The sequence below is a fragment of the Cyprinus carpio genome, chromosome B6, assembly GCF_018340385.1.
Source record: "Cyprinus carpio isolate SPL01 chromosome B6, ASM1834038v1, whole genome shotgun sequence".
Lineage (NCBI taxonomy): Eukaryota > Metazoa > Chordata > Actinopteri > Cypriniformes > Cyprinidae > Cyprinus > Cyprinus carpio.
In genome coordinates this window covers 25,964,386-26,108,564 of record NC_056602.1, presented here as the reverse complement: position 1 = coordinate 26,108,564, position 144,179 = coordinate 25,964,386, and the positions used below count along the sequence as shown (strand labels likewise).

General features: G+C 36.7%; 4 protein-coding genes and 1 long non-coding RNA gene across 14 annotated transcripts; 4 read left to right on the top strand and 1 right to left on the bottom strand.

Moving 5' to 3' along the window:
- Positions 1–14,359: 14,359 nt before the first annotated feature.
- On the top strand, positions 14,360–19,731 carry LOC109091615 (phosphatidylinositol glycan anchor biosynthesis class U protein-like). 2 transcript variants are annotated; one of them, XM_019105396.2, is made up of 12 exons: positions 14,361–14,547; positions 15,055–15,119; positions 15,213–15,272; positions 15,495–15,557; positions 15,677–15,786; positions 15,884–15,984; positions 16,529–16,626; positions 16,717–16,871; positions 16,955–17,098; positions 17,187–17,311; positions 18,454–18,596; positions 19,259–19,731. In XM_019105396.2, exons 1-12 carry the CDS (start codon positions 14,418–14,420, stop codon positions 19,370–19,372), a joined length of 1,308 nt encoding a protein of 435 aa, XP_018960941.2. In that variant the 5' UTR covers positions 14,361–14,417; the 3' UTR covers positions 19,373–19,731. The 2 variants fall into 2 exon arrangements, with proteins under 2 accessions (XP_042582461.1, XP_018960941.2); XM_042726527.1 differs by lacking the exon at positions 15,213–15,272 and having other exon boundaries at positions 14,360–14,547.
- A 5,238-nt stretch (positions 19,732–24,969) lies between these two features.
- LOC109091612 (oxidative stress-induced growth inhibitor 1-like) lies at positions 24,970–30,666 on the top strand. Of its 2 annotated transcripts, none has more exons than XM_019105393.2 (6): positions 24,970–25,180; positions 26,667–26,734; positions 27,206–27,342; positions 27,531–27,722; positions 28,155–28,246; positions 28,434–30,666. In XM_019105393.2, exons 2-6 carry the CDS (start codon positions 26,677–26,679, stop codon positions 29,413–29,415), a joined length of 1,461 nt encoding a protein of 486 aa, XP_018960938.2. In that variant the 5' UTR covers positions 24,970–25,180; positions 26,667–26,676; the 3' UTR covers positions 29,416–30,666. The 2 variants fall into 2 exon arrangements, with proteins under 2 accessions (XP_018960938.2, XP_018960939.2); XM_019105394.2 differs by lacking the exon at positions 24,970–25,180 and adding an exon at positions 25,489–25,588.
- Positions 30,667–33,290: 2,624 nt separating this feature from the next.
- Positions 33,291–86,482, top strand: LOC109057249 (protein MTSS 1-like). 4 transcript variants are annotated; one of them, XM_042726522.1, is made up of 16 exons: positions 33,291–34,025; positions 45,139–45,200; positions 48,291–48,364; positions 67,590–67,674; positions 67,794–67,885; positions 68,755–68,829; positions 75,504–75,661; positions 75,997–76,104; positions 76,186–76,283; positions 76,505–76,595; positions 79,145–79,267; positions 80,505–80,600; positions 80,740–80,896; positions 81,210–81,236; positions 82,220–82,491; positions 83,157–86,482. In XM_042726522.1, exons 1-16 carry the CDS (start codon positions 33,954–33,956, stop codon positions 83,820–83,822), a joined length of 2,256 nt encoding a protein of 751 aa, XP_042582456.1. In that variant the 5' UTR covers positions 33,291–33,953; the 3' UTR covers positions 83,823–86,482. The 4 variants fall into 4 exon arrangements, with proteins under 4 accessions (XP_042582456.1, XP_042582457.1, XP_042582459.1 ...); XM_042726523.1 differs by lacking the exon at positions 81,210–81,236 and having other exon boundaries at positions 80,740–80,908; XM_042726525.1 differs by lacking the exon at positions 79,145–79,267 and having other exon boundaries at positions 33,292–34,025.
- Positions 86,483–88,714: 2,232 nt separating this feature from the next.
- LOC109091664 lies at positions 88,715–128,505 on the top strand. 4 transcript variants are annotated; one of them, XR_006155048.1, is made up of 10 exons: positions 88,715–89,079; positions 92,071–92,288; positions 93,244–93,276; positions 113,031–113,134; positions 114,640–114,745; positions 116,487–116,612; positions 120,889–120,976; positions 121,287–121,450; positions 124,437–124,552; positions 128,350–128,505. It is a non-coding gene; the product is annotated as an uncharacterized LOC109091664 (long non-coding RNA). The 4 variants fall into 4 exon arrangements; XR_006155045.1 differs by having other exon boundaries at positions 121,287–124,552; XR_006155047.1 differs by lacking the exon at positions 88,715–89,079 and adding an exon at positions 90,431–90,632 and having other exon boundaries at positions 121,287–124,552.
- A 6,713-nt stretch (positions 128,506–135,218) lies between these two features.
- On the bottom strand, positions 135,219–138,686 carry LOC109091660 (transcriptional regulator Myc-2-like). 2 transcript variants are annotated; one of them, XM_019105442.2, is made up of 3 exons: positions 138,035–138,686; positions 136,746–137,288; positions 135,219–136,620 (listed from the first exon to the last, which is right to left on the bottom strand). In XM_019105442.2, the coding sequence occupies exons 2-3, from the start codon at positions 137,275–137,277 to the stop codon at positions 136,076–136,078; spliced, it is 1,077 nt and encodes a 358-aa protein (XP_018960987.1). In that variant the 5' UTR covers positions 137,278–137,288; positions 138,035–138,686; the 3' UTR covers positions 135,219–136,075. The 2 variants fall into 2 exon arrangements, with proteins under 2 accessions (XP_018960987.1, XP_018960986.1); XM_019105441.2 differs by lacking the exon at positions 138,035–138,686 and having other exon boundaries at positions 136,746–137,901.
- Between the last annotated feature and the right edge of the window lie 5,493 nt (positions 138,687–144,179).

Below are 144,179 nucleotides of genomic sequence, written 5' to 3'. Positions count from 1 at the left end.
GTCGCATTCTGACTTTTTCACATTGCGTTTATACAGCAGAGGACTGATATATAAGACAAAGAAAGCACACTAGCCCTGTGGAACAAAAAAAAAGACTTCTAATGCAGACAATAATCTGAGAATAGAGGGCAGATAGGTAGTTTGGAACAATCAAGCTTTATCAAAGGAGCCTGTTCGGTTTAGTTATCTCCAATAATATTCACCAGTGTTCATTTGTCTTTCAATTTCAATTCCAGTGCTGTAAAATAAACCTAAAGGACTCTATGAAATCACCTGGTGAACACAATTTTCTGTCCATTTTGATGCATTCCTTAATGGCATATTCAAGGGCCTATTCTCTTCCGTAAAGGAATGGTCCAAAACTGTGGTTATTTTTCCCCCCAACAAACGCAAATAGATTAGCTCCAAAAGACAAAACTCAGCTGTTTGATCATACCAACAATGCCAGATGTGTTAGATCCAAAATTCCCAACTTGTCTTAGTCATTACATTACTGTCAATGTCAGCAGTATCTATCACAACATACATTAAAAGTATCATAAAAAGTAGTCTATACAACTAATATTCTAAAGCTATACTTTAAAAGACTGAAATTTAAGACCAAAATTATGCACTGAAAATCTTTCCCTTCATCTGTACCGCTCAAATCAAATATGGTGCCAGGTAAATGGTTTGTCAGAAGATATAATTGTGACCGGATGAGCTTTTTTTATAGTTTGTGGATTCATTAGAATCAGTTTCCATTTTAATCTTTGCATATTTCCAATGGGAGGCCTAGTGGCTTTATAAGAAGCAAGTCTAAGTGTGGCATGGTCATTCCGCTCTGTTCCTGTTTTGTGGGCCGTAAAGGTCCAGGGGTTTATATGTCCGGTCGCTTTCCCCTGATGAGTCGCCTGATTTACTGCTCCTTACAGTCACAGTGTTACTTTTTTAAACTATGTGTTTGTTAGTAGGGATGTGTGTGTCCGAAGTGACGAGAGCAGGTAGTGTAAAGCTTACTGTTGTCTAAGAATGAGGTAAGAAATTTTTTATTGTGGGTTTCCTTTCTTTTGAAGGTGGATGTCTATTCGTGTTTTAATTTGTATTTTAGGTGTGGCCTGAGAGCGATAGCTGCTGTTTCATAACCCTGTACCTACAGCTGTTTTTGTATACTGTCTGAATCTACGGTTTCATTGTCCTGTGCATGCAGCTGACTGTGTGGCCATCACGGTGCTGGACCGCTGCTCCTTTGAGTGTTCTGTGCATTTATATCCACAGGTGAATGTTTGACGCGCTGTGATACTGAGGCTTAACAGAAGGGGAGAGTGTATTTTCTTTCTTTTGCTGTAGTTTCTTTTTGGTTTGTCACTTGCTTTATGAATTTGCACTGATTTGCTGTGGGGCTTGTGTCTTCAGTTAAGGTAAGCTTTATTATGGTCTCTTTGTAACTGTGGGTATTTAACTGGTAAACTGTTGATGAGACCATTCTTTATAATGTTTTAGGATTAATGACTTCTGTGAGAAATAATAAATGTTTTATTTTGGTAAAGTCACGTCTCTTGCTCTTTTAGTAGTATCGAACCTGTGTTTTCTTGAGTAACACCTGAGGGTGCGTGGTATTTCCCTGGGTGCAAGTCCTAGGGTGGCGTAGTCATCTCTCCACTATTTCTTTTGTGCAACGCCACGGTGCTACATAATGTAATACAGCCAATGATGTTTGATGTGATGCTTTAAAAGATGCTATACTTAATTTGAAAGTTCAGTGCATACTGATGTAAATTAAGGATTTTTCATAAGACTTGGACTATTTTTACTACTATTATAACTTGAGTGTGAATTTGTGTTCCATGGAAAAAGCAGACAGGTCTGGAGTTCATTGGGTCCTTAAGTCAGCATCTGTTTTGCACTTGTTTGGAACCTCTGAAAGCATATAATGTCAAACTAAACAATGTGGCACATTATTGCATTCACTTCTTAACTATGTCAGTATTCATAGCACAACACTACAATAGTCGTGCCCCCTAAAGGGGCTTCATATTCACAGTTAAAGGTGATTTCCAGCCTCTGAATATGAATTACTGCATAGCACAACATGATCAGTGTGAAAATGTCCCACTGATACCTACCTGGCAGACATTTTCATCTGCTGAAATGAAGGACAGAAGCAACCAACAATTACTCATTGTGGAGGTATGTGGCAACCTACCTCATGAACAGCATCTAAATGAGCGTGTAACGGCCGTCATTCATCTAAAATGACTTTCAACTTGTTTTGTCAGATTGGTTGAGACTTAAGTGGTATTGCAAGCAGGACTACTAGTTGCTGCAAGGGCAACTAAGACACATTCACAAAGACTAAAAACTAAATATTTAAATATGCAAAGTTCCAAATTTTAACACAAGTTAAATTCACAACTTGTTAATTCAGTTTGTGCCATTTATAGCCATTATCTGAAAAGTGTATATTTATTTTACTGTAAATGGTTTTTATCATACCAAAAAGTACATAATTAAATCCTAATCATAACTAAAGAGTTTAAGCTACAAACTTGGTAGTCTTTCAGTCTGTTCCGACTCCGATAGCTTTATTATATATTAGGTATATTTTGTAGCTATAAAGTAGCTGACAAGCAAAAATACCCCAACACTCACACATTTCTATTAAAAGTTATGATTACAATCCCTCCTAGATCTATCAGCTACCTAGAAACAACAGTCCAGTGGACTGTTTGATCAGCGAGCGCGTCCTTATGTCTATCGTTCTGTTTGCTTCCTTATTTCGCCAAGTAAGCAAAGCTGTTTCAACAAACTTGAGTTGGTGAGTTTTAGTAAATTTTATTTTATTTGAAGTTTGGATGATTTACAGAATGCCAACCACAGCATCTTGTAAATCAATTAAAATACAATTTTTACTTCGACTTTAGAAATATGCCATGTTACTTGTACAAAAATAAACTGGTAGATACTTGACAGTTAGACTGCGCTGAGACGTATTGACCAGCATACAGCACCACAGGGAAAATGTGATTATTTTGGGTTAATTAAATCTTTAAAGAGTCTGTATGCAAAAACAGTCAGTCTGAGACACTTTAGTTTGATTAAACTATCTCCTCTTTCAATCATAATGAAACCGCCTCATATTGCAGCTTACAAAACTTCTGCCATCCATCAACAGATTGATGGTGAAGGGTGTTTTTCATTTCGATTTAGTTTTAAGTTCATTCGCAGTGGTAAATGGAGAGAGTGAGATATTCTGAATCAGAGACAAAGCTAATCCCTTTAACCACACGGTGCATGTCAGTGTTTTTCCATCTCATCAAAAAATGTCACCCGCTGAAGTGACAAGGGAAGAGAGATTGAAATGTCATGCATGATTTATGGAACCTTTTCATGTAACACTGTTTATATGACAGTGCCGTCTTATCTGTGAATTCAGCTAGACTGATTTGCCTCCCACTAAGAAGTAAACGAGAGACGGTGTAAACACAATTCTGACAAGAAAATAAGACCTGTGGCCCATCCATACAATATACTCAGGCAAACACAGAAGTACTCACACTGGCCATTTGCTGGCAAAGTTATAATAGCAGTAAAACAAACCTTGTTTGCTTTCTCTAATACATGGGCTAAAACAATGCCTTATTCACAAATTGTTTTTGCAATATTTTCCACATAACATAAATTCAAAACTTGGAAATATACCTAATTTACCTTGAGCTGTAAAAATAATGTTTAAAATAAATTAAAATGTTATAATAAAAGCCTGTATGTTCATTAAACATTTATATTTAATTGCTTACTTAACATACTGTAAAAATTATGCTTTTAGAAAAAAAAATTACTTGCATGCATGAATGAAAAGCAGTCTTGATCAAATCTGTAAGGGACTCCAACACCACATTTGAATGACTTCTCCAAATCCCACTGCACGGAAAATGAAGCTACAGTGTTGGCTGCATACCCTAGCTTGGGAGAAAAAAAAACAGAAACCATTTCATCACTAGAGATTTGTGTATTAAAATCAATATTTGCAAACAATTCAGTTCATTAATGAACTAAAGGTAAAGCCCTGTGTGTATTCTTAGCCATTAGTCAGGAATCAATAAATGTAATTTCAAAAGCGCACTGCAAATAATGAAAAGGGTCCTTAGCAGAATATTACTTTAATCATCTGTACATTTTTCCATTACTCAAAGGGAACCTTGCTTGTCAGGGTGGGCGGACAATGATTAAAAATTCTATGAGAGACTTTTACAAGGGCAGTTTCATTTCAGGTGTGGTTTGCTCATACTGACATTCAATCAATTTGCCTAAAACAACAAAATCTGAGAAAATGCTTTACATGCTTTGAATGGAATTTATGAATACTCTCCATACCTATTATATATATGAAGAGCCATTAACACAACACCTGTTCTTGTGTTTTATACATATTTTGTACCATTTTGAGTAGTTATTTTACAATTTTGCATCCATTTTTAGACTATAAATACACTTCTACAAACACATGAATACATCCATAGATTTGAGTCACAATCAGGGATATATTAGTGAAAGGGAAACATCTCTACTTTTGGGTCACAATGACTTAGCCAATTAGTTTCTAAGAAGAAAGGACATCAAGAGCCCCAGAGGAGGCATTACTTCCAAGGATAATATGTCATCACGTCTCTAAACGAAGGCCATTCTAGAAGAAATGGGAGGGTAATGAAATCATATCTCTTCTTAGGGAAATCACCAGCCAAATAGGATATGGGTGAGCTGAAATGTGATTAGCAGTTAGGCACAGATACACCAAAATCGCACAGGATAGAATGGGCTAATGGCTGACCGATGTACATTTTTCAGTGGTCTTTGCTAATAAGTATAGAGAGATGGGCTACATTATATTTAATAATGATTAGCAAATAAAATCATACACAATAAAATAACATTATTAAATGAATATACACATTTATTACACTTATGCACCATTTAAAGCTAGTTTTAGAAGAAACGCCAAAGGCAAAATGGATACTAAAAAGTGACATAACTGAGAACACCACTGAGTAATAAAATTTAAATTAACTACATCACCTAGTGACATTAGAAATCAAAACATAAAAGACTGCAATTCTGAAGAGGAAAAGGCACACAGATCCAGTGAGGAGGAACTTAAGTTATCCCACTTTTCCGTCATATTGATTCCCACTACGGTGCATTGAGTTCCACTCGCCACAGGAGTTCTACAGGAACAGCACTGAACAGACAGAGAAGGTCAACCTTTGATTTCTCACCATGGTTTCAAAGAATCTTCCACATAAAGAAACACTTTCCCTTTTCTTTCTCTTACTCCATCAACTGGGGACAAGCTGTTTCTCATTAGTGAGATGTGCAGAGGATACGTCTCTTCCCTCTCCAAACCTTTGCCGAGATTTCAGTTGCCCACAAACACGTCTGTATAGCCATTTTCTAATTATGGGTAACAAGTTGCTAAAAAGACAAACAAAATCACTCTTGAAATGTTTTTGCTTTCATCTCTAATGCCACACAGCAGTATGCATATTATTGTCATTATTTTCCATAATGAGATAATTAATCATCAAAGCTGTGGCAAAGATGAGTAAATTTGTTTAATCCTCTAGGAATATACGTACATGACCAATATAATGACTTATCATTGGCCTCAGACAAAAAAAGGTCAAATGCATTGATTTACTAAGGTTGCATGAGCATATTCAAATTAACTTTAGTATTAAACCAAAGTTCTATTCATCCTGCCTTTACAGAATCATTTTCATCTCTAATTACCAAGGTTCAATGCTAACACAATTTTGTCTCAATTTTCACAGTACTTCTCACTGCATTGAATTTAAACATTAATGAAGGGTTCCAATCTAATTCAGAATAATTGAAATGTCTCTGTGGACATATTTCACTGATCTGGGATATTAAGACAGATCTGTGCTTACAGCCCTGAACTTGAGGGTGAGGTCAACACATGGAGAGATACTGATGAATCTTGACTGTGTTCACAAAGCACATGAAGCAGATTTCTTCTTCCTCCATACACATACAACACAGAGAACTTTAATATGCCATTAGTTGGTTGATTTGCTTGAGAATTGTAAACACCATGCCACTGGAAAACAATCATTAGTCTACAGCGCAGAAATTACACACTTAACCTTTGAGGCGGTGTTTGTTTGTTTTTTTGTTTGTTTTTTTTTAATAGGTTTGTTTCTTCCGTAGAAAAAAAAATAATATTCCTGAATAACAGTACTATTTTTCCTTCATAAAAATTTCAGCCTTATGTTCAGACTGTGGATAATAATTTTGTTAATGCCAACAGAGAAACGGTCAGCACGGTAATTGAGTTCAAAAGGTTAAAATTCATCAAATAACAAACTGTATATAACAAATAACAAAAAATTAAAACTGACTGTCTGCTCCCTTCGGCAGTTATTTTCGGCATTTAATCTCTCTGCGTCTTTACCTCTGAGGACTGGAGTTTTATTTTTCTGGTCTTGCCATTCATTTATTAACACTATAGAGATAAATGCAACTGATAAATCCAAATAATTAACTCATATCATGTTAAATCTATCACTGCTGAAAGCAGCTTTCATGTCACCATTTAGTTTCAATTATGGAATAATGTTGATGGAAAGAGGCTGATGTAAAAGTTGAAGCTGAAATGAAATCATACTGCTAAAATCTAGTTGATTATAAATAGTTCCCCAAGCTTCAAACGTCATTGTTCGAACCTCTCATGCACATAATACATATATTTAATAATTTAATCATTTGCCCCAGGACTAGGTTTTGTTGTGGCAAACACAGAATTAGATTAACCACAGTTAAGAGTGTATCTGAATGCCCTTTGAAGACTTGCCAAATATTATTAATGCGATAATAAGCGCAGCGAGAACAATACAATTATTAGAGATAACATCAGCGGCAGACTGCGATTCTGGAGTGTGAAGGACTAGAGGACTAGCGGACTCAGTCATGTGATACGCCTTTAAGTGCCTCTCTGGATTACATTAACCTCCATTAGAATAAGTACGCTGCTATGAATATGAAATGGAAAAATATGAATATGCATATGAATATGCTAATGGAGCTGCAGACAAATTTAGGGATTGGGGTTTTTCAGTTTTAGTGTTTATGACTAAAGCCTGACTCATATTTCAAGCACACGAATGCACACAAAATGGCTTTGCGACCATGTAAACACACAAACAGAGTTACTTAAAATATCTGTGAAACCAAAACTGATGTTGTTACTTTGCCAGCTAGATATTAACTTATCAACTTTAACTTTCTCAGCAAGATGTTCTTCAAACTGTTGCTCTGCCATGTCAGTAAGTGACCTAAAGAGAACACTGGCTGCAGAAGGAAACTGTTTATGCTAATGTCCGTTATACTGGCCCTTGCAGCAACGCAGAGAATGTTGTGCACATTTGGTTTGCGTTATAAATTGCAGTCTGACAAAGTCCAGAACGCAACAACGCATGAAATCGAGCTTGTGTGGCTAGAAATGATTGCGTTCATGTACATTTTGGGCCTTAGGCCAAAGCACTGCTCTTTAACCACCTTCAGTCTATAGTCTCTCCTTCACTTGAACGAACCTCAGTATTTCGTAATCATCCACAGGGGCTTAAAGTTTAATGGAGGATAAAAAGAGAGCATGATAAAGAGGATTTGCAGGTCCTTATAAATAAGGCCTCTAATGATGTTCCTATCATTATTTATGTGTGACAGGTTTCAGACAGGCATTTCGAGGGACAGCCGAGACCTTGTCTTGTCGCGGAAACACAGTGCCCACAGAGGGGGACTGATTGATCAGGTTCCAGAGCGCGGTCTGTCTGAGATTGAGACGTGATAGTTGGAGCAGCTGATTGATGTGTGAGCGTGTATGTGAGAGAGAGAGAGAATTCATCAAGACAAGAGGCTGAACAAACAAACCAAGGGTGCTGTGTGTATGTGTGTAGATATGAAACTTAAATTTACAACGAACAGTCACTTACAGCACGCCTCTTAGGATTTACAGATTTAACCTAATACAGCATTTCAAATATGACTGTAAATAATTAAATTAATACTGTATATTATGTGTATATAAATGCACACACACCTACATGTATAAATATTTGAATGTATACATACATATATTTATACATATACTGTGGGGTAATTTCAAAGATGTTTCCAAAATAGCAGTTATGGGCGGACAGTTGCACCACATGGTATTTTGACACTTTGTATAACAGAAAAATTACAAATAACTCATGTTTTTTGAAAAGTTAAAGAGAGTACATACATGGGAGAGGTGCTTAATATATATCTTTTTAAGCATTTAAACCAATTTTTAACTGAAAAAATGCAATCGCACAGAAAATAAAACTCAAGATGACCGTCTTTTGGGAATACAGACAAGAACAACATGAATAAATAACAAAAACGTTTTATTAAAAGTTTTATTTTTTACCAGCCTGGGAGACTGTATTATAAAATGTAAAATAAATTATAAAATTGCAAATTAATATTTTTTCACACAGGCCCCATATTTAGTTTGCTAAGTTCTATATTTGTAGTCTAAGCATATAAATTCTTAAATATGAATTCATAATTTAAAGGGATACTCCACCCCAAAATGAAAATTTTGTCATTAATCACTTACCCCCATGTCGTTCCAAACCCATAAAAGCTTCATCCGTCTTCGGAACACAATTTAAGATATTTTGGATGAAAACAGGGAGGCTCGAGACTGTCCCATAGACTGCCAAATAAATAACAGTGTCAAGGTCCAGGAAAGTATGAAAAGCATCCTCAGAATAGTCCATCTGCCATCAGTGATTCAACCGTAATGTTATGAAGTGACAAGAATACTTTTTGTACACAAAGAAAACAAAAATAATGACTTTATTCAACAATTCTTCTCCTCTGTGTCTCTCCCAATCACGTTGCGTCCTTTTGGAGAATCTGAGCAGTGCGCAGGTGGCTTACACTCTTCTGTATCAGCCGCGCCACAAGGATTCAATTCACAAGGATACGTTTTCTACATATATTTACGCTATGGTTTGAAAGAAAACAGCGCATCAGCACAGCACGGCTGACACAGAAGAGCATACTCCATCTGTGTACTGCTCAGATTCTCCAAAATGGTGCTACGGTAATGTGGGGAGAGACAGAGGAGAGGAATTGTTGAATGAAGTCGTTATTTTTGTTTTCTTCATGTACAAAAAGTTTTCTCATCGCTTCATAACGTTACGGTTGAATCACTGATGGAAGATGAACTATTCTGACGATGCTTTTCATACTTTCCTGGACCTTGACACTGTTATTTATTTGGCAGTCTATGGGACAGTCTCAAGCCTCCCGGTTTTCATCCAAAATATCTTAAATTGTGTTCCGAAGACGAACGAAGCTTTTATGGGTTTGGAACGACATGGGGGTAAGTGATTAATGACAAAATTTTCATTTTGGGGTGGAGTATTCCTTTAAATTTATTGTAAGGTTTAGTAAATAAACTAGTTAAGTTATCAGTCTCATTTTGAGGCTCTAGCTAATTCCTCCATCACTGGGGTCATGGGTCTTTAGTCCTCATAGGGTTAACTGGAGTATACCATCGCTCCAGACAGGGCACACCCTGTCACATCAGGAGCAGAGGGCAGGTGCGATCACTCCCGTCGCGGCCTGAACTGTCGCCCAACGGTGAATTATTCCACACCAGCCGCGGCAGAACAGTTTAGAGGTGATGAATCGCCCCGGTGCTTGGCAGGCGGTGTGAATTTAATTTCCCCCCCAACCAGCGGGTGTCTCGTTTTTCCCCCACAACGTGCAGAAACTCTGTTCCTATTGAGTCAGAGCGCGTACTTTTTGCCACGTGTCTCCCATTGACAGTTCTATTACGAAGAAAAATGAACAGGAGACATTAACCGTGCTGTCCTGCCACGCTGCCTTCTGAAAACTACCTGTGAATAGACTGTGAACAGTAACCTGTGAACCACTCCCATTAAAATGCAATGCTTCCTAAAAATTCTTAGGGAGTGCACCTTGTACACTTTTGTACCATATTTACCTCTAACGTGCATAATAGTACCACAAAGCTATATTAGTAACTTAAATGTACAAATACACATTAAATAGGTTTGAAAGATGACAGCTTTTGTACCTTTTTTTCAGGAGTGTATGACAGAAATAGAGCAGGTAAAAGGTAATAATAAAAGTTTGTAGGCTAATACTAATTCAGCCCGCGATCACTTCCTGAAATGCCATCATGTTTAAGGTAATCATATTCCTGGAACTCTGAATCATCAATGTCACAGTGTTTAGTGAATGAAGACCTTTGACAGATCCTCATGAATACTTGTCTGCACCGCACTCTCCGCTGTGCACACAAATGCACAATTTATGGTCTGTGGTTTACAGACCTATAATGTCAAAGAACCTGTATGGATAAAGATCTATATCATTCATATTTAAGATTCTGTAAAAATGTTTACAGGGACAATGATTTGACTTGACAATATGTTTATTTACTCTACCTGCTCTTTATTTGCCTTACAAAATTTCAGTGGAAGCATGCTCTGTATATAAATATGCTACTACTGCTATATTTTTCTCAAAATGTGTCTAAATTTACTTGAATTCTCCCTACATCACATAAAAATATATGTGTGTGTGTGTGTGTGTGTGTGTGTATATACCATTAGTTAATTACAAATACAGTAAAAATACTAATATTGTGAAAAAATATTAATATTTAAAATAATTGCTTTTTTAAATAAAATTTTATTAAATTTATTCCTGTGATGCAAAGCTGAATTTTCAGCATCATTACCCCAGTCTTCAGTGTCACATGATCCTTCAGAAATCATTTTAATATGCTGATTTGCTGCTCAAGAAATACTGTTTTTAAGTACTAACCTCAGACTTTTGAACTGTAGTGTACATCAGTATAATTCTCACATCACCACTATTGGCTTTGTTTGTAACACTGGGTCACTAAATCCCTGGTTCTCCCTGTAATATTAGAGATCAGAGTTAGAGATACATATCCTGTTGGACTGCCACAGTTGTTGTTGACACATCTCTTTTGGGAAGGAGGCCTTTCCTTCAGCATTATGATTACTTACATCTCTTGGGCCAAAGTTTGATAATAAAAGATATTTGTGCAGCTGCCTAAAAACACTTTTCTGCTGACCGTTATCTGCACTCTATTCTTCCTTCATGCAAAACCCCACTTTAAAACCCCTTTTTTTCTGAGGCATAGCATAATTTTCACTTATACTGGCAATAACATGAATTTAATTGTATGTGCACAGTATCTGCGACAGTGCAGGGCCCTGAGGTCAATGACGGCCTCTGGACAAGTAAACTAGTTGGTTTGTATGTTAATTCATGCCTGCGAGACAGGATTAAATTTGAATGAATTTTGTTTCTCATTTTGCTGCCTAAATCAAGCAAGTGAATAAAGGTAATAAATAATAAAGTCAAATTAATATCAAATAAATAAATATTAAATCAAGTTCTAGGAGACTCTGCCAAGAAAATGGATTGAATAAATATTCATTTTAATTTGTTATGAGATACTAAGGTGTATTATAAAAGCTGAAATTGATTGTTGCATGATTACCTTGTTCTTCTGGATAATATTCATTCTGTCAATAAAAATCCCATGTTCAAAGTCAACTTAAATATCTCTGACTGAGTGTAAAACATTGTCACCTTGATTTATGAGCACACATCATATGCCAGGTTTTTATTTGCTGATCTTCACAAACTATTAGATGCTAAGACTTCTCTCAGCAAGCCAGAAAATTGAGATTCAGAGAGAGAAAGACATACACAGAGTTTCAGGCAGGATGGAATAAGTTATCCTCAGTCAAACAGAAAGAGACTCCTGTTGAATTAAAAGCAAGAGAATAGAGAAAACATCACAGGCAGGGGTTTGAAAGGTGAGCAAAGCCTTTGATAGCTGTCTGACTTCTGCTTCTGGTGTAACGCTTTTCATCCTTTCAAAGAATGCTTTTCAGAGTTGCAGCAAACATTTTACAGTTGGCTGATAACTCAAGCTATCAGTAACTTAATGAATGATACGACCACAGGAAAAACTGACAACTCACATTGAACCCAATAAATTAAATATGTGTATGTATGTATGTATATATATCAGAAGTCATCATGGAGTCCAATCACAGTCTATTTGATTTCCACAATGTGATGCATTTTTCAGTGAAACGGAAGAAATGTAGATTTTACCCACAGGAGCTGCTGGATCATGAAAAGTGGGCGTTTTATACATGAATGGAGCCAGACTTGAATTGAGTTTGCAGTTGACATCCACTTTTGCAGAGGCTTTTTGATCTGAATGTGGAGGACAAATTATTATTGCACATTCTACTGACAGAATTTTAGAAATACTGCATTACCTGGAGCTTAAAACAGTGATTAAACTGCATTTGGCTAAACACTTTAGTCAGGGTACTGCCATATTTAATTTATGACAGGAATGAAAAGAAGGCTGTGAGGGATATTAGTACAGTACTTTCAATGGCCTGTACTATTGTTTAACAACAGTTGACGAAAACATTTCTGAAAAATACTAGACAAAAACAGATTTGAAAGCTGTGAGTTGTGAACAAGATCTGTGCATTTATGGCAACAAACCTGATTAAGGTCTACTGCTAAACAATAAACCAATAGTTAAAACATGAATAAATGCTAATTAATTTGCCTGCTCATTACAAGACCAACTTAAGCCCAAACAAAAACGGTATTAATATTCTATAGGTAAAAGTCATATAAAGATAAAATGCATGCCTATCATATGATACAACAGAGGGCTAAAGCTTCGATATCTGTCTGCTGGGTTTTGATTAGATCAAAGAAACATTAAAACATTTTGAAAGTAAACTTATAGATTAATTGGGGTCTCTGGGACTCCAAATATAAAGAAAGTCAATCTCACCAGAACATGAAGCTCAGCGTGCTATATTAAAAATGTATTTCAGTCACACATCCTTATTTCTTGCTCTTTCTTAGGTCACTCTTCTCATCCTGAACTTTCTCTTTTCTAATCCCTCTCTATCCACATCTCACAGATTCGCTGCTCAGCTTCTCTCCACATGCTGTTACCTGGCCTCAGTGGCCTGGTGCTTTGGCCGCTCTTCAGAAGGGTGAGCCAGTGTTGGTCAACACGGTTGCTCGATAATCTTTATCCACTCACCGGCCCGTTCCAGCCCTACCCAGAGCAAGAAAGAGGGGCAGACTGTGTCTGGGGGGAAGGATTTAATGCGCTCTCCTCCCTGACTTCATTACATCCCCAGACAAACATCATCTCTCTTGGTTCAGACCTTGAACTTTGCCGCTTCCCCCGCTGAGACCCTCATGATCCTGTGTGCATCAAGCTAGTGGCATCTTTAAATGACCTGATTCTCTGGTTTATGACACATACTTAGTAATCCTCTGACACACGCTCTAGTCATCTTCTCCCCATCAGCTCCATTTAGCCTTCACTGGCTGATGTGGCATATTATACAGACACGGGTTCTCCATAATGTGACATTGTATCCATAAATGTTTCTTGGCCTATGTAATAGGGATCCTTCTGGGTCAGCATGTCCTTGATAGGTTTAGAATGACTGTAATGGGACATAAACTGGAGTGCATTTGACCAAGATTAGTTTTACAAGCTTAAGGGGAGTTCGGGCATGTTCTTTAGCAATACAAGAAACTCGTTAACTAGCTTGGGCCATTATTGGTTTATAAACAGGAGCTATTGAGTGTTCATCCACTGCCATCTTGTGGTCGGTTTCGAATCCTGCACCACATTTTAGTAAAAGTGTTCATCTGAAGTCATTCATCCTCACGACGAACTTGACCTTCTGTAGAAAACAAAAGGAAATGTTCTGATTAATGTTCACGCTGCTCTTTATATGTGATACAATCATCCTTACAAACCATACAAATGAAACTTTTTATGATAATTTCATTATGAGAAGCTGTTATTTTAATTTAACCTAAATATGGATGGAACACTTTTTAGATCAGTTAATAAATTCTTTATCATTGCATTTTGTTTGGACATTAAAAGCTACAAATCATTTAGCAAATTACTTGCTAAAATAGTACCAAAACAACAATAAAAGGCTTTAAAACTGTGGATCCTATGGAGAACAGTATAATGAAGAATAGTGAAATATGAAATCTGTAAAGAGCAATGAGTAACATGATTGGCCAAAATAGGACACACACACACAGTCATGTTTTAGGCCTACTCACTGTACTGTTAAATGGGTGCACACAAGGAATATAAGATAGTATGTGAAATAAACATTAAACTAACTTAAACTCCCATTTTCTCCTTTATGAATGTTTGAGCAGGAAGGTGACGGTGAACTTCGTTTCCCAGAGTGCATCGCCCTGACAGTTTCTTCCTCGCGACAAAAATGGCGGCTCCTTTAACACTCTTGCTGATAGTGGCTGTTACAATAAGAGCCGTTTTATTCCGATCCAGTTTGGCAGAATTAATTTCAGCGAGGGTCGAGGTGGTGTCGCCTTTGAATGCGTGGAAACGAGGTATGATTATGTATTTTTTCTGTATGGGAATGCTGTATGGTATGTTCTTGTATGGATGCATTGCTGAGCTGTCAATTGAAGACATGCATGAAATATTTTTTCAGCACATGATGTTTTCATGCTTTATTGTTTGTTACATTATTGTTTACTTATATATCTGATTTTAAATCTGCAGCATCAATGAAATACGCAGATTTTGAACTCCACAGTGGCACACAGCTTAATATCTATTTACTGTATGTCTTGTATTGAATGGATTGCATCAATGCAGATTGTTCTTAAGTTTGATTTTACATGAAATCCATGGTACATCTAACATCCATGTTATACTTATACAATCTGGCAAATATGGGCGTTGTTTGAGTAGAAAAACACTTACAGACCTGTTTCAGTTACAGTAGTGTTCACTTCACTGCCTTGAATAAAATGGCTTATGTATTTAACTGTAAATGTATTTAAGTTTGTTAGCTGTAAATGCATAACATGATTGATTTTTGAATTAAACAGTTGTAGAGGGTCTTGCCTTGTTGGATCTGGGGGTCTCGCCTTACTCAGGAGATGTGTTTCATGAAGTAAGTTCTATTTGACTTTGTGTTTGATTCTTTTCTTTTTTTCCCCCAAGTCTATTCTCTGATGTGTTTAATTGTTCTTTTTATTTCTTCCAGACACCCCTTATGATCTACCTCTTTCATTTTACGGTCGACTATGCAGAGATTGTTTTTATTGTAAGTGCTTATTTTGTTGATTGTCTCTCTTGTTTTCTTAAACCATTAGACCGTGCAAAAATGGCGATTAATAGCAACTATCTCAAATCTGATTTACTATTCAATTTTCCAGGTTGCTGTGAATTAATATCATGGTTTATAACTATTATTGTGTGTTTGTGTTTTTGTAAATTTCACTTCTTGTGCACATGTAAATATACTGATGTAAGGTTATGTCACCAGATAGCAGATGGAATCACAGCGCTGGCTCTTTATCTCTCAATTCAGACTTATAACAAGGATGTGGTAAGTTATAGCTTATATTTTTGTTGATATCTGTGTATAAGTTAGAGCCTATACATTCATTATATTTGCAAATTATTAAATATTTTATAAATGAACATTCATCTTTGTGTGCTTTGTAGTTTAGAAAACAGAAATATGCCTTGGAATCGGACCGGTATTCCGCCGACTGTTTGGAGCTCCTCCGCTCGCCGAAGGAAATGTTCTACATCCCCCTCAAGGTTGCCATGTTGTAAGTTCTGATCAGGCTTTAAATCGAGATTATGCTATTGCTTTTTTTATTTCAAAAAAGAAAAGTAAGTTTTTCATAAAAGTAAATTGTCTTCCAGTTATCTGTTAAACCCCTTCACCATCCTGTCTTGTGTGGCAAAGTCAACTTGTGGGCTGAACAATGCCATTATTGCTCTCTTCATTTTCTGTACACTAAAAGGTGAGTGTTCCCTTTGTGCACTTAAAGGAAAAAAAGTGATCACAGTTTCCACAAATCAGCAGCAAATCAGCTTATTAGAATGATTTCTGAAGGATCATGTGACCCTGAAGACTGCTGAAGATTCAGCTTTGCATCACAGGAATAAATTAGATTTTAAAACATATTAAAATAAAAGAGTGTTATTTTAAACTGTAATAATATTCCACAATATTGCAGTTTTACTTTATTTTAATCAAATAAATGCATAAGAGATCTTTCAGAAACTTAAAAAAAAAATTCTTACTGACCCCAAACTTTTTAACAGTAGTGAATATGCAAATTATGATGTAGTCAATGTATAATCAGTTGTAGTAATGGTTATGAAGCATCTCACAAAGATCAGCGCACGTTATCAGAAACACATTTAGGATCAGCAGTCTTTGATCTGAGTGTTTATTAAGAGATGATCAGCTGCTCATATTTGACTATTATTTATTATAGTCATATGAAGTATGAAATCATTGTCTGTGGTTTACTGTATGTGGTGGTGTTGTGGTTTCTTCAGGTAGTGCCTTGTTGAGTGGGATATTGTTGGCCTTGGCTACATATCAGTCCATCTATCCTCTGACCCTGTTTGCTCCTGCACTCCTGTTCTTCCTGCAGGTGAGAGTCTGAACTCAGACTAATGCAGAAACATTGCTCTGAGGGACTAAATGAAACATCTCTCTATCTCTCTCTGTCTCTTTCTTTCAGAGGTTATATATCCCAGTGAACCTGAGGAGGAGTAGTTTCTGGTTCTTCACTCTTCAGTATGCGTTCATGTATGTGGGCAGTCTGGTGGTGATCACTGGACTCTCTTTCTTCCTCCTGGGCTCCTGGGATTTCATCCCTTCTGTCTATGGATTCATGTCAGTAAGCAGTCACATGCCACATGCTTTATTTGCAAATACATATTTCTTCTTCAAATATTTACTGTGTGTGTATTCCACAGATTTTCTGTTCCAGACCTGACTCCAAACATCGGACTCTTCTGGTACTTCTTTGCAGAGATGTTTGAGCATTTCCGTCTCTTCTTCAGCTGCGTCTTTCAGATCAATGTCTTTTTTTACACCATCCCACTCTCCATCAAACTCAAGTAGGTCCTGCATGTACCTGAACATGAGCAGTGTGTTCTTCATTTAGCATGTATAGCGCTCTTATGGGTAAACGATTCAATCAAACAGGGAGCATCCAGTGTTCCTCATCTTCATGCAGATTGCCATCATCTCCATCTTTAAGTCGTACCCTACTGTGGGAGATGTCGCCCTCTACATGGCATTTCTGCCAGCCTGGAGTCACCTTTACCGATGTGAGTAGCTGTTTTCATTTTAACATTTTGACAGATTTGCTACTGAAGCGGGAAAATGGAGTAGGGCATATCAAAGGGCATGTCCTTTTTTTAACCATGAACCAGTTGCTACTTGCTATTGCTAGTCAGTGATAGGTCGTAAAAGTAAAGTGACATTATCATTCTAGAGAGCATTTTATAGGAAAATGGTTCGTTTTTTCTTTTTCTCCATTTTCTCTGAAAAGAATTTTACAATTTTAAAAGTTTATTTGATCACCATCACATAAGCTAAAACACATGAACAAAAAGCCACAGAACCTCAATTTTGATTCCAGTAAGTCTTTAGTTTTATGATAGTGCTTATAATTAATACATATTGATATACACTGCCATTCAAAATCTTGGGTTTAGGAAGAAATTGTTTTAAAGAAATTAATATTTTTATTTCGTAAGGACACATTCAATAAATTAAGTGACAGTAAGAACATTTTTTTTTAATGTTGATACAGTTTTATATTTCAAATAAATGTTGTTGTCTTGAACTTTCAATTTAAAAAAAAAATTGTATCACTTTCTACAAAAATATTAAGCAGATAAAAGTTATTTTAATGTGTAATAATATTTCACAAAGTTTCTTATACTGTATTTTGATCAGTTAAATGCAGCCTTGGTGAGCATAAGAGAGTTCTTTCAAAAACATTTTAATGTTTGAAGAGTTGTCAATTGAGCAAAATATAATTTCATTTCCTTTGTGTGTGTTTTCTGTGCTGTTCAATATATTAAGCACCTTTACAAATAATGTGTGTACTATTTTCAGATTTCATATGAAAATCTAAATTTAACATGGTAAAATGCAATAAAAAAAGTGGCAATGGACTTGTATTGGCAGCTGAATACATTGTTGTGTTTGCAGAATATTAAATAGACACAAATGCAAGGAGTTGGCTTCTGTAGAACTTTGTGAATGACTGCTATTCAAATTCTGTGGAAATATGTAGACTAAAGCATCCACTGCAGATTCTGTGCGAGCGTGCATAGAGTTTGTATTTGTGCAACTGGATAAAGCTGAAATCTGCTAGCAAGCTTTTTACTGAAATCAGCTGCACGTATTGAATTTTAGAAATGCATTTTTTGTAGAAATAAGTTTGCTCTTTTTATTTCAGTTTTGAGGAACATCTTTCTGGTGTCGTGCGTGCTGTTGGCATGCTCCGCCCTCTTTCCTGTGCTCTGGCACCTGTGGATATACGCTGGCAGTGCCAACTCTAATTTCTACTATGCCATCACATTGCTCTTCAACTTTGGACAGGTAAAGGGTCCCATCTTGATAAGCCATTTCAACTAAACACAATTGGTAATACAGCTGCCACGTTGTCTGTTTTTTTCCCACAAGTCTTAAAGATAAACAAAAAAGGTTTCTTATAGCTCTTAGCCTCAAGGTAGAGTTAGATTCTATTAATTAAACCATGACAGAAGCTGTCATGCCAGGTATTTCCTGCACTCATGGAGGTAGCACACAAAACCTGTTGACAGGTTGCAAGAAAGATGACAGAAAGAAATGCTATTGAACAGCTAGACTAAACAAACAGCTAGTAAAATAAAGGTCAACTGCAAAGATAGCAGCGGTTATCCTCTCCTAGCTTTTTGTGTTTGACAAGCTCGGCTACGATAGTGTTTACAACTACTTGGCTGACAAATTGTGAGTGGAAAAATCGATGGAGGAACAAGGTTTCATTATTCATTAACTTGTATTAGTTTCAGCTAAACAGTCCTGTATTGGGTTAACCAAGACAGCTGGCATACCCCACATTACCCGTGAGGCACGTGCACCTCGCAATCTTGGAACAAATGCCATCTTTTTGTAGATATTAGAAGTCTTGTATTTGTTAGTTTAACCTCAGAACGAAAGTTCATTTAGTGAGCACTGTAAAGTTGCATGAACTAATGTTGTGTGTGTTTACACCACCACAGATCCTCCTGGTAGCAGATTATTTCTATGCCTACCTGCGTCGAGAACATCACCTGACACACGGCCTCTATCTAAAGAAGAAAGATGGCACTGAAGCCACTCTAGTGTTAAAGTAACCTTCTTTCATAGGACTTGGAGATCTCACCGACTGCCTCACACCCCATATCATTGCTTTTTTAATTTCCATTCACACTACTTTTTTTTTTCTCTCACCTCAGTTTGCCTCTCCGTGCTTTTTTTCCCCATTACTTTGAGCATTCTACCCCATGTCTGAATGTTAACACCACCTCTTGGACCAAAGCTGTTTTGTACGAGACTTTTTGATAATGGGGGCCGAATGAAGGTATCTGAGTGATACAGAACTTTACTATTTTGGCTCCCATGAGGTGGGTACAAACTTATTTGCACTTTTGATTTGCTTGTCTTTCATTGTTTGGAAAGATTTGATTTCTTTATTAAACTCCATTCAAAAAGTGAGGTTGTTTGGCTGGACTTGCAGTTTGAAGTCATGGTCAGCAGAGGGCATAACATGAATGTGGAGACTTCAGAGGGCCAAAACTGAAGCCTCCTCAGCGCCTTTGTGGATATTTTAGCTGAGAGTCTGATATGAAGAGATGGTTATGTTCAAATGTTCTCTGGATCATTTTCTCGGTTCTTGTTCTTTTTTTTAACCTCTTAATAATGCAAGAGGAATTAAGAGTTGCTTAAATATTCAGATTTGATACTTTTTGTTCAACAATTTTGTTTGTTTGTTTTATGTTCTTACAAAATGAGGGATTAAACTGCACTGCAATTTTATTTATTTTTAAATTAGCCCTGGTATTGAATTGGGTTATTGTTGTGTTTTAAGATTCCTTTTGGATTAGGAATTAACCTGCCCTGATTTACTTTGATCTAGCACCAGGGCATGTGAACCTATCGATTTCACACCTGTATAACCCTTCCCTCTTGTGGTTAGACCTTCCTTATAGTTCTTAGATGGTGGAATTTTCCATTGCCTGTATCCTTTCCAGACTTTTCTAATAATCCGCCCTTTGGTCAGGTCGGAAGACGCAAACATCCGGGTTGCTTTGATTATGAGGTCAGCTGTTTCAAAGTCTAGTGTGTGGAAGTCATCTCTAAAGTCATAAAGATGTAGATGCTGAAGGTTTACAAACATATGCTTGGCATTTTATGTCCACATGCACTGACATACCTTATCGTACCTTAAGTTGACATTTTTAACACAAATGGATTTCCTAAAACAACTAAACTTACTAAAATTATTTGTTAAATGTTTAACTAACAATTAAAGTATTTTTATTTTATATCATGTTGTATATTAACCAAGAAACTGTTAGCAGGAAGATTTTTTTTTTTTTTAAATCATTCTTTTTTTTTTCTTATTTTCTTTTTTTTTTTTGTCCTGATATTGAGGAAAAACAAGCAAAATTAAGATTAGACTTGTTTTCACAGAATACATTTTCAGTTTGCTTCTCTTCCCACACTGGCAAAAAAAAAAAAAAAAAAAAAAAAAAATATATATATATATATATATATATATATATATATATATATATATATATATATATATATATATATATAAAATAAAAATATATCTTGTGCAATTTTAAAGTAAATTTATTTTGTTTTGACACTAAGATATTGTTACTGGACAACAAGACAGAAAGACTGATTCAGACAACTTTTTGGGGAGTATAATACACAGCATTTTGACTAACTACTGACTGACTACTGACTACTGACTTTGACCATTTTGAGCAGGTGTTGTACTAGCGAATACCATTTTCTTTCTTTCAGTCCTCATGGGAATTATTTATTGTGTTCTTTTGAATTCATTTTTCTACTCCATTTTACTTTGGTTGAACTTGATACAGACTAAAGTTCATAAATGTGCTTTTTGGTTCCAAGTTAGAAACATCTGAATGGCCAGTGAAATGTGAACATGTCTGTGGTTGGCACGATTAAGGGCTTCTCTCCTGCTTGTATCAGAGGTGGAACTGCAGGGAATCATTTTCCTAAGTAAGTAATGAAATTTGAAAAACTTAAATGTGTTTTCAGGAATTTTTTCTTTTATTTTGAATGCCTTCTACCAGCGGTTCAGAATGTGCACACTGAAGTATTATGCATTACGTGACCTCCATTTCACATTACTCATGGTTCCCCTTTCAGCCTGAAAGGAAAGTTTGAGTCATTTTGGATGTCATAACACTGATTTGAAATTATTTGTAAATGATGTGGTGATTAAAATGCGAATAAATATTATTTCTAAGTTTTGTTGTTTTGTTAAACCACATTGATTCTTGATTTAAGAGATTTTATCAATACTTATAAAAGATCCACCCATTATGCACAGTTATTTGGGTGTACAACAGCAGTCTTATGATCTGTTTTCTTTAAGGAAAAAGTGCTGTTTAAATTAAGCCTGTCATGGGTTTTTATGTAAAAACAAGAAGTATAATCTCTCATGTCAGCAAGTATTGTGGATCCCAGTTCAAGTATGTATACCATTGCGTGAATCATGACTTGATGAGTGAACTAATGAATAGACTTAGTAAAGTTTGAAGTGTTCTATATATTCTATAGATGCTATAGGCTTTGTAAAAGCATTTTGTAGTTATGAAATACCTTTAAACACTGTCAAAATGTTGTCACAGACTTTCATGTCAATGAGAGCTTTGTAAGTCTCGCTGACAGATGACACCAAAACGATGTTAAGTGCAGAAAAAAAAAGAAAAAAATGTTGAAAATCAAGCATTTATTCCACAGCTGCTTTAGTTTGTCAAATACTTTAAACTGTCTAAAGTGAAATGAAGAGATTTAGCATTATTCCCACTAATTACACAAATTCAACCCATCTGCTTTGTGAAATTCATGTTTTGTGTATAGGTCAATTTAACACACAATTTTTTTATTTATTTTTTTTCCCCACACAATTTACATTTCTACTTTGAAACATATTAGTTATTAAAAAGACGATACAGATTTGTTTCTTGGCATTTGCAACAAATTACATTACTATAATTATGTGTAAGTCATTACTGGGATACGTCAATCACGCCAGGCGAAAGTCAGAATGACTCTGCATAAATCGTGTTATTCAAATTTTTGCATTTTCATTGTTTAGGTGTCCTTTCACCTCTTTCAGTGGATTAAATTATTACTTAACCACACGTTGTAAAGTTTTATCAAATTTATCTTGAGATGTTTGTTTTTAGATCATTTATAATATTGATATTCAGCTATAAAATTGTCAAATTATCAGTAATAAATCATAGTTTGAGTTTATATTTGATAGCTTTCTTTGACATTTTAGTAATTGACATTCTCTATCACTGGAATCCAAGGTAGGTAATATTTTATAACAAGGTTGCTAATGTTAACATTAGTTAACAATAGTTAAAATTAACTAAAACTATGAGGAGTACTTCCACAACATCTATTAATCTGGGTCAATGTTTATTTCTAAATATAATACAAAATGTTTTAAGATTAAGTTAATATACTATGAATCATATGTATAAGTTAACAGTACCCAAGCGGTAAAAAGTTACTGTTTGCTGTTAATTTCATGATACCTATGCTAACGAGTGTTAACATAGAAAAAAAATATATTTAAACAAACCCAAGTTTGCCTAACACTGCAATTGGTTTTCATTCTCATGGCTTCTGTGCAGATTGTCTAAATAATGTTGCATAAGCATTTACATAACTTCTGAGCTACCATGACAACTGCACGGGACCTGTTGAATCAGATTTTCATGTTACCATTCTTTCGCTCTTGAGTTGATGAAGCGATGCTTTGTAATAACACAGACTTGGTTCTCTTTGTGATTGCCGTTGACTCTTGGATAGACTAAAGAGAAATGCTTTCAGAAGCCTTTTGAAAAGGGCCCCTCGTTCTGTCTAACTGGAAACTTGTTGAGTCATACTCTGACTATAGCCAGCAGAATGCAAGAGGCTACTGCATAAAGGACTAAAATGAAACATTTGGTCTACAACAAAATGCTTGTATTAAACCCACTAATAACAGAATGTAAATGTATAATGATTCAAAAAAATACCAACATTTTAGTTATTCAATCTGTAGACTATTCTGAAGGAACATCTTGGATGCAGATTAGATAATCTGATAAAAGTAACCCTGTCAACCCCTCGAAATTGAAGATTATGTAATATGATGATACATTCCAAAAGAGAAAAAAAAATATATATATTCCAATACAGATGTCTTAACTCAAGGTGTGATAAGGCTTGGTCAATCTTAATGAAGGATCACAATGTCCTAAAGACAGCATGTTCTTTGGTTAAATGTTTAGATTGCCAAGAACTCAAAACTTTTATCAGCACCTCAGTCAACGTTGTGATGATATTTAGACTTGGTTCCATGATAATTCTTACGCATACCATTTTAGAACCATTGCAATGGTAATCTTTGTAATCCTGTAGTATTTTTTGAAATGCCTGTATGAATGTGGTACCATGTTATATATCAAAATACCATGGTATTGCCACAGATTACTATTTTATTTGTCCTTCATCTGAACTCTATGAATAATATGATTTAATGATTCCAGTCCACAGTCAACAGGGTTCCATTTTTTCGAACGTGTGATCATATTTCTAGACACGCTGTTCTACTTAACACACTGAAGTCACCAAGCAGGCACTGTTCCCTTGTGCTATTTATTAAAAAGTCTCCTTTCAGAACTCAACAAAATGTTCATGGAAACCCAAATTCACCCAGGAGAAAAGACCTTGAATGGGGATTTAATTAATTAGTTCCCAACAATGGAAATTTTCTTTCTCTTCCGAGCAGGGTGGGGGTCAAAGAAAGTAACACAGACTATTTACTAGTTATATTGCATCGCTTGACCTATAAGCATGTCACCCGGTCACTTACTATTATTGTTTTTATGTTGTAACTTAAATATGAGGATTGTAAAGGGTTTACTTCTATTTTACAACAGCACACTAAGCATGTGCAAAGTTCAGCAGAAAAGGAATATAAATTGGGGTCATAGAAATTAAATGAAAGTCTGCTAGCTGTGAGTCACCATGGCCAAGTAACCATATCACTCATTCATAATAATAATAATAATAATAATAATAAATTAATATATTAAGGAGAAAAGAGCCAGGGCTATCAAAATGATTAAAAAATGTTTTATGAAAAAATCAAATACAAAAAAATAAAGATATAGACAAATACACAAACCAAGAATACAAACGAAATACAGTAACCTTTAGCAGTTCTCATTGCTGCTGCAATTCTGTAAGATACATTCAACGTCAATTTTTTTGTCTTGTGAATAAAGAATCTTCTGTAAATAATTTACATTTGTATTACAAAAGAAATGCTAACATAATTGTTTATGGGGCCAATAAATGTAATAATTCTCTGAAATGGAGATGTGATGGGTTTTAACATAGATATATATTTATACGTATCTGTATTAACTACTTTTCTTGAGCCGTTGCGTTGTTTTCTATGGCAGCGACACCGCTCAAGCCGCTGCGTTTGCTGATTGGCTGGTGTGGAGTGAGAGCTAGATTCAGACCAATCAGGGATGAAGATCATTGTCAGTGAATGGAAAACTACAAGCTAGAACACGCTCTTGCGTCACCCGTCACCCAACCAATCATAATGCTAAGCGTCAAGTCTTTGCTCGCTGATTGGCTCTTATGGGCGGACGCTGAAGAAGAATTATAAAAGCCATCAGCGCACGAGAGTGTCTTCTTATGCTGTAACGGTGCAGCGGCATCTCTCATTACAGCCAGCACAGAAGCACAACGGGAGAAAGCTGCGTGGGTATTTTACCTTTCCATTTAAAATATCAACGCAGCCGCTCTGCTTGTACATTCAAGAATTGCTGCCTTACATCAGCTTCAAGTTATTCAGATCTCGGAAATTTGCATTACAGGTACATGCTTCTTCTACGCTCATCACGACAATATAAATTACATTAGAATATTTGACATCATTTTCAATCGTGGTTTGATGAATTGCTTCACATCTTGCACTCATCTCATCTCTTGGATCATTTTAACTCATCTTTGTTTTTGTTTCCTTCATTTGGTGTTGCGTTGTAATGTGTCCGTCGGATATGGAAATTGTCTCGTGGGCATGTCTGGACGGTGACAGGACTGATATACAAGCCTCTGGGTTACGCAGCAGACAGTTACCGGAACACCGGCTTTCGTGTAATCTTCGTAAATTAAATGTAATCCAGTAACCCTGCAGTCTGGGGTATCTGATCTAACGATGAATCAGTCACGGGGAAACGCATGTCGACTGCTCTGGAAAGTTCTGTGGCGTGCAAATACCTCCGGTATTAAATGCATTATCACGTATGTGCGTATATAAAAAGTGAAAGAAAAATGAAAGAAATGTAATTTACAGAATGTTAGGGACTTGCGGCTTCAGTCGCCATTCACTTCCAAAGCATTTTTGCCCACATTAAGAAAGTAAAGTAAGACTTTTGGTTTCATCACATTTTAAAGTACGTTACATGAGCGTGAGAATATATGACCTTTTGCGTGAACTGTCTCTTTAAATATAGGCACACGTGAAAGCGTGCGATTTAGTTCCTTGAATGGACTATAGAGCTGACCTGTGCACGCGCGGCGACCTACTTGTCAATCAAAAATTATTCACAGTTTAGCGAGGCAGTGAGAAAAACGTCTCGGGTGTTTTAAATGAGCAGTCCCACAATTTTAGCTTTCTAGTTCACATGTTGGTAACGGCGTAGTCAGACTTTAAAACTACGCACGTATGGTTTCTAAACGTGGAACTTGAATGATTTGTATCCGTTTACCATTTTTATGAGTTGGACATTTTTTTTTTTAAACTGCATCCTTATAAACTGTCTAAAACACACAAAAAACGTCTCGCACGTACTCCTTTGGGCACACACGCCTCCTGGACTCCATTCAAGAAAATGTAAAAAGTCTGTAATCTCAGCTACGTGCATTACACGTGTATATATTTAAGTGAAATCACCAACAGAGCTTCATATTTAAATGTATTTGTATATTAATAAGTGTACTAGACACCTGGCACGCCGTGCGTTCGCAATTCAGAATGACTCGGCGATTTTGACCCTGGAGCAAACCGCTTTAAACGGGCGCTGTCACTTTAAGAAATTCTGCGCACTCATAGTTACGTTGACTTTCTGTTATGTAACAATGTATCGGTTGATTCATAAGAAGTGCCGGCTGAAACCTATAGTTTGCCTTACTGTAATGCAGATTATATAGGGTTATCTAATACAAGAGGACAATATTAGTCACCATTACTGGTCCTGACTAAGAAAGTGGAATTTGGATGGAGTGATCTGGTATTGTGTATCTTGGGAGTGGAGTTTATGGTTGTGTTTATAGCTTTTGTTCTCTTTTTGCATGTAACAGGTGAGCCACTATGGAGCTGTACAACAAAGACACATTTTCTGATGATATCCTGCCTGTTGTCATTGTTGGTAAGAGTTGTCATAATATATTTGTTGTCCATGAGCACTCGCAATTGTTAATGCACATTTACATGCATAATGCATGCAAAACCATTCTAGCTTTGTTCTGTTGTTTCTCTCTTGTTGTCATGTTTGTTCTAAACTGTACTTCTCTGAGCAATTTGAAATGCATTACAGCCAAGGTCCAGAATTAACTAATGACCAGGCTCAAATGGAATCTGTGCGTGCAGAACTCTACAGAAAGCTCAGCAGCCTTGCACAGAATTGGAAGGCATGTTATTCACACATGTTCTGCACATCCAGAATCCCTTGCATTTTTGTTTATTCAATATTTTGTCTACTTTGAAAATCCTTCCACCTCAGTTACATTTACCATGTTTAAATGTGAGATTATATCATCTTAAAAACAGTGAGAACTCTGTTGCAGTCGCTGATCTGTATAGAGCATTTCCAGTATTCACATGCATGGCTGTGTTTCAGGTAATGGACCATCAGGGATTTGTCTCTCTTATTTGCTGTCGGGATACACACCTTACCTTTCCCCCGATGGCTTCCATCCCAACCCAATTTTGCATAACAAGCTGAAAGAGAATCCTCATCTGTCTTTGTTTGACCAGGTAATGCACACACATAATCCCTCTATATACATTTACCACACCTCTTTACATAACAAGTGGTGATTAACTGTATCGTTTTCTACCGAAAGCCTATATAGACTAGTACAAGGACTAGTGCATGTTGTCAATGACACACATTCTCATGTTCAAATACAGAAAAAAAACAGCTTTGTCTTATGTGCATGTAGGATCTGGAGTACCTGTGTGAGGGTGTAGAGGGCCGTTCATCAAACCCTGTGGCTGTGCTCTTCGACGCCCTCCTTATTCCAGATGGTGACTTTGGGGTGGATTGCGCCTCCCCGCTGATATGGAGACATGAGCCGGAAAGGGCCACACCTCACCTTGTGCTGGGGAAGGGACCACCTGGAGGGGCCTGGCATGTAAGTAACCACACCTAAAATATTTCTGGCTTCTGATCTAATTCCTCCAAAGTCATATTGTTCTCTTTTGTCACAAATACAAGTCATGTTTCACTCCAAAATCTAAAGAAACATTTTCCAAAGTTGTATTCCTAATACTGTCATGTGATAAAGAACAATGAGTAGAATGCAGAAGTAAAATGTTTATATATATTACAGTGATGTGAAATATGACTTGAAATGTGAGGTACACCCTAATTCACAAGTATAGCCCTGTGGGGAAAAAGGTAATGATAGGAAAGAACTCATGTGATTAATAGTTGCATGCCTGAAAACAACTGCAACAGTGTCTTCAGTTGAGGTTTTGTACCAGTTTGATCAGATGATATTCTTGTGCTCTGCCTGCTTCATTCCAAGATGTCAAGTTGTTGTTATTATGCTTAATGCCTGCAGGCGATGGAAGGCTCAATGCTGACACTCAGCTTGGCTAACTGGATGGAACTTCCTGGTTTGAAGCTGAAGGAGTGGATGAGAGAGAAGCGAAGGTATAAAGAAATGAAGGTTCAAATTAGTGCAGAAAATAATGTTGACTACTGTGTAATATGATTTTTTTAAAATAATACGTTTTTTTAAACTGTGCTTTTTTTGAGAATAAGGCATAATGTGTAGAACATTTTCTGATGTTACAAATGATCAAAACAGATCATCTAACATACTGGTTTGTGTGTGCAGAAATTTACGTAATGACCGGGCCACACCAGCTGAGATTGCATCATACTACCAGCACTATGTGACTAAAATGGGTCTGGAGAAGAGCTTTGCTTGCGGCACCACTGTAACCTCAGTGTCTCGGGTTTCCCTTGAATCTGGCCGCTCCGTTTGGAAGATCCAAGGCCTCCAGAAAAGAGCAAGCAGTGGTGAAGAAATTGGAGTCCCTTTCTCGGTCTATGCCGAGAACGTGGTGCTTGCCACAGGAACCCACGACATCCCTGCCCGTCTTGGCGTGGAAGGTGAAAACCTTCCCTTTGTGTGCCACAGCTTCTGGGAGCTGGAGGCTGCCATTTCGTCAGGCCGCTTGGACAGCACTTCAGAGCCGGTTCTTGTGGTTGGTGCCGGGTTGACGGCGGCAGATGCCGTTCTCGCAGCTCACCACTTGAACACTCCTGTATATCACGCCTTTAGACGACCTGTGAGCGATCCGGCACTCATCTTCAACCAGCTGCCCAAGCTCCTCTACCCCGAGTACCACAAAGTGCATCAAATGATGAGCCAACAGCAGTACAAAGTGGGCGAGGCGATGGTCAATCTGTCCAACCAGCCTCTTTCTTCACCTGCTGATGGCAACTGTTATCCTGGTTACCTAAGTTTCCCAAAGCACCATGTAGCTGCCTTCAGACCTGATGGCAAATGTGTGCTTGAGAATGAGGGAGGGATACAGACAGTGCTGCAAGTTTCAATGGCGCTCGTTTTGATTGGTGCCCATCCCAACCTGTCATTCCTCCCAGAACATGGGGGTCCGCTGGCGTTGGACTCGGAAGAGCCAGTCAGTTGTCGGCGGAACCCGCTAGACGTGGATCCATACACGTATGAGTGCGTGAAGGAGCCAGGGATGTATGCCATGGGTCCGCTGGTGGGTGAGAACTTTGTGCGGTTCCTGAAAGGCGGAGCTTTGGCCATTGTGTGTGATATCGCCCGAAAACGAAGTAAAAAATGAAGAGAATTGCACAGCGAACTTATTGAATATTCAACTGACCAACTGTACATTGGAAGCATGAAAAGAAATAGATTTTTAAAGGGGTGAAAAGAGCTCTTTGATATATAGCTATCTGGTACTTCCAGAATCCACATACATGTCAGAAAATGCTTCGTGGTTCTGCTCCAACTGACACAAAGGAATCAGTTGTTGAACAGTTCATGACCGTTCCGACATCCCACTGCAAGTGCACAGACACAGTTTTTTGTTGTTAATGGCTAACTAACCCGCCTCTGAACATTAATCTGAGTCTTCGGACACAGGGTGCTTTAACACTTCAGGGATTTATTTTTCCATTATTTTAGCTCACGCTAAACACTACTCATGTTCTCACAGCAATCATGTTCTGTTGTGCCAAATTAACATTTGTATGCTCAGTGTTTTCAGATCTAATATTTCCTTCATGTAAGGAAAACACATAAGTTATCTTTGCCAAGCAAATGCTGCTGTTGTATCAATGGTGGTACTAACCCTTATACTGTCTTCAATTAATGTATAAATCATAGTGGACCTAAAAAATCTGAAAGATCATTTTAGCATTACAGCTTCTTGTCTCCCGTACATTGCCTTCCCAAGTAAAGCATACAGTTTTAGTGAATCCTTTGGTTATACCAGCAAACCAGACTTGAGTGTCTAGAATTAGGGCTCTTAAAAGTTTAAGACGTCCTTGTTTCATGCTGCTGTTACTAACCTAAAGCCGAGCTCAGTGAGGTCAGGCTGCACTTACAAAACTGACCACAAGAGGGCCTTTGCACGCCGTGATGAAGCCAGCAACATTGCATCAGACATAATGATGATCTATCATGACGTTATTTGAATGAATGATTAATCCTACATAAGCTTATTCAACATTGTTTTAACTGACATGGGTCAAATATATGGCCTCGAGGACCTTTTGATGCAGTGACTAAAATAACTACATTTGTTTCAAATTTTTTGTAAGATGTAAATTCAAATCAAATGCATATTTTGTTCCTTCAAGAAAACTATTCAAGATAATGATGCAACCTTCTTTTTATTTTTTTTTAAATCTAAAAACTATTTCTGCTGTATTGCATGTAAGTTTTGAACCCTGGCAGCTCTGATCAAACGTGTTTGTAAAAATAATTTGTACTTTTTTTGACACAAAAATTTGTATAGTTTTCTAAATGGGTTGTTGCAGTCAAATACTTTAAAAAATAAAAATAAAAATAAAATGGAGCCTGAAAACAATACTGTGCATTCATTTGTCTATCTATGACTACTACTTGTTCTGTGCAGTTTTAAGAATGTTGGTCAAAGCCACTAAGGTGAGTTTATAAAATGTGTTCATTGTTCAAACTTTTCCATCCATAAAAGGGTCACATGATAACAATGTGGATTGTGTGTGGGTTAAACTACAAGCTGTTGATGTATTGAATTATTTTTTTAAGTCTAGAGTTCTTCAAATATTTTCTTTAATATTGCTTCATTGCTTTTTTTAATAGGTTAAAATATGAAATATATGAAAATATGGCATACATAATAAATACAACAATATTCAAATGATGTAAAAAATAGGCATTATACAGTATATACTGTAATTTTTGTAATACACTTGTATCACATAACATATATTACAAATCACTACTAAAGTTTCACCACTAGATGGTAGCAAGTATTTACTACAGCTTAAGGACATCTGTACTAGTTAAAGAGATACTCCATCCCAAAATGGAAATTTTATCATTAATCACTTACCCCCATGTCGTTCCAAACCCGTAAAAGCTTTGTTCTTCTTTGGAACACAATTTAAGATATTTTGGTTGAAAACCGGTAGGCTTGAGACTGTCCCATAGACTGCCAAATAAAAAACAGTGTCAAGGGCCAGGAAAGAATGAAAAGCATCATCAGAATACTCCATCTGCCATCAGTGATTCAACTGTAACGTTATGAAGCGATGAGAATACTTTTTGTACACGAAGAAAACAAAAATAACTTTATTCAACAATTCCTCTCCTCTGTGTCTCTGCAAATTAGCGTAGCGCCATTTTGGAAATTCTGAGCAGTACACAGGCGGCGTACGCTCTTCTGTATCAGCCGCGCCACAAGGATACGTTTTTTATTTACGCTTGAAAGCAAACACGATGGAGCGTACTCCATCTGCGTATTGCTCAGCATTATGCTGATTTGGAGAGACACAGAGGAGAGGAATTGTTAAAAAAAAAGTCGTTATTTTCGTTTTCTTCATGTACAAAAAGTATTCTCTTCATAACGTTACGGTTGAATCACTGATGGCAGATGGACTATTCTGACGATGCTTTTCATACTTTCCTGGACCTTGACACTGTTATTTATTTGGCAGTCTATGAGACAGTCTCAAGCCTCCCGGTTAAATATCTTAAATTGTGTTCCGAAGACGAACAAAGCTTTAACAGGTTTGGAACGACATGGGGGTAAGTGATTAATGACAAAAATTTCACTTTGTGGTGGACTAACCCTTTAAAAAAAATCCTTTTAAGATACTGAGTATAATTTAATGTAATTTTGTTCTACTTATGATAAGCTCTAAAATATTTATTCAGTTAGAAATGGCACTTTTCAAGAGCAATGCATTCTAAAAATCTTTACTTCTAATGTTGAACCATTGAAAATTAAACAAATGAAAAAATACTTTGTGTGTGATTTCGAAACTTATGTATATGTGAAATGAACTGTTGATTTTATGGCGACACTAAAAGACACTGACTTCCATGGACTTTGTGAGTCTGGATGTTTGTGCTGTGAGTGGGCACATGAAGCTGTGTGGGAAGCCCTTTTCAGACTGATGAACAAAGTGACCTCCGCTCTCTCCCACAGACAGACAGGTGGCCACTAGAGGACGTGATGCTGACTTTATCATGTCTGCGTTGCTATGAGACCGCTGAGCTGAGAGGAGGACTCATTTTGTAATGTCAGGTAACAGCTCAAGGCTGGGCAAGATTACAATGATGCTGACTCATAGATGATATGAATCCCTGAAAACCAGCTCTTGTGTGTAGGCTACATAAATTTAACAGGATGGATGTACTTCTGTTCTGATTTATCTTTATAGAAAGATAGTACATTTAAAATTGCTTAAGAAGAGAGACTTTAGCAACTGAGGACAGCTTGAAGTCATAAGTAATCAAGTAAATGGTTTTTAACATATTTTATCAAGTCTTATCATTAAAAATAAATGAATAAAAAGAGCAAAATGGTTATAAAAAGTGCTGCAGCTGGTATTTCACAAATTTTAATAACATTTTCGCTTTTACTTGTTCGTCTTAAATGTTTTTAAAAGTACAAACATTTCATATTGTGTCTATTATGAGGTCATATTATGATATAGGTTATACATATATTATATGTGACCCTGGACCACAAAACCAGTCATAAGTAGCACGGGTATATTTGTAGCAATAGCCAACAATACGTTGTATGGGCCAAAATTATCAATGTTTCTTTTATGCCAAAAATCATTATGATGTTCCATGAAGATATTTTGTAAGTTTCCTACCGTAAAAATACCAAAACAAAATTTTTGATTAGTAATATGCATTGCTAATGACTTAATATGGACTATAAAAGGCGATTTTCTCTTTTTTTTTTTGCACCCTCAGATAACAGATTTTCAAATAGTTGTATCTCAGCCAAATATTGTCCTATCCTAACAAACCATACATCAGTGGAAAGCTCATTTATTCAATTATGACTTCAGTCATAATTGACCCTTATGACTGGTTTTGTGGTCCAGGGTCACATATATTATTTACATACATCAATTACTTGTGTGTTATGTCAAAGTAACGGAAAAGCACGAACATGTCCGAAGTAAGTATGCTCCGCCCCCTTTTCAGTTCGTCGCCAGCCGATCCACACAAACGGGTTAGAAAGCGCGAGAGCCAGGAGTGAATGTTTACCACTTACACTGTGGAATCTATCTGAAGCCGAAACTTTTAGGTTTAGCTGTATTCATTATACCCGAAAAGCTTTTTCAAACTGCAACCGCTCAAAATAATCACCATAAAGGACATACCCGCGGCCGGATCGACTGAATGAAACCATGAGGAATAAAAAACACGGCGTTTGTCGCGCTCTAAACTAACGTGACTATCGATCCAGCAGAGCCAAGCTTTTGAAAACGCCGAGCCAGGTACTTCGGCGCAGAGTTTCAACGGTCGGTATTTCCTGCGGGTTTACCTGTGCTTACGTGGCACTTTTTTGACCTGGAGACCTATTGTCAAAAATCCCGTTTTTAGGATTTTTATCCACTTTTGTCGTGGCGATGCGATGTATTTTCAGAGGTTTAGTAAGTTGCGTGGCCGGGACTAGTTTACTTGCGCCAGGCAGCCAATCAGCGGAATAACACTCACTATTTTCGCGGTAATTTATCCGCTTTTGCCTTATTCACACGATAGCCTTCAAAAACAGCTTCGTACAGCACTCTTCAGATATTGACAGCGGGTTTCGAGGCGAGCTTTCATAAGGAGGATAAGTGTCACCGCGGCGCGTGTGGTAAAATGGATGCGGGAATGGAGAAGGAGTGCAGCGCTTTGGGAGGGCTCTTCCAAATCATCATGAACGACATGAAGGTGAGTCCCTCTCAAATTGAAATAACACACCCGATGCTTTGATTTCCCCCCAGCATCATGGGTGGGTTTGGAGTCGGTCTGTAGAAAGGCTCAGAATAAGTTATTTTCCAGCTGTTTTGGAGGGTTGGCAACAGTTCTGTGGTTGGCCGGCTGCTGATAGATGTGAATCCAACCGCCCTGTGATGCGCGTCCCCTTCAAATCTCCATTTACATCTGTGTAGGCTGTTCCTCACGGATATACGAGTGCATTTACTAGTTAGAAAGATTGTATGCATTTAGGTTATTTGTAAAGTAATATACAGTAGAAAAAAATATGTGGTTATTCCACCTTCCGTGTTCAAAGGTACTTCAAAGGGATTGCCATCACACTACCATAAAACTAGCATTTTATTTAAATGGTTAATTTGACATTCACATTGGTATTCTTTTAAATTCCTTGGAGCTTGGAGTACCATCACTTACAGAAAAAAAATGTACCTTAGTACATCCATGTTTTGTTTATATACATGTTAATGCAAGATCTATACAATGTCCAAAAATATTGTATTACCATAATACTCAGTTGCAAATATGTTAATAGATGGCACCATGGCAGAACCATATTCATATAGTATAGTGTTTGAATTGCACATCAAGGACACTATGGTATTTGTCCAAAATGTCATTTAAATATGGCTATGTTGAGCCAGGGAGATATGATGGTATATGAGTATAATATTTATTTAGTAGTACCATGGCATATATTAAAGTGTTGAGCAATTATCCAGCCTATCAGTCTATCTAAAATGTGTCAGCTTAGTTTGTCATCTGTAAGAAGTTCTAGTTAACAGTCTCGGCACATGTGGTTTTAAGTTATGTCCTGTTGTCTAGCAGCAGTGTTCATGAACATTTTTGGACACTGGATGGTGACTTAATGCATTGTAACCTTAAAACATGGAAATACTCTTCAAATACTGCTAATACCAGTTGTTCATTTCATTATAATAACACTGACTAATAGTTTTCCTCGTTGAAAATGTGTTGTAATGCAGTGGTGTGTGAGTGCGCACAGGTGAGCAGGAAGTCTTTAACGTGTGTCACATCCTGTTATAAACATGGCTTAATGTGTGACTCAGGCTTTATTCATAGTATTAAAATCTAGACATTAAGGCTCAATTTGCAAGTATGCATACAGTCAAAGCATTGTTTTTTTTCTGTCCTGAAAGGATGTTTGTTTATGCATCATTTTATGTGGTTTATTGTGTTTTAAATGCACAGAAAAGCATTGTGGATGTTGTTTTCTTTACTCTTTGTTGTACCTACAAGTGTTCTCAAAATGCATGTATACTTAAAACGTGTAACATGAATAGTGTTTCTCTAAGTAATGCAACAGCACAAATTTCTTAATTGTTCAAATACATTTTGTGCCACAGTATTTTAGGAACGTGGATTGTTGCATTTATGATGACAAATTTCCATGTTTTTGTTTGTACTCGGTTGAGGTATAGTCCGACTTTCATGAGCGAATAAATGGACCAGAGGTTTTTGGCAACATCTAGCTATCCATTTTATATGCGTGCTGTTAATGTGGAAATAGGCCACTTGACTCTCAGGAAGGGGGAAGTGTGCAGGATATCCCCGTGATTGTGTGTGTGCGCGGGTAAATTTGTACATGTAAAGTTATGATTCACCAAAAAATAGCTGTGGGGCAAAGGCTGCTTTGTGATCTGTTAGAACTCAATAAATAGCACCAACCATAGTGTGCACTGATGTCCAGGGGCGTGGAGAAGAGGAGAAGTGTTTTCTATGAAAGTTTAAATTATTGTCCAGATTTAAAGGGATAGTTCACCCAAAAAAGACAATTTTATGTTTATCTGCTTACCCCCAGGGCATCCAAGATGTAGGTGACTGTTTCTTCAGTAGAACACAAACAGAGATTTTGAACTCAAACTGTTAGAGTCTATCAGTCTTATAATGTAAGTGGATGGGGATCATGGCTTTTGGAGTCCAAAAAACTATACAGAAACTATACAGTATTTATATAGTTTTTAACCTCTGATTTTCACTGCAATGTCTGAACTGTCTGTCCTGAGCACGTTCTTCTCAACAGCAGGCACCTGACACATCATCTTCATCTTCTTCTTCTTCTTCTTCTTCTTCTTCTTCTTCTTGCTTTACGGCGGATCGCAGACTTATAAGTGCATTACCGCCACCTATCTCTCAAGTTGACCATAGACATTCCTAATTGAGATTGTAGATAGAGTGTCAATCGTCCACTTGAGAGATAGGTGGCGGTAATGCACTTAAGGCCCCGATATACTTCAAGCGAAAATCGAAGAACGAACTGTTATGACGTAATTTCGAACAAAATCAGGCCGAAACAAAATTCATTTTGAGTTTATTTTGGCAGTTCGAAACAGCTGACCAAAACAAACTTTCCGGTGTAGTTTGTTTGGCTCCTAAACACCTTTGAGCTTCCATTGGTCTGTGACGGTTACGCAGTCGGTGGGTGTGTTCTGAAACTCCACCTTTTTTGATGTGCAATTTTTTTTTTCCCCAGTTGGTTTTTCATTCAGTGGAGGTCAGGCAAAAGAGAACAATATCTCTGGCTTAGTCACTGTCGAATAGCTGAGCTGGCACCGATATATCCACACCTGTACGATTGCTCACGGAGAGACTTTAAAGATTCAGAGAAAGCATTTAATTCCTAGAGAGAAATTGCAACGAAGCTAGGTGTCGACGACCTGGGGTTATGCAAAAAGCGACGTAGAGAAACATCCGAGACAAGTTTCCCAAAGCCATGAAAAGAATGAAAGGAAAGAGTAAAGATATAAGGTAGCAAGTAACGTTACCAAATTCATGCATTTCAAATAAATGTTACACCATACTGTTGCTGCTGCTGTTGTTCTTTCAATAAGCAAATTTAAAGGGTATACAATAAATGAAATGCCAAACGAACATACAATAATAAACCTTTGTTTTTACCAAAAGTAAATCATGACACCACATAAAATATAAAAAGGTGTAACAATTTATCCAGTTTACAAAGTAAAAAAGTTAATTTCGAGCCCTGTTGTGTCAAATCTGTAGATTGTTGTGTATGTGTGTTTGTTTTTTAAATGTACGCATTCATATTATTTCTTACAGTTCAGTTAATGTAAATAGCAAGTCGCCTAAATAAGCATAGTTGATGCACTGGACAAAACTTAAGCAAAGTGTGCAGGTTCAGTTGCATTGTCTTGAAGATAGTGACTTATAACAAATAGTATGCTAATTAGCAATATTTTCCACCCATATGCTTCAGACAAGATTGATACTTCAAATCATACAGCTTATTGTGGAGAAATGCAGTCTTATTTGTGATTTCACGTTTTGCCTGGTGGAGGATAAAACAGGTGAAAAATCCCTTAGATTTACATCTGAATTGACTTAAGCCATATTTAGTAACCATAATGTCATAGCAACTACTGTTTTGGAGCCTTTTCGTGTCCCTCCCCCTGAAGCGCCAAGCGTCTATTCCTGCTGGACACTGATCATTAAAAGGCTTCAACACTTTTCGTTGACATCAGCCAGGCTGCTTGAGGCCGCTTGAGATGTATTGGAGAAACTAATGATTTCTGTCCTCCCTGTTTGGGATGACGCCAGTCTACAGCTGAGGAGCTGTCTGCCTGTGCACATTCCTGCTTCAGGATGTCCCCCTTCCCCCTCTCCACCATCCCACAATCCCCTCCGCCTGACGTGTGTAAAACTGCATGTTCTGTGCACAGACCTGCCTGTGAATCACCTCTGAAATGCAACCTGTTTAAGACTGGCCTGACACTTGTACGTCTTGTACACGTGCACGCACACACACACTGGATTCACCCTTTCTGCCAGCTAAAGCAGACACACCCTCGTATACAGGCGCAGGTGCCTATTACACACATGCAAAGCTTGTGCTAATGAAAGACTTGATGACTCAGGCAGTTTGGAGTGCTTTATGATATTCAGTAGTGGTTAACCCATTTGGGTTTTTCTGTGGCTGATTACGATATGTTAAAGAGTAGGGTGGCCTATTGGAGTATTAAACACCTGAGTAACACTTAAAAATGTCTGCATGTCGTTTAGATAAGAAAATATCAAAGCAAATATTCTCTCCACTTAAATTTTCACAGCACTAACTTCACTTTTCTGAAACATTTTTGTGATAACTTTTAGCTAGGGCTGAGCGATTTATTTTTATTTTTTTTCCTCTTTTATCGATTAATTTGAATTTAATGTAATGCCACAATTTTATTTTTTAGTTGCAGTTTCATGCATGAGACGCTGCAAGAGACGAACGCAACAGTCAAACGCATCCATTTTTACATAGAAAAAAAGTGGAAAAGCAGCATTGAATAAAAAACTGTAAATAACTACTACTGTATGTCTGATATTTCATGTTTGCATCATGGTGACAGGTTGAATGCTGCTGTTGTTTTTACAGAAAATTTAAAGATAATAGTGTACTGGTGTGTCATACCTTCATTCATTTTGAATTACCTTGACTTTTGAGATTTTTTAAAAGCATTTCTGAACTTGTATGTATAAGACAAGTTTGTCCAAGATGTAGTTGTAGTTCATGCATCTTTTCTGCAAAGATATTTAACAAGTGATTTGTTTAAAGTCCGCGTGAACTGGAAGTTGCTGTTAACTTTCAGTATGGTGACGTATTTCCTCTTGAAACAGAATATTGAGTAAAGGGTGGGGTTTTATTTTTTCACTCCTCCTCTCATCTTTCACTCGCAGCAAACTACCAGTTGGAGGGGCGTGGTTAAGTATATTCTGCCCAAGCCATCAAACTGACGTCATCAGAGCAGGAGTGCCATTCTGGAGCGGAAGCAAATGATCAGATTTTGTTTAAATATTACCAAAACAAACATTTCTTTTCAGAGGATTAGCTTTCATTGATTAATTGTTCACCTTAAGACTAACAATGTGTACTAAAAAAATAAATATTGTGATTTATTTTGATTTCATGTAGGGGTGCTCCTGTCAGGTTTTTTGAGGCAGATCGCCAATCACAGAAAGCAGTATCTGCCGATACGATCACTGATACCAATCTTTTTAAAGCCTTCTTTTTATCATGTAGAATTATTTATAGTGATGATCCAATCAAGATTTTTAGACATTTATTTAGGGCCTGAATTTCATTTTTGAAAATGGATTCTTCTCTTAGGTGACTCTTGTGAGCGTGGCGCGGCTGCAGCTTTCTCTCATTTTGGGGGCGTTTTGTGCAGTTGGGGCTGTGCTCGCGTCGCGGTTTTGGCGATTCTACGCAGAACATAAATACAAAATGAAAAACCTGTGAAATCCAAGTGGAAAGGTTCGACATCTGTATTTATTTTATTGTTTTACAGTTGTTTTGCATTTTTTCTTTTCAGATCAAAATGTTATGACGTTGTATGTCAGAATTCTAAACTGAATATATATATATATATATATATATATATATATATATTAAATACATTTTATATGTATTATACATTTAACTAAGGATCCTGCAAGCACTTTAATTCCCAACACCCCCACCCATTACTCGTACTGCACAAAAATTGGTTCAATAACGTTGACTGATTATTGCAAATGCAGATCCCACTGTGTTCTGGTTAAATAATTATTATTTACTTATTGCTAAGGTTTGCATATGGTGGTGTGTTCTTACAACATAAAGAACTACCAAATTTTGCTATAAGTTTGATTGCATCACATAATTTCTGTTAATAGTGTTCATCGTCAGTTTGATTATGTCTCTAATTGATTTTTCCGTATATTTCTGCCATATGTACATAAACTGACAGTCACCACTGATAAGCGACTACTAAATATTGTAGAAACTTAATTTTCGGTAAAGTTGCTTTGCAACGATTTGTATTGTAAAAAGCACTATACAAATAAACTTGAATTGAATTGTGTTCTTAATGACAGCTTTCCTAAAAAATATCCTTTCCCGGCACGACGAGACAAAGCCAGTAAAACCCATTACAGGCATTTGCTGCATCCAGTGGGGACATAATTATTGATTATAATGACTTATACTGTCTTTTTATTCATTGTGTTGCGTATCGCGCTGCATAAACATAAAACCATGTCTGCATTTGTGATCTGAGAAACGACAAAAAGCAAGCACTACTCTACACTGCGTAAAATTCGCGTTTGAATCATCAGTGGCAAATTCTTTAAATTTGTAAACGTACTTACAGGCTGTGAGTCAGAAGCACCAGACTGCCTTGCAAAGTTGGAATTGCCCCACTTTATAGAAACAGCCTTTGTGCATAGGAAATTCAGGAAACAGTCCTCGTCCTCCGTAAAATGCTCTGCACACATCTGAATATTTGGTGTTGAACTGCTCTGGAACAGTGTTGTAACTACAGTTTAACCACTGATTTCTAGTTGTGAACTCTTCTGGAAGGCCAAAGTAGTTTCGCTTTCACAACAAAACATATAACATCTAAATTAATAAGAATAAAAGTTCCACCTTCTTTCTAACAAAAGTAGTTTAAATGTTTAGCTACTTGCTTGAGCAACTGTGTTGTGCTGTGTGTAAGCTATTGTGCAACAGTTGCACGAGTGTCAAAACAAAAATGCACTTCATGATCGAACATTTAGGTGAGATAAATATATAATTTTGAAAAAGTGCTTTTAAAAAATGCTCCCCTCCACCCCTCAAATAATAATAAAAAAAATTCCATGAGAATCACAAGAGTTTCCTATAAGAGGGAAATGAATAAATAATGTCTTGAATAAATGTCTAAAAATCCTGATTGAAGTAATACTATAAATAATCCTACATGATAAAAATAAGGTTTAAAAAGATTGGTATCAGTGATCATATCGGCAGATACTGCTTTCTGTGATCAGCGATCGGCCTCAAAAATCCTGATCGGAGCACCCCTAGATGCTACCCTCTCCTTCACTGGTCTGCTCCACGCTGTGCTCTGCTCACATGGCCTGATCATAATAGCTTTGTAGGACTATACATTATTTGGATTATTGGTCAAAAAAATTAAATAAATAAACAAACAGTTCTATTTGCTTCTGTTAGAATCAAATCAAATCATAGGGCCCTAATATAGTTGTATTTGCACTTATTTTATATGATCATACTATTTATAATTATAAGGAATTTGTGTTATAGTATTTTTATACATTAATAGTTTATCCAGTTACTCTTCTATCTCTTATCCATATGATGATATAGATGAAAAGTGTTGTCAGGTTTTGCAGATGCATTAGAGTTATTTGCTATTTTTGTCACAGCTGATGTGTTTTTGTAGGATCGCCTTTTATAGCTCAGTATGTGGATCATTAGGGTGCTGTTGGTTTACAGTACTATGCGATGTCTCCCTTGAGTCCTTGTTAAGAGAGGGGGAGATGTTTTTAAAAACATTTATTATTAATCAAAGAAACCATCTGCGAGGGACGCCATTTTTATATTTGAAATTCAATAGTTTATCCTCATTGCAACCTCTACCATTTGTGCTGTACATGTGTCTGTTTTGTCACTTGATACAGTGGACAGACAGGTTTTCTGTCCTCTCCTCGTCCACCGCTCTGTGTCACCACCTCTTTACCACAGCAACAGGCGAAGATGAGAAGGATCGAAGACAGGAACTGATAATATATTTCTTTCATCTGTTCGAAAGGAAATGCTCTGGGGAGGTTACTTCACAGGAGTGCCCCTCTTCTGAGAGCCAAGGGAGAAAGAACTGAGAGTTTGAAAAGGAAATGGTTCACAGGACCGATTTGGTAGGAGGGTTCTTGTGGGTGGATCGTTCTTTTAAGTTTTTGACAGACTCAGGAAAGCCCTGGAGGTGTGTGTACAAATCATGGTCACTAGTTTCCTATGAGATGCACACTTAGTGATAACCTTCCGTGCTGTAATTATGGCCACCGGAAGAAGCTAGTAAAATAAGGGGCCGACATGTGTATCTGCAGTAATAGAGATTTTTCAAGTTTTTGAACCCTGTCTTTGTCACTTCGTTGACTATTGGATTCAAATTAGGGATGTCAAATTTCGATTATTTCCATGATCGATCGTCGTTTAAATTAACGATCAATTAATCGATTAATCGTTAACCATAATTGGTGACTTGCAGGCACGTAGTCACCGACATGACAGGATGTGCAAAAGCCACACGCACACACAAAACGCTTTCTCGCTTGAATTAAAGGGGTTTAAGTCTGAATAAAATGCTAGTAGCAGGATTCTAAAATGAATAGATGTGATTATGATGATTTCATAAAATGAAAAGAGCGCGAATAAAAGAGCGAATACTTTTGAGGTAATTTTACTTTGTTGACCGTTTCCAATCCCGCACGGAGACCGCTGAACGCGCCTCTTTAAATGGTTTTGTGGCGGTCGTTGTTGTATTTTAAAACACAATTGCAATGTTTTCAACTAACATTATGGCATTTAAAATAAAATTATCCCAAACGTAACTGCGGCGCGCGTGTGACTGCGCTGCACAATAAGTGAACTGCTTACATCGGCGCTGCTGCAGCAAAACACTGGCGCGATCCTGCTGGATTCTGTCCTAGAAAATGTCAGATTTTTAATTTTTGCGGCCCGGTAGGCCTATTTGTTTTTAAAAACCCGGCATACAGTGCATCAGATCGTGCGTGCAGACGAGGACGAGCGAGCGCGGTTCTGGCTAAATTTATTTGGAGGTTATTGCTCATGTCTCATTCGGCATAAATCTAAATGTTTCTATATTCGCAATGCATTTGAATGTTAAACTATTATTTATACTGTAAACTAGGTTTGTACTTTACATGCATTCGCATATAGACGGAAAAGATAATCCTCTTCTCATGAGCACAAACGTCCTTGGAATAACTGCAGAGTGAACCGGTATACTGCGGTCTGTTTAAACTGTCCAGTGTAACCTTTTAAATGTTTAGTTGACTACTTTATTTTGATAATGAACAGACTGCGATGTGAGTTTGAATCGCTAGAATATACTTGTGCACCAGGCTCCGGCGCGATCGAAACAGCTGAGACATAAAAAAATAAAAATAAAAAAACCTTTTCCGCAAAAGTGTTTGCTTTCATTTGTGCACACATGATGATGATGCTTTTGGAGCGCAGCCACACTTCTGTTTTAAATCCGTTATCTTAATTATTGAAGTCAGATATATTTCGCATATTTAAAAAAAAAAAAAAAAAAAAACAATCATGAAAACAAATTGTTATTTTTATTTTGGGCCTATTACATTTTTCTTAAAGCATCCCATTTTGTCCCAGGGCTCGAGAACCTGTGCCCTAGTTAGGTCAATGCAGAAACTTGTGAGCGATGCTCGGCGTCACCGTTTAGTGACATCACTGAATGCGCGTGGGAAAACGTATTGTGTCTGTCACAGCGCCTATTAATCGCCGTTTTGAATCCAGCAATTGTTTATTTACAAATTATAAGCTCGGATTATGACAAGTGTGGTATAAAAGCTTTGTTTATTAGAGGAATAATAGGAAAATGTTAGATCGCGAGCATGCCTCTGGATGCGCTCGAGCCCATAGCCTTCATTTACGCGTCTTTGTTCTGATTTGCCGGTTGGTCACGAATTTCCACAAATTCAATAACATAGGCTATAGGCATTGTTTCTTTTCCTAAATCTTCACAGTCTAACCCTCTAATTTCGCAGGTTTATTTTATTATCTTTCACTTTTGATAACTTTTCGCATCTCTTACTGTGGTAAACATGGGAAGGGAAATTAAAGATTTCATAAATTAAGAATTCGTTCGATTTATTAATTTGTTCCCTTATTTCACTTAAATCATGGGTTATTTAGGGAACAAAATTAATGAAACATGGACAATTGCCACAAATTAATAAGTCGTAGGAACGAATTAACAAGTTGCAGGAATATATAGCCTAGACTAACGTTACCTGTCCTGTGTCCCGCAGCCCTGCAAAGCACACGATATGAAACTGTTATCTGATGAAATGATTAGTTACTACATTTCTATTGATTTTTACGTTGAAGAACTTTTATGTTGTTTCTATTTTAATGTACTTTAAAGTTTAAATCACATTAAAAGCTTAATTTGTACATTGTGAATGAATGATGATGCTTTTCTATACCGTCACCGTCACTCACAGCGCTCGCACGTGTTTTGCGCATGAGCCGCACGCAGCCCAACATTAAATCGGTTAACCGACCATCGACAGCCTTAATCGATTGCATCTCTTATCGACAATTAATCGATCATCGATTAATCGTTGACATCCCTAATTCAAATCAAATAAACTGAAACATCATGCGGTGATTTCACCAGTTCAATTTATAAGAGGTTTTTTTTTTAAGCTGCTAGATTATTTATATGTGTCCTACTTGTGAAAATACACCATTCAGCATTTTATGAGATTTTTCTGTAAGCGGGATCAGCTGTTACTGATACCCATTATTGCAAATAGAATTAGCTTGATTTGGATTAGATGTAATAAACATTGTGGCAGAGAAACAATCTTAGTCATACTGTGATCACTAATTACACAGAGACTACTGAGAAACACATTCTGATTCATGCTAGTCTGTGATGCTGTGAAATGACAACTTGTTGAGTGACTGTGTGATTTAACATTTGGAAATGTCACCTGGTATACATGACATTCAGTTGAATGTAACGTTCTGTACCTCCTTTAATTTGTAGTTATGTAATTAATCTAGTAATTCAACTCTTTAAGTTGCATTTGTCACACAGCCAAAGCTGTTGGATGTGACAGCCTGTTATAATTGCTGCATTATTTGTCATTAATATTGCTTCTTGTTTGTGTGTTTGTTCAAGTTTACCAGTCACCTTGTGAAGCCTTGCGTTGCCTAGGCTGTTTTTGGTGTAAACACAATGTACACCAACAACAACTTCCTATCATGTTATTGCAGCATTGTCTTATTATATTCATCCTCATGCACTTCCTCACATAAACATTTTGGAGGAATGTCAGTAAACCCCTGACTCTAAATATTAAACTTCAGTGCATATAATTACGAATTGTATTTTTGGCAGATAAATATTGATGATAAACACCAGATGAGCTCTGTGAGTAAAGTGTAATGATTTATTCTGGTTTGCACTGACTAACCTTTTCTTCTTCTCTCTCATTGTTTGTTCTGTAGGCGAGTTATCCCGCCTGGGAGGACTTTGTCACCAAAGGGGCTAAGCTACAATCTCAGTTAAGGTAAGAACTGGCCTCCTGCGTTACACGCTTCCTTGAGTAGGGAGTAATTATGATAATCTTGTTTCGAAAGCAGGAAATGTGCTTGATTATTACATCATTCAGGAAGGATTTGTCATCCAGTATAAGAGGAGAGTTAATAAAGGAACATTTATGAAAAATGTATTTTTGAAAGATGCAAAAAGGTTTGAAGAAGCAGTGATTTCATAATAAAGAAATAATTTAGAAGTATAGAAATTTAAATACAGACAGTTAGGAAATGCATCCCATTTAGAAAATTGTATTGATTGGATGTTGAATAGTGAGTGTTACATATGCGAGAAAAAAAAGATCACAATGAAAATTTTAATTGGAATAATGTGTAATGTAAGACATTGAGTGTGTATTTAAGTTGAGTAAATAAATAGGGCAACATTGATTCTGACTTGGGCCATGCCTAATTTTCACAATCCATGTGTTTTGTTGACTTAATGATCGACACCAAAGTACACAACAGTACAACCTACTGAAAGGACTGTACATCTGTCCCTTGTGCGCTTTTGCGCAATATTGAATATGCCATCTGACCTGTTTTTTGTGTTAATAATTTTTTGGTATTATGGAGGCAATATATTTATTAATAAGATTTTTTCTTTTTTTTTTTTTTTTTTTTTTTTTGCTTTATGCTTACCTTTGCAGTGATATACTTTTAGTGATTGTCCATTTCCATGTCAAAGAAGGCAGAGTTGCAGAACATGTAATAGCCACAGAACAATGGTAGTTTAAAGGTGTTTAAGGGGCCATATATCAGTATGATACAGAAAGGCTTATCATAGGAAGAGATGATCATTTAGGTTAGCCCTTGGTTCCATTTTTACAGTGTGTCCCCTCTGCCTGACCTCTCTGTCCTGTCCCTGGAGAGTAAACAGGCTAATGACCCTCTCAAAGGTCCACTCCATTCCTACAGATAAACATCAAACACTCTCCACTCACACACACAATTACCATTGCCAGCCGTCTGGACTCCAAAGAGCTGATCATGGTCTGCTTTTTAAAAGTTCCTCATGACTTTGGGCATTGCTAGTGTTTTTGTAAACACAGTGTTGGGTAATGTTTACCCGTTGCTGTATATCTCCATATGTCTGGCTGATCAACATCACCGTATATGCAAATATAGATACTAGACTAGCTGGTTTGGGAATGGCTGCTGTAAATCTTAATGCAAACCACCAATTGCGCTTAAGGTGTAGTTGTACTGACTTGAAATGAAAAACAATTTTTTTTTTACGTTTTTGTGATATGCAGGTCAATGGTGATCAAGTTTTGTTCATTTAAAAAGTAATACATGCAGTCAGTGACTTGAATACACTTATTCTAAAATGAAATGGGTAACAGTTTCTGAATTCAAATTCATTTTGATAATTACTTGGGGGCTTAAAGTAAAGAAAATAGTTATGTAACTGTCTGTAAATAATTTATTAGTCAGATTTAAAGGCCTAAAATAGTTTAAGAATGTTTGGTCATTTTGTAATAATTTATTATTGTTTAATTGAAAAGCTGTATTGGTTTTACAATATAATTCATATTTAAAAAACTTTGAAATATTTGTAATTTAAATATTTGTAAACATCCAAATGTTTTTGTAAACTTCAAAGTTATGCCATTTAATTATTTTTCCCTTTTAAATTATTTTTTTAATTCCTTTTCCCCCACCCAAAAGATGATTGAAACCAACATGAGTATAAAGATTACAGTTCTGATTGGTTGAACCATGTTTGAATCTGGTTTTGAATCTGTGTCACAATGGTTGACTAATTGGCTAGTCATCCAGCAATTGACCATCATGAGGCATCCCTATTTAAATAGCTTTGAACATGGTTCATCCAACCAGAATTCAGAACTATCGGTTTAATAATACTCTTCAAACAGAAAGTAACCACTAACCTGTTTTTCCAGGGTATCCCTACCATTAACCCAAACTCTGTTCCTAGAGCCAGAGCAACTCTTAAAGTGTTGACTGTTGCGAGTCTACCTATCGGGCACAAAGAGCTTTTGCAGGACTTGGGGGGGCTAATGTGGGGGGGTGGGGGAATTGCTGAAAGGCTGTACTTTGTAGTTCGTATCACCTGATACCACAGAGCTCTCTCTGATAAGCTGAGATCTCTCTCTTCAGAATGAAGGCCCTGAATGGATCCATACAATGGCACCATTGACCCTGTCAGTATGTGCCCGTGTCCCAGCCGATGAACATGCAGAACTCTTTCCTTTGAGCAACTGTTTACTATATTCTGACCTGGGAGAAGGCTATAGATGTTTTTTACCGTAGAATCCAATAATCTTTCAGATTTGTCAATTGTCTAATCAAGTAGGATTAGCATTTTTAAACAAAATTCCATTTCATAGCCATTTCAAGGCTCTGTTTTGGGGATTATGTCTCTTTATATCAGGCAACCCAGTTGTGTTCCTCTGTGGCCAGATTTAACCTTGTGATAGCCTATATATTATGCTCTATTCATTATTTTTTTTAGAAACCTTGCACTTTTCTGCTCAATTTTAAACGTTGTTCTTGTATTCAAATTAAGAGCGGTCCACTGCTGCACATATGCCACAATAACGATAGAGGACCAGCTGTATCGATACTGGTATCTCTGTCATATCATCATATTGATGTATCAAACACAACACTAGTATGATGCATAGCCTTGACACTTCCACTGTAGGCAAAGGGTTATAACTGCATTTGTTTTTGTTACTAGTTTGATCATGCTTTCAACTATCAGTATGACTTATGTTTTTATGTTTCAGTTCTGTTTAATTAAGCTTTTTACCATATTTATCTAAATTCATACTGCTAAATTCCAAAAAATGAGAAAAAAAAAATGCAGATTGTTTTGTAAGTTGCACTAGTTATTAGTGTCTTCAGGTGTTTAAACATCAGTCCTCCAGAGTATTGTGGGCTGCTGTGCTGTTAACGTCTCTACCTGGTGCAAGCTCCATAAATCTGTCAGTGGAAATATTTGTCGTGATATATCTACAGTTAGCAAGAATCCAGTCAAAGCCACTTTGCTTGTGGGTTTTTCTTACAGACAAACTCTTTCTCTTTCTGTCGTTCAGGACAACAATCATGGTCACTAGCTCATTCCTGGATGCTTTCCAGAAAGTGGCTGACATTGCAACTGGAACACGAGGTAAGATGAGATCTCTACCTTCTTTGTCTCTCTCTGCTGTCTGAACCCACATACTGTCTGTCTCTCCAGTAATGATAATGAGGAAAGCAGGCAGAGTCGTACTTTACAGGAAAGGTTATTCATCAGAAACATGAAGCATTAACTCGGAACACCTCAAGACTTGTCCAAATGTCTTTTCCCTTTTTAAAGGCAGATGTGGGCCGTATGACACTAAAGTGAGAAGACAGTGTGTTTTATAGCTTTCCTAATGATAGTACTCCTGGTGATACGCATGAAACCGAGGAATAAATTCACACAAGCGCTTTGGAATTTGACAGTGCATATCGATAAACTGTTTGGTGCATTTTTTTTTTTTTTTTAGCAGTATATCATAGGCTATTTACCATTTAAAAGTGCTGCGACTGAGCTGATATATTTAAGATGATGTGTGTGTAATGTCGTCAATGTTAAAACACTTTCTGCCCTTTTAAAATGCAGACGGCTATAAGTGAAGCATTTGTAGATAGACTTCCGTGAAAAAAAGAGTAAACACTGCAGTGTTAGCAAAACATTGCTGTATTTGTTAGAGCATTCCAGCCAACCCAACAGAGCAATGCTGGCTCGACCAATGGTGATTTGGGGGCGGGGCTATCTGTTTGAGTGACCAATGGCAAATAGGGGTTTGTTTGGGAATTCTGGTTGAAAACAAACATGTTTACATTTTTGTTTGATGAGACGCTTAAAGCGCATATCAACATCCAGATGTGAATTTTGATTAAAGTCATTTCACTTTCTATTTCATCATTTCAAACTCGTTTGGAGGATTATGTTGTTAATTTAAAGGCATCATGTTTTCACTTTGAAGATCAGTTTATTCTTATTATTCTTGGAGTCAAAGCGGAAAACTAGTAATGCAAGTTATTCTGCTATGCTCTATATGAAGTGTATAATCTTTTTATTTGTTTTGTTATCTCTTTGAAATCATTTGTTTATTTTCGCTGTGAGGTCTAACCTTTAGGGCAGTGTGTTAACATCCTGAAATAAGTGGGGTAAAATCTTGTCACCCAAGGCAACAAATGTTCAACCTTAATTTACGCAGAACCCAAAAAAGGTCATCACCGTATTGTTCTCTGCTCAGACAATTGGAGGAAGGCATGAGTGTCTCATAATGGCCTGGATTAGTTTACATGTCTCCACTTCTTTTAAAGGTGACCTGTTTGTTTCTATAGTCCGTATGCTGTGTGTTTGCGCTTCTCGTTCTTTGTGCTGCTGCTGTGATTTAGCCCTGACTCGGTTTATCTTGCTGATAGTCCAAAAATTTTACCTTGTCACTGAACGCTGAATGAGATTAGCATAACAAAAACCTGGACACTGCTGCCCACTTGCTAATCTGTCTTAAATAGTTTTTTTAGTCTACTTAATGAATTCAATCAAAGTAGTATAGGATTGAAAGACTGCTTCTTTTTTCCATCTTGTATACTTATTGTTGATTTACTCAGTTTTCTTTGATCTAATTAGTCTACAAAGAAAAACTGCAACCATAGTAAATAATTTGTGAGTCTTTTTGTCTGTAGCTGAAACCCGATCTGTTTCTATTGTGCTGTTCCACAGATGAATAGGCTAATGGCGAAACAATCTTATATCTTAGTTCAGTTGCATTAAATTATGTGAAATAAAAAATAGCAATGAAATAAGTTCTGTTTTCAGTTTTCAACTTGGACAAATGCATTTGAAATGCAATTGACGTCAGACTACCACCTTGGAAACTTGTGCGGAAGTCCACAAATATGATGTCATGTGAAAGGTATTTGTGTAAGCTGCAGACACTATTTCAGCTCGCTAGATTTTAGAACGGAGCTGTAATATTAATTTTATATTGCATTTCATCCCAATTTGCACATGCAAAGATTTCATACCCTAAGAGAATTCATTTACCCAAAACAGAAGAGGCCTTGACACGCCAGAAAAAGGGAGTGAAAGAGCATTTAAAGATTTAGGTGCCAGTGGTGCTGCCGCACCTTAACACGAGAGAGCTGTCATGATTCAAACCTGCTGTGTCATGCCTTCTAATGGAAAATTGTTGCCTGAAATGTCTTTGTTTGGGGGTCTTGACTGTTGAGGAGGTGATTTTTGTTCTCGCAGAGGATAAAGAAATGGTACATGTGTTTGGAATAAGTTTGTGTTTGATTAGAAAGTTAGTGTTGACATGCTTGTCTGAGGAGTTTTACGTTTTTAGATTGTTGTCAGCTATGTGACAGGCTTGTTCTTTGTGTAGTCACTTTCACTCTTCTCTTTACTGATAAATTCATCCATGATGTGAGAATTTAAGATCATTGATGCTAATCTGTTAACAGTAACTTTAAAATATATTTAATGTAGCTTACAAACAAGCAGTTTTCAAAATAACTACACAGACAATGCTCAGCAATATTTTCTGCCCTATGTTATTGGTGTGTTTTGTCTCCATGCCCACTTAGGGTGCTTTCACACTTGGTTCACTTGCCTGGTCCGAACTCGAGTTCGATTGCTCCCCGCTCCCCCTGCCCCCGCTGGACTGTGTTCATAATATTTTATTTGGGTCCAAATCATGGTTCGTTTGCGTCATCAAGCCAGCAGCTGTTTACCCCGTTGCTTGGTAACAACGGCGCAGGAGAAGGCAGCAAAATGCATAGTTGTTCTCTTCATATTTATATATTTATGTTTTTGAACCATTGGTTTTGTTTCCAAAGCTTTAGTACATAACGGCACTTACGTCTGACTTACGAATGTACTGCTAATGCTTTAAAGAATGAATATAAATGAGATAGCCTACAGCTCACTGCTTGCAGCGTGGCAGTCACGCTAGTCAGGAAAGTGAGTGAAGCACAATTTTTTTTTTTATCAAATAATACGTCATTAATAGTGGTTCACTTCCCCGATTTGGTACGAATGCGTTCACATCAGCAGCGAACCGTACCGGAGTTCACTTGAACCTTACCCCAGACCACCCTTTTTTTTAGCGGGCTCGGGTACGGTTTGCGGGTGCGCACCCGAGTTAGGAAGACAGCGTTCAAATCATCGAAATGAACAGAACTCTGATGTCAACTGACCAAAAGTGCTAGTCAGTGTGAAAGCACCTTTGCTCTCTGTTGTCTGATTTCCACCAGGACCCTTGACCTGAGTCTCAGTATTGATTATGGGGACAGGCATATCAGCTGCTGATTTGCCCACACCCTCCAAACCTGATCAGTCAACTTATTGATCACAGCTGAGACAGCTTTGCTTAAACCAACCCATCTGCTTGAGGTTCCTTTGATTTGATCAAATTAAAAAAGTTAAATTGTAAGTTATAAATTGTGTATAATTGACATTTGAAATTAAATTACATTATCTGTAGTTATATGCAGATGGATATGCTTTCTGCAATCTACAATTAGTAATGCTTTTTATTAGTAATGTGTCTCTTGTGAATAATTATTTGGTGGTTATAAATGTTGTACATTTTTAAAATAAATGTTATTTATTTATTTATTTATTTTGGAATATTTAGGAGTGGATGTCTGTCAGCTGGAATGGATGTCAGCTGACTGGACATTATCCCTTACTTATCAATCCATGTCTAAGGTCAATGATGTTAATGAATGATAAAGACCAAACCAGATCTCCAACATAGCCTTGTCTCCACTTTCTATCATCCAAAGTGTCTGTCCATGTAGTAGCCAAAAAACAGGAGGAGATAACTATCCATCCTCCATCTTTCTAATCAATCATCAGTTCATTCATTCATTGACAGCACTGATTGATGCATTTCTTTTTTTTTTCCCTGTTCTCTCTTGGATTTTACTGGAGGTTATGGTCCAAAACTGCCTTGCATTTACTTCTTCAGCTTTTCTCTTCATCAGTTTGTGATTTGCAATCTCGCTTCCATTTTACAACCTCATTCTTTCCATCCATAACAGATGAGGACAGAAATTCCCCCGCTCCCTTGTTTTCTCTCCGTCCTTCTTTTCTTGCACAGCACTTTTAAGGCAGCTCCTCAGAGGACAGCTGGTGGCCTAAATGCTCATGCCCTAGCGAACAGAACAGAAATATCAAAGCGGGACATTCTAGCGTACACTTCTAAGGAAAATTCTTCATCTTATCTCACCAAACAATAGCTCTTGCTCTAACAGCCCACTGATGATGTAATCAAATATCTGGGTAGCTACTCTTCTCAAGTACCTTGTGTGTAAAGACTCGTGGACAGCTGTATTAAGATGAAATGGGAAGAGCAGATGTATGATGAACATATGGAGGTGTAGTTGGAGTCATCAAAATCACCGTTGCACCGTCACTGACCGGGGTGCCGTTTTGGTCCCACACCTGTTTTGGCCAGCGCCTGGTTCACAGCTGCCACGCTTTAACAAAGGGGCCACACCAGCCCCAGTTGTCTGTAAATATGTGTGAACGTGTTTAGATCCCCTACTGACCCTTAAACGTCAGACCCCACTGCAAACATTCCAGAAACAGGAAGGATTAAAGTGCACTAGGAAGGCAGGATCGGCATGTATGTGTTTGTGGGGAATTTAACCCACCGAGACCCTCAGTACCCACTCCACAACCCCAGCTGAGAGTGATTGAGCATGCGGTGTGCAGCTGTGAAGTCCCATGACCCTTCCATATAAAGACTATGTATGTATGTATGCCATACAGCATTATTTTAACAGCCTCTCACTTCTATTTGACCTGTTTTACTCTTTATAAACTAGCTCCATCTAGATTTAAACCTAAAAAGTCTAAAGCAGGGCTTCATAACATTTTCTTCTAAACCCTTTAAAGAGAAAGAAAATTAAGTCATATTTACTCACACTAATGTCGTTTCAAACCTGTATTGCTTACTTGCTTCTCTGGAACACAAAAGGAAATTTTTTTATTATGAAGCTTGAGGCTGTTAAGTTTCAAGCAGCAAATCAACATCTCGGGACGCCTGTAATGCAGCAACGCTGTATGTCGGTGCGCTGCCCACTATCGGCACAGACATAAACAGTCATTTTAAATTGTAATTATAATTTATAATATACATTTTTATGTAAAACTGTTTTAAGTAAAAACAGCCTCAGTGAGCGAAAGAGACTTTTTTCAAAAACTTAAAAAAAAATATTTATTTTTGACCTCAAACTTTTGAATGGTAGGCCTAGTCTATAATAAAAGACAGATTTTTTTTTTGTTGTTGTTGTAATTTTACTGTCATTATTTACTGATAATCCTACCCTACAGTGAGCTTTTAACAATTTTGAATGGATGATGTATCCAGTACATTGAGAATTGCATAGAATCATTCCAACTGGTTTTGTCGGAGTGATTCAACTGAAAAAACTATCCATTTAAGTATTATCTCTTTATACAGAGAATATTTAGATTTGTCTTTCATACATTGCACTTTATTATGATTCCCTTTCCCTGATAAATCACATTGACGGGGATGAGTAATGGACTTCACCTTTAGCAATGATTTTCCATGCTACATATTTATTTAGTCCCTCTGTGTGATTCTCTGTTGAAAAGACCTGCAAAAACTTGCTTTGTAAATCATAAAGTTGGTGACATGCATGGATGAGTTCCCTTTAGGCCATTTTTGAAGCAGATGGTTTTTAAAAGAACCAAAAACTTTTTTCTCTAGTCTCTTAGGGAACTCATGACTAGATACTACAGTGGTAGACATTACTTAATTGGTTGGCACATAGATTATGATTATTTTGTCATAGATTATGATTATATATTTTTTTTCATTTGTTATTTTTCAGTAAAATAAAGTTGTGTATATGTAGTAGATTGTGATCAACACAAAAGAGTGAAGATCAGGTCAACACAGAGAAGTATAGAAATTCTACATTGATTTGGAAAAAAAAAATAGCTGGAATCGAATTGGATCTGTATTGGCAGATACTCAGAATTTTCTGTATCGGATCAGATTGGTTCTGAAAAAATGGTATCGTTGCATCCCTAGTTTGAAGAAATGGAGTATGACATGAGTGTGAAATTTAAAGCTGCAGTCCGTAAGTTTTGCCTCTGTCGCCATCTCTATTTGAAACCTGCAATTGCAGTTACTTGCGGAATTACTTTCATTGCGTGGGTTGTGTGCCGGCACGGCTTGAGCATGGATGAATCTTTTTTTTTTTTTTTTTTTTTTTTTTTTTTTTTTATAAATATATAAATAAAAACAAAGGCGTCTGAATCATGAGCAGGCATTGAATGTGGAGTCTGTGCTGTGGAGAGAGTCGGTGGGTGGAGTGAGTAGGTGTGAACAGTGATGGACTGTGTAACACGGACACACTGGATGCTTTTGTGCGGGCCGGGCATGAGTGGGCACCAGCTAAACTAGGGTTTAAGGAATGGAGGAAAGAGTGTGAAGTTTATTTTGGACTGTGTATAATAGAGTGGCAAAGAGGGAGTACAGACAGAGGGATAGGGTGGCTTTATATGGTCGTGTTTAGATAGAAAAGTATTCTTGTTTTTGCTGAACACAAGCTGTCAGTAAAGAGATGCAATAAAGCCAGTTTGAGGTTTAGTTTGAAATTTATCGTAGCATATGTGGTGACCAATCTATTCAGATTATGTGAACTGGTCATGTTGGCTACAATCTAAGACTGTCATGTTTGTCACCACTTTTATACACTTCTTGGGCCTCATTCATGAAAAACCAGCAGAACGAATTATTGTGTAAATCGTTTTGTGTAAAAACGCTGTGCCACAAAAGCATTCTCAAGTGCCAGCAGCTGGTTGTTTACAGAAGAGTGCCTGACATTTTTTCAGCTGGCTAAAAACTCTTTGGTGGACACATTATTGAATATTTATTGTTAGGCATATGGCCTAATAGTCTTTTTTGCATTTATGCAATATACTGAAGTCAAACCTGAGAGAGTATACCAGAAAATTCCACTGTGCTCCTGGACACGTAATTTACGCTGTAATTTATAGGCAGGGATTATGCTAATTTTGAATGAGCGTGCACAAGCGCCCTTTTTACCAATCATTGGAATTCATTAACATACACGTTTATCTTACAAATCGGACATTTACGAAGCGTTTGTGAATCCGGAGGAAAGTTTTCAAGGAGGTCTGTTTTATGTGCAAATTACTCATATATTTACGAATGTTTCATGAATGAGGCCCCTTGTTTTTATAGACACGTGTTAAACCAAAGCCAGATGTTACGCAATCTATGCCCACAGATCATCTGCTTGTAGAGGAATGTCTCTTGAAGATCTTGTTCATTCTGTTACCCAATCCATACGCTATAATGCTTCACAAAGATGTCTGTCAGGTTGTGTCTGCTTTGCTCACTACTGTAGGGCGTTTTTTGTGGTGGACGCTTCGAACTCGCATGACCCAGCGATCGTTTGGAACACAATCTGCCTGGAGCTTTTATCTTGTTTTGAGCCTTGTGGCTAAGTGGGCCCCCATGACTCACATGGAGAAAGGAACCAAGTGGTACAAACCCAACCCTGTGATCCAGCGGAGAACGTCCTCTTTTTTATAATTCTGTGTCAATAAGGTTTTTTTTGAAAAATTCACGTCAACATATAAGAACTTTTAGCCAAGAATTAAGCTTATGTAGCTTGAAATAACACAGCAGTTGTGGTAATCATTGACTATTTTGGATCTTATCATAGCTTTTAAAAGCAAAGTTCAAAATTCATGTTTATTTTTTTTGCTTTAAAGGATTGGTCCATCCAAAAATACCAGCATACATTGACAACATACAGTAACCATTAAATGAGAGTCCAAATAGGACATTTAAACACCATAAAAGTAGTGTAAATGAATTCTTTAGAGGTATATTTGAAGCTTTGTATGAGAAACAGAACAAATTTTATAATACAAAATTTTATACTACGGTTCAAATGTTTGGGGTTAGTAAGTCTTGTGTGATCAGCAAGGTTGCATTTATTTGCTCAAAAATACAGTAAAACTTAAAATAATGGTTTTCTGTTTGAATATATTTTAAAATGTAATATGTTCCTGTGATGGAAAGTTTAATTTTGAATGAATGAGGCATTTATATAGCACTTTCATTGTGTATTGCTGTATCATTGTGTATTTTCAGCATCATTACTCCAGTCTTCAGTGTGACACCACATGATCTTTCAGAAATCATTCAGTCATTTTAATATGCTGATTTGCTGCTTAAGAAACATTTTGTATAATCAATGTTGAAAAAAAATTGTTGCCTCATATTTTTGCTGAAATCATAAATTTTTTCAGAATTATTTGATGAACAGAAACAGTATTAAGTAGCTTATCCCTTTAGTAAAAATGTCACATTGACATCCAAGCTGGTATTAATAAAAAAAATAAAATATGTTTCTGAAATTGAGTTTCCTTGAAGTCCGTTCTGTTCTTTTTCTGTTTTAAATACTAAATACCTATGCTTAAAATAATCGCTTCCCAATATGGTTTCCACTAAACATAGGCACCACATGAAGTTCAATGAGTTTGACTCTGCCAGCCTTCCTACAACATGATCTTGCTCACAAAGCAAAAGTGACCTTTAGCTAGGCTATTTTTTTAGTGTTTCACTCAGTTGAAGGCACTGGCCCGCTCACAGCTAGCTGATATGGTGGTATGTGTTTAAAACCCTCCTGCCAACTTATGACAACCCTAATTATTTTCAGATTTGTTAAATGATACCATTTGTAGGTAAGAGGGATCTGTTCCACAGTGCTTGTGCTCAGTAGTTTGATGAATTTGTTGCACATTTAGAGGTATGAGTTTGTGCATCTGTTGTGCTGTATATTAAGGAAGGATAATACAGACAACGCCTTAAAGTCAGGAAGGAGCGGGGATGCCTTGGTATGCCGTGACAGATCATTTAAAGTCAGCTCAGGGAGGACGTTTGTCCCCAGACGTGGTTTACGAGAGTATCCCGGCCTTAGTGGGGAAGGCAAGCCGCTGACCATTTCCTTTGGAAACACGCACGTCCCCAGTGAAATGACCTGTGACTGCTCCAACTCAGACTAACTATTTTTGGTTTGAATTTAAACATACCACAGAAAGCAGTCATCACCGTCTGAAGGTTCCACGGCACTTCAGTGGAATTAATTATGTGGTATGATGCTGCTTGGAAAATTGTTTGACTAGGGCTTTGTTTTAGGTTTTTGGGGGGTGAAAAATTTCACATTACATTCTGCAGATCAGTTTGACTGCTGTTTTTTTTTAACGGTGCACTGAGTTTTGCAGGCACACAAACCCTCACAGATGCATGTGCATGTTTTCTTGAAGACATTTGCAATTCATTATCCCTGAAGGGCACACATGACCTGAATGAAGCTGAATTGGCAGCCCTTCAGTCCACCGGTTCCTGAAGTCCGCGCAGGATGGTTGGCGATTCTGCTGACGTTGCCTCTAGCTGATCTGTTACAGGGTCAGCCTTCATTGACAAAGCTGCCTTATAAAGACAAGAGCTTTTCCTTGTATTGCACCTTCATCAGAGATCACATGATTCTCAACTCAGTGATGTTTATATCTTGCAGTATAGGGAGAAATGCCTGCTTGAATGTGCTTTATACCTGAATTTCTTACTAATATATCTGAAAGATTTTATTTGCAAAATTTGAATTTCTTTGATTTCTTGATTTCTTCAACCATAAACAAAGCCCTTATGCTGAATATCAATATTTTCCCTCTGCACCAGAGAGATTTGGTTTATAGAAGCTAATTGATTCCTGTAGGGAATATTTCAATATTTGCCAGCATGTTTAACCTTTTTTGACATTTGGCGATGCCAATGACCTCCCTTCTTTTTGCAGGCTGTTTTCTTTCTTTTTTTCTTTTTTTTCTTGGGTAATAATATTTATATATTTTATAAAATATTTTTATCGAGTTTAAACTACAAAAAGGCAATTTTTAACTTAACGGATTCATGCAATAATGCTAATCAGATTTGCTTACATAAAAACCGGTTTCATTAAAACACTCTTAATATTTCACTTGGGGTTGGGGTCATTCAGGTTCAGTTGTTTTTCAAGGAGAGTTCTTTCAGTACTTTTCTGGTCTGAAACCAGCTGGGGGTGTAGACCTCTGGCTGATGTCAGTGTAGTGAAATACATTTTGCATTAGGTGAAGTTGTGAACCCTTAAGACATATAATGTTTTATTACTGAGATTGTCTTCTCCCAGTAGCGAAGCCTAGTTGGATGAAATTCTGGTGCAACATAGTCATGTGGAGGGTTTGCGAAAGCAAGCACAGTTTTCTCTGAAAACTATTGATCTTCAAATGATTTTGGTTGAAATGCTGTTTTAAGCACGTCCGCATTGCACTGAATAGTTTATTCTGATCTGACCTGCAAACCAGCATGCAATGAATTAAGAAGTTTCAGTTCAGTGCTCACATGATTGCATTATGCTTGCACTATTTTAATGCTCTGTAATGCTGTACTCTGTACCCAACTAATGAAAAATGTTACTACTTTTTTATTCAATGTCAGTGCTTTTTTTAAATGGTATTACAGGAAAAACTAATATGCTACTGAACACTTCTATGTTTTATTATCTTAGTTTTGACTTTGTACCAAAGTACCAGAACTTTAGCCTATCTCTTGTGCATACACGACTATTTGTGGCTGTCATTTTGTATGTGCGAGTGTGATCAAGGTGTGCTGCATCTGAATGGACGTCTTTGTCCACAGAATGGCCTCTTTTAAGCATCATATCGGCAGTGAGTGCTTGTTAACTAAGGTTTCATTCTTTGGGCCTCTCTCTCATTCTGAATGAATATATTGTGACTGACCCGCGGTCAGAAAAACTCAATAGAGAATCTGAGATTGAAACGGAGAGCTGCGAATGCTGCTCCAATGCGCTTTCTGTGACTGTGCTCTTTAGCTCTCTTCATACGATGAGCTTACGTGGAGGGAAATGAACTTGTGGCTAAGCGAAAGCTTTTCCATTGAGGAAAATGTGGAAAAGTTTATTGCTCTCGAGCAAACACGATTTGACCGTTTAAGGTGATGAGGACGCCAGCTAGGTGTAGGTCCCCTGAGGCTGTGTGCAAAGGCTTGGTTTTATGTTGGGTTATGGACTCTTTTTCTAACGGCACAAGCAAGTGGAAAGTATTTGAGCGCTGACGGAAACGTACAGTCTATCCGTCAGTGATAAAGACAGTTTTTGTGTGATTAAGAGGGTTAATGGGGATCATACATCATATTGGCAAGAACAGTGAAGAAACTTTTTGTATTAGACACACAGATGTGAGTGTGCTTGAATGTTTGAATCTGGTTTCATGGAGACTGGATTTGTATAAGATATTGTATCTATTTTATAAAGAAAAAAGTAAATACTAATAAAAAAATAAGGAATTATATAATCAATGTAAAGATAAAATAAACTTTTTAATTGATTTTAATTGCTTTTCTTTAGGTACTTCACCAAAAATATAATTTTGGCCCACTAATATTCTTTTGAAACATTCTCAAGGTAATACCACATGGTGTATCATTTAGTCATTAAATACTGTGGTATAAATTTCATTCAAGACAGGGTAAAATACCCATAATGCTTGATACAATAATAATCTGATAGCTGCTAAGTGGATTGTAAGTATTGAACTTTTTAATTATTTCTAATTGTAATAATGTATGATTTTGATATCACTCAGACCTTTGAGTGCATTATAAAAGTATAAAAGTAAAGAAAAACACAAACTACCTACTAGCTCATCCCGCCTTTTTATGTCCATTTTGCCCTCTGATGCATTTCTAATATTCAAACAAAGTTTGTTTTTCACTTCATTAACTAAGAAATTGAGTTTTTTCCCATTTTTAGTACTTTTTCTTTACAGACACAGACGAGAACAGGAAATTATGGGGAAAAGAGAGGATTTGGAACTCTTTTGGAGCTAGATTTATACAGAACTGACTTAATGTATCAGCTTTTGTGTGCTAATCGCTAGGGTACAACTCTAACCTAACTAGTCTAAAAAGTGGTATGCTATTGTTTGGCAATATTTTAAATACATAGCCGATAACAATAGATTAATCTGATTTAGACAGTAACAAGCAGTTAAATTAATTAAACACTGTCTATTGTGGTTTCCACCAAGCATAACAGTTGCTTTTAAAGTGGCTGGAAAAATGGCTAGGTGGTGAAGTTTTATTCCAAGAATATACAGAATGGCGCAATCAGCTTGATCTGTAACTCTTACAAGGAATTAAAGAAGGGAGAAACCAATTTCACACTGTTTTTACATTGGCAACTGGTTTGTTTGGTGGCCTGCCTGACTTTTACACTCAAACACCTGTAATTATAGAGTTAGAGAACTGTTCTTCCAAATTTTGTCTCATTTGTGCTCTCTTTATTTGACACCGGTTGATTGACACCAGAGATATTTGAAAGTTTAATGTCTTACTCTTAACCCCCAGCAGGTAACCTGTTGAGATCTTGCGTGTGAAATGTTGTGGCAGTAATGCGACTTATTGAGCGTCAGCCCAAGGCGTCAGGGTGTGACGTCCCACCTCCCCAGCTGAATCAGTTGACTTCAAAACATCCACACAGACAGGTGTTTGTGGCAGTAGTGGCTGTGCTGAAGATCACGCAACATGCAAACCGCAACAAAAAGACCAGTGATGTGCATGATATGACATGTCTAGTCCTGCTGGAGGAACAGTCAGATTTTACAGCACACACGTTTGCTGCCCCCGGCTATAGACCTGGGAAACACTTAGAAGGAAGTACAGTGACAGAGATGTAGTTACATGAAGAACATTAATGGAAAAAAGAGAACAGCATCAAGGATTGACTTCAGTTATAGTAATGCGAGAGAGAAATAGACGGGTGTTTTCACACTCAGTCATTGGTGTCAGTGTAAATTTTGACTGCTGTAAATGCTCTGAACATTGGACTTTTAACTTGCAATATGCATGCAAGGTTCACTTTCTTTTTTTATTATATGTTATAAAATATGTATATTATATAATATACTGTATGTTTACATTACAATGATAATGCACCTCAGCGATAACAGGTGCAGAAAATCAGGTTTTGTGGAAAATTTCAGTTGACAGCACTTCTTCAAATTTGGCAACTACACAGAAATGTAAATGTTTTTACAAAAAAATGTAAATGAATAACGAAATGAAATTTTTAATTGAAATGTTACTGTAATATAGTATAAATTTAATATTAAATTAAATTATTATATTTGTGTAAATGCAAAGTGGAGTGAGACTATTTCAAAGCCAATGGGATGATTTAAATGCTGGCAGAATTGTGTTACTTTACACTTTTATGCAGGGTTCCCACGGGTCCTTGTGAAGTTTGTGAATCTGGGAGAGAAAAAAACAAAAAACAAAAAAAAATCAAGGCCCTGGAAAGTTTTTGAAAATAAACATACATAGATACAGGTCCTTAAAAATTTCTTGAATTTATGTTGTGCAAGAAGTTTTCTGGAAAAAAAAATCTATATTATTCCATATAATATTCTATATTATAGTGTTATTTCACCAACACTTCGTGGTCTATGCTTATGCTTGCTTGATTTACGTTAGTAATGTGCATTTACGCATTACGTTAAGTGTTTCCCGTGTTAGGTACTTTGTGTTGTACATTGCCATGATGTTCACACGCACATTAAACTACTACGATGGTACCTCAAAGTTTCACAGACACGCCGTGAAATTAATGTTGAATTGTTAAATTGAATTTAAGAATGTAAACCCATGAGGCTTAATACATACTTAAAAGCATATTCATGTATCTTAACACTTCTGTTTATATGAGCCTAAGCTCTTTTCAATAAAATCTATGCAAAATAGGGTAGCCAACTGTTCCATATAGCCTAATACGGAATTGTCACGTATTTAAGGCATCAGAGAAGCGTTCTGTATGAAAGCTATACGTAATGCAGTTTGTCCTGTATTCGCAGGCATACGCCATATGGCCATCTAGACCTTATAAATAACAATTTAATCATTCTTTTTGCACAAATCATTGTCTGAATTGCGAACGTAGCCCAAGCCTTCTCAAGGAGAATGCAAAGAACGTGATTATTGATCATAAGTACAACATCCAGCTAGCCAAGAAAAATGCAGTCTACCTGAGAAAAGACGTCTTTCAGTATTGTAAGTTAATGTTGTTAAATAGAGAAACAAAATTACACATTTTAAAAATTGTAACTTCTAGCATATTCCTAAACCTGGATCTCATTAATATTGAAGAACAAATTCAAGCACCAAAAGCAGCCCACACACTTTAAGTTCTCTTTAATTGAAAAATGTTAGTTTTCATGAAATCATGGGCTATATGGTTGCAATAACATTTTAGTTCAAAATTTTAAATGTCATTGTTTTAAAAAAAAAATGCTTTATTTATTGAAGTTTCCCGCCGGCCGCTCCTTCGTCGAATCCGTTGATCACGCCTTTCTCACGCCTGCCGTGTGTGATGCTGTGTTTCGTTGTGAACGCGAAACTACTTTGTTTGGCCTTCCAAAAGAGGACACAACTAGAAATCAGTAGTTAAGTTGTATTTACAACACTGTTCCAGAGCCCAAATATTCAGATGTGTACAGCACATTTTATGGAGGACTGTTTCCTGAACCTGGTAAAGTAGCCTACAATGCTGTCTACACACAAAGGCTGTTTCTATAAAGTGGGGCAGTTCCAACTTTGCAAGGACAGTCTGGTGCTTCTGACTCGCAGCCTGCAAGTACGTTTTTTATTTAAAGAATTTGCCACTGATGATTCAAACGCAAGTTTTAAGCAGTGTAGAGTAGTGCTTTTTGTTTGTCGTTTCTCCGATCACAAATGCAGACATGGAACCTGATTTAGTGTTTGTGCGGCGTAATATGCAACGCGTAAAAAAAAAAAAAACGTTATGAGTCATTATAATTAGTAATTATGTCCCCACTGGATGCCACAATGCCTCGTTTGTAATGGGTTTTATGTCGTGTCGGGAGATGGCATCACAGTATGGTAAGGGGTGTAACATTTCCGTCACACGCTTGAGGTATTCAGCCAATCACAACGCACTGGATAGCTGGCCAATCAGTAAACACCTTGCTTTTTCAGAACAATGAGCTTTGTAAAAATCGATGCGTTTCAGAAAGGCGGGGCATAGAGGAGCAACAATAATGTACATTATGTGGAAAATAATGTGTTTCTTTTAACCTTAAACCGCATAAATTGCATTACACCAAATACACAACATAATGTTCTTTTTAGCAACATCATATGACCCCTTTAAGGTAACGCGATGTAACCTCGCTTTCACTTGAAATGTGTCCCCACATTAAGTTCTTGAATTTGAGGGTATTGGACCAGGAAAGTCCTTGAAAGGTCCTTGAATTTAAAGTTAACCAAGGTGTGGGAACCCTGTTTATGGTTCAATTAAATGTTTGGTTATTTGAAGAGGACTCAAATAATGAAACAGAAAGCAAAGTGCATATTAACGGCAGGTGAATGGCAAGTTTTTCAGCCAATAAGAGAAGTCGTGCTGAGCATATTTTGCATATTGCATCAGCTACATCCTGCTCAAACACAGTCAGTAGTCCAATATAAAGTATATCTGATTTGCACAGTCTTGATACAATTTATTTTAATATTTCAGTCACTGTTGAATCACAGGGTAGATTATGTTGATAGCAATTATGTTATTTCAGAGTGTCTGATTCATTAGATAATGTGACCTTTTATGTGTTTATGGGTGGGCGGGTTAATGGATGTATCATTAGCCCCTTTCACACTGAGATGTGTCCCGGCAATTGTTTCCGGATCGTTAGATTTTGGTTCATTCACATTGCCAGTGATTTCCCAGAATCTGTGTGTGCGTTCACACACAACCTGTAAAGGTCCCTTAATGACACGTGACATCAGGATGTGACGTGTAATGCACGAGTCGAAAACACTAGGCACGTTAACTTTCACTGAAGCTGGCAAACGATCTCAACTTCAGCGCGGATAGTGAGGAACTACCTGATCTCTGCTTCATTACAGTTTGCACATTTTTTCATTGTGAACGTTGATCTGCCTTCAAAACACCTGGCAAAAGAGTCACATGATAACGTGATTGACATGATAACTTTACGCCAATTTTCCAGGACCAGTGTGCAGTGGGATGTAATACATAATCTAACTAGTTTATTGGCTTTTGTAATTGGAATTATTCAGAAAGTAATCTATCATAAAGGTTGTAAGTAAGCCAGTCTAGTCTATGCCTTTCCCAGATGTTTACCTTAACTGTTAGCAAGTGAATAGTCGGATTGTCTCCGATCAGTGATTAAATAAAGCTTTTTTTGGCTTGTGTTTCTCAGCTGTACATGTGCTAGCCCAAAAATTTAGCATCTTTTTTCAGTTTTCCTTTCCTCAGCTGACTTTAGGTTGGAAAAAAGTCCAGCTGTGTATGTTTGTGTGTGTGTGTGGCCCTAAAAATGGGCTGCCTTTCCTGATTGAGAGAGATTGATTGATTGTTTTTCACTGTTTTCCTTACCTAGGAGATTCATTGTGTTATAATGAATACAGTCCATAGCAATCATTTCAAACACACTGGATTGGTAAATTAATTCATTTTAGCTAGATGAAGTTTGCTATGCTAACCACAGATAATGAGTGCATAGGCTTGAGGGGTTGTGGAAGAGCTGTTTTTTCTGGCATCCTGTCTGTAGAAAGGGGTTTGTGTGAGCAGTCTCTTGATGAATGTGCAGTGCTCTCGCTGCATGCTGGAGGCTTTGCTGCAGTGATGAATTAGTGTGATTATGCAGAAGCTAAGTAATTGACCTGTTTAAAACTTTGGGGCCGCAGCACTAATTCCTCAAAGCATTAAAGAGGTTTTATAGTTTGATACTCTTAAAGCAGAGCGCCATGAATCTTTTTATCTTAAAGCAGAGCGCCACGTACCTCGGTTTTAACGTCACGGTTCGGTATGTTTTCGGGTACAGCAGGGGGAAAAAAACTAATTTTTTTTTTTTTTTATGGTTTACTGAACAAGTTGATCTTTCTTGAAATACAGTCAGTTATAGTTTCAAATTTTCTTAGTGATGCAAATCTACCTCAGCTTATGCTTAAAAAAACTATAGGGAGCACTTTTACACTATAAGATTACAATTAGGCCTAACAACTTAACCCAAACATAAAGCCACAAGGATGTTTTATTTCAAATCAAAGCTAAATACATGTAGAAACAGCACATCCTTGTGGCGCGGATGACACAGAAGAGCACACACAGCATACGGTGATATGGACAAAGGAATTATTGAATAAATCGTTATTTTTGTTTTCTTTGCTTACAAAAAGTGTTCCCGTTGCTTCATATAACCCAGATTGCATATCTGATGGCAGATGGAGTATTCTGACAACGACTTTCATACCTTTTATGGACCTTGACACTGTTATTTATTTGGTAGTCTATGGGACAGTCTCAAGCCTCCAGGTTTTCATCCAAAATATCTTAAATTGTGTTCTGAAGACGAACGGAGCTTTTCGGGTTTGGAACGAAATGGGGATAAGTGATTAATGACAAAATTTTCAATTTGGGGTGGAGTATCCCTTTAATGCACACGAACGCAACATACACACGTGTATGTGACTCAAATATTAATTGTGTATTTACAACACTCTTCCAAGCGAGGTCCTTTTTATTCCTGTCTCTATAGAAATATGAACTTGTGTCATATAGCTCCGGGTGACTGCTCACTGACAATATCAGTCGTTCCTCCATGTTGAATGACTCCTGAGCAGGCTCCTGATTGGTTAACGCGGCGCGAATTGACGCCAAAGTTACAATTTTTCAACTCGGGCGTCAGACGCGAATTCGCGTAAAACGCGTAAATGCACAAAAAGCACCATTCGCACGTATCGTGCCGGACGCTCAATATCGTGCTGCGCTAAACGCCTCATTCGCGCCGCGAGACCTCCAGACACGTGTAAACGCGTGTTCTTTACATTGACATAACATTGAAATCATTAGCGCCAGATGCTCTATTCGCGTTTGCCGTGAACGCAGCATTATGATCGCATTCACTGGCGCTCCGCTCTGCACAAATCAGCGGGGCGTCACGGCTCAGACACGGGAACCGGAGCTGATCGCGGCCCCTCAAGTCAGTGCTTGTGTTGGGATTATACCAGCACATTTCTGAACCGCCCCAGACGCGACTCTCCAAGGCGTTTATACAGCGATCTGTCATGCCACATCAAAGACTGTCAAAACGCCATTTATTATTTGAATTTCCTGAGAAAAAAAACAACAACAAAAAAAAACTGTATTAGTTCGGTACACATTCGTACCGAACCGAAAGACCCGTACCGAAACGGTTTGGTACGAATACGTGTACCATTATACCCCTATATATATATATATATATATATATATATATATGTATATGTATATGTATATATAGCAGCTCTATTCCTCTTGTTTTCATTCTTTAAATAAATTCCCTAAATGTTTGTATTTAGAGAGGAAATGCTACTCAGTCAAGATGTCTGTATGTGTCCTGTCCTCCGTTCTTCTGGGTCAGAATGACCTGATGCAGGTACAAGGCCTGTGCTGAAAGAAACTAGATCAAATGTATTTCAAGTCTTTCTGTTACAGATCGTGAGTGCAGTAACGTAATTACCCACCTCAGTGGAATTAAATTTCTGCCGTTAAGTACTCACCTTCATGTCATTCCAAACCTGTATGACTGACTTTCCTTCTTCTGTGGAAGAACGTTTGCCTATTTTCCATGCTCTTTTCCATGCAATTACAGTGCAACTGACACTTTCAAGCCTCAAAAGGCATGCAAAAGCTTTATAAAAATAGCCCATATTACTTGTTGACTAAGTCTTCTGAAACCATATGATGCTGTTTGCAAACCAGTCTTTTAATTGGATCATATCAATGAATCAGCTGATAGAATGTAAGGCGGACAGGTTTGGAATGACAGGAGGGTGAGAATGATGATAGGAGCTTCTTGGAAGCTTCTTTTTTGGGCAAACGATTCCTTTAATCTTCAATAATGAGAAATCTGCGTTGCTTCATTAGAACCACACATTCCTGTGAAAGATAAGAGGAGTTATGTTGCAAACTGTCTGAGACATGTTACAAAATGAAGCCCATTCAGCCACTTATTAAAGAAAGAAAAGGGGAAAAGACAGGATTAAAGAAAAGAGAGAAGAGAACAATGTGATGAAACTGTTCTTTCAGGACTCTTAAGCAACATGTTTTTCCTCTTGGCATCACAGCTTCTGATGGAGCTCAGAATGAAAGATTGGGAGATTAAAGACACTGATATTAATTTCCTCTTCTTCTTTTTTTCCCTCCAGGAGCGACGAAAGAGATTGGATCGGCTTTGACCAGGATGTGTATGAGACACAGAAGCATTGAGAACAAGCTTAAACTATTCACCACGTACGACTGTTTAATTGTTTCGTTTTTCATAAGCTCATTAGTTGAATTGGTAATAAAGATTATGTATTATACAACGCATTAACTGTATGGAGGACTTCAACCTGTGTGTGTGTGTGCAGGGCTCTCATGGATAACTTGATCACTCCTCTGGAACTGAAAATTGAAGAGTGGAAAAAGGTTGCCAGTCAGCTGGATAAAGACCATGCCAAAGGTATCGGCCTCCTTCCCTTTGTGATATAATCAGAATTCAAAAGGCTTAGTATTTAATCTTTGTGTGGAAAAAGGTTCTGTACGGCAGGATGTAAAGTATCATTTTAATCCTTTAATGGAGGTTTTTCTAACTAAGTGGGTTGATTTTTAAATGTAGCATTCACCTGAAAATGAAAAATTCATATTCAAGCAGAATAAAAACAATAACTAGAAGAACAGATACGTTCCATACCGAGTGTTCAAACTTTATCTATTAATAATATACAAAAACCATTTTATTGTTAATTAAAATGTTAATGGAATCCAGTATTTCTTTATCCTTTTGAGATAAGAGTTAATTATACTATAAAACTGTTTACATAGAAGTCTTAAGAGTGCAGTAACAAAGAGGAAAATGGCCATAAAAACTGAGTTTTGATTGTTATTGGCACAAAAAAACTTGACCTCAGTGCAAAAAAAAAAAAAAAAGAATATCACTGTTGGAATATCTGTGTTATTAGATGCTGTACTGTTAGTTGTTAAATGTTTATTATTTATTTGGTATTAACTCTGTGGGTTTTATTATGACTGTTATTTTATTGTTTATTATTGATTATTTTTCATTATGTCATATACAAGATTAGGCATTCAATTAGTTAGCTTGCAGCTCGCCACGCTACACCCACGCTATCTCTGTCTGTCTGAGGTTGCTAAGGGGTCGTTTCATTTGACATCATTGTGCATCATTTATAAGCAGTACTTGCTAAGGCAGCCTTATTGTTGCTCTTATTTAAGATTAGGGATTTGAACCACTGCCTTATTAACATTTAGCTTTTGCTTCCACTTCAGAGGCTAATGTTCTTCTTTCCCTGCCTTTGTTGTTGTTTTTAGAATATAAGAAAGCACGAGCAGAGATCAAGAAGAAATCTTCGGATACGATTAAACTGCAGAAGAAGGTTAAAAAAGGTAAGAGTTGATGCTTATCATTGAACGAAAGTCATTGAGGGTGAACACCTTGGGTAAATACTGTCTTAATTATGTTCTGTGAGTTGCAACATATGAAGTCCTGTTGTCTTGTTACACACTCGCACACTCTTCTCAAATTACTGCCTCAGATCTCTTTGTACAAACACAATAGGACATGCCCGTGACTTCTTCTGGCGCCACACCCCGTGTTGTCATGGCATCAAACTTGGCCATCTTGCCCCTGGTCATAATGCGCTTTGAACTGAATGTTCAGTTGAAATAGTCCTTCAGTGTTTATTGTTACAGCTTGACCAAAAAACTAGATCTACATGAAATTACATCAAGCACTGAATGACGAGGCCATGGTTTCACCAACAGAACCTAATACAGTTTTTGAGAGAACTTCACAACGCCTATAAAAGATCATATGCAGGTCATATTTCACCCCAAAGTATTAAATTATATTTTGCATGAAGAAAATAAAGCCTGTTCGTAAAATCATTGAGACATTCATCCCCAAACTCTCATTATTGTTTTGCATTACTGTAAAAAAAATATTTTGCATTTAGTATAAAAAGGGTATTTTTGCTTAGTGGGGTTTTTTTATTGGTACAGTCTTTATATTGTTTAAAATAAAAATTGTATTGCAAATATTAATCAAAACACTGATGTTGTTATTGTGTGTTTTTATTGTGTTATTATTTATTTAGTATTATTTTTTTTATTATTTTGAATCAGCTTTTTATTTTTTTATTTTTTTGTTTTAACAAATTAATGTATTTTGTAATAATTATTGTTTTAATTAATAATTAAATAATTGAGTATCTACACTTGTATTATTTAATTCTAATTCCTGTCTAGGTTTTTATCTAGTGTTGTAAATTATTTTCAATAAGTTTGGTTTTAATTAACATTAAAATACTGAGTAAAGCCTGCTATGGTAATGAGAACTTGGGGAGGTGGGAGTATGTATAATTCTCATGGCCGTAATATTGCAATGCAATGCAATGCAATGCAAAAAAAAAAAGATGGGCTTTAAAAAATTTATATATATACCTTATATATTTTTTGTTATTATATTTATTATATATAGTATATATATATATTATATATTTTTTTTTTTTTTTTTTATATATTTGATTTTGGTGTGAAACATGGTTTAGATGTGACATTAATCTTTTTGTATTAAATGATTAACAAAGACTTTAAATAAGATTTGAATACTGTTGTGTTGGATTAATTATGAGAGTTTTGGGATGAAACGAGTTTAAGATGGAGGAAAAGACTTGAGGGATAAATGGAGCCGTGATGAACTGAATACATGGAAAAGAGGCAGCGAGAGAGATAAATGTATATTCAGATGTGTTCTATGGTGGGTGTTGTCTGCTTCAGCTGTGTGTGCATGTGTGTGGGCAACAGTAAGAGACTGACTCTTCACTTCTGCTCTGGTCTGTTTGAGGGGTCAACACTCCCGCTGCTCTATATTCTGCATCCACCCTCACATAAACACTTACTCAACATTTCCATAGAATGTGATAAAATGACTTTTGCATTTTCTGTGTGCACGTACATAAAACCCCTGATCGAACTCCATTTTATGATTTATAAGCTTTCTGGTGACAAGGACACTCAAGTATGATAATCTCCTTTTCAAGGAGCCCCTTCCTAATAAATAGTGACAGCTATATATAGCTATATATACAAAGTTTGGGGTTGGTAAGATTTAAGAAATTGATACTTTTGGATTAAATTGATCAAAAGTGACAGTAAAGACATTACATGTCACAAAAGATAAGTATTTCTAATAATTTGCTGTTGTTTTGAACTCCATTCAAACAATTCAGGAAAAAAAATCAAGGTTTCCACAAAAGTTTTAAGTAGCACAACAGTTTTCAACATTAATAAGAAATGTTACTTGAGCATGAAATCAGCATATAAGAATGATTTCTGAAGAATCATGAGACACTGGAAGGACTATAAGGAGAGATTTATTTTTGTTTTGTTGTGTTGTGAAGGTGGTTGGAATGTGATTGTATGGATTTTTTTTTTTTTTTAAGGGGGAAAAACTAGCATTTTAGGAAATGAGCAGTTTTTGTCTGAACATTGTCACCAGAATAGCTCATAGCTCAAGGCCACGCAAGCTCTTAAAGAGGAAGGAGATCCCCCATCCTTCCTTCCATTGGCATGTCATCTTTCCCAACATTGGGAAAACACCCTGTGGTCATACACTCCCTTTCATATTGAAGGGTTCTGCTGCTTCTGCACGATCTGCCTTGTCTTGTATTTAGGAGTAATATGACCTCAGATCCAGTTTGTCTTTTGGTTTTATCAGCCACTTACTGATTATGAAAACTGAAAACTAAAGGGAAATATGTATAATAAGGCTGGACGCATTTCTTTGGGGATATTTACATGAGATCTTCATTAGTAGTTCTCTGGCAGACTGTTTGTATCTCCGTGTTTCGATGCGATCAGTGTTCTATATTTGCATTTCCTACCCTGTCTTATTTTGCATTTCCAAATTAGTACCCTAGTTTGGTTTACTCACCAAAGCTAATCTCTACTTGGAATTGTACCACATGCATGTATAAAAAAAAAAAAAATTTACGTTTCCAATAAAATTCATTACTTTTATTTGTTGTACCTCCCACTAAAAGAGTCCTTTTCTGAGATGTTATTCATCTGCAGCTGTAAGAGGAAAACATGGCCTTGTCCTGACACAGTCTGAATCACAAGATGAAGTGTTAGCATAAGTGATTCAGAGGCTAGCGCTTTTATATCACCACAGCACACCCATAAACCCCTTCTAGTGCTGTCTGAGGTACTGCCATAACTCTCACAGATGGTGAGAAAATGAAAATAAATATGGCGTCTAGACCTATGATGCGTCTCGGAGTGCACATTTATCATTATATCTTGCATTTGTGTTACTCTGAGGTCTACGGGGGCAGAGCGCTCTGAAGACTTGGACCCGTCTGTGTGGGGATTGTGAAGAAAAAGAGCACTGGATCTGAATTATTAAAACTCATGCACATTAGTATTCCAATGCAGTTGCTGCTGTGTTTGAGATGGTATGAATATTCAATGCTCTGGACTTTCTGGCGTCTGAATTAACTACATTTTTAAAAATGAATTCAGTTGTTTTAAATGTCTAGAATTTGTTTGTATTTCATCCCAGATTCGATACATTGATAAACGATGTCCTCCTTTTATTTGCGTGTTATGTAGACCTAGTATGATTAATTATATACAGGCCAGGTAGATTCATATGTTGCTGTGCACTCATTTAAAAATGAAATCTTCGAGGGCCCTTAGTCACAGATCCAATGCAGTACCACCTACTAGTTGGAGGCCAACCATCATCATCATCATCATCATCATCATCGTCATCATCAGTAAGGTTCCTTTGCCCTACTTCTCCCAGAAAACCTGCACAGCTGCCTCCTGCTTGTGTTTATGGAGAGAAGGTGTCTGCTCATGACATCATAGCTTCCAACCGCTCAGGATTTCTAGACCTCAGGGAATGTCTCTGTGGCGCACACACCTTTGTCTGAATGGTTCTGGGTTATTTTCCCATCACCTCCCTTTTCTGTTTTTAAATGAGGTTTGTTTTTGTGTTTAAACCGCTCAAATGGACTAAACACTAAAGCTGTGTTACTTTTCTAAAATGTGCATGGGTCGTTCCACTTGGTTCTACTTTATATAAAATGCATACATTTCCCATAGATTATAGATAATTAACATTTTTTTATAAAAAATTATTTATTAAATAATAGTTTTGTTGTATATTATTACTAAATAATTCAATTTATATATATTTTTTTCATAAGAAGATTTGAATGGTACTCTTCATGATGCTAGTGTGTTTTAGGCGGTGGTCAGGGTGTTGCTATGCTGTTGTTTAGGCGGTGTCCTAGTGGCTGAGTCAAAGCAACTCATTTATGGTTGTGGTGATTCACCTGCTAAATATTTTTGCTGGCCTGAAGTCGACTTAGAGCTTTCTAGTATATTGCTATGTTGTTTCTAGGGTGATGTTATTGTATTCTTAGGGGTTGTTGTCACCTCTTTCACATTTCTCTGTGTTGGAGTGTATTCTGTTAACATGAAACAGGCTCCTGTAACATATTTCAGATAGAGCTGCATGTTTCCTAAGCCATTTGTCTTGCAGACAGGCCGTGGGATTTATCAACAGACCTACTGACCTTTGCCCTTTAAACTGAAGATGACCCCAGCCCTAAGCTGTCCTACCCAACCATGTTTCTTTCAGCCTTCACTGCAGGCTGTGTTTAAAGGTGTAATGGTCTAAGAGCATCTAAACGCACATACAGTGACACAATCCAGCACAAGGTCAATGTACTCGAGCACCAGGGATCACGTCTCTGCCTGGAAGGTCAAAGGACTTAACTGAGTTCCGCAACACTGACGAGAATTGCTTAAATTCTAAAAATGCAAACTCGGCACTTGGATTTGCAGAGGTTGTTTAGATTTACTGTGCTGTGGCGCTTGTGCAACACTTGTGGATCAGATTCTGTTATTCAATTAAAATGCAATCTAGACTCAAGAGGTGTTCTCTAAATGCTAATGAACCTTATTGTGAGGATTAGTTAAGGTTTCCTTAACTAAAATATGGTAAATTGAAATTGTAGAAATGTCCCATTCTCAGGTGTATTTGTTACCAGTGATAATTATTGTTTTTCTACTACAGTACTTAAGTGTCTAGTGGGTCACTGAGATTAAGTAGTATTCACCAGGTCAAGTGATCTTAACATGCCAGCATATCATTGTAGTCTTTAATGTGAGTGAACATCATTATAAAGTTGTCTGAAGAAACTTGTAGTGCCTGTGAAAGTAACTGTACATCTGTCTTGAGTGAAGAAGATCAGGTGTCACGAAGCACACCTGAGGATATTGTTAGCAGTGGGGACGATGGGATCAGTGTGTGTGTGTGTGTCTGAATGTCCTGCACACAGCAGTCAGAATGCTCTCCTGTTGGTAGAATGCTGAAAATGTAGCTGTGTGTATTTTTGAGATTGAGAAGAGCTGCAAATTGTCCATAAACGCATATAATAAAGGTTCTGAAAGGTGGTTTTTGGAGTGATGCCATAAAAAAACAAACACATTTTTGGTTCCCCAAAGAACCTTTCAGTAAACCGTTCTTAAAATAACCATGAAGCATGAAGAACCATTTAATAATCTAAGAAACCTTTTTTTCCATTATAAAGGACTTTGTGCATTTGACAAGAACCTGTAGGACTGAGCAATACATTAAATTTGCATGATACATTTGTTATGTGTTTGCTGGTGGACAATATAAAATTAGGATTGAATATAAAGATATATTGCTCATCCCTTTTATGCATACCAGGGTGAGAAATGAATGGCTTGGGGCAAAAATGCAACCAAAACGAACAAAAATGCCCCCCAAATTTAAAATAAGGGGGCAAAAAATGCCCCTGGACAATTAATATAGACAGCTGACACCATTAAAGTGAAATGAGAAATTAATTCCCTTAATGGAAAATTTCATGCAGTAATGTGATTGCCAAAGCAAAGAAACTATTCATTTAGATGAGATGTGTTGGGGGTGATGCATCTGCTGAGAGATGAAAACAGAGGAAAAGGCCAGGTCATGTGTTTAAGGCTCCTCACGTGGTGTGTGATGGCACGAGGTAAACAAACCTCTAAATGTGATTAACCACACATTTCTCCCATTGAACTTCATCAGTAAAGCACCAGGAAACAGCAGCAATCATCATATCATAATTAAAAATCACTCAGTTATGTTCTTATATTAAACACTTTTGCGTAATTATTTCTATCTTTCTTGTAAACTTGTATCATTATGTTTGCCAGTTCAAGTTTTTCTGTGATTTTAGAATGTTTGAGTGAGTCCATTTATCGTATATGTCTTATTTTCTATCATTAAGCCGCATTATATTAGCTGCCCAGCACCATAGAATCTAGATGTCAGTGTTAGTCATTAAAAACAGCCTTTTTGGTTGACCACTGCTGTGTAGTAGTATTATCTAGTAGCTACTATGGAATGTGTGGGGTCTCAGTGGCAACACAAGAACACATGCACACCATACAGTCCACCTGTGTGCCATTACCAGACCTCAGATCCGTCGTCACGCCTGGTCGCGAATGACCTATGAAATCTGCACAGCCAGATTCTAAGAACATCTATTAACATTGCAGCACATATTTGCATGATGTATTAAGTGTTTGTAGGAACTGTACTGCCTCCTGGTGGTTGAAAACAACATAGCATTAAGTGTGTTTTAGGCGGTGGTCAGCATTAAGTTTTAGCATTAAGCTATCAGGCAGTTATTCCTTCCTTCAAATATCAGCAAGACAAAGCTGTTTTGCTTTAGTAATATTTAAATACTTTTATAACATTTATCATCACGTCCTAGCCATTTTTGGCTTTATTTAGTACTTCAGTTGCCATGGCAACATTTTAATTTTCAGTTTGTTTTTTTCTTCTTCTAATATTAGTTTTTTTTATTTCAGATATAGTTCAGTTAATGAACAAAACTTTTGATTTGATTTTAGCTTTAATAAGCAATAACAATACTTGATGCATCGTTCTTTAATATTACTATTAATATAAATGTGCATTAATATTCATATAAATAATATATTAATATTGAAATGTCATCGTGTTTGTGTAGGTAAAGACGAGGTGCGGATGCAGCTGGACAGCGCTCTTCAGGACGTCAACACACGCTACGCAGTTCTAGAGGAGACTGAGAAGAGAGCCGTGTGTCGAGCACTTGTCGAGGAAAGAGGAAGATTCTGCTCATTCGTCACAATGCTCAAACCTGTCCTGGTGAGTGTCTGAACAGACTCTGATAAGACATTATATTTTGCACAGAGGAAATGCTTGGTGTAAGTCCACAGCATTTTGTCACGTTTTAATAACATTTTCTCAAAAAGAGATTTTAACTGTATAATACTTAAACATTGTGGTTGTGGTTTTTGATGGCTGATGCGGTTTCTCATTAAACAGGATGACTTTCATTACTGTATTACAACCAAACATCAGAATGCATTAGAATTATGAGAATTTGGGGGAAAGTGCCTAATCGCCATGGAAATGATTTAATAATAAAAAAGTATTCTGCTTAATATTGTCACACCATTTTTTTTTCTTTGTATTGTCAGGATGAAGAGATAAGCATGCTTGGTGAAGTCACCCACTTACAGACAATTCTAGAAGATCTTGGCAACCTGACGGCTGATCCCAACACACTGCCTCCTGCTAGTGAACAGGTGCTGCATGGATTCTAATCAGGCACATAATGTCTGTTTGATCTTGATCTATGACATTCTGGTCTGGTTTTGTTTATGCAGGTTATACTTGATCTGAAAGGCTCAGACTACAGCTACTCGTATCAGACTCCACCCGCGTCTCCTAGCAACACGTTATCACGCAAGAGCAGCATCAGCAGGTGAGTTCGGTGTCAGGAAGAAATGTTTGTGCAAGAACTGTTAGCTAACTTGCCCTTAGAAAATGGTGTTTGAATTCCTGATAATATATTAGTGTTTTTGTTGCAAATGGCAATTTTTTGTTTACATTGTATTTTACATGTTATTTTTCTTCGAATTTGACACTCGCGTGACAAACAATTGTGTATTATAGTAAATAATCAGTATAAACTCTCTCTCTCAGTAACTACACCTCTGTGCGTCATGTCCCATCTCTGGACTCCATCTCCAGCGCAGTAGATGGGCTTCATCTGAGAGTTCCAGACACAACACAGGTATCATGGATACATGCACCACAACACAAAATTGTGGGTCCAAAACTTATCTAGTCCAACTGGTATACTAATCCTAAAAAACCCAAATAGTTTGAATAATCTGTCATTCAGAACACACATTCAGCCTCATTCAGCCCAAAGAAACACATACAGGCTGCAGTTCGCTGTGGTGCATAATCCAGACCTCCTCAAAATCCAACCTCTTCGCACCCCAAAATCAAATTAGCAAATCTATCATAAATACACAAATTTGTCATTATTCACTTATATATATGTCGTTCCAAACCCGTAAAAGCTTCGTTCGTCTTCGTAACACAATTTAAGATACTTTGGATGAAAATCGGGACTATCCCATAGACTGCCAAATAAATAATAGTGTTAAAGTCCAGGAAAGTATGAAAATCATTGTCAGAATACTCCATCTGCCATTAGTGATTCAACCGTAACATTATGAAGCGACGAGAATACTTTTTGTACATGAAGAAAACAAAAATATGACTATTCAACAATTCCTCTCCTCTGTGTCTCTCCAAATCAGCGTAGCGCCATTTTGGCAATTCTGAGCATTCTGATGATGCTTTTCATACTTTTCTGGCCCTTGACACTGTTATTTATTTGGCAGTCTATGGGACAGTCTCAAGCCTCCCTGTTTTCATCCAAAATATCTTAAATTGTGTTCCAAAGACAAACGAAGCTTTTACAGGTTTGGAACGACATGGGAGTAAGTGAATGATGACAAAATTTTCATTGTGGGATGGAGTCTCCCTTTAAATACGTAAATTCGTCAAATATATCAAAAAATGCACTTATTTGCATAGATTTCCAGAACAGAAATCTGAACACTGGACAAAGCCATGTTCAAAATTCTTGGTTAATTTTGTTGACATATTAAAGATTTTACAGATGAGATTTTGGACATCTATTTCAAGTTTGGTGTATGTACTGCGGAAATGATTTCTGGCTCAGTGCTAGGGTTGGGTACCGAATGTAACGGGTATGAACCAAACCGAATCAGAATGAAGATTTCGGTGCCTCTTAAATACCTGAGCAATCGATTGAAATATTTATCCTGGTTCTCCGAAATGTACGCAAGAAACATGGGTGTCTCTAGGCTTTTTTAGCGGGGCTATAGATCGATAAACTGCACACAAATTCACTATCGCCTCAGAGTCAGTCCACTTAAATTTCACATGAAAAGGGCGGCAGACATCTTTCAGTGCGCTCTTCAATCGGCAGACCGCGGCAGAGCAGCGCGAGCAGACTCAAACAGAAACAGAGGACGCAAGGTGTGTTTTTCGATAGATTGTTCGAATATCTGTATCTGTGCAGCTCTTTGTCATAAATACAATTTACAAAAGGTAATGAGGGAGCAATCGGTTTCCCATCTATTGTAAAGATTTCGCTCCGTTCACCGCTCATCACACCACAGCTGTTTCCTCCAGCTAAAATCTAGCACTTAACACATATGAGCGCATACTTTAATTAAACTTATTTAAATATACTTAATTAAATTATACTTACTTTATACATACACTACAGTGCAAAAGACTAAGGCACGTTAGCGTTAGCTTTCACCCCAAAGAATAGTGTTTGGCCAGTTATTTATATCTTTTGCTGTCGTGTGTCTGTTTGCTGCAGAGACATTTAGTTTGTTGGTGTTTTGTGTGTTTTTTATGTATTTTGATTTAGTGTGTCTGATCAGATCTCTGTGTGGAGCACCGGCTGTTGTCAGACTGCTTCTGCAGATCTCACTAGATTATTATTAAAATTAATGGCAAATTATTTATGTAACTGATATTTCCTACTGACACTGTCTGCAAAAATATGTAAATAACCCTTTTTTTGCTAATGTGCCTAAGACTTTTGCACAGTACTGTGCTTTACAAATGAGATTGTTGCTACTTTATAAAGAATGACCATACAGTCATTCACAGAACTGATTAAAGACAGTGACAGAAAGCACTCATTTTAAATAAATATCAGAGTGATTGACAGAGATACAGTAGAAACATTATGTGTGGTTTCGTATTAAATAATGACCAAGATTGTGAAATACATTTATTAGCCTTAGAGTAAGGGAAGCACAACTTGGGAAATGAGAGCATCCAAGGAGCGTGTGGATGCTATGGATTTATTTTAAATATTTTTAATGTTCTTTAATGTTATCCATGTTTTTTTTTGTGAGAGTAAGGGAAGCACAACTTGGGAAATGACGCACCGTTTAGGCACCGGTACCGTTTTAAAAAGAATCGGGAATTTTTTCGAATCTAAAAAAAAACAATCGATACCCAACCCTACTCCGTGCGGGAGAAAAATACTTTTTTTGAGAAAAAAGCCTTTAAAGATATAAATTATAATTGAAATCTACAGACCATATAGATGAAGTATGATAAAATAAAGACTTAAATGTCTGTTTTGGGTGTTTTCTTTCTATTGGTCTGAAAGACAACATGTTATGGAAGCAATTGGATTTTGATGGAGGCTTGGATTGATCTAATCTCATCTTTCTCTTGTTCCACTCCTCTCTGCCCCTCACCTCCATCTCCCAGCGCTCACGCAGTCCTCTCCTCCTGGTCGGAGGGGAGGAAGGTGCTCGCTCTCTCAGTGAGGGGAATTCTCCCACAATCCCTCGCACGGGCCACCGTGGCCAACACCTCCGGCACAGGAGCATTGTGAGCATAGACTCAGTGTAGTGCTGTGTGACTGTGAATGGACTCATTAATGTTGCATGTACTACTGGACACTTACTCCTCTGGTGGTTTACTTCCTTGTTTGTCTTTGTGCATGTGTGGAGGTTGTGTCTGTGAAGGTAGACAGCGCCCTCTGCAGACCATTTAGAGGGACACCTGGAAATTTTACACAAGGAGAAAGAAGCTATTTTAATTTTTTTTTTTTTTTTTAATTTCTGTTTTTGAATATACATTAACACATTAACCAGTTTGCCTATCTGTAACTAAAAACCTGGATGCTTTGACAGGCCAGTCTGACTTAACACTTAACAAAGCATCAATAAAGTCAACATGAAATCAAAACTGACTGTTTACATACATTTCTGGTCGTCTTGTGTGCAATTTATTTTTCAACATTTCAGGTAATGCAGCCTTTAAAAAATATAAAATATTTTAGTCATGTTTAACTCTTTCCCTACCAGAGTATTATTTTGTCAGCCACCGCAGACATTTTTGATCCACAATATTTTGTTGTATGAATATGTAAACGGAGGTTTGTGTTCTATTTCTTTTTACATGTCCTTTTGTTTTTTTAGCAACAGGAAAAAAATATTCTAATTGATTCACTCTTTATCAACAGATGATGTTATATATATATATATATATATTTTTTTTTTGTTTCTTTCTTTCTTTATTTTTAAGCAGAACATTTTATATTTGCATTTTTGTTTTTTCTTACTTCCACTGAACTTCAGTTGTATAATGAAAAATAAAATACAAAGCTTGCATCATAAAGATGTCATAAATTATGTAAAATGTTGTCAGTGGTGGGAAAAGAGTTAACATTATTGGAATAAAGGGTTCTAAGATAATAGCAAATAATGGTAAAAAGAACATAATTGTAAAAAATGTTTTAAAAAGAACCATTAAGTTGAACTTAAAGGTTAACTTGACCTTCAAGCTCCATGTCCTGGTTAAAAAACTTCCACAATGCTCTGCAAACTTGAAGTCAAATCAGGATTGCCCATTTTTCATGATCCACACATTTTCTGTTGGATCAACTTAAGTCACGCCCTCTATTTTAATTTATTGTTTAATCACGTCACATCATGATAAACTGATTTGTGAACACCATTTCATGTTGGCTTTAAATCCTTATTACTTAGTGACTACAGTGTGTCATAGTGTCTTTTGCTACATACTAAGTTGAGATGGACTAAAAGAGTATATTTTTGTGTAGGAGAAAGGCACAGAGAACGGGACCTCTATGCCCCCACTGCTCAAAGCTTACAGCGGGCATGAGGAGAGAGCCAGGACACTGTCCACCTCTGGCAAGGTACACGCTCATTTAAATGCAAAAATGATTTCTAAGCAAAAACTGAGTGAATTTTATACACCCTTTGATTCTACTGGAATCATTGTGGTTGACTCCAGACTTTTTCTGATCTCTGATTGGCTCTTGTTCCTGTCCGTAGCCACAGTCAGCCAGGGAGCAGCTGGCTCTTACTCTTGGAGGCGGATTTAATTCAGAAGCTCCTCGGACCAGCCGAGATTCCCTCCACTGCTCCAGCGGATACAGCACCCAGACGACCACGCCGTCGTGCTCAGAAGACACCATTCCCTCGCAGCATGGTCAGTATGGCTGTACGTACGCTTACATGCATGATCTGCTTGTTTCTGTTCTATAATTTTCCTTCTTTGCACACACCAAGCTCAATCTAGATATCTTTTTCTCCTTTGTGTTTTTGTTTAGCATTTTTCCCCTTTTTTCCCCTTAACACAGTAATCTGATTTGTGGTTTGTGTGAACATCAAATGTGCTTAATAGTCCAATTTTAGACTAAATCTGATGTGCTTGCACAAATCACAGGCTTAGATTGCTGTCCAAACTGCGTGTTTTTGGGCCTTTGTATATATGTTAAATGTACTTTATTGTTCTTTTACAGCGGTAAAGAAAGAGCCTCCTCTATATGGTAGGTTTCTGAATGTCATTGCATAGATTTGATTATTCTCATTGTGATCATATACCAATAATAAACAACATTAAATGTCTTGATTTTAGGGAATCCATGTCATTTTACAGGCGTGCCTCTGTTGAAAGACTGTTATCTGTATGCGTAAGATTTGAGTGCGTGCAACCATGAGATATAACTAGTGGCATCTTGTCAGTTGTCAAGTCTGTTGTCCATCTTCTCATGTTGCCTGAGTTTAACTGAAAGACACACTCTTAAACAGAGCTTTTGTTTGTCTTTTTTTTTTTCTAATTTTTTAGATGGTAAACGAGTATTGTTGTCTTCATGCAGTCATTTTTAATGGCTATCAATTTAGTGCAATTAAATAATAATATGATTTTTTTTTTAAATTATTTATATTTTATTTAATTTTAGTATTTTAGTACTTATTTAAAAAATTGTATATTCATCTTAAATTTGCATAATTTTCTCTTTACAATTTTTTTCTGCTAGTCCATGATTTCAAAATTTCAAAAAAGGTTTTTTTTTTTGTTTGTTTTGTATATATTATATATGTTTATATATTATTATTATTATTATTATTATTTTATTTTTATTTTTTAATTATATATATACATGCACTCTATTTAAAATATATAAAATGCATTTGTAGGTTTAATTTAAACATCCTACTAATTAAAAATTTAACAACTAGATAATGCTACCTTTCACCAGTGTTAAAAACATCACAAAAGGCAAGGTATAAAAACCCATGCACTGTCCTGTCCGAAACACTCTCACAAAGTTGGGCCATCTTTATTGTTAAACCCTGAAATTTTGAGACATGATGAACAGCTGTTGTGTTTTCTTCCACTGTCATTCCCTGCATATGTAATTTCTGCTTGAATTTCATTATTTTTCTCTTCAAGACAATATAGAAGTGCTATCATTCAGCATTATCACAGTGTGTGACTCTCCACATTTTGTGTTCCTCTCTCTTTCAGACTATGACTACATCTCCCTGCATGGATGCGAGGACGCCCACAGCCAGTCTGAATTTGATAAATCTTCCACGATCCCTCGCAACAGCGACTTGAGTCTCAATTACCGCAAGATGTTTCAAAGCAAGAGGCCGGCTTCTACCGTCAGTCTGCTGATGGATCCGGAGCCTATAGGACCCCACACGGCCACCATCCGCCGTAAACCCTCCAGCAAGCCCAACATCCGCCGTGGCACCATCAGTGGAGGAGTGCCTATCCCCATCTCCACACCACAGGTCCTTCCTCTATTCAGATTCTACTCAGAACATTCTTAAACAGTGTAAACGAGACCTGCTCCAATACCTAACATAATTTGGAACCAGTCTTGAAGAATTGAGAATTTTATTTTATTTATATTTTTTTGGAAGAAATTAATTATTTTATTCCACAAGAATGCATTAAATTGATCAAAGATAAAAATAAAGACATTTATAATTTTACAAAATATTTCTATTTCAAATAAATTAAGTTTTTTTAACGGTCTATTCGAAAAGAATCCAGAAAAATGTCCTGGTTTCCAGCATATTAGAAGGATTTTAAATGGTAGTGTATATCCAGTATATTATTATTAATGTATTGAAGTATGTTTTAAAGTAATGAAATACAAGCAGGGTTCTGATCCATTGGAAATCTAAACTTAAACAAGAATCAAATCCTATATGAATTTAAATCGGAATCTTTTTTGTTCTTGGTGAAATTCCTTTATATTTCAAGTTCTGAAAGAAATCCCAATTTGATTGTGTTTTGTTTCCTGATTTTTGAATGTTTACAATAATTTAGATGCCTTTGCTTAGTTTTTTTTATTTTTGTTTAAACAACATCATGTTAAAAAGAGGCTGTATGTTTTTATGTTGCCATTGTTATAGAATTAAAAAGAAAACCACTGTCATCCCGCTCTTAGGTGCCGCTGAAGGCGTCTGTTTCCACCGCCGGCCTAAGCGGCAGTGAGGAGATCATGTGCCCTCCTGGGGTGACGCAGAGTAACAGGGTACCTGGCTCTGATCTGGTTCACACCAGACATAATCTCTGTACGTCCACTCAGAGTCTGAGTGCAATGCCACCTCCATACTATTCCATGTTCCCTGGGCAGCCACCAGTGGGCGGCACAGAGCCGCTGTATCAGATGAGCAAGCAACAGCAGTATGCACTGCACCAACAGCAACAGAGGCAATATCATCATCATCAACAACAACAACAACAACAGCTGCAACAACAATATAATCAACAGCAATATAATCACCAACAGTACAATCACCAACAGCAATATAACCAACCGCAGGAGCCGCAATATCAACAGATACATCAAAAAGAGCTCCAGCAGAAACTCGAACGGCAGCAACATCAAAATCAGCAGCAGATTCAAAACATGGCAGCTCACAATTCCAGCTTGCCCACTGAAAGCAGGAAGATCAGTTCTGCTCAGCCTGGCGTGGATCATGTCGACGGCGTTCCTGATCCAGGCAGCGGAGGTGACATGTTGAGTATGATCCGAAGAGGAGTCAAACTACGTCGGACACTAACCAATGACCGTTCGGCGCCTTTAATCACCCCCAACCATCTCAACTGATTTTACTTTTCTTTGAAATCATCTGTGACTTTTACGGTTGCCTTTGCCTTCTTTTCGTTTAGTGACTTTTTCATGCTTTTTATTGTTGAGGTTTGCGTATTGTTTTGTTTTTAAGTGGAGGCAAAACTGTTGACTAACGTGCGACTCCTGCCACATGAAAAAACGTTTGATTTAACTACACTGTGCGCGAAGAACAACCGTTTGGCAGTGTCTGTGCGAAGGCTGCGAATTAATTCTGCAGGCTGTGTGCTTTACAAAAATATGTATACCTATATATACAAATATATGTGTCTTTAGAGATCTAGATTGAGCATCGGAGCTTAAGATATATTAAAGTAATTTGTTTATGTCGTATTTGCAAGGATAAAGCACTCAGCCTTCTGGTTAGAGATCAAAACTTCTGTATATATTAGAGAAACAATTGAAAGACTGTTGTATTATTATTATTATTAATTTAGTTTTCTTGTTTGTTTTCGAAATTAGATAAAGCAGCACTAGGCGTCTATTTTTGTACAGTTTAGGGTAACAGAAAACTACACCACTGCCTTTAATCCGCCCAATGACTGGATGGAATGGAGGAAGGAACAATGTGATTGGGTGGATGAATGAAGGACTGGAATAGTGGATCATATTTGTGTTGCTTATGACTGTGAGAGCTTATAAAGGCATCACTGTGGTTATTTATTCAACCTGTTTGATTCTGAATCATTTTTAATCATTTGGTTACCACAAAGCTTTGATGCTATACCCCTGTAGATGCGTACAAATCTGCTATCCTGGAGGATTTATAAAGACTTAATTTAAAAAACTTATGGCCCATGACTTTGAGCCTTTTTTTTTTGTATGTTTTTGAATTAAAAAACTTCCTTGAACTCATTTATTATTAACAGAAAAGAAAGTGAATGGTTGCATTAGGTTTATAGATTGAATTTGTTCTGTTGCAGGTTGCCTTCTTTGTTTGAAATCAAGGTGTAAAGCTTATTCAATGGAAATGTAGAGTATACTTGTCTTTTCACTTTGAAAGACTTAAGTCAAGGCTCATATCTCAAGAATCTATTAATGCATCTTAATTGGAGCTGAAAAAAAAAAAAAAACCTAACAAAACCGTGACGCGATATGGCTAAGTACGACCATCAAATTGCAATAGCTTTGATTTCATTAAACAAATATAGGCGCGGTATGTTTCAGCATGAAGCGTGGCACTGTGTTCTTTTACACGCGAGCAACTCGTGATCCGTTGTTTTCAGTATATCAAAATCTGCTCCACCTGAACTCATAAGTTTGGGACGCTTATAATGTGTATTTGGAAGCACGACATGCACCAGCCATCTTCCCAAACTTCATTAGAAGCGCTTATAAAATGTTGACTCTGTTGTCAACCAACGAAAAGCTTTAGGACGAGATGTTTTCCATCAGAAATGAAATGAATTATTTTATAGTTGTACTGTAAAAAAATATATATTTTTTTCTTAAACTTTTTATTTTACAGTGAAATATTACAATAGTTCTATTTTAATTTAGTAGTAATGATCATAATAAAAAATAATTTTATTTTACAGTACAATTATTATTATTACTTTATAGTCATATTGCTGTAATCGCAACATTTTTGGCCAAACTGTACAGCCCTGCAAATCTAGACCATTTTTAATCAGATTTTAAATTGTAATGGCATGCTGAGAATTAAAGTGGTTGTTTTTTTTTTTTTTTAATGAAAGCCAATGCTGGACATTTGCTTTCAAGTTGAAGTGCATCACCAATGCCTTTAACATATTTAATAACAGGTTTAATTACATCATTTTTAGATTTAATTGGGACAGTATTCATCTCAGTATGATGCTGAATGTAACGAACCTGATATCCAGAAGCACTTCTGCGGTCTGACGGCATTTTTCGTGGGCATCTGTGCTCTTTTTGATGTCTCATAATTTATCATAGCTGTCACGCACGTGCTGGCAGGTGCGCTTTGAACTTTCAGTCCTGCTGCAAAAGTTGTTTCTTCATATCTTACCGCATTCTTTTTTTCACTGCCCCCGTTTTTTTGTATACTTTTCAGGTTATTCTCAATCTAGGGTTACTTCACACCTGTCTGAGCTGCGTCTAGGATTTCTCGCCCCCCTCGTCATCTGAATGCTCAATTGTTTTGTCTCTCTTCAGTGATTTAGACATGGCCAGAGACGTTCACTGGTGACACAATGCTCCTCAGGGCTTTTACTGTAGGATTAGCTTGCAGCTGCTGTACGGCGCTCCTGGAGTGTAAAAGAATATCGTTTTACTCTGAAAGGTGAGCTGACCGAGGTGTTTCTCCACTAATCTGCATTGCTATTAGTGCTGCTCAGGGCAGTAATGCCTGGCGTTTAATCTGTGCTGAAGTTTTCTTTGCTGAGATATAGCGATGGCTGGATCATGAGGGCTGCCTGCTGCAGTGATTTATCTTCCAGCTTGAGCCAAAATGTTAAACTTGCAAGATCGAAAGGTGGAATGAAAGGAATCTATCTAAAAGAGTGTTTTTTAGACTGTTTTTTTTTTTTTGTTAACATTCTTGCTTTTTGATTCCTTCATCTGATCTGATGCATTCTGTATGCTAGACCATTTCATGAAATAAACAATGGAAATGGATGAATGTCAAATTAAAGTGAAGAAACTATAATTATTGTGAACCAGTCTCTTCTCCATTGACATTTTGAAATCTGTTTTGGGACTTTAGTATGCATTAAAGCAATACGCCACTAGAAAGCTCTGTTGTAAATGTGGGTGGTTACCAGGGTGTTGCTATGTGTTGTTTTTGATTGGTTTTTAGCATTTTTGCTATGCAATTCTTATTGTATGGTAGGTAAAATTGTGTATACTAATTGTATACTGTTTAAAATTTTACAATAACACTTTTATTCATTAAGGATGCATTAAATTGATCAGTAGTTCCAGTAAAGACCTTTATTATTTTGCAAAAGATTTCTGTTTCAAATAAATGTTGTTCTTTTTACTTTCTATTTATCAGATAAACCTGTGAAAATCTGTTTCCATGGAAATATTGAGCAGCACGACTGTTTACAACATTAAAATGTTTCTTAAACAGCACATCAACATTAGAATGATTTCTGAAGGATCGTGTGACACTGAAGACTGGAGTAACAATGCTGAAAATTCAGCTTTAGTCACAGGAATACATTTTAAAACAAAAATAGAAAACATTTTAAATTGTATTAATATTTCACTATATTACTGTTTTTACTGCATTTTTGATCAAATAAATTCAGCCTCGGTGCGCAGAAGACACTTCTTTCAGAAATATTTAAAAGTCTTTCAGAAGCCTAACTTTAGAATTGAAGTGTGATTCTGATCATTTTGAAGAGTAATATCACACTTCTCCTTAAATAATGAGCAATAGTAATAGCAAACTGTTTACAGTTATCAAACATGACCACTAGGAGTATTTATAAAAACTAATGTCAGTACCAACTCCTTTCCAACAAAACAGTCCTTTTATGATTGTAGGTTCCTCTCATGTTGATGCACTTTCCTGCTAAAGCAGAGTGAGGTTGAAATCAGTCTTATGTAATGAACAGGCCCTAATTAGTGCAGGATTTGAAATCTGAACGAGCTGTAGTGTTGACGTCAAGTTTGTGTGGACTCAGAGGTGACTGAGCTGTACGTGTTTGACCCTGCTCTCTCTCTGTGTGTGTGTGTGTGTGTGTGTGTGTGTGTGTGAGAGAGAGAGAGAGAGAGAGAAACATCTCTCCATGTTTAGACATCAGCATCATCATCATCATCTTCCGCTACTCTCCCTCATGTCTGTAGTCATCCTGAAGCCACAAACGACATGGGATGAGTTAGAAAAATAAGAATGTTCAAGATGAAATGTGTGTCCTTGTTTCATTTACTGTGCAAACTATTTTAATTTCTAATCCATACATTTGTTTTTATGCTTAATAATAAATAAACAAGTTTGTCAAAATTTTATGTAATAAAAAAAAAAAAAAATTTACTTATTTATAGGGCTGTCAAATGATTAATCACGATTAATCACATCCAAAATAAAAGTTTTGTTTACATAATATATGTGTGTATACTGTGTATATTTATTATGTATATATAAATACACACACATGTATGTATATATTTAAGAAGAATATGTTATGTTTATATATTAAATATATTTATATATAATATAAAAATATAAGAATATAAATATATAAATGTATATACATGTAAATATTTCTAAATATATAAATTTATGTGTGTGTATTTATATATACATAATAAATATACCCTGTACACATACATATATTATGTAAACAAAACTTTTATTTTGGATGTGATTAATCGTGATTAATCATTTGACAGCCCTACTTATTTATTAATGTCTAGGGATAGTGTCAGGGTGTAGCATTTACTTACAATTTACATTAATTTAGTCTACTTCACTTAGGCTATACTTTATTTACCTATCAGTACTGTGGACCTGATTGATAACCAGAGCAAGAGCATTTTATTCAATAGAAATTAAAACTGGTTTGTTGTCTCTTAAAATGTAACTGCATTTGCCTGCAAAATGTTTATTTGCTCAACTCTTAAGAGTCCCAGGATTCCCACAGTCCAGGGAAATTTTAAAATTGTGACAGGGTTACAAAGATCATGGGAACATTCTAAAACATTACAAATCTTGGCAATGTACTGCGTTCATTATATCAAATCTGAGGAGACACTGATTTTTTTTTTTTTTTTTTTTTTTTTAATTGTTTAAATCTCTCAATTTCAAAGATGGGTACCTGTTATTTTTTATTTTATTTTATTTTTTTTTTTGCGATCCTAAGCATTTTATGCCGATATTAATAACTCTTCATTATTTTTAGATTTATAAGGTGTTATGGTTTAATTGTGTGCGATAAAAATGCTGCTGCTGATGTCCTGGTCCTGATGTAAGTCTGTGGCTCTGGAGGATACAGATGCGTCAGTCACTCACACAAACAAACAGCCACACTGTCATACGTAAGACGCTTCTGTATCACGGTGACTAAGCATTTTATCTAAGCCGTGTGACTTCACCGGTCACGATAATTCGGTGATTTAATCTGACCCTAAATGCGCTCGGTATTGCTGAGTGATTGCAGTATGCTGACTCACCTTCATCAGTTCAGGCAGCGAACGCCAGGTGGCGCTGCTAGCCGCGGAGGAAGCTTCCACTCCTCGTCACTTCCAGGAACAACGACCGGGAGGCATCTAAAGTGAAGTGGGGGGTGTGGGGCACGAATCCAATGTAAGTGCTCATGTGAAAACTATTTATTTTTTCCCGACATTTCCTGTCAGCTGTTAGGATGTGAGGGAAGTGCTGATTTACCGTAAAACGAGGAGGAGGTCTGTGGATGATCACTCAATGATGAACACTAGCCAGTGTGTTTACTTAATATTGTAGTTGAATGGTTAGAGTGGCCCCCTAATGTGAATCTGGACACTTGCTCTAGGCCTAAAAATATCTAAAACTAAAAGCCGTTAAATCCGATACAAAGAGCTAAGTATATGAACATACTTTAATACATAAGTATTAAATTAAGTGGTTGGAAAATTTCTGTGGAAGATATCCACAATTAATGTGATATACAAAACTTGTGTGAACTTAAGTGGAAGTTATTGCGAACAATATTTCCAAAGCACGTAATGTCAAGAAAAATTTTTGCGATTAATGTGATATACAAAACTTGTGTGAATTTATGTGTAATTTATTTACAGGTCAAAAGTTTGGAAACATTCAGTGTCATGTGACATCCAGTCTATCACATGATCATTTAGAAATCATTCTAATATTCAGATTTATTATGAGTGTTGGAAACAGTTCTGCTGTCTAATATATTTGATGAATAAAAAGGTTAAAAAGAACTGCATTTATTCAAAAAAAAAAAAAAATTATAATAATATATATTCTAATAATATATTTTCTTTACTATCACTTTTTATCGATTTAACACAACCTTGCTGAATAAAAGTATTGATTTTATTAAAAAAAAATAAATAAATAAAAAAATTACTGACCCCAAATTACTGACCAGTAGTGTATATTGTTATTTATAGCTTGTTTTTTTTTTTTTTTTTTTTTTTTTTTTTTTTATTCATCAAAGTATCCTAAAAAAGTATCACATGTTCTGAAAAAATATTAAGCAGCAGAACTGTTTCCAACTTAATAATGAATCATCATATTAGAATGATTTCTAAAGGATCATGTGATAATGATCCTAAAAATTCAGCTTGCGTCACAGAAATAAATATAATTTAAAGTATAATAAATTTAAAAACAATTATTTTAAATTGTAATAATATATCACAATATTAAATTTTTTTTCTGTATTTTTTGATCAAATAAATGCAGGCTTGATGAGCAGAAGAAACTTCTTTAAAAAACATTAAAAATAGTAATGTTTCCAAACTTTTGACCTGTACTGTATATATATATATATATATATATATATATATATAAAATAGTAAACATTTTAAATAAGGTGCTAAAATTACCTTTTGTTTACAGTTGCCATTTGGTTATATAATTTGTTATTCAACATGCAAACATTTTTAGGTGCGACTTGAGCATCAAAATATGTTTTGGTGCCATAGTAATATCTTGGTAACATTAACATTTTAATAGATTGCATCAGATTGCAGCTGAAGGGATATTGACCGCAATTAAATGAGTCACACCTTTCTAAAGATTAAAGTAACCGCAGTCAGTTTGCCCTGTTTCTTTGTTTATGTTTTTCTTACTCCATCTGTGGAGCCTTTATGTAATGCTGTTTTCTTTCTCCATTTGGAACGAGTTAAGAGGTGAGTGCTCCAGCTTCTAACATTGGAGTCTCTCTCTCTCTGTGTGTGTGTGTGTGTGTGTGTGTGTGTGTGTGTGTGTGTGTGTGTGTGTGTGTGTGTGTGTGTGTGTGTGTGTGTGTGTGTGTGTGTGTGTGTTTAAAAGGGAGAGTGAGTCAGTGAGATTCCTTCCCATTACTGAGGCTCGTGTACTGACTCACTTCCAGAACGTTAGATTATCCACAAGCAACAGCTTCCTAAACCACAAACACACACACACACACTCCAGACATCCCTGAACTTGAACTTTACTCCAGTTATCTTTTTATGTATGTTTTGTATGTTTTACACTAAACTGAAAACACCTGTCTCACTTCCATTGGGATTTCCCGTACTAACGTTTAAGTAAATCCATGCTACTGCGACCTTGGTCTGTGTGGTCAGATCTGTCCATGAGAGTATCAACCTATGACACATTCACACAGACTTTTGATGTCTTTTGTAACTCTAATCAATAACATTCATTAGTGCTGACTTCATATATTTAAGGTTTTGTTCACAGAAGAATTCAGTTTTTGTCATTTGCTCACCCTCATGTAATTACAAACCTATGATTTGCTTTCTTGAGTGGAACTTTAAAGGAGGTGTTCTGATGAATGTTCATGCTTCTTCTTTTTTTCATAAAATATATGGTGACAAGGAAATGTCAACATTAAGGTCCCATTAGTTAATGCATTAATAACATGAACAATGAACAATACATATATTACAGTATTTACTGATTTTGTTAATGTAAGGTTATAAAAAAATAGCACTGTTCATTTTTAGTTCATGTCGGCTCAGGTCTGTTATATATTGATACAGCGTTTGATTTTAATATTAGTAAATGTTGAAAAAAAAATACATTAAGATTAAATGATTTAGCAGCACTTTTCAATGTTAGTTAATGTTAACTAATTAACCAATGTTAACAAACAAAAACTTACTAAAGAGTAACCTAATATCATAAAATTAAAGCTAAACCAAAATATTTTACAAAAACATATCAAAGTGACAAAAGCATAATAAATTAAAATAATAAAAGTACTTTATATAGAGAGAGAGACAGAGAGAGAGAGAGATTAAAAATACTGAAATTGTGCTGCTCTTATGCTTTACTTTTTTATTGCACTTGTCTGTCATTTTATTAGCTATTCACTTTTACTACATGTAAATCAGCAGCTTGGATATTCTTTAAAACATCTCCCTTCGTCTTCCATGGAAGATTGAAACTCCTACGAAACAACATGAGGTTGAATAGAAGATGCCAGAAATTAACATTTTGGCTGATCTATCCCTGTAAGTTGTGCCAGAGCTAAAGTTGAGTGCTTTCTGTTCCTCTCTCCCTCTGTTTCTCTCTTTCTCCTCCCTCCTCCTCATTAGGCGGTCTTAATAAACTTGTGTCTGGTTGTGTCTTCTGTAGTTGTGCCAGCATCTGTGATTGGTCATGGCCGTGATCTCTGACGTGCCGCGTGACGCTGCTCTCATCTCCTGATCGCCGCATCACTCCGGCGTCTGTCTCAAAATTGGCTTTGTGCTCTGTGTCTCAAAATTGTGCTGCTGCACAAAAACTTTCTCATGACTGATGAGGAGACAAACCAACTGTGATTTCAGTCTCAGAAATCACTGCACACTTTAATGGTAATCATTTTCTTAGAAAACATGCTTCTGAAATCAGATGTCTTTGTGGAAACCATGGATACATTTTTTTTCAGTATTTTTTGATCAAGTTAAATTTGAACGTAATTTATTCAAGATAGAACTTATGTAACTATATAAATGCCTTTACTGTCACTTTTGACTAATTTAATGTATTCTTGCTGAATAAAAGCATTAATTTCTTTCCAAGGTTTTGAAGGGTACTGTACATAAGCATGTCATGCACACTTGATTTTAGAAAGTTGGTGAGTGTTTGACGTAACTTGAGTCACTGTACTGTTCATTTTTGCCTTGTTTTTGTGAACACTTGCATGTTTGTGTATTTGTACGTGTGAGTGTGAGGGCATCATGAAGCGTCCGAATCTAATTTGTGGGTGGCTTCTCTCGCACTTGATTATGTTGCTGGGGGTATACTCACATGATGACTGAAAAATCACAGTTATGTCATGAAGGGGAAACTTCTGTTTAGAAGAAAGTAGTCTGTGTATTTGAAACCTCAAAAACTGCCATAAAAGTGGTCAATATAACTTGTGCATCTAATAAAGTCATGTTAAATCTTTGTTTGAGAAACAGACCTAAATTAAAATCATTTTCTCTAACATCCACACTAGCTCTCCTTGACATGTTCATAAGAGAGGTAAAGATGTCTGATGTGCGAACAAATTGTTCTTTCGAGTCTAATTTTGTTTTTGTTTTTTCGGTGAATTGGTTGATCAGGTTTACCGTTTAAAACTGGATTTAGAGTTTCAGTGAAAAAAGACGTGCATTTCACTCTGTTTCTTATGCAAAGCTATCGTAAGTCTTCAGAAGTCTTGAAATACAGTGTACAAGTCTCATAAACCAGTTTTATGGTACTTTTGTTGTTTTCAAAGCTTCAAAGTTTAAGCAACGATTGATTTATAATTGCATTGAAAAGTGAAACATTTGTTTTCCACAGGAGAAAGAAAGATGGATTTGGAACAACACCAGGGTGAGTAAATGATGACAAATCTTTCATTTTGTTTGAAGTCTGTCCCTTTAAGTCTTTGTAAAGATCGCCTACTCATAATCTGAGAATTATATCTGTATGACTGAGAGTTTACGCGCTGAAGCATCTGTTGCAATCCACACCTACAGGGAGGAAATGCTTTTACGACCCTAACCGTTAGATTTACTAACCCTTTGAGCCTTCCGCACGGTTTCTGTTTGCCAACCTATGCAGCACAAACCTATGTGCTATGACTTGGCTATTATACTAACTGTACAGTTAACGTGTTAATATGTAGCCAGAGTTACGTTTGAAGTGTGAATCAGGTAAATGTCCTTCAGTCATTGTGGCAGTGTCATATGACTAACAGCTCTTGGACTTCATCTCAGGTTGAAAAAGGCGGTTTGTCAGTTTGTTAATGGAGTGTGTTTTATTACACCCATCCTAAAATTGTGTTAACAATTCCTCAAATTGCGATAGAGTGTCGTGTTTCATGTGTTTCTTGTTTTGACACAATGTGACCATAAATTATGTTGAATTAAATTAGCAGATTGACATATATGACTCTGTGTAAGATTGTTCTTACACTGTTGCATTGCAAAATATTTAGCTTACCACGCTTACAAAATAGTACCATAGTAGCACCATGGTGAACCATACATATGAATTTTAGTGCCATTTCATTTTAATACCATAGTTTTACCCTCTGTGTCACTCAAGTGCACAGTATTTTTTGTAAAGGTAAAAACTTTACGTATTACAAAAACTTTGTGAATATTATAAATAGTAATGAAGAGGGAAAAAATGTCCTGTTTGCTTCCTCTCACAGTTGAAATGATCTTCTCTCTGCCTGTTTTCAGTACAAAGAATATAAAAGTACACAAAAGCTTTTTTTTTTTTTTTTAGAGGGAATTTTCCCGCCAAAATGCAGCTGGACTTGTATCCAGTGTCTGTGGTAACCATGGTAACCCTATTGCAACCCTGTGCCACGTGAATGAGGAGGCCGTTCTGTGTGTTGAGTTACAGTGCCACACACTCTGATGGTGTTAGTCGGTGCCACATGGACGTGTGTGTGTGTGTGTGTGTGTGTGTGTGTGTGTGTGTGTGTGTGTGTGTGTGTATCATGCTGAGGTAATGAAGTTTGGCAGATCCCTAGGAGCCCTTACCACCTCTCTGTGCTCCTTGAGTTACATGTTCCCTCTCAGACTTCAAACAACATCTTCACAATGGAGCCTGAAAAATAAAGGTCCTTTAATAGATGCTGGCAGTGAATGTACTGTAAAATAATAGCCGTGTGTCGTCATGGTGCCACTTAACCACTAGAGGCCTCTGTAGTGTGTGTTGCCTCAACCAGACTCCCACACAGGTAGAAACTCCAGCTGTGCTGCTCTAGCTCAGTGATACTTCAGCTCCAGCTGATCTTACTAAGGACTCAGTCCTAACTATCTCACCTGACACAAACCAGTATCTGTCTGTCTGCCTTATGCTCTCACCTGATACAGTCAAACCAAAGAAAGTCTGACTATCTGTCTGTCTATCTGACTGTCTGTCTAGTATTTTATCTATCTATCTATCTATCTATCTATCTATCTATCTATCTATCTATCTATCTATCTATCCTGAGCGTGTGGAGGCATACAAGCTCTTTGAGGAGTTATTTTTATCTTTTTGTGTGTTTGTCTGTCTGTCTGTCTGTCTGTCTAGCATTTTGTCTGTCTGTCTATGTATCTGTCTGTCTGTCTGTCTATCAATGCAGTATCTATCTATCTATATATTGCCATTCTGTCCATAGAGCCATCCATCCATCATATTACCTATCCGTTGGTTTCTATCATTTTATTTATCATTCTAACATTCTGTCTTTTGTTGCTTTGTTCTATCATTCTGCTCTTCTAACATTCTGCCTTTCTATCATTATATCTATCATTCTATTTTAGATTTTTATTTTCCTCTATTCATCCATCCATCCATCCATATACTTGTCGTTCCATCATTTTATGTATCTTTTGTTTTATCTATATTGTTCTGTCTCTATATACAAATATTTCCTTTTCCTTAAACAGAAGTATATTTAACCTGTATGTTTTTGTATGACAGAGAGAGAGAAAAAAAACCTTTTTCAGAGTAGGCTCATTTGTAGAAGCTTCTGGAACAAGTGTCAGTGAGCATGCAAGAGAGAGAGCGAGAGATGGAGTATCACATGAGGTCCCTCCCCTCAGCGCAGTGGACTCATTGACCTTTTGTTCTCTCTTTCTCGGCTGTGAGAGAAGGGGAAGCGCGCGAAACGGCAGCCAATCAGGTCGCAGCGCAGCAGCTGGCAAAGAATACTACAATGGCGTACAGTTCTGACAAAGGGAGGGCCTGTTCCTGCTCTGTGCAAAAACACTGGCAGTCTTCCAAATGCATTCCTCACAGAAAGCCTCCTTCAGAGGAGAGCCGAGAGAGCGAGAAGCATGGGCTTAGAATGAGGAAGCGTGCCGGCTGCATTGTGCTGGCTGTTCTTTTTCTCCCTTTCCGTTTGAATGCTAAGTTGGGCAGTTAAGTGTTTCATCAGCAGCGGTTTACCGCACATCCAGACAGACAATTAGTTTGCGATTTTGTCTTTATCTTTTTAAACATTTTCATAAAGTGTGCTACAGCCTAAAGCTTAACTGTGTTCAGAAGTATGTGTGCTTCAGAATTCCAGAAAGAAGTGTTTAGACTAGAGAATTAGAAATGGGCTGCGTTTAGTCTGGCAGCGTGGGCCTCTTGCTCACTATGTAGTAAATCCAGGCGCGAGACAGTATGAATGGGGTTGCAGCTTTGGCTGCATCTCCAAAGCCAATCAGCTTTAGCAAACAGAAGAATACTGCAGTACCATTGGCACTGTCAACAGTCAACGTGTCACATTTCCATGGAAGAACTCGAGTAGCCTTTACGTTTACCCAGAAAAGCCCATCTCCCCCTTCTCACATTACGAATGCAAGTCGAAAGATGCCTTACACCCCCTTTCCAAAATCCTCCACTTGATCCCACCCATTTATAACTGACAGCTCCGTCAATACTCCCACCACGCTCTCGTTGCGTGCGGTGCACGTGTGAACTCCCAGGTGTGTCTTTAACATTTGCCTTCATAGACCCTCCTCTTTCCCGTAAGTAACATCACCGCTCTTTAAAAAAAGAAAACCTGTACCTTTAACTAACCCATTTTTATTTTTTCTCTCATTCGCTTCCTCTCTCTCTCACAGTGTAATGCAACGTGGCTGAGACATTTGATCTTTCTAACAGTTGTCATTATCGTGGCCTACAGAGACTCCCATATAAGGGCTTTGTGGTGCGAATGGTGGTGGCATGATGACAACTAAAGAGAACATCTGGGTGGACAGAGATTTAGAAGGAATGTGCAGCATGTAATGTGATTTTATATGTGCATTTGTGTATGAGTATATGCAACATATAGGAAATATGCAATATTTCTTCATTAAGGTGTTTCGCTACCATTTGTAATACAGCATCCCACCGTCTTAGAATAGATTCATACGCCTTGTGAATAGTCTGCAATGGACTTTTGTCTATTTGAACATCTGCCATGTTGAAGGAGGAAATCTGTTTCTCAGTCTTCTCTCTAAAACTGTCCACAGTGGTTTGATGATATTCAAATCAATTAATTTGTCTGGCCAGGACAGATGTTGGTGCTCCGCTATTCAGGTTTCATGATCATGACTCCATCTTTTTTGCATTTTAGCATTGGTATCTGTGATTAATGTTTTAGCATTTGCAGCTCTTTCATGGATGTGAAGCTCTCTCTGGTCTGTATTTGAGAAAACGTGGACTTCAAGGTAAATATTGAAGTTTGCTGTCACTTTGCTGCAATAGTTTTGTGTTGTTTAGTTCTTCTTAGCAGGCCCTATCATTCACCTTCAGTTTTGCTGACTTTTCTTCTTGCCATGCTTTATGAATTCTTGACATACTTGGCCATAATCTTAAAGATTGTTCATAAAACACCCAATAATTGGGCTGTTAAGGATACATGGATACTTCCATGATTTGTCCCTTTTGAAAGTCTAATTAGTCACCCATTTTACAAAAATTTAAGAAAATGTGAGTGTTGCTTGCTTGTGCAGAGTGTTGAATAAATTGTGTAGCGAAGTTTGTTAAAATGACCAACACTAAGTATTACACTTGTTGTATTTGCCTTTTTTTTTTAAATGCATTACATTTTTGTCTGAAAGATGATGAAATAAAAACCACTTCAGCTTACATTAAATGAAGTTGAGCCATATCTAGAGACCAGTGGCTGGATTTACGATAATCTTCATGAGAAAGAATTTAAGAAATTTCTTAAGATTAGTTTCGAGTCATTCACATGCAGTTCTTCAAAAATTATTAAGAAGTTCTCAAATATATTCTTAAGAACAGCTTAAGAAGAAAATGACAGTCTTTTAGATTTAACTGATTGAATGAATGGCAGTTCTTGCTGAGCTCTCAAATATCAGCTCCATGAGAAACAGTTCTTTTTTGTGCTTTCTCTACAGTGAATGTGTCTGGTGTATGGGTGCTCTCCTGTGTGCTGAAAGCTGACAAACATTATGTCATATGGGCTGAAATTAAAAAACATGCTCCCTGTTTGAGTTGTTTTAGTAGAGTTGTTAGACTACTGAATTTCGAATTCAGTAAAATTTTGCATTTCACAAATAGTAATGACTCAATGTTGTTTACATTATCATTCACTTCAGAAAAATTGTGCACATCCCTAGAAATATGTTTTCTAATGCTGTGTTGTAATTCTTAAATGCAACAATTAATTGGAAATAACTTCATAAATTCATATAGCTTATCTTCTATCTACTGTATCTATTGTTCTATCTGTTGTTCTATTTATTGTTATATCGATCTACGGTTCTTTTCAAAAATTTTGTTTTAATTTATGTTTTTTCTTTTTGAAAATAAGAACAAGATAGCAGTTAAGAAGAATTTTATTCTTTAAAATATTCCATGAATCTGACCCCAGAATATTAAAGAGACACTAAACTGAACTAATAATAAACCACCTGGAAAAGTTTCCTTAAACTAAGAAAATGGTAATGTTTCTCTTAAGAGCTCTTTACGGAAAGGCTGTTTGGGGAACCGTACTCATTCTCAAGGGAACTCAAAGTGTGTGTGCATTCACACACATACGTGTTTGTCATGTGTGTGCATGCTCGTGATGGAACACAGTTAGTGAAGATCCTCGGAGGCCCTCTGAGACCACACTATGTGAAGCTCAGCGAGGGGGAGGAAGGATACTGCTAGTCTGTAATCACACCGACACACACTCCTCCCTGACTCGGTGAAAGAATGGAAAAGCTGTCGCTCGCAGGCCACACAGCAGTCCCACGCAAACATGTATGCCACACGCATGCACCCTCTCACACAGGAATTTAAAGCAAAGGCAGTGAAAACTTTATGGGCGGTTGAAAGGCTTTGTACACCCTACTCCTCTGCATGTGTTACCGCAGCATACACAGAGCGGTTTCCTTCCTGAATCATGAGCTTTGGTTTCATTTCGATCTCAAAAAGAACTGGGATCATTATTAAAGTATTTCAGACTGTCAAAAAAGCTTTTTGCTGATGCCTTTTCTTTCTTTGCATTTCAGCTTTCTAATTCTCGACCTCAACACAGCTCTTCCTGTCAGAGCTCAGTGGAAAATGAGGTTTCTTTGTTCTTTTATGAAGTTGAAAGCAAAGAATTTTACATTTTGGTTTGCTTGTAATTACAGAGATCCACCATGCTGATTAATAGGCCAATTATATATTAGCAGCTTCAGAAGACTGTGCCGATTGTCCATTTCAAAATAAATAATGTGCATTTTCATAAGTTAATATAGAGTAAAATGAGTGTTTATTTAAATTTTACTTGCTGTAATGAAATTTACATACCAATACTATACGTGTTAAACGTTTGGGGTCTATACGTTTTTTTTTTATGTTTTTGAAAGAAGTCTCTTACGCTTACCATTTATTTGATCAAAAATATAGTAATATTAGTTATGTTGTGAAATATTATTAAAATTTTAAATAACTGCTCTCTATTTTACAATATATTTTCAAATCTAAGTTGTTACTGTGATGGTAAAGTTGACATTTTAAAAGAACAGGTTTTATTTCTAATATAATTTTCCTTACTTTCATAAAAAGTCTTTACTGTCTCTAGTAATCAGTTTAATGCTGCTTTACTGGATAAAAATATTATTTTCTTTCAACAATAACAACAACAACAACAACAACAAAAGGTTATCTTGAGTTTAATAACCCAAAATAAATACTATAACAAAATTACTTCAGTAGGTCAAAATTTTAATGGTCATTCTGCCCTGATTTGCACCGTGTTCAGTGAACCCGTGAATGTCATGTACAAAGAACTTGATTGACAGCCACACTAATGTCCGAGTGACACTGCTGAGGACATGTTCCACTTTCAGCTGAAAATCAGCATTTATAAGATCAAATCCAAGGTGAAAACAGGGAGCACCAGGTAGTGTTTGGTCATGTGATAAAAGCTAGCTAAAACGTAAGGGGAAATGTACTAATGTTATTGATGTAATAACACATGCCGTTTAGTTACTATTACAGCACTACCAGGTCCGTTTGTAGTCATGTGAGAAAGTGCATCTGTCAAGCTTATCTTGTTGGTCGATTCAGCAGATACTGAACATTAGCCAATGACGTCACTCATTCTAGCACTTCATGACCGGTTATCTGTTCAAAGAGCTGGTTATTTTATTATAGTCAGTGTGATGGGGACATTTACGTTATGAGTTTTTACATCATAGAATCATTAGCTTCAGCATGAATGATAATTAGGTCACCCAAAAATGACTTTTCTGTCATCAATTACAGAACAAGAACAGGAGCTGAGGATGCATGCTTCAATAAATAAATATATATCAATAAATAAAATTAGTTCTTGTGATTCTTGCACAATATTTTTCTGAAGTCTTCTGAAGTCATAACCATTGTTGGGTATGTTACTTTTAAAAAATTAATTAATTACTAGTTACTAATTACATCTTCAACAGTGAAATTAGATTACTGTACAAATTACTCTCTCCAAAAACTACTTTTTACTAATTACTTTCTAAAAACTATATCAACCTCGGCAAGTTAATGAAAAAGTGATAGACATGAAATGGTTCTTTTAATTCTTTCAGGTAACTACATAAATTATTCTGGTCACACTTTAGATTAGAGTCAAATTCTCACTATTAACTATGACTTTTGCCTCAATATATTCTCATAATTACTAATTACTTATTAATGCATAGTAAAGTACTGTAGTTGTAAAGTTTAAGAATTGGGTAGGATTAAGAATTTAGAATAAGGTCTTGCAGAATAAGACATTAATATTTTTGGATAAAATATTTCTTTAAAGAAGCCACTGTTTTTATACCCCTTGAAACACTGGCTGAATGGGATCTAATGAATGTCGTCTAGTGTTCCTTTAACTACAGAGTAATTTAACTCTGCAGATAAGACAGATTGTGTCAGGAGCGGGTCATTGGGTGTATATTACATGCTGTTGGCTCACACTAGATTTGTTCGCTAAACATGGAGTCTCTCTGTTTCTTAATCACTCACTTATGCATATGTGTATGAGGACATATTTTCCCACCACACAGAAGCTATTCTGAGTTGTGTTGGGAGATAGGTCAGATTACGTATCTGAGCGGCCTGTGTAGCTGATTGGCTGGCGGCTTCATCAAAGTCCAGAGCTCTGTTAGAGACAGCTTCCCTCTCTCACAGAGTAAGGGGGTGTAATGTCAATCATTAGTGGTCTGGTTAATCATAAAGTTCATGAATTGCTCTTATTATAATAAATAGATATTTACATTTTCTAAGAAAATGTGAGTGGCAAAAATGATGCAAGGGCATTGCTAGGTGGTTGCCATAGGTTACTGGCTTAAGCCAAAAGAGTTCATAGAGTCTCTGATGAATTATGAACAATGGTTGCCTTTGTAATCATCTTATCATACTTAGAATTATTTGATTATTCAAAAGCATGCAAATTTATTTTAGTATCTTTAGTATGATATAATATCAAGCAGTGCTATTCTGGAATTATTTAAATACTGTTACATTTACTGATATTTTAAATTAGCTTTTACTTTTATATTTTCTGTTTTCATTTTAAGTTTTACTAGTTCAGTTTAGTCTCTCTCTCTCTCTCTCTCTCTCTCTAAATATATATCTATATATATATATATATATATATATATATATATATATATATATATATATATATATATATATACATACACACACATGTACTACAATACCCATAAATTTGGGATCAATTAGATTTTTTTTTTATTCTTTTGTGCTTATCAAGGCTACATTTATTTCATCAAATATACAGTAAAAACAGTAATATTGTGAAATACTATTAGAATTTAAAATAATTGTTGTCTATTTTAATATACTTTTTATTATTAGATTTTAATAAAATCTATTCCTGTAATGTTCAGTATCATTACTCCAGTCTTCAGTGTCACATGATACTTCAGAAATCATAATAATATGCTGATTTATTATAAAATTTATTATGATACATTTTTTTCAAATACATTTTTTAAAAAGTATTTAAAAAAAAATAGCCTTTATTAAATGGGAATATAGGAATCTTTTGTGACAAGATTAGTTTTTACATCACTATCAATTTAACACATCCTTGCTGAATATAAGTATTTATTTCTTTTGAAAGGTAATGTATGTGTATCTGATTTGTGTCTTTTATGATATATTATATTTAAATATTTGTTTTTATTATCAAGTTTTTTATGATATATTTATATTTTATTATCTTATTATTTATTTTATTTCAGCTTACGTAAAAATAACAATGTCAACAAATATCTTGTGTACAGATCTATTTCAACCGCTTGGACGGTTTCAACCGCCTGCAGAACCTTTCCAAGAAATGGGAAAATCCTACAGGTTTGGGGCTGAGCTGAGGGTTAGCAGATGATGACAGATGTTTCACTGTGTGTGTGTGTGTGTGTGTGTGTGTGTGTGTGTGTGTGTGTGTGTGTGTGTGTGTGTGTGTGTGTGAACCTTTAGGAGTCAGGCATGCAGAAAGCAGGGAACAAGAGCTCTCTACTGTATGCGGTTTAGTGAGCAAGTAAGCAATCATATATCTGTTAACAGTGCTGAGTAAGTGCTTTGAATATTCTGTACATTAATTTACATCCATATCAGTCTTAGAATGACAGTGTCAACTTAAGTAAACAAACCTTCATACCACTAGAGTTGAAGAACTCTCGGTGAAAGTCCGTGAGTCAGTCCACTTGACAGCCATCACAGCTATATTGTAGTTGTGGAAATACAGCTTCTGTTTGCTTGAATGGGAAGTCTGTAATATCCAAAGCAGTATGCTAATAATATGTTCAGATATTCTAAATATTAATATTTATATGGTTAAATGTTTATCCTAAGATTTAGAAACATGACAGCTGGTAAATGTATGAACCACAGGAGAAGTGTTATCTAACATTCAAACACATAGTTCTGTTGACAGATTTTGAGCAAAGTATGTTACACACTCTATTTGTGTTAGAATCTGCATAGTTTGGCTCCATCACAGATGAATTTGTACTTGAATTTCAAATGCAGTTCGGACATTGATAGCAGAATATTAAAAGCAGTAGATATTTTCTCCTTCCTTTAAAAGGCAAATTTGGGGTCAGTTAGATTTGAAAGATGTCCAAGCCTGCATTTATTTGATCAAAATTACAGTAAAACGCAGGGTATCACTTTAGTATAGGGACCAATTCTCACTATTAACTAGTTTCTTATTAGCATGCCTATTATTAGCATATTGGTTGTTTATTAGTACTTATAAAGCACATTCTGAATAACCATATTCTACATCCCTAATCCTTCCCATTGCCTTAATTTAACAGCTACCATACTAGCTATTAATAAGCAGCAAATTGGGAGTTTATTGAGGCAAAAGTCACAGTTAATGGTTTGTTCATAGCGAGAATTTGACCTTAAAATAAATTGTGAAATTTTATTGCAACTTAAAATAACTATTTTGTATTTGAATATATTTAAAAAATGCAATTTATTCCTTATCATGGAAAAGCTGAATTTTCAGTTTATGTAGTGTCACACGATCCCTTAGAAATCATTTTGTGGAAACCATGATACATTTTTTCAGAATTCTTTGAATAATCCAAAGTTAAAAAGCAGGATTTATTGTAAAATATATTTCTTTCTTCCAACAAATAAACCTTGCTTTTGAATAGTACAGCATTTTTTTTTTATGCTTTGCCATATGCAATGCACAAATATACAGTTAGATGCAGTTTAACAGCTTGCAAAAGCTCAATCCCTCATTTGGTGCTACAAAACTACCATCAGGTTTACTACAGACATGTAGTGAAACATTCGCTATACAATGGTGGGGATACTTATTTTTGTGATCGGCTTTATTGAATATGCATTTGTAGGAGATTTCCTTTCAGATGCAAAAAAAATGCGAGGAAAGCATTTAGATGAATAATGCAAGGTTAATTTACTAAGGTTTGCGGTAATCAATTTACTGATACTTGCACCATTATTTACCTCTCAAGAAAAAAGCATAACCCATTTTGAGCCTGTGTTGTTAGTAGATTACCTGCACCTGATTACTGTCTGCTGTGCTTGCAGCCCTCTGCTAATTTGGTAGATTGCATTGGTCATTATGGAAATTATCTGACTGCGTCTGTGTTCTTTAATTTGCACATTGTCAAAACTTTCCACTCCCATTAGTGCTTTTATGAGATTGTGCTCTCACACTAATTTGCCCTGTTTAGTAAATCTGGCCCTAGTTCTGTATGTTCTGTATCCCACCGTCTGTAATGTTTGAGCGCTGTGAGGGTGTAACGTGTGTATTTAGCGTGGATGGAGGCTGCTGAGATTAGTATGCATCCTGGATCCTCCGACAGTATGTATAAGGCAGTAGTCTTAACCATATAAACAGCTTAAATAAACACGGTCCTATGGCAAATGCCTCCTGTAAACGGTTCACTGGGTCAAATGGAGACCAACAGCTGGGAGAAGACACAAGTCCCTCTGAAAGACTGACATCTTTTACATATGGTGCAATGATGTTACCATATTTTTGGACATGTACCAAAATATTACCATGCTGCTTTTTGAATGAAATGCACAACTCTAGAGGACGATTGAGAGAGAACGGGGTTGAGGTTTGGTGCACAGGAAGTGAGAAAGTGAGTGAAAGTTTATTCTCACGGATCAAGGAATGTGTGATTCAGTGTTGAGCTGTACAGGCTTGCTTTACCAGCAGCATCCTGTTGATGTCAAACCCATTAATGTACAGCTTCGCACACACACAGTGTGTTCTTTGGATACTCTTACTGTTATTTCATGTCATTTATGAAATAACTAACCCCTTAGGCCTTGGTAAACAAATAAACCGCCGCCCCTCCCAGTTCCATGACGGATAATAGCAAGCACAGATGATTTAGTCGGATTACATTCAGTTGGATTAACTGATATCCTTGGTAGAACATGAATGAGCACATTCTTTCCCATAGGAAAGACGTGAGGGTGTGAATAGGTGATGATATATTTCCAAATGGAAGAGGGAGAGAGAGAGAGAGAGAGAGAGAGCCCTGTGGTAAAGGTGGGCAATATTTGCATTTCTCAAGGAGTGGTTGTAAAGTTTAAGCCATCGTCATTTATAAAACACACTCTTTCAATTTTTCTTTTTTACAGTTTCTTTCTCTCTTTATAAGTTATAGTGTTATTTTAGTATTATTTTATGCTATTACATTTTTAGGAATATTTGAATTAGCTTTTAGTTTGATTTTTTCAGATTTTGTTTGACTTTTACTTTATTTCTAAACAGTTTTAAGGTATTCATTTAATTAATGTATTAGTTTTCTTCATGTTTTAGTTTCATTTCAGTTGGTAATTTTAGTGCTTCAACATAAACAACAAAACTAAATTTTAGTTTTAGTAAAGTTTTTTGTCTAATATTTAAATATTAATTTATTTCAGCTTAATTTAAATGAGCAAAATGTTTTATAGTTTAGTTTTGGTTAATGATAACGTCTCTGGACTAAGTTCAGATAAATGTGTGCATAATTATGCATGCATTTAATACAATGTCATATTTATTGCAACATTGATTAACATTGAACACATAAAAACAAATATTAATAACCAAATATAGTATTTTAGTCATAAGTTGTGTTACTTGATATTTACAATCACTTAAATAAAGAAGATTCTACGTCCTAAAGAATGTCATATGTGCAAAGCCAACCTCATGTGTCATCCGCCCGGAGCTGCTTCTGTGTACAACAGTGAGCGCAAGCTAGATTAAAGTGAATATTATGTTTTAAATATGGTTATTTTTCTTACATAAATGCATCGATTCGCTACATGAAGACTTTGTTCACTCCCTGGAGCTGTGTGAGGCACTTTTTATTATGGATGGATGCGCTTTATTTCACTTCTTTTGGACTGATGAACTGCCAAACACCCGCTGACTGCAATTAAACAGCTAAGAAGATCAAAGACAATTTATAATATAACTCTGACTGGATTCGTCTGAAAGAAGAAAGTCACATACACCTAGGATGCCTTGAGGGTTAGTAATTCATGGGCTTATGTTCATTTATTGGTGAATTAGCCCTTCAACCAAATAGCATTTAAAGCATCATAGGTGTACTCTTGACAAGACAGCTTTTCCGAAGCATAGGCAGCAACATTTTTTTGTTGCTAAAATCTTAGACAGAATTGTATTTTTAACACAGAGGGCAGACTGCATTGTGGGGGGGGGGGGGCATTCAATAGAGGAGAATGAGCCAAGAGAAATGTTGATTTCAAAACAGAAGTATTGACAAAAATAGTTTTAAATGGGTTATTTTGCTCAATATTTGATTGTGTTATGTATTTTATGTTCATTAAAGTTAGCTGCTTCTGCATTTCACATTTGTATGGTTTGGACTGTCAAAATAAGAGTTGTTGGATATGCAGGTATATTAGTCTTTTATGGGTTCCTATAATAGTTAGGATGTAGACATTACCCTTGTTCTGTGGAAAGTCATTCTTGAAGCTTGTTCTTGTGAATCTCATTAGGTTTTAGAACAGAGCTCATCATGTCACCTCATATGACAGGTACTGACCCAGGTGAAGTGACTAAGACTGTGTATGAGTGGTTTAACAGATGCACACTCTCAGGTGAAGTGTGTAGAGGTTTGTGTTGCAGTGGGAGGGGTTGCAGGGATGAATGCAGCATTTGTGGTTTTTCTGAGTCAACATCACAGTTTAAAGTGCTAATACTGAATTGAATGAGTGTCATTTTCTGCAGAGGTGTCATGAATGATGATTTAATTGCTTAAGTAACTGAATTATTTCTTTTTGAATGCTAACAGGATGGAAGTTAATGCTAATCTTCATCTTAATCAGCAAAGTTTTGTAGTGTTTGTGTAAGTTTTTCTGTCTCTCTCTCTCAATCTTTTACACTTTACCAACTGTTGGACTGGAATCTCTCTCCCAAAGCCTTTCTCCAAAATCACGCTCTTTTTTTCCTCCATGCTCTACATTGCAAAAGATGTAATTAAATCATAAAAAAAACACTGTAATATACAGTAAAACTATTGACTAGAGATAAGACGAAACAATGATTTTTAAGTTTATTTCAGCATATGGACGTTTATAAGTTTGAGAGCAAAGAAAGGCTGACTCAACTTCATAGGAATGGGTGGTTACTTTTAAGCACTTTTGGCATGATTTACGGTTTCCATGGAAACATCAGCTTCTCTGATTGGTGGTTTGGAATTTGAAAACATACTTTGCTTGCTTTGTGCTGCCTCTATGAGAAGTGTGTGTAACATGACAACAAATAAAAAATTGCTCATTGAACATTCAATTATAAATATATCAGAAGTTAAACACAGTTATAATGTTGAATTAGATTGGAAATTTAAATCTAATACTGATAACTCTTATGTATGATTTTATGGACATTTATTTTTGGTTCTGCATTGGGTAACAATTTGATGTTCAATGTAAAATCTGGTTAATGTAGCAAATTCAGTTCAGAACCACTGATTCAAATGTATGCTGTTTAACATAGCCATAGTGTGCAGTTGAACTGTAATACCAAGTTAATAAGACATGCATTTGGTAGATTTAATCATTGAAATTGAATGACTTCACACAATAAATATAAAAATTCAGCATAAAGACAGAACATTAAGATGAATTGTTATGGCCACCTAAGATAATAATTAATATGCTGCTGAAGTATGAGGTCAGATTACTGTAAATAGGAGATGGGGAATCGATATATGAGTGCAGTGTCTGTATTGTAACCAGGGAGGTAAGAGATGTGAACAAGCTTCCAACATGCTTTTAAGGAGATATCCTGAGAAGATATCATGCTACACTCCATGTTATTTTTTGTGGGATATGGATATACAGCATACACGAAATGCTCACCGAAACCATGAATCATTCAGACCCCCAATCAAACAAAAGAGATTTGTGAGAAAAACATAAAAGAAAACAAGAAAATTGTGCTTGGAGGCATTCAAAACATGTACTAACAGAACGTTGATGCTTTGTTTTTTGGTTTTGCACCAATCTGAATCAGGTGCGAGGAATTCCGGCCTGTGTGGGAGTGTGTTTGATTGGTGTGAGCAGTACCAACTTGTATTCGGCCTACTAGGGTTTAGTCTGAAACAGGTTAAATTCTAGAGGGAATGGATTTTGGGTTGAGTAACTTGGCAGGATGTGTTTGCTGATAACGTTGTTCGTTGTGTTTGTGACTGTTGGGTAATGCACGTTTGGAATAACTGAACTGAATGTCTTGCCACAAGCCATGATCTTGCAAAATCAGGAAAAAAAAAAGTCAAGAACTGGTCTGTTTATCAGGTGTTTATTGTTTTATTTACATGGCAAATATGCTTATCTCTCACACACCCACATCCTTTAAAGGCCACAGCAGCACACACTTGCACTCTCTTCATTATCTCTGACCTGTTTCCTCTCAAAGTCTGTCAGCTCACACCTTAGTTTGCTGCCTGGAAAGAGTGAATGTGTGTGTGTGTATGTGTGTCTGTATCCTTTGCCCAATTTGGTCATTTTAATATGCGTCATTGCCTCATTTACAGTCGCAGGGGGTGGTAAAGGCAGTCTGTGATGCTCTCATGTGTCCCTGGTCACACTTGCCGAGGTGTTCATGAGCCCATCATGTGTTTGTCTTTTCACTCTATAAACCTCAGTTGAAACCACCTGCAGCTCAACGCCTTCAGTATTCCAGCAGCCACATATTTCGTGCAAAACACAAACTGATTACTGATCAGAATCAGATTCGTATCTTCTGTTGGCACTGATGAATGATCAGATTCAAACTTGTCATATTTTTTTCCAGACACGCATTACTATATTTTAATGTGAAACACTAAAGGAGACATTTTGAAGAATGCTAATGCTGCACTTTTTTCATTGAAAATCCTTAATGTTTCATAAAACGTATCATAAAAGAAAGTCATATGACTCTACACATGAAGTCTTATAAAGCCATATGTTAACACTTTGCAACAAAGCAAACATTATTTTGTGCATTGGGTAAGTAAGGTATAATGCACTGCTAGCTGTGCATTAAATGATTTTAATGCAAAGTGTGGGGGCCAAGTGGTTGCCTTCGTGAAGTGCATTAAAATCGTTTAATGCACAGCTATCAATGCATTATCCCGTTTATACCATGGTCCTTTGCCAGTATTGACAAGTTAAAACTGTTAATTATGTTTTCTGCACAATATTTAACCGGACAGGTAAAAATGACGGTTATTTTCATCAGTTATGGCTTGTAAGTGCTAGCAATCTGCCCGCTTCAAATCAGACACAGAGATGAAATAGTAAGGTAAGATCACATTTATTTGAATTAATTATCAAATTAATTATCTCTCTACAAACAATGAAGCTGTGTTTAGTTACTTCGTTACTTAACTCATTGCTGAGAAATATAATGTAACGATCTAGTATCTAGGCTATTTTATAAATAAAAGTCGAGTTTAATAAAAAACGGGTTTAATGCATACCTGCCAGCCAATCAGAATTGAGTATTCAGACAGACCATGGTATAACTAACAATAACCTAACATAAAGTAACCAATGAACAATACTTGATTATTATTGATTTACAAATATTAATACTGTTCATTGTGTTCACTGTTCATTCACAATCCACCTTTAATGTTAAAAACTAATTAATATATCAATTATTCAATTATCTGGAAAGAATGAAAAAAGAAAGTAATTTAGAATGACACAGGAGTGAGTAAATTGTGACATTTAGATTTAATTTTTGTATGACTGTTCCTTTAAAGATTCAGTTAAGGACAAAGGGTTTTAGTTATCTGTATCTCCATTTGCCAGAGGCATCTGTAACACTATCATGTAAGCATAGAGGCAGCGATATGACACATTCATTTACAATACGGCATAAACAAGAAGCTAAAATAAGATAAGGGCAACAGAAAAAAAAGGTAGATGACTCATTGTTCTGAGAACAAAACAGGGTAGTAAAATATTATTAGAAAAGGTTGATAGCAAAGGTTCAATAGAGCAATAAGCTCTAATAGTTATTTTTGCACCTAAGGACTGTGATACACAATTACACACTTTATGCCACAGGTGAAGTAAAGTCCCAGAGAGAGAAGCCCCTCCACAGCCGGCTAATGGGAGGTCAGAACAGGATCCTTGTACCTTGTAACGCTTGAGCGCTAGTCATATGCCTTTGCCATAGTGACTCATAAAGTTGAAAAGAACCGTGACTAATATGACTTAAAGTGTAAACATAATGGACAAACCAAAGAGCATTGAAAATCTCCCTTCTGTTTAGACAAGGAGCGGCAAGGACCCAGTGACAGTTGTGTTGGCAGAGGGGAATCAACTGACCTACTTTCATGATGACGGGGTCTTGATGGAGCTGTAGCATGAATAAATGAATGTATTTTTCGTTTAACAGTTGGATTGGTAATCATACAACATAATTTTGAAGTTTGGACTGTTTAAATGAATTTCCGTTTTTTTGTCACTGTTTTTGTCCTTTTGTGTGTAACATTTCCAACTAGGGGCCAGTGTTACTAAACAGGGCAAATTAGCATCTTTAGTAAATCCTAACAGTACTATTTTAAAGCCAAAAGACGGTTCGCACTGGCACAAGCTGTTAGTAAAACTGGCCCTAGATTTTTACATGTTCTGAAAAAAGTGATAAGGTTTACTAGGATATTCTAGGTGGCTGCCATGTCTTTGCCAGTTACCAGGCTGTTGCTATGCAGTTGTTAGAGTGTTCCGGGTGGTTGCCGTGTCTTTTTTCTCAGTTGCCAGGTTGTTGCTGTGCAGTTGTTAGGGTGTTCTGGGTGTTGCCAGGATGTTGTTTTGCAGTTGATAGAGTGTTCTGGGTGGTTGCCATATCTTTGCAAGTTGCCAGGTCGTTGCTATGCAGTTGCTAGAGTGTTCTGGGTGGTTGCCATGTTTTTGTTCAGTTGCTAGTTTGTTGCTATGCAGTTGCTTGGGCGTTCTGAGTGGTTGCCCTTTCTTTGCTCGGTTGCCAGATCATTGCTATGCAGTTACAGTGGTGTTTTGGCTGGTTGCCAGGTTGTTGCTATGCAGTTCTGGGTGGTTGCCAGGATGTTGCTATGCAGTGTCTATGGTGTTTTGGGTAGCCAGGTTGTTGTTATGCAGTTCTGGGTGGTTGCCAGGCCATTGTTGTGAAGTGGCTAAAATGTTCTGGGTGGTTGCCAGGGTGTTGCCAAGCTACTTGATTGATCTGAGTGTTTGCTAGGACACTACAGTGCAGTTGCTAGGGTGTTTTTGGTTTCCCAGACTGTTGCTATGCAGTTGCTAATGTCTTCTTTGTGGTTGATTGGCATGTAATTTACAGTTTTTATCACCTGCAAGATGAAATCATCAGTTTGAGCACCTTTCCTCAACATGAGTTATGGTCTAAAGATGAATGGCCCGCTGAAGGTTATCTGTTTGTATGAATCCCTGCACAATGATGTGCACTTACTACTTACTGTAATGTAAGTGTGTAAAATGATTACACTCAGCCGCACTATACAACGCTGCAGGGAGAGGTGTATCAGGATGTGGGATGTGGCTCAGAGCTTCGCAGATTTAGTTTGCAACACAAGTAGTGTGACAAAGTTCCAATCTTACAAGATGAATGCAACAAAACTAGTTTTACATTTACATTACATTTCATGTATGCATTTTATCCAAAGCTACTTACAGTGCATTTAGGCTAACACTTTTTACCTAACATGTGTTTGCTGGGAATCGAACCCACAACCTTTTGTGCTGCTAACTCAATGCTCTACCACTGAGCCACAAAAACACTATTTACACACAGCCGTACATGTGTTTTTCACCCACTTCCTGTCAGCAAAGAGAGTACTTCCTGTTTTTATGTGGCTCCTGCGGTTACACATTAATTCTGGATTAATTATGTTTTACTATATCTGACCTCTGTCTGGCATAGATCAACACTGTTTATCAGCTGTAAACAAAGAACCGATGGACAGACTCATAAGTTTTACCTGCAGGAAACTCAAGGAGCTCAAATCTGAGAATACAGCCATTTACAAGAAAGAAATACTAGAAACAAAATGTAATTTTAATGTTGTACTAATTTTTAAAGTATATGTTAATGTAACTTAATTTAAAATCTAAATACATGCTTAAAGTCTAAATAAAATGCTATTTTGCTATATGGGACAATTGCATTCAAGCCCCAGGTGAAAAACAAGTGCACTTTCATAATGTACTTATGAATGCTCTGTTTTCATGCACTAATTTTGTACTTAAAAATGATTCTTTAGTACTACTTAAGACAATCTTAAGAACATCCAAGTGTACTTAAATGTGCTATTTTTGAGGCACCATGAATATGAACTAAAATATGCTTTCGACATCTTTCAAACATTAGTACACTCAAGTGTACTATAAGTGGTAACTAAATACATTTTTAATACAGAGTATGTTAAAAGCACGTTTCAGTTCATATTCATGGTGTCTTAAAATTACACAGCTGAGTACACTTAGATGTTCTTAAGATTATTTTAAGAAGTACTAAAGAATCATTTTTAGTATATTAAGTACAAAATTAGTATGTGAAAATAGTACACTTTAAGTACATTAAGGAAGTGCAATTTTTTCACCTGTTAATAAGATGGGTTTTCCCTAGCGAAAAAAAAAATATACTAAAATGTATTTGAAATACATTTATTTCATGCTAAGTATACTAATACATTTATATTTATGTACTTCATAAAATCCCTGCAAATATACTAAACTGGTATACTTAAATTCTGCTAAATTGGAACAACTAATTTTGTGCTTAATGCGTGCAGAAGTAGTGCCGAAGTACACTGAAGTATATTTGATTGTGTTAAAGTATTATTATACTATTGCCAGTATAGCCTACTTCAGGTACACTTTAAACATCTTGCATTTAAAAAACGATATTATTCATAGATCATACAGTCGTCATCAATAGTGACATTAAAACACATTTTAGGGTTAATATTAAGAAATGTGCACAAATAGTAATCTACAGTAAATATTTTAATAGATGTTAAGTATACTTAGTATGAAATAAATTTATTTTAATTATATTACTTTAAAAAAAAATGTTTACTGGGGTTGTCTTGCATTAATTATGTCATTTTCACATTGACTTCTTAACCTTTGGTTTCATTTTTACTGGGAAGTGGCCTGTACAGATGTAAGGGAAAACACAGGGTTATGAAGAAACCGTAGGAGGAACAATGGCTCGAAAAAGGACACCCGTCCTCCTCTGCTCGACTTGGGAAGGGTAAAGTATACTTAAGTTACCCATTACGCCATTAGTCACTGTAAAAGCACAGTATTTTACCACTTGTGGTGGAAATGCTTGTGCGAGAAAGTTACAGTATGATTGGCATTTTAAATGGAGGAAATTCATTAGCAAGAGCCATTTTTTCTGCCATATTTAATGCACATACCCTAAGACCCCTCACAGCTTTTCACACCATAGATCTATTCACAGAAACTCTCTTTCATCTCAGTGGCATCTCTGTCTCAATTCACACATAGCTGAGACAGAAATGGCAACCATCCCTAAAATGTCATTTGGTGTGAAGACAAGACTAATTACAACTCTCCTTTGATCATACTGCATTTTACAGAAGAACAATAAGTACTTGTGCCTAACATTTCATGCTCTCCATCTTTCTTTCTTTAAGTCAATTTGTCCTCCTGCACTGCTTTGGCAAGAAAAAGCCATCTGAAGGCATGAATGTAAATAGAGCATAGGTCTGTGGTTTATGGGAGAGAGAACCTACGCAATAAAAAACAAAGGGCCTACGTATTACAGCAAAAGCCTACGCTAAAGGGAAATCGCACGCTTATACGCAGTGGTGTTTATTTGTGTTGCCATTGTGGGCCGCTCTGTATTGCTGCACCACTGAACTACAGGCCTGAGAGGAAGTTTCCAGTGCGGTTATCGTGACGAGGGTCTTGGAGTCCAGGAAGTTCATGCAGGAAGTTTTAAACACTTTTTCATATATGTTCTATTATATATTTTGGAGTGTTTGGGTTTTTTTTATTTTGCAATAATAATTATATTTATTTACTTATACTTAGGGTCTTATTAGCAAGATAAGTATTGAAATTTGGTGTGAAACTCACTGACAATCAGACAATAAAATGTTGAAAACATTACAAACTTATATTGAAGAAGAGAGATATAAAGATGTAAACTCGCAATTTTGAGTTTATATCACAGTACTGACTTTATTGCAATTGCGAGTTTATATCTTGGAATTCTGACTTGTTTCACAGAATTGTGAGACATAAACTGGCAATTGAGAGTTATAAAAGTCCAATTCTGAGGGAAATAGTAATTTCTTACAATTGCGTATTACAAGTTGGAATTGTGAGATATGAATTGTGAGCTTTTATCTAAATTCTGACTTTATTTCTCAGAATTGCCAGTTCATATCATGCAATTCTGACTTTATAACACCAAACTGCGACTTAATAACTCGCAATTCTGATGTAATTCTGATGTAAACTTGCACTTGCGAGAAAAAAGTCAGAATTGTGAGATAAAAAAGTCACAATTAACTTTTGTATATTTTACTCAATGGCAGAAATGGGCTTCCATATGTTGGTGAGTTTTGCATGTGTATGCAGTAAATGTGCACTGTGTGTCATTGTGTTCACAGCGTCTGTGATGGTGATCAGAGCTGTTTCTTTAAAGGGTCACTCCTGAAGCACTCATGCTTGACTTTCCCTTCTGTCTCCATCACTCTCACTCTCTCCTGTTTATCTCAACAGTGCTAAGAGAAATGACATCCAAGAGGGTTGCAGACAAACATTTGTCCAGATGAGCTGCGGTAACAGGATTGTGTTTGGACAGGAGCTTCTCTCTGTAGGGAACAAGGTGACAGTTGATCAGCTCAAGCACACTTAATGTGACGCAAACTAAGATCTGGGGATATAACTATTATTCAGTGTTATTGGCCAAACCATACATGCCCACAAAGGTTGACAGTGTCTCAGATCCTCCCTCTGTAGTGATGACGTCTAAACCACACCATGTTATTTTGAGACAGGTATATTAGATGCGTGTTGGCAGCGTTTCATAACTTGTTTACTGAGACGCTCTCAACGCATCTCCCCTATAGATTTTACTTGTGTATTTATAGAATGGACACGAGAACCACAAAACTGTTTACTCAAAAGCTTACTCAAAATTTCAAGTTAAGTGCAGTTAGAATGCTTGTGTTGTAAAAACAAAGATCTAACGTTCTAATCTACAGTATTAATTCTGGACTCGATTTATGTAACTTATTCATTTCTATCTGTAATTTCTTGATATGTTAATCTGAGTTTCATGTATTGTTGACATAATATTAATGCATTTGATGCATCGAAACACGTTTAAAATCACTCAAAATACATCCTAGCAACCATTCAAAACATGCTAGTAACTTCATAGCAACATTCTAAAAACCCTTGCTATGTGTACTGTGTCAAGCTAAATAAGACTTGTTAAAACACTTGCATATCATTGCTCTTTTGCTGATTTTGATTGCTTCCAATGTCCTCATTTGTAAGTATCTTTGGATAAAAGTGTCTGCTAAATGACTAAATGTAAATGTAAATCACTCATAATACCTTAGCAACCATTCAAACACCCTAGCAACTAAACAGCATAGCAACATTCTTCAATGACTTGTGATACCTTAGCAACCACATAGCAACCACTCAAAACATCATTGCAACTGCAGAGCAACATTCTTAAATTACTCATAATACCTTAGCAACCACCTAGCAACCATTCAGAACACCCTAGCAACTAAACTGCATAGTAGCATTCTTAAATTGCTCATAATACCTTAGCAACCACCTAGCAACTATTTAAAACACCCTAGCAACTAAAATGCATAGTGACGTTTAAAATCATCAGAACACCTTCGCAACCACTTAAAGGTGCTGTATGTAGGATTGACACCGAGTGGTTGAACTAGGTATTGCAGTCCAAATTCAAAATATTGGAGAGGGTTTTTTTCAACTGGCCCCTCCTCCTCAGACTTGACACACACGCATGTTGCCAGATTGACGACACAAACAGGAACGAGCACACGTCATGATGAATGAAATGAAATACGCTGTGTTTTCCGCCAACTGGCAACACGGATTGCTGAAATACAATTGGGTAAACTGGCAGTGGGCGGGTTTCACAAACCAAAACAAAGATTGACATTCCGGCCCGGGACGTACATTTTCAATGGAGAATAACTGACTGTAGCATTGTTTTTTGGATGAACAAGTATGTTAACTTAGCATGTTTCTTAAATATCTGCAAACATATTATGGTATTTTTATGCTTTAGTAGAGTAAAAATCTTACATACAGCACAATAGGAACTGCAAAGCAACCTTAATAGGGATTACCTTCTTCTGAAACTTGTCAAGAAATATTTTTTCATATTTTTTCTGACAGTTAACCTGCACCACTTGTTGTAACCATAGAAAAAAAATGGTTTTTACATTTCTTTATGCAAAATGTGTTTTTTTTATAACCCTGATATATGAATGTACGTTTCACCAATGTATTGTTGACATAATATCATTTGATTCGTCTTTTTATTGTTGAAATGTTGTCTGACCTCAATGCAGATTCTCTGAAGTGAAACGCTGGAGGATTCTAAGAATGAACCACTTGCAGAACTTTCTTTGCGGTTCTGATGATTCATCCACCCAACCGTGAGATGACTAGACTGCAGCTCTGACCAAATTCAACTGGTTGGTATTTCAGCACTGTTCCTGCACATACTTTTAAGCAATCAAACAATTTTCAATAGCCTATCTCAAATGTGTTTATGATTTATAAGAGCTCAAACAAAACCACATTTGTGCTCATTTTAACAGAGAGGAAAACATTGGGCAGCAAACAACATTTAGCTTTAGATGTCACTAAACACCCAATTCAGAGGGGTTAAAAGATAAGAAAAGATGGCATCAGCTTGAAGGCTTTTGATTCATGCGATCTGGGTACTGTATCAAGGTGAACTCTTTGTTCAGAAAGACGAATTGTCTTTTAGGTACACTAGATAAAGGCTGCATTTATTCTTTATAAAGGAGTTCAGACCTCAGATAGGGCATCCGTCTGGCTCTCGTCTCCTTTCCTTTGGTCTTGTAAAGAAGGAGGCTCCTTGTCTTTGCTCTTTGGTTGGTTCTTTAAGGAGTTCCTCACCTCCTGACCCCAGACCTGAGAGACATGCTCCAGTATACACTTCTCCAACTGGGGGAGGTCAAAACTTAGAAAGTGGCAAATGCACTCCTGTGCTGAGATGGGGATTTTTTTCTTTTTCTTTTTACAGTTATAGAAAATGATAAAATCAGTGGAAAGAGATCAACTGATTTCTCTTGTATGTATTTAAATTTAGGAGTGGTAGTGAGAGTGATTGGTTACCAAGTGGTTTATAGTTAGGGTTCCTGCAAGTTGTTTAATGACAAAAAGTTTACTGCAGGTGTTTTATTGTTACTCTAATATGCTATAAAACTGTTTAATCAGGTAACTTGAAAATGAGTTTTAATTCAAGTCCAGTATATAATTGAATATATTTAAATCAATGTGGCTAAATTTGGTTACGTCAACAAATACTGGTCATATCAGGTTGAAATAAATCTTTGAAGGCACCAACGGAACCTCCTTTTCTCCTTTTTTGTTGTCTTAATTATTATTTTTTTTTTTTACATAAACCTATTTGCTATTGCTACAGTCCACTACTGAATAAATATTACTTAAATGTTGATTAAATATTATTTAGCAATATTATTTAATATGTATTTAAACAAATATTATTATTTTTTATTTAATTTATTTGTTTTAAATTTACCCTCGACCACATCTACCATCATGGTCAGATTCTTTTGCTAGGCTTGTCGTGCTGCATTTTGGGTTTTCTTAAAATTTTACATAACGTTCGTATGGTATCTGTTGTTATTTTCAAAATAAAATTAAAATGTGTAAGTAGATAACACTGAGATTATATTTTAGCACTGCTCTACAGAAGTTTGCAGAAATTTCAAAACTGGCCCATGCTGGATTGGTGCTGGTCTAGCTGGGTGACTATGATAGCCATGCTGTTCACCAGTTGGTGAAGTTGGTCAACCAGCATTGTCTGTGAGATGACAGACTGGTTGGCCAAAGGAAGTCATACTGGATAGCTAGTTATGAAGCCGGTTGGGGACCAACATGTAAAGCACAACATATGTTGTTGTGTTTAAGAAACTTTCTCTGTCTGCAAGTTGTCCAGTTTTAAGCTCGTCTTAATTTCATTTAATGTTGAGAGTGCAGATTACGCCTCCTGCTAATAGCCGTGTAAAGACATCAGCATCTGCTGCCTCTGATCTAGGACCAGTGTCGAGTTACGTGCTAATGGATCCTCATTACTGCACAAAGAGGGTTCAGCGAACTTCAGATTCCTGACGTATCTCAGCTGGCAGTGGGGTGATAATTTGTAAACTGTTTATAAACCCTGATTCAGGAACACACTGATTACATCTAGACTCAGATAAGACGAATCGTTCGTTTCGAGTCTGTGATGGAGCTTGAATCTAATCTTTCCAAACTTGTATGATGTTATATACCTTTTTTTTTATACAATTTCTGTCCCTATTTACGTTCCATGAATGGAAAATTGCAGCCTGGACATTCTATAGAATAAGGCGACATGGAAGTGAGTTTCTTTTTTGTGAACTATCCTTTTAAGAATGATTTGCATAATAAGTGGTTTAGCCAAACCTTGCACAGCAAGCTCATGGGCTCAAATGGGTTCATGTGGGCTAACTGGTTTATAGTATAAAGTTCAGTTTGATGTTCTGTAAATAAAATGTCTTTTGCAGCCGGTCATTAAGTGAATGATCTGTTTTCATCCGCAGACGTGACCATTTGCATTTCCATATGTAAAAAGCCTTTACAGAACGTTCTGTAATTATGCCTTTTACTCGCCACCGATTCAGACGAACTATAAATCACGCAAAACACAACTGCGTCTGAGGAATGTGAAACGGTTTGCCCCACTGCAGACACAGACAGATACACAGATGCTAGAACACACACACACTCTCTCCTCTTACAAGCTCACGTACTCCGGCACATATATACTGTCCTTTTGTCTCGTTTCACGTCCCTCAGCTGTCCACTGTCACTCACCCCATTTCATGCTGCTGTCACAGGACATTTTCCCACAAATCTCCCACACACATGTTCCCTCTGACAGTTCACACACGTGCCAGAAACACACAGCACACACATTCAACTCTGACTGGTTCGAAGTCGACATAAAATCAAAATTGACCCTTGACTATTTGCTACACGTTTCTGGTCTTACTTTGAATGATTCATTGGCGAACATTATTCCAAATTATTGTTTTGTCATAATCTCACTCTGCCTCTGAATTGACTCTGCTCTTTCGTTGACGTCACCTATTGTTAACCAATAGCCAATAACTATTTTATGTTTTAGAAAAGTCTTGGTCTGGTGAGAAAAAAACCTGCTTTGTATGATCCAATAAGTTTCTTTTTCCCATTAAATATTTTATTTTACTCAGAAAAACATCATATTACAGAAGTACAATGAATTGTATACAGGGGTATCACTGTGGCTCTCAAGAAAGCAATTGCAAGACAATTTTACTTTTAAAAGCAGGGGAAGTTTGACAAAACTACATTTTCTAAAATTACAAACAGCATTTGCTTATGATTTGTTTAAAATAATATGATTTTAATTGATTTTTTCAAACTGGGAATACAAAGCCAGAAGAAACGAGAACACATTTTTTGAATATTCAAATTGAAAATGAAATTGAATGAACATGTGCTGTGTCATCAGACATTCTGAATCTTTATGAAATGACGTTTAAATTTCCACATTGAAAATGATTTTTAATCGATACTTTTGTCTTGTTTTCCACTAACATAATCTAAATACTAATGGTATTAGACTATTTAGTGGAAAACAAGACAAACAAGGCAAATTAACATGAGAATCAAAGCAGCGTAAGATTTTTCTTTTCCCATTGGCAAATTATGAAGTGTAATATTACATTAAAAAACTATTTGCCAGTGGGGTAAGAGAAATGCAGTGCATGAATTTAGACAAATGAGTGTTTTTCTATTACCTGAAAACCAAATTTCCTGCAACACGCTTGAGCATTCGAGAAACTATCTGAAAATCAAGAGAATTTTATCGGACCAAATTAAAACGCATATCCAGAGAGAATGTGCTCGTGTCACATGAGGATTCGTTCTGACTAACCTCTATGAGAGGGTTCTGTCTGTGTGCCACATGGTGAATACAGAGAAATCCAACTTCTCAGAAGGAATTCCCTGGAATGGAACAGAGTGCATATCATGCAGAGCCAAGACTTACGACTATCTTTGTATTCCTACATTTTTATCAAGTTGGCCTTCATACAATGACCTGATCAATCCAGTTCACCTCACACACATGCACTCATTCGAACTCTCGTTTGTCCTCTTCAAAGAAAGTCATCTGGCCTTGAAATCATAGTGATACGTCATCCACCAAACAAACACCCATACGCACACATGCATATCAATCACCAGGGAATGTAAACCAAGCTTTGCAGAGTACTGTAATCATGTTCTACTGAACTTTGTCCCAGTATTTAGAAGGACTTCTTGGTCCCTTTAATTCAGTGATGTGTACCCCATTCATACTTGGAAAGATGTTGATTTTACTTTTGTGAAACCCTTTAAATCAGAAATACAAAATAAGTAATCAAGAGTTTTCCGATATGCATAATTTCTCTCAATAATACTTTTTTCTTTCACTAAAAAAGACCTAAAGCTATTAAATAAGCCGTACTGCAGCTGTAAACAAACTTGAGTCAAAAACCTACAATCTGCTCCCCAACGTCTTTATTTTGCAATGCCATCATCTTAATTTGAATACATTTCCACGAAATAATCCCCTGTAGGCAAATTTCTGTGTATCTTGTCACATTCCTCTGTGTTGAGGAGCTTATCATGTTCTTCTGATCTCTGCAGCTGTAAGAACAAGCTGAAGAAGTTGAGAAATACATGCTGGCGGTTATTCTGAAAATGTCTGTTTCCCACCGGAATGAAACGTATACAGGTGAATCTTGTGCGATAAAAAATTATAAAGAAATCGTAAGCTTTACTTTACAAGTGTCATGACAATTAAGCACATTTCAGCCCTAATTCCCATAACTTTAATTCATCTTGAAGTTAATGGTTCCCATGATTCAAACGTCACCTAACTTTGCAGTAAGATGCGTAGGGGGATGAAACAATTGAGACCACTGAAGTTTGAAAAATTTGAGACCACTGAAGTGTGTCTAACCACCTGCCTGCAGTGAGACTTTGCACCTTTGCAGTTTACTCATATCAGTCTTAAAACTCCCCCTTTATTTTTTTCTCCACAGGCAAAACATTGAAAAGCCCCCTCCGTTGGAGAGAGAGAAAGAGAGGGATGGAATAAGAATGAGAGCGAGTGAAACAGAGTGAGTCATGAGTGCAGCTTTGAACAACAAGGGGAAATCCTCCTATTGAGAGGCATGCGCATTGGAAACACACATCATGCATAGAGGTAATGGAACCGGAGGCCATACACAAACCAAAACTTTTAGCCATTTATCTGGAGACCGTTTGACATTGTGTCATGCAAAACTGTAGCACTTTTAATAACAGTAAACTGTGAGGCATTAGCAATGCAAACTACATTTCCTGTTGTTTTTAAAAATGATATGGCATTTACAATGTATGCACAGTACATAGTGCTCTTGATTGGTCCGACTAATATGCATGTTCTTGTCAAATGCGGCTTGAATTCTTCTTGGAGAGATAAAAAGTTGTGGTTTTTCACATTAAAATATTTAAAGCTTATCAAGTAGTCAGTGCAGCCTACACAATGGAGCTATTTAGGGAAATTTCACATGAATGTCATATGTAGGTATTCACCCCTGTACTTTCTGTTGCAACACTTGCGCTAGCACTCTACTCACAGGAAACTCAGGGGGAAGCTCCCCATCTGGGTTTAACATTAAAAAGGAACGTTTCCTGTTGCTTACCAGTGTTTCTCTCACATTGTTCTCATTTGCATGATTTCCACCCTGATATTAAAAATCAGGGTTTGTAGGGCCCCAAGAGCCATAGTTACATCATATAATTTGCTTTTGTTCTGTTTCAACAGAAATCACTATGAAGATGTCAACAGGAAGTGCATGTACCTGAATGAACCTCATATATATATATATATATATATATATATATATATATATACACACACACACACATAAGGTTCATCTCCTTTTCTGCCGTTCAAGTACATGCACTTCCTGTACTTAAATGTATATAAATATATCTTCTTTGACTTATTTTCCAACTGTTGTTATGCAGAGGTGATGAAATGTTAATGATGAATACATTTGATGATAATGATTCTAAATTCTCTTTACACTAAGTGTAAATAAAAGCACAGATTCCTGTAGTATATACTGATTTGATGCATGAACATAAAAAAAAAAGAAAGAAAGTTCAATATTTCTGAGAAGCCATGAAAATTACTGTTAAAATGTGACTCATCGTGGTCATTTTCAGCATAGCATAATAATTTGGCACAGCAGTAATTTAAGGAAACCTCTAGGATGCTTGAATCATGTACAAAAATAGTGAAATGACGTTCATTAACAGCTGGCTTAGGGTCAAAATCAGATCTGAATAGTCTTAAAATGTGGGCTGAAAACAGGACAAAGCTGATCGTGTTTGTTCAGGAAAATGAGCTATTATGACTAAAAGAGCCATTTTCTTTCCTGTTAAATGCAGCGCCCCCAAAAAAGTGTTTAGACATTTAAGTCTGAATGTTATTGCATTTGATAATAAATTAAGAAACCAAGTATTATTTTCGAAAGACAGACAAGCAAAATATGTGTTTTTAGTGTACAAAAGCATCCAAATTTATGTTTATTATCATAATTGTAACCTGCTGTATTTTATCTTCATCTTACAGCGGCTATATTTTTCATCTTCATTTTAAACGTTTAATGTTTCTTCACAATTAAGCTGAAATGTTTGTGCTTTACATTTTGTCCATTTAATGTGTTGACAACCTTTTGCCAATCCATAAAGTTGCATCTTATATGCAAGCTGATGTTTCAGCAGAAATAAAATGTTGCTGCATTTAAATAGACCGAAGTGTCAAGTGTGAACTGTCTGGTTTAATCTGCGGATGTCTTGACACAAAGATGGGTTAAAGGGTATTTTATGAGAAAGGCACACACTGTTTTATACTCCTTTCGACTGATTTGTTGAAATCAGATGATTGTGAGTAATCCACCCTTTTACCAGAAGGGTTTAAAGAGTTTGTGTTCCCATGCATGTTTGAGTGTGTTCTGATGTACCATCAGTTCAATCATCTAACCAAGTCTGACTGTGCATGACAAGAACATCCAACTAAAAATATCAACCGCCACCAGTAAAGCTGGTCTGAAGATGAATGATCTGTGAACTTCTGAGACTTTCAATAAGCTCATGATCATGATGTGGTGTCTCATGATTCTTGTGCTTCTGCAGAACTGCACAAGAGATTCAGATCACTTACTGTATCAGTTGGATCATGCAAAAGGTAGAGATGAGCTGTTAGACACCAACACTCATAAAAGGGGAAGCCCCCTAGCAAAAACAAGACTCATCATCTGACATACATGACAGAAATGGAAGTTTTCGGCTCAAAAACACCCACCCATGAGAGGCCCAGGTCAAAATTAGCACTCATTTCTGATAGACTGGAAGTGAACCTTTTTACAGGGGTGTAAATGTGTTTTCTGTCTTAATCTGTCTACTTCACTCATGCAAGACAAGTGTCAGTATTATTATATTAGTCATGCTTAAGTTTGCTGGTTTGAGCAAATCCTAATTAATCAAATTTGGCAATAAAACAGCCCAAAAAATACAACAGACTTGCGCCAAAGGGAGGGAAATGTAGTGCCATACAGTGTAACCATGCACTAAAAGTATCTAAGAACTCCTTAGCAACTGCATGGCAACGGCCTGGCATCATGACTGAGTTTTGCTCTGGCGAACGTTAAAGAAATTGCTCTTTACTATTATGTGTTACTATTGCAGCACATTAATTATGTGAGTTTTGCGTAAAACTGTCTATGTGTATTGCAACGGCGTGACTGATGTAAATGGTTTATGTACTTCGGAACCATAACTTTATGATCGCAAAGTAAATCCGCTATGATAGAATGTTTAGGAGATGTTACTTTTTCATCCAAGCTGCCTTTTTTGGTCACCAAGATTTCTCAGAGCTTTTCTCAAGGCTTCCATCTTTAGGCTTGTTGGTTAATCACAGACCACACATGCTGGAGAACGCTGAAATTACACCAAAAACAAGGGTAGAGTGTCTTGTGTAAGCAGTTTTTCCTTGAGGTAATTAAAAATTTCACATAAGGACTCAATTATATAGCCAAGGAGTTTTCCTAATGAGAGGTATGGGAATGCATAGTTACAGCTAAATAGAAAATGCAAAGCATGCATTTATTGGTGCATTTATTGTGTTTTCTGTTTTTGAGCTCCTGACAGTGACAGCTCCTGCTCACCATCCAGTTTCACAGTATGGAGAACCTCTGAGATTCTGCTAAACGTCTGTTTTTGTGTCCTGCAGAAGAAATAGTCATACAGCTTGAGGGTAAGTAAAGTATGACAATTTTCACTTAAAGATGAATTATTTCTTTAAAGCACACCAGGTTTATTCACATTCAGGTTGTTATAGCCCACAGTAAAACACATGTTCAGACTTTGGTTTGGCCTCCGTGATCCCTCGGTAGTTGTTATTTTCCATGTGTGTCTTCATGTACAGTATGTCTCTGTACTTCTATGAATTTTCCTGGGCTGAGGTCCACGTGTCTGGGATCACACTCTCTCATCTGGCTGGTTGGAATGAAGGGGTTTTCTCTGCCCCCTGTTTTCAGCCACTCAGTGTCCACATGCACACATACATCCACAAATTCTCTTCAGCTTAACTGGAGAGAGGCGAGTTTCTAGGAAAAGCCTCACAGAACGTCTCCGTTCTAGCCAATGATTAACAAGTGCACGAGCTGACCAACAAAAACAGCACTGGGGAACTCTCTGACTTCAACTCGGTGTGCTTTCTAAGTTGTTTGATACAACCTTTGTTTTTTCCAAACAAAGAAAGAGAAATAATAGTGTAGTTCTGACTTTCTTGATTTAAACTTTTATTTTATTCTTTTATTTATTTTTCATACATATTAATAATTTTTAATTCAGTAATTTAATCTTTTAATTAATGTTTTGAATTTGTTTGAATAATTTAGTCTTTTTTTTAGATATTTTATTACATTTAATTATTCAATTTAATTATGTAGATTTTATATTTTGTTATATATTTTTATTCTATTTATGGATTCTTTTTTTTATTACATATGAATATTTTTTATTTTATTCTATATATTTATTAATATTAATATTATACTAATATTTAAAGGGAAACCTGATATCTAGTGACCAGAATTTAGATATTTGGTTGGGCTCTTTTAGTTTCACTTAATAAGAAATCGCAATAAGTACACTGCAATGAAGACACCAAGAACAACTTAGAGACCACTTCTCATCAGAGAAAAATTACTGCACTTCTATTTATTTAGGTTATTTTTATTTATGCTTTGGCATTGTCTTACATTATGCTGAAAATATTAAATTGGCATAATACATATAAAAAATTTTTTTATTGAAATCTTATAATCTAATCATTATAACTAATTTTGTGATGATAGAGAGTATTGAAAACAGCTGGACATATATAGTGAGTATATATCAGCTTTGTGCTGGCAAAAGAGGTTTTGAATCTCAGCTATACAATACATAACCAGTGTTGGGGAAAGTTACTTTTAAAAGTAATGCCTTACAATATTGCGTTACTCCCTAAAAAAGTAACTAAATACGTTACTTAGTTACTTTTTATGGAAAGTAATGTGTTACATTACTTTTGCGTTACTTTCACGTTACTTTTTAAATATGAGCAGGGCTTGATTGTTTTTAATATAAGAGAGTTCTATTTATAGCAAATGTAAAAGCCCTTTCACACCAAAAAGTGTAATGAATAAACCTCAGGCTGAAGGAAGAGTAAACTCACGTCTGTACAGTAGAACACAGGAGAAGAAGGTTCAACACTCAATGAAGCACAATTGTTAGTTTATCTAAAGTCATTTTTGATTATTAGTATGGTTGAACTGGATCATTAAAGGTCAGCAGGAAAAGACACTGTTAATAAAATGGGAATAGATACATTTGTGTTATTTAATATATTTAGTTATTGCAGGTTTGCGTCATATTCTGAGTTTGCATTTCACTGTTTTGATTAATTTTGATGAATACTAAATCTGTTTTGTTTTTTGTTTTTTTGTGAGTGGGATGAATTAATGCACATTCACATTTAGTCTAGAACTACAGTAACATCATGTTCACACAGCGCACACAATGCCTCCATACTTCCGATTTCTCCCAATATGGGAACAGGAGGCTTGTCAGTCAAAAAATGGGAATACAACGTAACTGGCATTACTTTTTTGAAAAAGAAACTCAAATATTTTCTTGTAAATTAAAAAGTAATGCGTTACTTTACTAGTTACTTGAAAAAAGTAATCTGATTACGTAACTTGCGTTACTTGTAATGCATTACCCCCAACACTGTACATAACATAACAGTTCATTCTCACAGTTGTTCAGCTTGTGTCTTGATGAAGTGTAGATATGTCCCTGAGCTGCTGTGCAGAACAGAGCTTACATTGACAGCGCTGACATGCACTTATAATTAGTTTGGAAGAGCAACTGTTCCTGCATTCTCTCACACTCTCTCTCTCTTCCTCTTTCTCCCCCCTCACACACCTTGACCCTCGGTAGCATTCTTGGGGGAAGGGATTAAAGCCTGAGAGGGGGGTTGGAAGGGCAGAACAATTACCCTGAAGAGGCGTTGGGCCAGACCCCTGCAGGTAGAGCTGACAGGGCGAGACCTCAAGCTGTCATGAGCTATTAGCTAAGCAGAGACGGCCAGAGAACACACACTCAGATGGAGCAACTATATGATATTAGCTAAGCAGAGACGGCCAGAGAACACACACTCAGATGGAGCAACTATATGAAGAAGTCAGTCTTATTCATTAACATTCCACACACTGCATAAGCGCAATATCCCTTCTTCAAAAAGCTTGGAAGTTGTATTACTACTACTTAGTAATCTTATTTTTAATATTTATTTATTTGTGATGTTTTATGCTTTAATTACCCACCTGCAACTTGCTTGGAATTGTATTTACTTCCTGCCCATGGACTATATTAAATGATGTTTTAGTTTTAATTTCAAAAATATTGCTTATATATTGCCCATGGACTACAAATAAATTTAGTTAATTTCAAAGAAAGATTCTAAAGAAAGAAAGAAAGAAAGAAAGAAAGAAAGAAAGAAAGAAAGAAAGAAAGAAAAACACTTTCTGTTTCCAACATGACAAAAGAACCAAAATATCAGTCAAATTAAATTAAATTAAATTAAATTAAATTAAATTAAATTAAATTAAATTAAATTAAATTAAATTAAATTAAATTAAATATTATTTTTTTAATAATATTACAAATACTACACTCTGTGTAGTCTTTTTTTTTGGTCTTTTTACTACTTTTTTGAGAGAGGACTGGAAATGATTTGGAGAGAAATCATGTCTTTAAACCATGCTTACATTATGATCATATAATCTCACCTCAGTTGCCTTTGACCAGGTCGCACACTGTACAGAAGTGGAATTTGCCTCTATTAAAGAATGACTAACCTTTGAACAAATATACTGGGTGTGTTTGTGTCAACAGAATGATGCAAAACTCTAAAATCATGTGCAACTCTTGCACACACACAAACACACATGATGCTTTGCATTATTTTCTATGTTGTACTTGTTTCTGCTACATCAAAACACATCACTACAGCTACAAATTAGCATTTCCCCATGTCACACCTTCTCGTTACTTCTCTTTTCTTCTCTTTGCTGTACATTTCTTGGTTGCTTCCTCTTTTTAAATTCCTGATTCTGAAATATAAAACAAATCTCACAGGTTTACAGTCTTATCATGTCCACATTCAGCTCTCGTTGTGCTCATTAGCCTGTTTTAAGCACAGATCTGTTTCTCTCAGAGAAATGAAGGGAAAGAATGCTGTTGCACAGTAATTTAGCCAATAAATCCTCAATGAACTATTTAAACCTGTGGGTAACTAAACTTAGTGAAGGATCTACCACTTTTTCTGAAACCATTATATTATAGATGGCATAGGACCAGACAACCTTTATTATTTATATATATATAGCTATTTTTACGTTTTAAGCATAAACTTAACTACCTTTTTTTATTTGAGATTTATGTTTAAAACAAGGTTTTATGTGTGCCCTAACCTCTCTTCATGTGTATGTACATGTGCTGCAGGACGTTCCTGAGATGACAGACATGCACACCTACAGGAGTTCAGGGGTGAAGCCCCCCCATGGCGACGGAAACGGCCCGAGGAAAGGCCTCATGCTGAAGGGAGAGGGGCCCGGCAGCTCCCTCAAACAATGGAAGTTCTTGGAAGATTTTAGGAAGGTCCTGTGATTTACTATTCATCCTTTTCTTGAATGCCACTTCACTCCCTGTTCACTCTGAAACATGGAGCAGTTTCTCAAAAAGTGTGTTTCTTTGCGTGCACGTGAGACTGATACCCGTGTGACCCAACCGGTTGAGCGGCTTTTTGGCGCCCTCAGAAAATAAAAAGAAATATATTGTGCAAAGCAGCTAACGTGTCAACACAAGCTTTTATCATTCCTTTGTCTGTTTAAAAGCTTTTATGTGGAATAATCTTTCCGACACAATTTGACATACTTGAAATAATCCACATAAATTCCATTATTGTTTAAAGACACCCTTGCTTCTACGCTTAATTACCCCGGCGCTTCTCTCACTGTGACTGAACTCTCATTATGCTCTGAGGGCATGAAGAAAAGGAGGTTTAACATCCACAAAAGAAAGAACCTTCTTATACCCTGGAAAATGGATACACTGTGACCTTTAACCTTTGGGGGATTAGGCTTCATTAGGGGGTGACCCTAAAACCTCTGTTCACCCGTATGCTCATCTCTCTGGGATTAGAAATCTTCAACCAATAGGTCCATGGCATTTAAAGGCAGGTTATCAACGTGTAGTGTGTGTTGCTAGTTTGATTGTAAAGAAAGTCACAAATAAATTTTACTTCACCATAAACATTACCATCTCTTGTTAAGGGAGAAGTGATCAGTCAGCAGAGCAGGCGTATGAGTGTTTACTTAATACTTTGTTCTTGCATCTGTTGATTAAATTGTTACTTGCTGCTAAGAAGGTTTTTTTTTATTCTCTGGCTATTTCTACTGCTATTTTTTATTGTAATTTGTATTTTTGATTGCACTTTATTTGTAATTAGAGTAATAGCTGTCGGCTAAGAAACAGCTTTTGTTATTTATATTGCTCTGTTTCTGCACTTAAGTGCAAACTTTAGTTTCGAATTGAGCGATTTGGGTGTGCTAATTTAACAAGGCGGCCAAAGCTGTTTTCTCTGAAGTGTCGGGTGGCTGTGTATTTGGTTGTTGTCTGTCAGCTGAGGTGGAAGCTGGATGGTCTGCTGTCCTCATTCCTGGAGGATAGCAGTCCAATTAGTCTTTGGCAACTTTAACATTCATACACTCGGCATGGATGAAAGAACATTACCTACACCTCAACCTGGCAAAGACTGAGCTTCTTGTCTTCCTGGACACTCCAAATCTACAGCATGACTTCACCGTCCAGTTATGTTCATCAACAATTACCCCATCAAGTTCGGTCAGAAATCTTGGTGTAATCTTTGATGATGACCAGCTGACTTTCAAAGACCACATTTAAAAAACTGCTAGATCTTAAGGGTTTGCATTGCACAACATCCAAAATATCAGGCCCTTCCTAACGGAGCATGCTGCACAACTTCTTGTCCAGGCCCTTGTCATTTCTAGGCTGGACTACTCCAGTGCTCTTCTGGCTGGACTTCCATCATGCACAGTCAAACCTTTACAAATGATTTAGAATGTAGCGACATGACTGGTCTTCAAGGAGCCCAAAAGAGCCCATGTTACACCTCTCTTTATCTCCTTGCACTGGCTGCCGGTTATGGCTCGCATCATGTTCAAGACACTGATGCTTGCATATAGAACAGCCACAGGCTCAGCACCCGCCTACTTCCACTCACTACTACGTATCTACATCTCCTCCAGAAGTCTGAGATCCGCAAGTGAGCGACGCCTTGTAGTACCATCACAAAGAGGCAGAACATCACTTTCCAAAACATTTGCGTTTATCGTTCCTGGCTGGTGGAATGATCTTCCAAACCCTATCCGAAATGCTGATTCCCTGACATTTTTCAAGCGACACCTGAAAGCTCACCTCTTTCATCACTATCTGACTTCATCCTAAAAAAAATATATATTTTTCTCTTTTCTTTCATTTTCTTTCTTTGTCTAGTTTGTACTTATTTGAACAATGCTTGAAACTTGGTATGACGAGCACGTCCTGTGTCTATTTGCCTCTTTAAGATGAATCGCTTGATATATTTCCCAACTGTAAGTCGCTTTGGATAAAAGCGTCTGCTAGATGAATAAATGTAAATGTAAAGCTGTTTTAATACCTTAATGATTAACTAGTCTAGATATTCAGGCTAGTTAGTTCTGTATATCATTCCGTACCAAATTTTAAAGAAATACAGGAGTAAATGTCAGAATATATTTTTTTTTATTTGATCAATAATCCCAAAACAAAGCAAAGAGGGACATGGATCTGAAACCTATTGAGTCATTATGTACTTATCTTGGGATTAAGATAAAGCCACTTTGTTTTAAAATTGCAGGGAATTTTCTGTAAGTTCTTTAAAACCATTAATCGTTGTGACAATGCGGTTCAGTTGATTCTGAGTTGATAAGATAAAGTGTTCTAGGCTGTGATATTGAAGCTGAGGTTGTGTTACTTTGACTTCATGCTAGATCAGGATAACATTCAGTGAATTATCCATATCTGCAACTTCTATATAACTGCTTACATGGCAATTATGACATCAGTTCTTGAAAGACATAAAGTCAGTTGTGTGACAGCATGATGATATAGTTTATCAGTTGAATTGATGAAAGTGAAATATTAGCCACGTGGCAAGTTATTTTGCACTTCTTTTATGTTATTCTAAAGCTAAAACCTGTAAATTAAAGAGGATGGTTGTTGTGTTGGTAATATTAATACTGAGTTAAATGACAAAGTATATGAGATGATCAAGAAAGAGTAATGTTTCATGGCCACTGAGGTCAACATGAAACGGTTTCCTGTGGCTCAGTGGTAAAGCATTGCGTTAGCAGTGTAAAAGGTTGTGGGTTCGATTCCCAGGGAACAAATGTTGGGTAAAAAATGTTAGCCTGAATGCACTGTAAGTTGCTTTATATAAAAGCATCTGCTAAATGCATAAATGTAAATGTAAAAGGATGATGAATGAGACAGGTTTGAATTGGATTGTGAAAAGCTGTTTGTTTATGGCAAGCAGTTGAAAGGGAGAGGTTGGGAAAGTTGATTACTTTTTGATAAGATTGCATAGACAACATGCAACTGATGAATCATGCTCAATAATCTGCATTAATAGGTCAATTTTGATTTCATATTGCATTCATGTATGTAATATTGCCCAGCAGTCCTTAAGTTAAAAGAAGTCATGATATACCAAACCTGTATTTCTTCTGCATAAGATATTTTATACATATTCTTGACATATTTCTTGTTTCAATGAAAGTCAATATGGTAAATTACTGTTTTGGATACCATTGACCTTTATTGTAGAAGAAAGCCAAACAGTAAAAAAAAAAAAAAAAAAAAAAACCTTAAGGGTAAGTATATGATGCCTTCATTTTGATTTTTAGCTTAACTATCCCTTTAAAAGCTGGAATACACTACATCAGTGGTTCCCAACCACATTCCTGGAGGCCCCCCAACACTGCACATTTTGTATCCCTCCTTTGTCTGAGACACCCAATTCAGATCTTCGAGTCTCTACTAATGAGTTGATGATCTGAATCAGGTGTGTTTGATTAAGGTAACATAGAAAACATGCAGTGTTGGGGGGGCCTCCAGGAACGTGGTTGGGAAACACTGCACTACATGACTTTTAAAATCTGAAGAGATTTTTAAACATTGGGCGTCATACACTTGCCGCTTTGTAAATGTCAAAAAACTACTGACATAAACTGTGATTTGTTTTGTGAAATCGGTCAAGTCCAACTGCCCAAAATCTTTGGACTGGCTCTAACTTTTTGGTCAACTTTGCACTGACTTTTCCAAACTGCAGATTGCAAAGGTTGTGTAGTGTATTCCAAACATAAGTAAACCGTTGCCTTTTTTCCCAGGGCTTAACTTATTGGGGTTTGTTGCAAATAGCCTCTTAGAGACACAAGTGCAGTTGTGCTGTTTTCTAATGCTGGGAAAATGTTGCTTTGGAACTGACTATAACTTTTGCCCTGTGGTTAGTGCGTGTGGTGTGTCTTCATAAATCATGTGCAAAACACACATATGCATTGATCTCAAACTGTCCTCAAAATACTTTCCCAGCTCCACACATGCATCCAGGACGTTCCCCTTCCACACAGCCTAGAGGGTGTATCCCAGCCTCAAACAGATCTCACACCTGTCCTTGTCTACCACTCCTCGCGTGTCAGCATAGCGTGTGGATTTCACTGGCTATTTGGCATTTTTGTGCCGAGCCCTGGAGCGTGACCCTCAGTGACTACTACTTCTCGAAAAGCTTTTTTTTCTGCAAACAGCCGGCAGTCATTTATTTCTCAAAACCTAATTTGTGTGTCAATCACTTATATAATTCTGAAGGTGCATCGCTGAAATATCTACTTGTCAGTTGTGCATGTGAAATGCTGTCATAAATCATGTTTTAGCCCTTAAGTAATACAAGTTCATCATTTCTGGGTCCTTTTATATGACACAATGGTTGCATTTTAATACTTAAAAGTAAGTTTTTGGAGGATGCTGATCTCTTTGGCATGAACTATTGTAATGAATGAATGCGTTTGTGACCTTTATGGTCAGTATTCTTTAAAGAGGCTGTTTCAGCTTGAAAATCAGCTTTCATGTTTTAATGACAGTAGGAAGGCAGTGAAACGTCCCAGCGCAAACATGGCTCCTGTCTCTTGTCACCTTCCTGTGAGGGAACATATGGCCAGAGACACTTTAGTGTGATGAAAGCAAACACAACCGTGTCAATCCACATCAGACCAACAGGCTAAAGCCCAAGCGCTGATAAAAAACACTTTCACACAAAGCAGAAAATGGCAAGATTGTCATGCGGTGACAGATGTGTATCTTACAGACTTGTTGAAAAAGTTTCATTCTGTGTTTTTCAGCAAACACACTCTTAAAAATAATGGGGTTTTCACAGTGATGCCAAGGAAAAACATGTTTGGTTCCCCAAAGAATCTTTCATTGAAAACATTCTAAAAAGAACCATTTTTCTTGTTACAAAGAACATTTTCATAATCTAAAGAATCTTTTTTCCAACAGAAAAAAAACTTTGGTGGAATGGAAAGTTTCCATGGATGATAAAAGTTCTTGATGGAACTTTATCTCTTTACAATCAGACCTGAGGTGATTCCCTGTGTTTTGGAGGGCTTTGGTGTAAAGATGGTCTTTTGGAATGCTCTGGAATCTGTCAGGACGTTTTCCTGCTTCCAACTGAACAGCCTCAGGACACAAGCTGAACATGCACTGACGTGTGTTTAACCCTCCTACAGATGTTGCAACTTTTGATCGTAACATTCACAACATTAAATGTGTGAAATTTAATGGCTGACAAAGATAAAAAAAAAAAAAAAAAAAAACATTTTTTATTGAAACAAAGAGCTGTATGATTGAACAGAGACTTAAACATGAAACTAACTGGAAGCGCTTTCTTTTTCCAGATCTTGTCTTTTTCATAATGGTCTCGCTTTGGTTGCTTTAGCACCTCTCTGTCTACAGCTTCAGAACGGTTCAGGAGCCGGTTGTCTAGATGACGGCACATTTACATGTTTAAAGACTGAATGGGGACTTCACAATGCAGATTGTCAGGAGACAAACATGGTGTTGGTTCTTTTAAATGTTTAAATGACCAATGGGGTTTTGACAATGAAGATTGTAGGGAGTTGAGTATTTGAGGTCTAAAACCCATTCTGACTTGTTGCAAAATCTTCAGTGCTTCAGCCAGAACTTGCTTGGTGTTCTGAAGGAAACGATAAAGGTCACTTAAAGCCCAAATGTTGTATTATTCTAATTTAAATATGTTTTAAAATGTACTTTTTTCCTCTCATGGAAAAGCTGGATTTTCTGAAATCATTCTAATATGCTGATTTGCTGCTCAAGAAGCATTTCTTATTATTATCAATGTTGAAAACAGTTGAGCTGCTTCATATTTTTGTGGAAACTGATTAATTTTTTCCGAATGAATAGAAAGTTCAAAATAACAGCATTTATATGAAATCAAAATCTTTCACATTGTCACTTTTGAAAAAAAATGTTTGCTGAATAAAAGCAGCAATATCTTTATTATATATACATATATACTTATTTCTTTTTACAGCACCATTTATCAAATACAAAAAAATATATATATATTTTTACACATTTCCTTTAACATTAGATGAATCATGAAACTTTGCTTCTCTTCAAGAGCCAACTAGGGCAGTAAGTCAAATATTTATCCACAGTGCTTCTGGCATCAAGTGTTTTTGAATACTAGCCTGAATTTGCCTTTCAAATATTCATTCGGATAATTGTAAGTTATGTAATGAGAAATAACAGATCCTCATAACCATAACACCTTCGAGGCATATGGTGGAAAATGAAGGGAGAACCGTTTATAACAGTCACATTAAAATATATGGTTTATGCTTCATAATTCGGTTCACTATAAAACCAGGCTTATGCATATAGGTCCATTTATGGGATTCATATGGGGCGAGTTTGTGCTCAGTGTTTCAGTTTGGTAACTTCTACAGTGTTTTATTGACCCGCTGCAATCAGGCCCTTTAGACTTTAAACAAATGTCAACCTTGCCACCCCCTCACCTTGACCCGAATTCCATCACTCAAACATTCCCGCTTTTCTTTAAAGGTTTTAGTCTTGTGCAACTCTGTGTGTGCCAACAATTTCACCTGTCTAGAAACCACACCTTGAAATCTTTAAGTTGATGTTGTCCTGATGTGATTTTCAGCATGCTTCCAATAAAAAGATCCAAACACAACATGTCATCTTGCTCATTCTTTATTACTTTATAAAACAAAGTGCTGTTGAAGATGAACAGAACTTTTTTTTTTTTTCAAAAACCTGCAAATGAACCAAGAAGAAAAGGCCTAAATAATTTATAATACATAATTAACATGTGGTATTTACATAAAAGGAAAAAAGAAGTGAAGAAACAAATCTATACAGTTGCCGTTATAAAGGCAATACAATAACCAGGCTTCTTCCTGGCAGAGGTAGATAAACATAGAAATGGGAGGGAACATACAATAACTGACAAAGTAAAGACATGTGGAGTCAAAACAGAGTGAGATTCAAATATGAATACGCTGCATAACTCCAGACCTCAACAATACGAGCTATGCATGAACAGAAATCCAATATAGTTTATCTTTCCAGTCTGAACATCAACAAATGCAAACTTTAGTCTATAAAAACGTAATCATCTCAAATTACATTCAACCCCTTATTTTTTAACATCCTTTGGATCCAGCCCAAAATATAACAAGAAGTGTATGCCAAGAACAAAAAGGTAGAATGTGTGAGGATCATCTAGGGTGTTTCTTTTAAGGCTAACTATGCGTTTTTAACTGATTATTCATCCAACATACAGTATACAAAACAGTTTCATATTAAGACTCAAGTACTAAATGACTTTAGAACAATGTTAAGTCACAACACTGAGAACGTTTCTTGCATTGACCATGCGTGTTTCCAAACGGAACTTAATGGCTGGGGAATATCTCCTCAGAGACATCAAAGTCTTTACAGTCAGTCACAAGTGTTATGGTCCTCAAACCAGCAGGGTCCCAGACCAGACCACTATCTAGTGACCAAACTGGCATTGTTTAGTCCCAGACCCTCACAACCTCTTGAGCTGCTCCAGTCTGGCTTTCAGCTGTTCTTGTCGTTCTCGAAGTTTCTCTCTCTTCTGCTTTAGTCTCTGGTTGTCCATTTCCAGATTTCTGATGCTTTCTTTAGCACGCTTTAAAATCACCACCTTGGATGCCTTGTCGTTCTTGGACAGTTCAGGGACGTTGTCCCGTAGCCTAAGGAAGCAGTTCTTTAACTCGTTGCGCCTTTGCCTCTCCATCACGTTGTGAGTCCTCCGTCTCTCTTCCTCGTCCTCAGTGTCCACCCCCGGTCGGGAGGCCAGACTGCGAGAGCGTCCCGTACTCTGAGCGCTGCGGTGGGAGTCTCCGGACCCTCGGGGGCGTTTGAGAGGGGAGGGCGGGGGCGGAGGAGAGGCGGGCCGTGGGGCGGCGTAGTTGTGCTGTTGTTGGATTTCAAAGTGACAGCGCTTCAGAGCACGCTGCTGCTCACGCCGACTGTCCTCCAACTGCTGCTGGTGTTGCGCACGCGTCAGCGTGTTCGACCGCCGGACAGTCACAACATCAATCTCCTCCTCTGTTGAGCACAAACATAATGGAACAACAGTTAAAACCGAGTTTAGAGCAAACTTAAAATCCAGTTTTAAGACACTAACTTACATCATAGCAAAATAAATTTGGTAAATGAATCAAAAGACTCACCAGAATCGCTTGTGGATGATTCTCCTCCAGTGGACAGTGAGCCATAATCAGACGTGGACTCGATCTGCTCCTGGCTGTCCAGCGGTAAGTCCTCGCTCTCCAGAGCCTGACAGGCGAGCGCCACACTGTGGCAGTCCAGCGTAGAGCCGGCGATTTCGGCAAAAATCTCAGTGTCAATATCGGAGAGCAAGGGACTCGTGGAGAGCACCGCGGAGAGTTTATCCTCGCTCGGTTTGTCGCTTTGCCACAGGCAGTCGTCCGAGAGCCGATCCGAATCCGCTGCTGAAGCGCTGCCGGTAAAGTTCCAGTCCAGTTGGAGAAAGTCGCTGTCGTCTATTAAAAGTTCAGATACTAACTCCAGCTGATCCACCGTTGATAAACTCTTTGCGAGCCCGGCTTTCATCGGAGGGGACTGAGGCGGCGTGGGGATGGACTGCAAGTCCTTCATGAGACTCAGGCAAAACTCGTCGTCAAACAGCAGCGGCTCGGAGTCGCAGAGCCAGTCGTGCGATGGAGAACAAGCCTGCAACATCTTCGCGGAACCTGTCAGAGAAACGCACGAGAAATGAATCCTTTGAAATGAGAGAAAGCGTGCATCCACTAGTGAACGTCCACCCGGCTTTTAGCTATCAAGTAAACCCAGGTTGTTTCTAAGGTCCTGCGAAGTGTTGTTCTCATGCACAGCCGATTGTAAAGTTTCCCGGCTCGCGCGCTCATTTTTATTCATGTTTACAATGGTGGCTCCGCCCAGGTGGGCGGGGCTAGTCTGCCCGTGCAGTGATGTCACTGAACAGCTGTTAAAGTCCCGCACTAGGGTTTGTTCCACTCCAAATTTCTCACGTTAAAAAAAAGAAGTTAAATCATACATTTGACTTTATGAACGCTTATAACTAAAAACGAGGTAAAACATGTTTGTCAAAGGATTTGCAATTGACGTAAACCTATTTTGTCTGCCAATGTCATTGATATTACTTGCGTGAATATCTTCAAATGCTTCTTTTCTATCATCTTGTGTTATTAATTACAGTGTTTTTTTCTACAGCAAGTTTCCGAGTACTGCTATGATAAAAACCGGCTTAAAAGTATTTAAAAAAAACAATATTCATATCTGCAGGAATGATCAAACTCTTAAAATAGTAGCTACAAGTCATCCATAAAGCTTTATAAAGGAAACTTTCCAACACTTCTTTATGAGTAATGCGCTGCAAAAGTAAGCGAGAGGTTCATGTGGAGGAAAAGCCGGTAGACAGACCACACGCACGAAAGCACAAAAAAAAACTCACTCTTACCTTTTTTCAAACACTATGGCGAATAAAATCGATGGAAACCGGCGGTCAATCTAAAACAAATGTTAAAAAAATTGTTTTAAAAAACGTTGAAAAACCGCAGATCCTCCGTGCAGCATGTCAGAGCCCACGCGGACAGAAGCTGGCAGTGGGTGTGGCGACGGATGGAAACCATTTAATTTTAAAGGGCGATTTACTGCCGTAATTCCTCCGCGTCAGAAAACTCGCGCCAAAACTTATTCGACAAATGTTGAATGAAAACTCTCATAGTGATTATGCCTAATTAATGTCTGTAGCTTTATATGCAATAAAATCCTTCACGGAAAAGCCGCTGAATAGCCGCGGAGGAATGAAGGGAATATAGACCGGACCTCTCCGGTCCTGGCGGAGCGCTCTGTCGTGCACTCAATGAACCGTACAATTCCAAGAAAAAGAGGGTGGGTTGTAATGCACACACGTGTGCTAGTGTTCACAAATGCCGGGTTTGCAATAGCGATAGTAGTGTCTACAAAAAAAGAGAAAGAATGCTGCGATCACGTTGCGCTGTGGTCAGTTTTGGCGGGTACTATATCTATACAAGGACATAGTGTTCTCAAACAGACACTCCTTACAGCAGATCTCGCGCGACTTAAGGGATCGAAATATGAACTTTAGAGTGACTAAAAGGCATATGAGGAAGATATAGGCGCTGGTTACGTAACAAAAGAATCGCATCCGGCTCAACACGTGCAGAGGTTACCCCTCCTTCTCAGGATTCGGGAATGATTTATGAGTCTCCCGCGAATTCAACATATGGGCGGAATCCTGCATTCCCTTCAACCACTGACCTCAGAATGCAACAAAGTGAAAATAGAATTCTCATACTCGTTCAGTGTGATACGCTCTTCGTCTTCTTAAACTGTTTAAACAGCACTTATTATCCATAATTGGTACGCATGCTCATATTAAAGAGACAAAATGAGTTTCCACTTTTAAAATCTCATTCAAGTGCAACTTGGTTTTTAGGGCTTCCCAACACACTAATGGTCTTTAAAACAGTATTTAATGAAAATGATCATATACATTATAGATATATACCTACCTAAAAAAAATATAGGTTCAAAATTAAGAAGCAATAATTTTGATTGACTGAATGCAATGATAATTCAGGATACATAACACATTAGGTAAATGAGCAAAGAAGTAATTGCTTATCAGTGACTCAAATGGACAGAGCTGCTTGTATTTTGAATGTCCTATAAATGCAGCCACCTAGGGGCCATTGAATGAGGCTCGTGCACCAAGGCCTAGTGAACTCCAGACAGATGTACATCATTATGGCATTGCTCAGTAAGTTCACTTCCTTTCTAAGCAGCCGCCCCATATAATCTAAGCTTTCTATATTAGAACCAGGCCTTTAGTGTATCTTTCACACTTTGATCTAGAGTGCTTTTAATATTTGAATATATTCCACTAATGAGATGAAATGAATATTGCACAATGGACAAAGATGGGAGAGAGCAGAGCTCAGTAAATGTAATATTAGTAATAAGTCAATGCACATTACACTCAACATAGCCATATCAGGTGTGTATACACTAAGTATGCTACCTCATCTCAAAATACACAAAGTAAAAAAAAATAGAAAATAAAAAGTTTAACTTTAGACTGTAGGTAATTCTGTCATATGCCAGAATTGTCTGGGATAGACCTTCTAGAGAAAGTTTGTCGTTTGACCAGATTTCATGCGGTTTGTTGTGGCAATGTGCGGCTGTTAAACTCAATGGGAGTCATTTTGTAGTCCAAGACTGTTTAAATGTCTTGCATCACTCATTCATATTGCTTCTAGCTATCTCTAAAATAGCTTCCATATGTTGTCCATCTACATGTTTTAGAGGTGGAATTTAAATGGCTTGTGTTCATTCAACAAAGAATCCCATTGTTTGGTAGATTGCCTCATCAGCAGCACAGCTTAAAGAACTGTCGCAATTTTAAAGCCATGGCATTAACACCGTTTTAATGAGGTTTATTTTTTCTCTTATCAGTACTGTATAAAAAGAGAACATGTCTAGACAGGCGTCCAAAGATAAGTGTAAGGTTTGCAAAGGCCACGTTCACACTGTCATCTTGTTAACAAGTTCACTGTTCCTTAGAAAACGAGTAGAATGTAATTTATTTGTGTTTTCTGAATGAATGCTTCAGACATGTTATAATGAATGAAAAGTGCACAAAGTCAAAATGTTTACTTTCTAAAAAGAGAGTTGAAGTGAGCTACAATAAATGAATCATCATTGATGATAAAAAGCCTATACTCACATGCAAGGGGTGTTTCTAAAATGGATAAATGCACACTTTTGCTTTTGTGAATATGAGAGAATGACAAAGCAAAGCATAAAGCATCATAAAAGAAAAATAAATAAATACCATTTAATTGACTAAATGTTTTGGCTTTATTTCTTATTTCATATTCATGACCCTTATATGGCTTTTAGTGTTAGAAGGTTGTAAAATGTTGATTTGTGTATAGAATATTTTATACATTCTTGCATAACTGGCTGAAATATATATATTTTTTTCTTAGCAAATGCTTTCTTTAAAAAGTTTGACCATGTGTGTACCACAGTCTTACTGCTTTTAAAATAGCATCCCGAATTTGGAATAGCTTACTATTCTTATTATTTTTGCCATATAAAGAAATGGCAGAAATAGTAAGCCATCCCGACTTTGGCCCTACTTGCTTCTCGTGAACTTTAACCTCGCTGATTCAGCTCAAGTTAGCTTGACTCAGGACGGACAGAAGATTTTCGTACCCAGTTCGACCACAAGGTGTTGAAAGTGAGGTTTACAATGGCATATTGTGGTTTTGCTGTTCCCCCTGATAATACTGTCATCTTCAGCGAGAGCCGCCAGTGCAGGAAGAGAAAGAAGATAACAAGACACCACCTAATACTGTTCTCTGCAGGCAATCAAGCATTGCAACACAAGCGGTGGCCTAATTTTTTGCTTAGAAGCATGTGGTGTGAGGTGGGAGGGAATGGGACGTGTCAGGGGGAGGTTTGCCTGTAAATCGGTGATAGTAACAGTTTTGAACTGTGAAAATGCTGCTCATCATGGGTTCTAGTGAACATCACCCACTGATGCTCTGGCATATCTAGAGTCACAGATTGTAACTGATACCTCACTGGAAAAGACCAATTCACCAGAAGCAGATAGAATCCTCTTCCTGTGAGACTTACTGAGTTACCTTCATCCTTCTTTAGCTGGTTAACTTCCTCTTTTGCATATGAGAAAGTGTGGGAATAATTTGAACAGGCCTCAAGCACACAGAAGTGCAAACATGGAACTTACAGAAAACTTAGGAAATAAGTGTATAAGTCAATCATTTCATCATCTGGGTCAGAAAGCAGGGTATGCATACATTTTACTTTCTCTGCTGTTTTTCAGTGCATTGATGCATGAAGAAAAATGGTCATAAATATTAGCATAAAATTGTATACAAATATGCACTTTACATTTAAATACATCAACATTAATTAATGCCTTAGGCATGATTAACTAACAGGTAACAATAATATATTTCTTTGCTGTTTTTCATAAATGCACAGAGAAAAAAATAACATAAAAAAAATAGTATATAAATATGCACTTTTTTAAATAAATACATTAGAATACGACATCACTAACTAATAACTAGCAATAAGCTTAATTTTACACAGAATTTATTTTTAATCATTTAGTTGTCTTGGTTTGTATTTATGCATTTGACAAAAGAATTTATCCAAAGTCACTTTAAGGTATACATTTCCCTGGTTAATGTTAATTTACAAAAATACTAAAGTGAACATGTTTTCGTATATGTAAAGAACATGAACCAAGATTACTAAATGCTGTAAAAGTATTTCATTCATAGTTGATGTTAACTATTAATATACTACTATACATACTATAAAAACAATATTTAATACTTTGAAGGTCACAGATTGATTTCACCTCAGATGTTATAAGTGCTTAACCATAAAATTTAAACCTAATGATGCATAGAAAAACGATACAACGGGTTGAGTAAAACAGAAAGTGTTCATTGATAAGTTTCAAAGAAGCGGCCTCTCTTTACTGTTACTCTCTCTGCCCTGAGTACACATGACAGGTTTCACTTCTGTTTTTGATGTTCTGTCAATGTGACCGCATACCACCAACAGTTAAAGACTTTACGGGGCCCCTCAAGTGGGGAGGAATCAGCCAGTAAAACAGCTATGAACGTTACTTTTGCAATACATACTTTTTTTGACATATTTGAATTGACATTTTCCTTCCTCTAGGACACTTTGTACTTGGATGTAATGCAATGTGAAGAGGTATATGTCAAACAACAAATCAGTGTTGCTGTTGTAAAGCAACAGTGTGGCTTTAAATGAAAAAAAAAAAAGTTAGTTCAAAAATATATTTCTGGTTTTATATAAAATTAGAATTTCTATGCATGGCTGAATTCATTTAATAATTTATATATATTAAATGAATTCAGCCATGCATAGAAATTATATATATATATATATATATCATCCATTTTATTGGCTACAACACAAAGTAGTAAGTAAGTAAATTGTAATATGACTATGTAGAAAAATATGGAGAGAGTTGCGTACCATAGTTAAGGGCTAGTGGTTTGTTCGAATCATTAACCCTAAATATGAACAATATTGCCTCCAATCAAATATGAGTCATAAAATAAAGCTAAGGTAAAAAAAAATAAATAAATAAACACAGAAACCTCACAATCAATCATTGATTTGTTTGGAAACACACAAGCACCAACACGAGTGGATTCTTGTGCAAATATTTTGAATGCAAAATGTCACACACAAACACACACCCCCATCCAGTAAGAAGATGATCAGAAGAGCAGAAGGAGCTCAGTGTTCGAATGAAAAACAGATGCACTCACAAGCACAAGTCTCTATGAGAAACATCTGTTTTTTTCCCCCATCTGACAGTGTCCTAATGCAAGCCCTGAGACAATGTCCCAATCTGTATGTGTGCGGTAGACAGTCCAAACCAAGGTCATCCCGGCCACAGCCATTCCCACTTTAATTCCTTGATAATTATAACATTCTTTCAAGGTTTGACCACATAACCTGACCGTTTTTTACCAAATTAAAGATGTCAAACAGTACAGATGTCCTAACGTGACCAAAGGACGAGCAAAGCAGTAAAAACAAGCCTCACATGGCTCCCACATAAGGGAAAATGTACAGGGGATGACCTGTTTTTCAGTCTCTTCCTTGAACTTTACACCAGTATGTTTTCTAGGAGCTCAGGATATAATGCCAGACTGTGTGGAGGAAAAGCGGTGCAGCAAGAGGAAATATGCAGCGGGAGGGAACTCGATTTAAAGCGGAGTGAAATAAGAGAGGTAGAATGAGAGAGGGCATCACCATAGTACCTCCAAATTTAGACTATTCTCAGAAAGAGTACCACAGCCGACACTGCAAAGCCACGGCAGATGCCAGAGAGGTCCTGTATCAGCAGAACATTGCAAAGCACATCCGTTCCTGCTGGCCATGTAGGGCTGAGAGTTGGCACACATGCCCCTATAGCAGTTGGTGACCACAACTGACCCGCAACCTGAAGCCACGCGTGCCACAGGCGTCCACTGAACCCTCCATTCATCGCAGGCTCCCGAAGCCACTTCTCAGAAACAATGTCTCACTGTCCGCTGTCTTTATAAGGGAAACTTGGTGCTGTTCCAAATTCTCCATTTTTAAAATCACAAGACTCATGCTCATGCTGCATGTATGTTTAAGAAACTTAAAGGAACAGTGGAACACAAAAAAATATATTTATAGTAGTCCAAGCTGCTCTTTTGCATATCTAATGAAAGTGAATGGCGGCCACAGTTGATTTTCAGGGTTTCTGCAGGTCTTAATTCACTCTTCCACAATTTAATGCTTAAAAAGTTTCTTCAATCAGAACAGAAAAACTTAAATTCATGTAATTAAATGTTGCATGCATTGGGAAACAAATGAATATCTCCCTCTGTATTTTTTTCAAATACAGTCTAAACATCCTTAAATAACTTATTGAGATGCAAATGTAAAATAAAGTCTTGAAAATTTTAACAAAATTAAGTGAGATTGTACTTATAACAAGATATTGAAACATCCCTTTTAAT

What these genes read in the sequence shown, in the direction of transcription:
- LOC109091615 (XM_019105396.2), top strand. Translation starts at nt 14,418, where the DNA reads ATGGCGGCTCCTTTAACACTCTTGCTGATAGTGGCTGTTACAATAAGA. An exon ending in CACTCCTGTTCTTCCTGCAG is followed by an intron (nt 16,627 to 16,716) that starts GTGAGAGTCTGA and finishes TCTTTCTTTCAG; the next exon opens with AGGTTATATATCCCAGTGAA. An exon ending in CTGGAGTCACCTTTACCGAT is followed by an intron (nt 17,312 to 18,453) that starts GTGAGTAGCTGT and finishes TTTTTATTTCAG; the next exon opens with TTTTGAGGAACATCTTTCTG.
- LOC109091612 (XM_019105393.2), top strand. Translation starts at nt 26,677, where the DNA reads ATGGAGCTGTACAACAAAGACACATTTTCTGATGATATCCTGCCTGTT. An exon ending in ATCTGTCTTTGTTTGACCAG is followed by an intron (nt 27,343 to 27,530) that starts GTAATGCACACA and finishes ATGTGCATGTAG; the next exon opens with GATCTGGAGTACCTGTGTGA. An exon ending in TGGATGAGAGAGAAGCGAAG is followed by an intron (nt 28,247 to 28,433) that starts GTATAAAGAAAT and finishes TTGTGTGTGCAG; the next exon opens with AAATTTACGTAATGACCGGG.
- LOC109057249 (XM_042726522.1), top strand. Translation starts at nt 33,954, where the DNA reads ATGGATGCGGGAATGGAGAAGGAGTGCAGCGCTTTGGGAGGGCTCTTC. An exon ending in TCATCATGAACGACATGAAG is followed by an intron (nt 34,026 to 45,138) that starts GTGAGTCCCTCT and finishes TTTGTTCTGTAG; the next exon opens with GCGAGTTATCCCGCCTGGGA. An exon ending in CATTGCAACTGGAACACGAG is followed by an intron (nt 48,365 to 67,589) that starts GTAAGATGAGAT and finishes TTTTCCCTCCAG; the next exon opens with GAGCGACGAAAGAGATTGGA.
- LOC109091660 (XM_019105442.2), bottom strand. Translation starts at nt 137,277, where the DNA reads ATGTTGCAGGCTTGTTCTCCATCGCACGACTGGCTCTGCGACTCCGAG. An exon ending in ATCATCCACAAGCGATTCTG is followed by an intron (nt 136,621 to 136,745) that starts GTGAGTCTTTTG and finishes TGTGCTCAACAG; the next exon opens with AGGAGGAGATTGATGTTGTG.